The sequence below is a fragment of the Dermacentor albipictus genome, chromosome 2 (assembly GCF_038994185.2).
Source record: "Dermacentor albipictus isolate Rhodes 1998 colony chromosome 2, USDA_Dalb.pri_finalv2, whole genome shotgun sequence".
In the NCBI taxonomy this organism is placed as follows: Eukaryota; Metazoa; Arthropoda; class Arachnida; order Ixodida; family Ixodidae; genus Dermacentor; species Dermacentor albipictus.
The window spans coordinates 18,601,842-18,746,020 of record NC_091822.1 but is presented as its reverse complement, the minus strand read 5'-3'; the positions used below and the strand labels follow the sequence as shown (position 1 = coordinate 18,746,020).

Below are 144,179 nucleotides of genomic sequence, written 5' to 3'. Positions count from 1 at the left end.
CATTCCAAACCAAGCCAAGAAAACAGAACTATGCTCAGAACAAAGGCGTACAAAAACGCATCTCGTCGGCATGGTGGTGTGGTCGATTTCATTTAGTGGGCGACTCTGTCTTTGCCACAGTGGCATTTGATCAATCCCAGCTGCCTTGGACCACTCCAGAGAGCACCATGGGGGACTTGCATGACGCAAGCAATCCGATGTGGAACTTTCTTGTAAAGATTCCACCGGGAACCGAAGCTCGACGTCTTAAATGCAAGGCAGTCCTGAAGACCCCGACAAGTAGGACAACAACCCTAGCAACGCTTTTAAGGGAACACCCGGACTTGCACAAGGACTACCAAGACAAGCAGGACGCACGTGAAAGGCCATCCATAGCCGACAGTTTCAAGCCGAAAATGAAAGCGTCGGCCCCAAAAGCCCAACAGGTGACAAAAATGATAGCTCGTATTGTAACTCGTGTATGCACCCCTATAACATTGTCGAAGAACCGGGTTTCCTCGACATGATGAAGGTCGCTATGCCGGATTATGCTGTGCCATCTCGGACAACGTTCTTGAGCCATTATTCCAGACCTCTACCCATCAAACAAAGAGAAGGTGAAAAAGGAGCTCGGGGACATTTTTGCAAGCGGAGTGGAGTCGCTTTCAATCACAACTGATGGTTGGGCATCGCGGGCAAATGACAGCTATGTTTGTGTAACTTGTCACGTCATGGACAGTGACTTCGTGCAACATGTGCATGCATTGGCTTGCACGAAGATGGCAGACTCTCACACTGCAGAAAACCTGGAGCTATTTATCTATTTATTTATTTATTTACTTACTTACATACCTACAGCGCCCAATGTTGGGCATAAAAGTAGGGGGAAGGAATATACAAATGCTGGAAATACAGATGATTGATGTTACAAAAAGATACATCTAATACACAATACAACAAAATATTGATATTGAAAACACAGTACTTAACACAACATTACACCTAAGGTTATTATGAAATACAATATAAATACACTTTAGTACATAGTACAACGCAATGAAATTATTAATAAATAAAGTAATGAAAAAAAACAGCGAGTAAGGCAAAAAGCCGCGGACAGGAAAGGTTAATCTCCCATTCTGTCCGAAGCAAAACACATTTTAGAACTAAAGATATAAGTGTCTCGACAATAATGTTTCGAACACAGATGACGTTGCTGTGACAATTTCGAGCAGCAGTTTATTCCAATCATGTACAGTTTTTTGGAAAGAAGGAATGCTTATATAGATTGATACAGCATTTGTATTCTTGTACCTTTAGCGGATGATCTGTTCTAGGTGATATGTAGCTTGGGTTCTTTATGTATGTGTCCCCGCTAAAACCAGTCTTGCCTATGTTGTGGGGATGCGCGACCCTCGCACCTCCCCTGATGTTTTTCCCGCATAGCGCGTCTCCTGTAGTGCGGCTTCGCCGCACATGCGGCGGTCGGAATGGTACAGGCGCAGTCCGAGAGATGGCGCGAGTGTTGCGCGGCTAACGCCGCGAGGTTACTTGGGCGCCGAAAGGAAGGCGCTTGCCCTCTTGGGTTCGAGGCAGGGAGCGAGACGGGCCGTGCCGCACGTGCAGCGGCCCTCTTTCCCGGCGGGTCGGGCGCGGCGGGGGACGACTCCCGCGTGCGTGCCGACCGATGCTTCGGCGAGACCCTCTCGCCTGGCCGCCCTCGAACGCGCCACGATTCGTGTGACTATACACGCGAACGACCAGGCGTTGGGATCCAGCATGGGGCGAACACATTCGCTCGCTTCCAGTCGCGGTAAGTCGGACTTCTAGATTTGTCGCGCGCCCATCGGCATGTTTTGTGGATAGCAACTCGGCTAGCAGGCATTGATGTATGAAAGGTGCAATAAATGCCCTTGTGATTGTTTGCACTACTGTGTTGTCGTTCCTTTGTCCCAAGAGTACGGTGTGAGATATCCCACATCAGACCCCACAATGTAAATATCGAAGAAAAGTTTAAGACGCAAATATTTGCGTCGGTTGTCGAGAAGTGGCCATCCCAAGTTAACACGTATTTGTGATGAGCTCTGAGTGAAATCATAGTTGGCGATAACGAACCGGGCGGCGCGTTTTTGTATTCGTTCCAGTTGGTTAATGGCTGTGTTTGTCTCTAGGTCCCAGGCAGAGCTGCCGTACTCTAACATCGGAAGAACGTTCATTAAATAAAGCGTTTCCTTTACCTTATGGGGAGCTCTCCAGAAATTACGTTTTAGAAAATTTAACATACGACTAGCCTTAGATGCCACGCTCTCTATATGGTCATTCCAAGAAAGATTATTTTTAAAGACAACGCCTAAGTACTTGCAACTACTTACCTCGATCAATGGTTCAGTGTTTAGAAAGTAATTTTTAACAAGCCGTACCCTCTTATTAGGGAAGCGAATGACATTGCACTTGGCAGAGTTTAATTTCATACTCCAGCTGTCGCACCGCATGGACACTGTTAGAAGGTCATTTTGTAAGATACTTGAATTGGCAGGGGACGTAATGGCGCGATATATGCAACAATCATCAGCATACAGGCGTATGTGACTGGAAAGATGCATTCCTATGTCATTTATGAATATCATAAATAACAGCAGGCCCAAGACGAACCCCTGTGAAACGCCCGATAAGACTTCAGTCTCTGATGAGGTCAGTCCTTCAAGGACAACACGCTGCTTTCTACCAGTAAGATACGCCTCAAGCCATTTCATCAGTGATGCTGGAATTTTGACGGCAGACAGCCTTGTGAGTAGAAGGTTATGTGCAACAGAGTCAAAAGCTTTCTGAAAATCCAGAAATACACCATCAACCTGGTGTCCGTTATTTATTGATGATGCGATATCATGGGTGAATTCGATTAGCTGAGTGTCACATGAGAATCCCCGGCGAAACCCATGTTGTGTGGGGCAAAAGAATCCGTTGCTCTGTAAGTGACTCATTAAGTTGGTACAAATTATATGCTCTAGTAGCTTACATGAGATGCTAATTAGTGAAATAGGTCTGTAATTTTTTGTCTTTGTCTTGTCGCCGCCTTTAAATACAGGTACTACGTTACCACTTTTCCAATCTTTAGGCAGGGACCCCTCTTCTATGGATGCCTGAAAAAGAATTACTAGAAATGGGGCGACGGATGCAGCACAGTTCTTTAAGACATAGTTTGGAATGTGACCGGGACGAGATGCGGAGCTAACTTTAACGTTCTTGAGCAGTGAAGCAACTCCCTGTTCTGTTATTTCTATGTTTTCCATTTGTTCAATATCGGTAGGAATTGGTAAGTCTTTCACAATGGCAGCAGTGCTGGAAAATATTGATTGGAATATTGAGTCGCAGGTGTCATCGAGGAGTGGGAACATCCAGCCCACGATATGTGCCGGTCTTCATCGTTACAGATAATGGAAGGAACTTTACTTCTGCAGTAGCGCGGTTGACCTGGAGTGGTGTGTCAGTGATGCCAAACGAGAAGTGGCTGGGTTTTTGCAGCTCTGTGCTAAGGCCAGAGCGATTGTGGCTAGATACAAACGGAGTGCCAAGGCCCAAGGACGGCTTCAAGAAATTCAGAGAAACATGCAGCTGGACCCTCTCAAGGTTATGCAAGACGTCCTGACGCGATGGAACAGTGAGCATGCCATGATGGCCAGGCTCGTGAAGCTCCATACGGTCATCAATGTAGAACTTTGAGAATCTGACGCAGTTCCAAACTTGAACGCAAGTGAGTGGAAGCTTATGAATGCAGCAGTGCAAGTCTTGAAGCCACTTGACCAAGCCACAACTGAACTGTCTGGGGACAGATATCCCATGCTGTCACAAGTCATTCCCCTGTTGCAGTGTACCGAGGTGGTTCTAGCTGAACGTGTTTCCGAAGGTGATGAGGCAGTATTGCTTGCCTCAAGCCATTTGCGTAGTATCAAGACGAGGTTCCCTGATGTCATGATGTCACGCCTTCCTGCATTGGCAGTGTTGGTCGATCCTAGATACAAAAATGTCTGTTATGCCGAACGACCCACAATGCAATGGGCGTTCACTCTACTCACAATGGCAGCAAAAGAGACTGTGCCAGTTGATCAACATGGTACAGCAGCAAGTGAGAACAGCACCTGCTCTGCAGACTCATCAGGATACTCAGTGTGGAGTACTTTTACACACTTCAGTTCGCGTGCATGTCATCAGTCAAGCCGTACAATCTTGTATGAGGTTGCTGGGCACTTGAAGGCCAGAAATTATATACTTCGTTTACTTTAAGGATGCCATGTTTCTGAAATTGCAGTGACCTAGGTAAATCTGAAGGTCTGCCATGAAACCCTTCAATAGCACACAAAGTGCGTTTCTGAATTGAAATTAGTTTAAGGTAATTGCTGGACGTCGTAGTTCCCCAAACAAGGATACAGTTATGATAACCTTGAGTGCAGAAGTGCATAATACATGGATATTTTTAACCAGGGGTGCAACAAATGAAATATCTTATAGAAACAACCAACTGTTTTACTTAGATCAGACATTAATTTGGTGGTGTGAAAATTCCAAGAAAGATTCTCATTGAACCAAACAACAAGAAATTTTTGGTTTGAAACTCAGTTTGTGTCAGGGATACCGCAAACATGACATGATCTGTCTTCAAAGTTCGCAAGGCCTGAGTCAGCTTCCAAACGACAGGTTGTATTGTCAATCTTGACATCCACATCTGAAATTTCTTTAGTTATGTGGTCGGCATTTATAAAATTTTACATCTAAGTGATTTTGGAAACCAACAATTTTTTTTTTTAAACGCTTTCCTGGCCATTCTTTATTGCCTTTGTATCAGCAGCTTCCCAGTGAACCATTTATGTCCCATAGATATCCCTAGAACATCATATTTTAAACATTGCACACATCCTATAGATATCCATATTTCTGCAAACAACATTACAATTATGTACTATGAATAATCTAAGTCCCATCCCGACCACGTTGCTATAACATTGAAAAAATGACGCAGCTGGACATACGTGACCACTAATAGATGTTCCTTTTAAGGATGCAGGAGGTCAGTAAAACATCTAATGGATCATTCCGGTTCACGCTATAATGAGTTGCATACCTGCAAGTGCCATAGCAGATGCACTATTGAATACAAATGAAATGTGAACAGCAGAGCGTGTGCCCGAAGCATAACACAAAACACAGTGTGCAGCGTTGGCTAGCCATCATTGTACACATGCACGCGCATGGGGTTTTGACATGGAATGCAGGGCTGCTTGTCCTAGTGGGATTACGTCGCCTGTATTTTGTTTGAAGTTCATATTCTCACCTTGTCATTGCAGTGCCATTCCTATCTGCAATTGCTTTTCTAGCACTGTTGTTGCTCCTCCAGTGCAATGCATTTTTGGTGCTATTCAAATCACGGTTATACACTGGCAGCCTTGATGGTGGTAACAAAAGCAATGCATGTTTGGAAACTGGGTGCATGCCAGCTATATCATGCTGCAAATGCGGCGATGGTGCTAGGCACCATAACAGTCCACTGCCAGGTGGGAATGGCGCTGCCGCAGATACATGAGAACACAACTTTCGGACAAAATGTGGGTGATGTTCATTGTGGCAGTGCTGCACTCTGCACAGGAACCACATGCTCGTGCATGTGCACAATGGCTGGCCGTCGACAGGCAGCATGCCTTTAGTTATGCACGAGCCTCCACTGCTCGCACTTCCCCTGTCCTCGATGGCACATCTGCTGAGGCACACCAGGGCCACGGTTGCCACCATTGTTGGCGAGTAGCTGGTGACCTTGTTTGAAATGTTTTGTTAATGTGCAAACGTGTAAATGTCAAAGTATAAATGGCAACACTCATGATTAGAGGTTGGACTGCGCAACATTTTGACGAGACACACAGAAGAGAAACACACACCACAGAGTGCTCTGTGGTGTACGTGTGTTTCTCTTCTGTGTGTCTCGTCAAAATGTTGCGCAGTTCAACCTCTAATATGTTATACCAACATGCCCACTCTTCAACCTTGGCAAATTTCAACACTCATGAGGTATGTTTCTTATTAGGGTGAAATCCTTAGATGGCTCATGGGTAGATCTACCCATGAGCCATCAGATTCATCGATCCATCAGATCCATCAGATTCATCATCGGACATCAGATTTTTCGAAAAATCTGATGTCCGGTGTTATGGCACCAAAATTAAATGGCACCAAAATTTGGAGTTGAACCCTCGACCTCTGGTGTTAAATAGGGCGAAGCGAATTAAGGCACAGCTCATTAAGATAGAGTTAATTAGGGCACTTTAACCCACAACCTTTGTTGGGAGTCGAACCCACTTGGACATATGGGCAAACCAGCCATATCTCCAAGTAGGATTCCGATTGACGTCGCGAAGGTCGAGAGTGGAACCCGCGACCTTTGGCGGGAGTCCAACCCTCGATCTTTGGTTAGAGTCGAACACACGACCTTTGGTGTTCATCAAGGCAAAGTTAAGGCACTGGAATCCGTGATCCAACATGGAGATATGGGCAAACCGCCATATCTCCAAGTTGGATTCCAATTGACATGGTGAAGGTCGCAACACTACCTTTGGCATTAATTGAGGCTACGGTAATTATGGTAGTTAATTAAGTCGCTGGAACCCTCAATATTTGGTGCTAATCAGTGTGAAGTTAATTAATGTATAGTTATTAAGACGCTCTAACCCACGACCTTCGGTGTTAATTAGGGCAAAGTTAATAAAGGTACTGCAAATTAAGGTAGAGTTGATTACATGCACCATTACTTTCTCGTCTTCAATGTTTTTTTGTGCAGCAACAAACTGGAACAGCCTTTCTAACGAAACCACACTCGTAACCTGTCCTTCCACATTTTGAACACTGTAACAAATTACCTTGCACTGTAATAAAAACATGGCTTTCAATTTTTCATGTATATACCCATCCCTTATGTTATACCCCTTCAGTGGGTTCTTTAAGGATGTAAAATGAATGAAACAAAAACATGAAATGAAACGAATTACAGCATCGAACCCTGAATGTCTCGTAAGCACACAGGCTTTCACCTTCATTCTCTTTAGCGTATGCTAAAGTTCAGGGTGTCTACCAACCGGGAAAACCGGGAATTCTCAGGGATTTTGAGTAATCTGGAAAAGGTCAGGGAAAACTCAGGGAATTTGGGCCTCTATCAGGAAAAATTAACGGAAATTTTTTTGAAAGGGTCGAAAGTCGCCGTAATGCTGGCTCGAGCAACAGAGGAATCGTAATGAATCGTCTTTGACGCTCTGTCGTCGGCTGGAGGAGTTGCCAGTGTACAGTCAACGACCAACTTTCCGGATTCCCGATAATTTGGACAGCTTCACGGCACCGCCACGTAACCCAAAGAGTCAACGCATCAGAACGTGTGAAATTTCGGATGCAAGAACTCTTCGCCGTCCTATTTTCCGGACGTTTTGCCGTGACCGCAGGTCCAAAACTGCACTAATCAAAGGCACCACCGCTGCCGTTGTGATTACTTCGCCACCTCGAACCAGCACTCTCGCATGCAGATCCGCTGGCAGCCATTAGGGACTTTTAGCGTGTCCGGTATTCGGGCAAGCGCGGGTGGTTTTCCGGTTTAGCGGGGGCGTCAAGGTGAGCGGCCCGATCGGAGGCGCCAGCTAGTGGCGCAAAGCTCAGCCACACAAACACAGAGCTAATTACTGTATTCTGCTTAGCTGCTGGGGTAAATTTTCGACAGTGGCATAATCGTGTTCACAATTACGCCGCTGCCAAAAATTTGCACGAGTGGCGAAGCAGGATATGGTGAGTTACTGCAGTTTTAGCTATGCGTTTGTCTGGTTGAGCTCTACAACACCAGGCGGCTTCACCGCTCACGTTTAAGCCCCGACCATCCGGTAATCCACCCAAACCGTTCCCGTTTACCGGAATAGCGTACAAGCTAAAAGTCTCTATTGCCACCACTGCGGCAACGCTAGGCTTAGCTGCTTCGACGTTCGCTATGAAGCTTCCTGTCGTTGGGTGCAGTGTTTTTTATTGAAAGAATTAGCTGTTTTCAGCAATGGCACTGATTCCGCCTTTGCGGTCCTCACGATTGGCTTAGAAGCTTGGAAAGCACGGTGTGATGAATAATGCCGGTTTCGGGTAAGTCAGCTTCGCCTCCGTACAGGAATGTTACTTGGTGAAGCATACGCAAAAGTATTCCAGTGTAGCATAACAAGCGTGGGAAGGGGCTATTGCCGCGGAACGCAGTATGTATCTCTTAATTATACACACGTGCATCCGGTATTTCCTGTCGCAGTACGAGCTCCGATATGCCTAATATGTGTACCGACAAACCTTCAGAGCGTTTTCGAACGTGCCTGTGGCGGTTTGAGCCCCTAAGGGCAGTAAATGACATGCATTTATCTTTTTCCAAGTGGCCGATTTTCCGGATGTTTTCGCAGCCCCTAGGGAGTTTGAAAAGTCGGTCGTGGACTGTGCAACTGACCAAGATACTTCAAATGGTCCTTGGGGCGAACGAATGGCGGAAGGAGGACAAGAACAGAAATTAGCTACGCATTGAGGAATAAACGGGAAAGGAAGCTTGCTGCCGCCGTTTTGAAGTAGCTTGAACTCAAAAAACTAAGTTTTGGTTGATGTCGAGATGCAGGTGCCCCTCACCCAAACCAAAATAAACTCTTTAAAGCAGTGAAACACAACTCAGGCGTCAGGCACAGGCTGAGAGTATGTCAGGGCAGTTGAGGTTGACTTACGAGCTGTTGAGAGAGAATCTCAATTGTGACAGAGTTTGGGCCTCATACCACTGAGCTTGCTATCAGTTGATAGAAATAGCTCATATTCGAAAATATTTGCTTCTATGTGCATCTCCTTTTTATTTGTATTTGAAAATGTCCGACTTCATTTGCAATTTTTTCCGAAGACACTTTATTTGCTGTGCATTTTACTAACCCCTGCATTCTATTCTCTTTTTGAATAACGTAAACACTACTCCTTAGTATTCAAATTGGATTAAGTCGCTTTTTTATTTTTTTCATGTGCTTACTAGAGAGTGACAGCATCAGGCGATATGGTTTCAGCCCGTCTTGACATAAAACATAGTTCTGCATCACTCAGGGAAATTTGCAAAGGCATTGTGGGAAAACCTGGAAAACTCGGGGAATTTGGAAATGTCAACTTGGTAGACACCCTGGCTAAAGTTACTGTCAACTTTTATATAAAGTCCTAGCACCCATCAAAATGTGAAAACTGGGCTCACAAAATAGTAGATATATATTTTGATCATTATGAATTATTAGAAAACCTGCAATGGCTACAGGAAAAAAGTGAGTTCAGTAAGCACTAGGTAAAGCACACAAGTGAGACTCGCAATGTCATATCAACGTTACTTTTTTATTTATACAGTTGATAAAGCTTTATTGCAAAAAATTATTGGCACCAAGCCAGGCACATGTATGAAAACATTCATTGCAAGTTTTAGCTGTACACAAGCAGGTTAAACATGGATCTGAAAAAACAAAAAGAACACATGAAGTACTTCAGTAGAAAATTGTTGAAACTCAACTTCACTAAAACAAAAGCAATGAGAAAAGGGTGTTAACACTCTGAAAAGGACTAGCAGTCACACTGCCATAGTTATTTTAAAAACATCAAAACTGATTTGGGGGTGGGCCAGCTTGAAATTTGGGGTGAACCAACCTAAATTTGGGGGTTAGCCAACTTATTTTGGGATTAGCATTATGAAACATCGTTCCAGCGCACAATTGAACACGGACGAGAAGAGAAAGACAACACGAACGCCGGCGTGTTGTTTGTGCGGCGTGTTCAATTGTGCTCTGGAACGATGTTTCATAATGCTAATCACAACCAACTAGCCCAGCTGTCCATACTTATATTGGGAGTGGGCCGACCTAAATTTGGGAGTGAGGGTGAGCCATCCTAAATTTTGGGTTGGACCAACCTGAATTTGGGGGTGATAAGGGAGTGGGCCTATTTGAAATTTTGAGGTGGACCTACAGGGAAAGAAAAGCACAAACTGGGCGAAACTTGGGGAAAGAAAAGTACGAGCCAAGCCAAAGAATGCTGTGCCCTAGGAGACAATTATCTAAATTTCTCTATTTCTTTCCCCCAAAAAAACTGAAGCTAAATAGGGGTCAGCATTTATTATGCGAGGTAAATATTAGAGGAACATTATGGCTACAACAAAAATTTAAAATAATGCATTAATGATATGAAAAATGCATACCTTTGCCGTAAAAATTCACATATTGACACATGTACTTGTTTATTTTTATCAGGTCACAACGTTTGACCATCTAACAAATGTTATTGCTCAACGCAGGACATGCCTGCAGGTATCAGAAGTTTCTTGAGTGTTTTCTATGGTTCTGTCTGCTGCCTCTTGTCACCGAACTTTGTGTAATCTTATTGCATGTATGTGTGACACGAATTGTCTAGAACTTTCTGGAAGACATGCGGACACAAGCAATTACTCTGGAACCTTCGATGACTCATGTATAAATGTCGACACGCTTGACCCAAAAGTAGCGTGGCTGAAGTTGCTAAATTCTTCGTTGAAAACATCCTATTGCGACATGGTGCCCCAGAGGTCCTCATCACCGACTGAGGAAAGGCCTTCACTGCAGGGCCCACCCAAACCATATTGCAATACAGCCAGACAAGTCACAGGAGGACAGCTGCCTACCACCCAGACGTCTTAAGGAGCGGCTGAACAAGACCCTCGCTGACATGCTTACTATGTACACTGACGTCGAACACAAGACGTGGGATGCCATCCTGTGGTACGTAACCTTCACTTAAAACACGGCGGTGCAAGAAATAACGCAGATCATGCCGCTCAAGCTGGTTTACGGCAGGAACCCGGTGACGACTTTTGACACCATGCTGCCGCACCTCTCCGACGAGGAGAATCTTGACGTCACCGCCTATCTCTAGCGCGCCGAAGAAACCTGACAGCTCGCCCACCTGCGGATCAAGCACCTGGAGAGGACCGACAGCCAACACTACAATCTTCGACGACACTACGTCGAGTACTAGCCTGGTGACTGTGTTTGGGTCTAGACTCTGATACACCATGAGGACTTCGTGAGAAACCGTTACGCCACTATTTTGGACCCTACAGGATCATCCGACGCATTGCCGCACTGGACTGTGAGAGCATGCCAGACCGCATTTCACATTCACAGTGGCGCCACGCACGACCTGAAGTCGTCCACATGGCATGTCTTAAGCCTTTGTACATCCGCCGATGAACATACGGACTTAATTTTTTTGTTACTTTGTTTCTTTTTTCTTTATTATGCTCGGTCGTGTTTTTGCTCTCGTGATTGAAGCATCGGAACAATGCTTTCTAAAAGGGGGGTGTTGACACATGTACTTGTTTGTCTTTATTGGGTGACTGCATTTCACCGCCTAACGCATGTTATCGCTCTATTATCGCTATACATCTATCGGTAGTTTCTCGAATGTTATTGATGGCTCTATCCACTGTCTTTTGTTACCGAATTTTGTGTAATCTGATTGCATGTCTGGAAGACACACGGGTGCCAGCGACCACTCTGGAATCTTCTATGACTCATGTATGAAAGCCAACGCACTTGACCCGCTAATTAGATTTCGGTTGATCACCAACCGTGTTCGCTGCTATTGCTGTGCTTTGAGTGTAACTTGCTTTTGTGGGCACAAGTTCACCCAATAAAAGTTAGTTTTGTCATTCACAGATTTGCTGCTGTATTATTCACCGTCACTTCTATGTGACAGTACACTGTTTACAAATTGTAGCAGTGTTGTTTTGCACTTCACTCTGCATCAGAACCACCAGACCTGTTGTCCAGGTTGCTGGCCGCGTCATCCACATCATGGTTCCACAGCAGCTCATCCTCACAGCCGCTTATGGCCGTCTGCCGTTATTGCAAGCAACACAATAAAGCGCTGCTTTTGGGCACCCGTTGTTTTGACGAGCACACTGTATGTACCTCTTTCCTCGACTGCCCTGCTCATCAGCATGTCAAAGTTTATTGGTGCTTGCTCAGCGCTTCCGTTTTGTGAGCAGAAAAACTCCCGCAGCAAAAGTGTAATTCGACTTAGGGCCCATCACACAAAGCCCAGAGACAGACAGACAAAAGCAAGCAAGATGCGCGAATCTTGCACTAAGCAAGTGTCAGCTGCCCCCCTTCTTCACTTGGGCTCTCCCGTGCAGTACGCCTGGCCGTGCATCGTGCGTGTGCTGTCCTGTTAGGTCAAAGTAAAGTTGGTGTTGCTGATAGGAGTGGCATATTCTTTGCTCTCTCTAATCTGCGAGGTGCCTTTGCTCTGGCTACAAGCATGTGGTAAGAACAGGCTTATCTTTCCATCGGGTACCAAGCAGCTGTGATGACGCATAGCCTCTTCTTGCCGCCAGTGCTCTCTCATCATGGCTTTGCTGTCAACTTCTCTGTCATCAAACCCACCGTCCCTGTCACGGTTGTGCAGCCTACATAAGTTTGCGTTAAAATTACGTTTATGTGATCTCAGGATTTCTCGTGTTGCATTGAAATTAAGCATGCTCGCTCTAAAAACGTGAGAGTAAGATTGCAGTATTTCCCAAGAACTACAGCACGATTGTTAGATCGTGGGACTGCACAGAAGCAAAGTTGGGGATGTGATTATTATGCGGCAGAAAACAAAAACAAAATTTTTCAAGAGCAAACTTGGGGATGCATTTATTATGCAAGTGCGCTCCTTATGTGAGTATATACGGTAATTTTCTACGCAATATTCTTCATTTAATTGTACCCACTCTTGCTTGGACCACCCATAAGTGGCCCGCAGAATTTTCTAAATAAGTAAATAGATACCTTTGACACAATTCTTTTTTATGTGCCCAAAGCATCTGCCAGTATGCCACTGTCCAAAGCTTCTCTACATGCCGAGGAATGCCACCAGCCTGCCCGCTCTTTTTCCACAGAGGACCAGTGGCAGCAGCAATCTCGCCTTCCTGACAACTTTTCTCCATGCACTTTTGCCCCTGGCTCTTTGGTTTGGCTCAGGGTACCTGCTACCACACCTGGCCTCTCCGCTAAACTTGTCGCTAAGTACTATTACGAGGAAGAATATTTACAGGGGATATATATACAGGGGAGAATACGTTGCTCGACAATGCAGGGCAGAGTGATACCACTGATCGATGCCAGTGTCGCATCACCTTCCTCTTCTCCCCACATCTTTTCATAGCGGCACTAACTACTGTGTAGCATGAACTCTTGGTGGAAGAAGCACTGTGTTCATGCATTTTAGTGTGTTGAATCAGTGTTCGAATTATAAGGCTTCACCATTGTACAAAGTCAGTCACTGGTGGGTCAGAGGAAGACTTCGTAGTCAGTGGTGACACTTCATAGGTTAGTTCGATCACTTGGCGCAGGACCCAAGTAAGGCCGGGCCCTGTGGCGCATAGCGGTTTTTGCAGCGGCACAAACTGCTATGTCACGACACCATAGCCCCTACCCTGTTCTGAAGCAAATGTCATCATTATTCTGGGGTAAACGGCTTTGTGGAGCCACTCATGCTGTAGATAGACCTCCACCATTGTGACTGATAATTTTTGAACATTTGATGCATCAAGCTGTGCTATGATCCACTTGTGCCTTCACCTTAAGCTGCCAGCATGGTGTGTTTATGTGTGGAGGGTGATTTTAGGGAAGAGTTGCCTGTGTCTAAACAGTATCACCATCAGCCTAAGCTCATGGTAGCTGCACTTGGCCGAACATCTGTGACTACTACCCATTCGCCCACATTCCATTGCAATGAACCTCATTTCAAAACAATCAAGCCTGTTGGACCGTGCAATCAGCAATAGAACGAAAAAGATTGCTAACAAGACAAGAAGGTGGTAGTAGTATAGATCAGTGAGTGTAACTAGCTGTGATTAAGAGGAATAGGTTGAGTTGGGCAGGTCATGTAATGTAATCCATAGAGCAAATAACCAATGGCCTACTGGAGCAACAGAATTGGTGCTGGAGGAAGGAAAATGCAGCCGAGGGCAGCAGAGAACAGGGTGTTTTGACGAGGTTAGGAAACTTATGGATATAAGATGGTGTCAGCTGACACACGTTAGCGATAACTGGAGATCACAGGGAGAAGCCTTTGTCCTGCAGTGGACATCAAGTGGGTTGCTGCTGCTTTATGAAAGAGCGAGAAAATGGAAGAGATGGCCAGAGAGCACAAAGTGAACGCTTTCTGTGAACTGAGGGGTTTCATTAAAGGGGTCCTGTTCTCACAAGTGTAATGAATTTATCTTAGCCGATGTTGTTCATCGTTGCATACTTGTAGATTTATAGAGGTTGGCTGGCCGCATCCGGAAAGAGAACAGGATCACTTTAATAAAACTTTTCAGTTGGCAGTTTTCACAGCAGCCGCTCCATGCCGCTTTCCAACATGATTCTAGGGGGAGGGACTTGTGCGCCGAAAGGTGTCTGCAGTCACTTGCAACTGTCCCATAGCAATATGAAGTGCTCATTTTGCGTTCTCTTGCTGAGTTGGCCATTTTGCTGAAGTTTGTATTATCTTGCTCTTTCATAGTCACGAACCTACACCATCTCCTCCAGTTGACACTAAGTTGTGGAAGCGAAATGTTGCAGAGTGCTGCCTCGTGTTTTATACAGACTCCTGTGTGTAAAGTGGCAATGTGTCCTGTTTTTCTCCTCTCTTCTGCTGTCAACGTGCTCTTGTGTTTCCAATGCAGAGGCGGCAGCAATGGAGCATGCATGCCCGCTGTGTGGCAAGCTGTTTGGGCGTGCCCTCAAGCGGGACCACCACGTGGTGCGCAAGCACACCAAGGCATACCCACTGCACTGCACCATGTGCCGCCGCGGGTTCATGTTCCGCAAGAACCTTGACCGCCACTTTCAGGATGCACACAGCAGTGAGTAGCAGGGATGGGAGGCCGCCCACCTTGGCGGCAGTGTCGGAGCCATAAGAGATGCACACAACTAGTGTCTCATGCTTTCTTTATCCACGTGCTTACCACCACGAGAAACATTTGTCACAATTGGTAAATATGTACAGTGAATATGACAGCTCGAATAGCATCTTGACTCATTGTCAAGAGTGACAAATGCATTCTTGGGGTCTTAAATTGTGCTAACTTATCAATGATGCATTTTCTGTGCCCTGACTTTTTCACACATATGTCGGTGCACATTTTTTTTTTTCTTTCCATACCTTTCTGTGCTTTGCTTTTTGCACATGACATATGTTTACTCTTTTGTTTACAATATGTTTCACTGGATGCACATGTTAACTTTCCATTTTTATTGGCTACTTTTTGTACCTCGCATGGTGTACCTGTTGTACCTTTTGCCTTTTCTTCTGAGCTTGACGCATCCCCTGTATAGTAAAGCGCTACCACTGTACTGCATTTGTATGTCCACTCCTGTATGAGCCTTGCAAGACTCACTCCCAGAGAGGCTCCTTCCATGTCAGCACTGTGGGAAAAACTTTGATAAGCTCATCAACTAGCAGTAATATTCGGTGCCACAAGCACAGGTTCAAACATACATGCATGATTAAATTTTGGGCCAATAAGAAGATTTGTGTTAGTGGTGATGTGAGCGCAGTGTTCAGAGCTAACCACTGTTGGCTCGGCTTGCAAAGGGTACCTGCCGACACCACACTACTGTGTCCAATGAGCAGCTAGAAATGGCCTTGGGTGCAAAATGAGACATGGACAAAGATGGGTGCACACTGGCAACTAATTTCCGATGTTTCGCTTCATATACCCTCAGGCATGCATACAAGAACATAGACAAAAGACTTTGCATGAGAATGATGCCAAGCTTAATCACAACCTTATAAACAAGAAAACTAAACTCATTCTCGTAAAGAGACAGTGACGGAACACTGATACACTGGTCTCCAAATTTTCTCATATAGGATACATAGCCTCTGCTAGTTCCCATATCACCGTATCTCTACTTTTTCGTAGTATGCATGTGCTTATGAGCAAAGGTTCACACGTGTGCACCTTGCAATAGTACGGCTGATGCGAGCCTGTCCAATTTCTCATTGATAATGTGTGCTCTCACTAGTGATCATTTATACAACGGCCAGTTTGGCAGATGTATGCCTTTCTGCAGCTTAAAGAAATTTTATAAACGAGCCCGGCTGAACACTTTAAAAAACACTTTGCGTGCTCCTTGAAACACTCGGTACTTTGTAATGATGACAGCTGAGCACAACTACAAGAAAGTTTCCAAAGAGCCAAAAACAGTACTGGAACATAATACCTAGAATCCACATTCTTTAACGAATGAGCCGCTTAGTTTACCTATAGAATGACAACATGATGCATTTTCCTTTTCTTTTCATTTTCTTCCGAAGCATTGTTTGGCTCATGTCAAAATTTCCTCCACGAAGCTTCACCCACCGAAGTTAACAAAGAAGTTGGGAAGCCTGCTGATACAAGCCTAGAAATCTGCAAATTGAAGCTTTCTTGAATTACATGAGCACAAGACCTAGTTAGTCTTGCTTTTTGTGAAGCCGAGTGTTTAATTAAGCCAATTTGCCATGGAAGCATCCTGGTGGCACACAATTCCTTTAGGGTGAGCGTCTAAAAACATTGCCAAGCTTCCTACTTGTTTGAATTCATAGCGTGTGAACCATATTTCTAGCCAGATTGCTATCAGACACAGAAGTTTCCACCTGATGGCTGTTGTCCAGATGCATGTAGAAGCAGTACAGTATGGTTACTTTTGCTGGATATCAAGGAGTTGCCATCAGCACCAGCAGTGGCCCCATGTAGTGACCCTTCCCCCCCCCTCTCTTGGTATGCTTCACTGGACGGCAAATATGCTTAGCCGCATTGCACGGCTGCGCTGCAGAGAAGTTGAGTACTAAAAACTGATCAACAGCATCATCATCATCACCGTAATTTATTATTCCCTTAAAGGCCTCTGCTTTGGGTATTACAAAGGGGAGGGGGGGAGGTAGTACAATTACAGAATACACAAACATTGGTCAGTAATATAAAGTGAGGAAAACGTGAGAAGTCATTGAATGAATAAAAAACAGGACATACATGGTCAAACGGGGATCACTAAGACATGCTAGAAAAAGAACATTACACGGCATACACACGGTGGAGCGAAATACAATTCAAGAATGCTTCTGACAGAGAAGCAAAATTGAAAAACAATGCAGGATTGAAACAAACAAAAACAAAGGTGAACTGTAGTGAATACAAGGATTACAAAGATTGTGTGGATAATAAATCACGAAATTTTACATGATCACGTTCGAGGACAATCAATTCGGGAAGTTTATTCCACTTCACTATAGCAGTAGACAAGAGCGAGTTGTTAAAGGCATTAGTAGAACCGTCAAGATGCTGGATGCTCAAAGAATTGAAAAGACGACCAGAAGTTTGGATCGGCGGGAGAAGGAGCATTCCATTTAAATGCAGAAATGTGTAGTAAATTGTGTGAAATAAACAGGGTAGGGCAATTTGGCACCGGTATGCTAAAGAAGATAGACTGAGGGAGTTCTTTATTTCACTGATGCTGTGCTTATAGTCATAATTAGAACATATAAATCGTGTTGCGCAGTTTTGGACTGCCTCAGTGGTGTTCATGAGATAAATTTGATGCTACACACGCAGCATATTCAAGCTTTGTGTGTACATATGTTTTGTAGGCCAGTTATCTAACAGAGGGTGGTGACAAAGATGGATTTCTTCTGATGAATCCCAGTGACCTCGGCTCGTCTGCTGCAACCTTTACTATGTGTTCTGCCCAAGTTAGTTTTGTAGTAATTAAGACGCCAAGGTACCGATATTCTTGTACTTGCAAAACTGGTGTCGAGTGCAACGAGTATGTATAACTGGAGTTGAGGCGTTTTCGAGACACATGCATAAGTTCACATTTCGAAACATTAAGCTTCATCATCCACTTTGAGCACCAGTTTTCAATTAGGTTTAGGTCATTCTGCAGATGTATGTGATCTTGGTGGTTATTGATGCAACGGTAAAATACGCAGTCATCTGCGAATAGACGGATTGTAGATGAAATTTTGTTAGGTATGTCGTTGATGAATATTAAGAAAAGAAAGGGGCCAAGAACCGAGCCTTGGAGGACACCAGATGTTACTCTTGTTGTTGAAGAACGCTTACCTCCTACAACAGTAAACTGCACTCGGTCTGTTAAGAAGCAGTTGATCCACTATAAGATTCATGCATCGAGACTGAGTGCACTGAGTTTATTGATAAGTCTTTTGTAAGCGACGCGATCAAATGCTTGCTTTCAAGAAATCGATGTAAATGGCGTCAGTCAGAAACAAAGAATCTAAGTTAACATGAAGGTCAGTAGTAAATTCAAAAAGTTCCATTTCACAGGATAACTCAGGATGAAAACCATGTTGTTTTGGATAAAAAAATGAGTTATCATTGAGGTGTTGTGCTATGTGTGCATATGTAATGTGCTCCAGAAGTTTGCAGGCTATATTAGTGAGTGAAATGGGGCAATGGTTAGAAGGATCGCATTGATTTCCGGTCTTGAATGCCGGTACAACCTTCACAGTGAGCCAATCCTTTGGAACAGAACCCTCACAGATAGACTGTGTAAATATTACCTGTAGGATGCAACTAGAGACGGTATTAGTAGCCTTTAGAATTTTGGCACGAATATTGTCGGGTCCGGGAGCTCATGATATTTTAAGTTTGTTGATTAGATTAAATATACCAGCGGAAGTGACAGAAGGCATTTGGGTAAATCCCGATCTCGGTACTACAGGTGCACCACCATTCGGCTCGCGATTAAAAACTGACGTAAAGTGTGCATTCATCACATCCGAGTGTTCCTCATGAGGAACATGTGACCCATCAGGATTGGTTAACGACATATTAGAAGAGTGAGTTTTTGCGTTTAGAATATTCCAAAATTTTGGGGGGTTATCATGCACAAGCTGTAACGTGTCCTTATGAAAAAATTTCTTTTTAGGGCGTTTTACAAGTTTAGTATATTCGTGTAGACATGCGAAATATTGTTTCCATTTATTTATCGAGGGTGTCGTTTTGGCTGCGCGATAAAGACAATATTTTCTTTTCGATAATCTTCTGATCATGTTTAAGTACCAGGTCTTCTTTGAGTCACTTCGAATGCAGACCAGGGGTACCTCCTTGACCATTAAAGTTACTATTCTTTGTTTGGAGAGCAACCAATTTTGGTCAACTGATCTTGTTAGGGCATACTGAGAAAAATACTTACGAAATTTTTCAAGTCCTGAATTACTGGCCAGCATATTAGCGTTTTGGTAGTCGCGAATTACTTTTTGGACGGTTGGCGCATGGGAACATCAAGTGGTATATTGAATAAGGCAATCCTGTGGTTGCTAATACCATCGACATAAGACATTGAATGAACTCGCTCTGGCTTGGAAACAAAAACCAGGTCAAGTGTGTTATTACCGCGAATTGGTGTGCTAACCGACTGGGTAAAATATAAGAATTGGATGAGATCAATAAAGTCTTCGGACTACCGTGACACTGTAGTTAAGTTGTCCCAGTCAATATCAGGGAGGTTAAAGTCGCCGCAAAGAATGTGTTCGACACGAGGAAAGTGAGAAAACAGTTCCAGTAACACAGAGTGCAGCTCGTTGAGGAAAGAGGAATAGGATTCAGGTGGCTGGTACATGGCTACTAGTATAAGTGTGCTCGAGGCAACGGACAGTTTAACGCAAATAGTTTCGTGGTTACAATTAAACGTGAGTAGATAAGAAGGCAAGTTAGATTTTATGAAGAGCACAACACCACCACCTCTGTGCCCCCTCCTGTCAGGCCTGTAAGTTGTAAAAAGTGATTTATCGTGCGAAAGTTCATCATCAGCTATTTGCGAAGTAAGCCACGATTCGGTTATCACGGCTGTGTCAGTGGTGCTGTCCTAGAGAAAGTATCCAACAACATCTTTTTTAGGCAGATAGCCCTGGGCATTTGTTAGCATGCAAGACGTGCTTAGCCTCATGCGCATTGCCAGGCGCTGGCGACTGTGCGAGAACGCTGGCACAGCCGTGGCCGAAGCGCACTGGATGAGCTCGTTCAATAACGAGAGCAGTTCCTCTGCAAAGAAATGCATTCCAAGTACACGTAGGAATTTTTGGGAGTTGGACTATTTTTAATAGTAAAAGTGTCTTTCAAATTGAATTAATTATCAGCCAATTCAACGTTCTGAATATTTGCATGCCACTAATAAGTAACTAAATATGTACATGCAGTGCAATGGTACAGTACGGCCAACTGTTAAAGGAAACACACAGTTAATATGCTGCCATGTATTATTACAGTAAAACCTTCGTAACTCGAACTTTGATATCTCAAGATATTGGTGAAGTCAGAATTTTTTTCCCACCGCGGTAAGAAAAATTTTTATGCCGCACCCCATACATCTCAAGATCTCGACTGTGAAAATGCCTCCTCAGACCAGTGCTTACAGGGCAACCAGCCGACCCTTCTTGCCCAGAGCCGAGTGTGCCTCCGCACTTTGTGTGGTGCCGACCGTGTCAGAGATGAAAGTGCAACCAGTGCCCGACTGTGGTGTCCACCCCATGGCAACTCCCACTGAGTAGCAGACACCGATTTTGAAGGCTGGGCTTTTTCCGGTTATTGCATAAGGCATAATATTTCTGGCACAAGCCAGAAGTATTATTCCCGACCTTGAGCAACACTGTTGGTGCTCTTGTCCCCTCGCGCTGCTGCACCCACACCGCAGAAGCAGGCGGTCATGTGAGCCCACGAGATGAGGACTCTCGCTTCATGCTCGTGCAAGGACGAGGCATGAACAGCACACGGCTCGTGGGCATGTGCTAAGGACAATTCTCCGCAACTCAGTTTCAGTTTTCTGAGTGAAATTCTCCAGAATTCATTACACTGCAGAAATTAACAGCCTCAACTCTTTTGTACATTCTGAGCTAGTTATGAACTCCTTGAATCATGGGCTTCAATTCTTGCATTAGGATCGATAATCTGACTCAGTGCCAAGCATGCCGCCTTGGCACAGTGCCGGTAACACTGTTGTCCATAGATGCCCCCGTGTTCGTGGCCGAGTCACGCGAGAGTGATTGACCAAGAACATTACTGGCACCATTTTGAAAAGGCTCCACGTGGTTTATGTGCGGTAAGCGAGCTCCAGAGTTCTCAAATTGCTTTGTTGCCTGGAGTCCAGTCCCTAATTATCTGAAATGAATAAAGCGTTCATTTTCCTGATTTCACTTATCTCCAAATTCCGCATATGTCAAAATTTTTTCCAGTCTGTACACCTTGGAGTTGACGCAGTTTTACTGACATCTGACAGAGGGGCCGAGAGACAAATATTTAATGCACAATAAACTTGATGTTTTGTGGTGCAAGGGCCAAGTATGGCCAAAGAGTGCGAAGTTTTTAATGTATAAATGTATGTCCAAATAAGTATACCAGCCACTTCTTTCTGATAAAGGTGATGGAAGCTTGCCATCACATTGGCTTTATAAGTAGCTGGGTGTTTTATTTGACAGCAGACTTAATTTAAAATCAAGAAGCCAGCGGAGTATGTTGACATGTAAGCACTCCAAATGCTGCATGGCGCCCATAGTCACAACCACATGAAGCCGAGCAAAGCATAGAGGAAATTACTTGCTGTTTAATTGAAATGTAGAAATGATAAGGAAAAGAGAAAATGAAGGTAAACAAGAGGAGAATTCCGGAAGCATTGATGCTTCTAAGTGGCGTGTGTGGTCTCCTAAAATTTCACTTGCTATGTGATGCCTGCCGTTAAAAGGATGGTCCCCTTCCACTGACTGCTCAGGTGCACAAATATCTGGGAAAGCGGATGAAGAGACAGCACATCTCAACTGGCAGAGCAGCACAAGCATGGTGTGGAAGATGGCTCTCACCAGTGGCGAGATTATTTTTTTTCCGCTCACTTAAATTTCTCTTTAGCTTACCATTTCTGCACTACAATTAGGAACCGCCAATAACTTCCCCTATGCTTACCTTGGCTTCACGTGTGACTAACCTAAATTAGGCGCCTAGTGCCCGTAGTTGCCGTTTGGGCCGCAGTAGAAATCGGACTAAGTGCACAGGCAGCTTGGGTGCCTTGTGTGTTCAAAAGGCCCACTCAGGCAGGCATGCCTTCTGATCTCGGAGATGATGCATAGCCATTTCCGGCCAAGGCATAATTTAGACGTGCCTTCTGCCATTCATGTGCAAGAATGTTGCCCGTGACTTCGTCCCTAGGATTTTGCATTGTGATGTCATATTGGACGTTTTATTGATCATTTACTAGGCATTCAAAAAAACTTTATAGAGAAGCAGTGGTTTCGTATGATGATATTATGGAATTTCACTTTTACAACTTGCATAGTTGATAAATTCTAAAAATAGTTACACAGTAATGTCTGTATGAGAAGAATGAGCAAAAAAATTTGACAATGTCCTTTTCTAACTTTTTCTTCGATAAAAGCCACCTTTTGTCCTTTCTCAATATAGTGTATGTTAATCTCTGTCAGTTATGCGAGCAGCTATGCATCTTTTATTGCATACTTGAATTACTTCATGTTCTCTGGTGTTGTCATTCCAACTGCTGTAGACACGTCTATTAGGTTGACAATACTAGAACCTTGAATATTTCATAAATAAATTTAATAGCCTGGATCCATCAAATTTAACAAGAAAGTCACCCATCCAGAGTTCCCAAAGCACAGTGCATTTTGCACTTTTCGGCCAAGTATTGTGTGCGTTTTGGATATTCTGTGCTGACGTCTTATGAACTTGCAAAGCAACTTAGACGGAGCTACCATTACTATAACATGTTTCCCCTGTGTTCACCTATCCAGGTCACTTCATGGTTACAACAGCTCCTGCTCCATCAACAAGCATGCACCCTGAGATTGTAAGTCTGTCATGTTTTATACTAACGAGCTTAACAAGTGTCTGTGTAGGCTTCTGCACATTGTGGCATGCAGTGTTTCATATTAAACTGCACTGAGTGACACTGATCTCGGTAAATGACACAGACACACCACAAAGGACGGAAGAGCACAAACTACCAACAACAGTTGTTGGTACTAGTTTGTGCTCTCTCGTCCTAGCCCAGTTCGTCGCCTTACCTAATGCAGTGCTTGATGTGGATCACACTTTAGAAAAGATGTCTAACATCTGCCCCAAATTTGTCTCTGCAATAAGACACATCCAAGAGTGCTTGCTGAACAGCACTTGAGCAAGTTACTGTTCAAGCTTCTGTTCACTTGAACTGATAGTAATTTTAAGTTGCTATATTTACAAGATTATAATGCACCCCTGAATCTGACATGCCTAAATTTTTGCAGGTTTACTGTAAGAAAATAAAACTGCACCTAAATGTAACGTGCACTTGATTTATAAAAGAAAAATATATACATGGCACTTGGGTTCGCAATAAGAAAAAAACAAACAAAAAAAAACAGAGACATGCCGAATTTACCTTCACATAAGGGAAAAGTTATTTCTTTTAACTGAGCTTCCATAATGAAAGCAGCACTACGTCGTCATTGCCATTTGCACTTCATTGTCCATAGATACCAAGCGCACAGGTACAGTATTGTTAGAGCAGTCACTACTACCACTTAGAAAGCTACTACTATCACTTTGCAGTTGAAGCAAGCAGCCAACAGCATGCCTAGCGCTATGTGTAGATGGCAAAGTGCCAGAAACGCTGGCAGCTGTATACACTGACACATCCGGTACCGCGTCATGCAAAATCTCACAAAAGTGATAGTACCTCCAAAAATGATTGCTCGAGAATGCCACTCCAGGTCATAGTCAAGCACAAAATGAAACCACTGCAACCTTCACGAAAATGTGCTCTGTTGCCATCTTGTCATGGTGATGACACACTGTGTCTTACGGCTCTGACGATAGGCTTTTGTCAACACCACAACCATAATTCTGGCTTCGTCACGCTCAGCCAATCCTTCGACCGATTTTCTTGAAAAAAAAAAAAAAACAGTGCATGTTAGATTCGTGTAAATACAATAAGTATAATGATAAGCCACGACCAGCCAGTGCTGGTACTGTGAAGACAAGAAGGAAAGCAGTGCAGTTAACTGCCATTTGTACAGAAGAGCCGTCATGGGCTTCGTGTGCAACTAATAAATGTTTGATGTGTTGCTATGAGTATTGCTCCTTCATATCAACTGTGGTGAGAATGGAAAATGCCCACGACCAGCTGTCGCTACGTGTGCTTGCCATCAACATCCACGACCAGCCACAACCAGTGTGCCAATACTGGAACTCTTCACTGAAGAAAGCAGCCAGGAATGGGACAAGTATGTGGAGTGCTTGGAGCAGTATTTTATTCCAGTTGACATTGCAGAAGGCAAATGAAGGGAGCTGTCCTTGAGTGACTCTGGATGACCTACGTACTCGCTGCTGCACAGGCTTCTGGCATCAGATAGACAGTCGGCGACCTCACTGGCCTCAAGCTTGGAACTGCTGTCCGTGCATTACTCCCCAAAGCCATCCATTAGCCTGTCTAACTAAACATTGTCATAATAGTGGGAATAAGGAAAATACCATTACCGTGGTGCAAACAAACTTTCTGGAAAGCGAGTTGCAGTATACCATGGTAGCTTTGTTTACATCCAGAGAACATTATTCAATTACACTTTAGATTTTGCATACATGTTACACATAAGTGATCTTATTTATTTGCCAAGCTTGCATGCAAAAAGTATGAGAAACAGCATAGCATGAATGCTGGGAGCCCACTGCATTTGTACTTTCCATGCCTGCCAATTGGCGGTAAAATCAGTACAAGCTAGCTGTTGCATCTAGCTCTCGACCTTGGTGATAGGTGGCGCTGCCATCCCAGAAGCATTGCAGGGTGATATGGGCTGGACTAGTTTTGAAGTGAGTGAAGCTCGCAGTAAAGTTGAGTATGAAGAACGCCTGAGGAATATGGAGGAAAGTAAATGGGCTGGGAGAGTCCTGGCCTGTAAGATAGTGACACATGTGCTTCGTTATCTTTCTCCGGTGACTGCTGTTCACCAGCTGACAAATGTTAAATATTATTGGTCAGCACAAGACTCGCCTGCATGATTTGGAACTTGCGCGAATGTTATTCTTCATTCTATCTGTTGTGTGTGTCCTCGCCAAACCTTGTATTATCAGATTGCATGCACGATGCGAACTGTGTAGTCTCTTCTGGAAACCACATGGGCACCAGCGATTATACTGGCACCTTTGGCGACTGATGTAGCATAAAAGCCGACGAGCTTCACTTGTAGATCAGATTTCGACGATCGCCAACTGTGTTTGCCACTATCGTCGTGCTTTGAGTACAGCCTGTTTTTGTGAGCACAAGTTCACCCAATAAAAGCTAAATTTCCTCATCCATAGTTTTGCTGCTGTGTTCGTCACTGTCACTACTATGTGGCAGTATCTTTCTGCGTATTGATTTCAATATTAATGTAATCATAATAACTTGGCACACCAATGTGACACCATACTAAGGTTTAGTTAAAAATTCAAGACCATTGTAGTCAACCTTTTCTTTGCAACAAATAAATGCAAATCCAGTCATTGAGAAAATACTCCACCAGACAGAACTGACCTTGTGTTGCTATTCAGTGTCTTCTAAACTTGGCTAGAATGGCCTGCAGACTTCAACATGTTGGTTCATGTGAGCTGCAAAATTTTAATGCCTGTTGCTGCTGCCATTTAGAAAAACATGGCCCATGCACCATGTTGGAAGCAAACCATGGTAAGTGTTCCCAGGAACAAAGCAAGCAGCATGTGTGAGCACAGAAAGTGCAGGGATTGCCTTGCAACTCAGTGTGGAATTGTGAAGTCAGTTATTCAAAAGCAGTTGTTGCAAAGAAGGAAGAGAATTGGAGGAGAACATTTACAAAACTCAGCTCATGGTTTTCACAATCACGTAATTGGTATACAGGGAAAATTACGCTAAGAGAGCATTAGAAAGTTTTAAATGGAACCGCACAGCACAGTGCTGTGATTATACACTGGGTACTGTACATTGCGGGCGTTCAGGCTAACGTGCCACATTTTTCAGCAAAGTGTTAAGTGAAGATGTGAAATATTTATTTATTTATTTATTTATTTATTTATTTATTTATTTATTTATTTATTTATTTAAGCATCCCTTACAGGCCCCTAGAGGCATTGTGTAAAGGGGGAGAGTACACTCAAAGATTATAAAATAATTAGAATACATATGTCAATACATATGCAAAAAATACAGTGTAGGAAATGCGCTAACATGCAGCAATGTGGTGTTAAAAATTGTACAAAAGACAAACCGAATGTTTGTGAACGCGAGAGGTCAGTGAACAAGAAATTTGCACAAAGTAAAATATAACCAATAGAATTACAGAGCAAGCGAGACAATATTTGGCTATAACAAAACAGTATTTAAAGGGTAGTAGCACAATAATAATAGGAAACTCAAGAAAAAATAACACATTAAGTTATGTTGACACGTTAGGTTAGGTTATGTCGAGTTTGAAAAATGCGTTGCTAGAAGATGCCGGAATTATTCCTGGTCACTCTCATAAGCAATGGCATTAAGAAGATTGTTCCAAAGGATTGTTCCAAATTAGTCTTTCCGTAGATGCGCATGAAATCGAACTGATTGTACAGCCGGTGTGACCTGTAATGAGGAGTTATTCTTGATCATTTGTATTTCATATTTTGTCGATTTTGGGACTTGACCAAGAATTTACAAGAAGCATTTTGTGTCAAGCATTCTTGTACGTACTCATATTTACCTCAGTAAGTGCTAGCAGACTCATGCTGCACTACCTGCTGCAGGCCTGTGGCTTCAGGCAGCCATACTTCAAGTGCAACTACTGTGCCTACACTGGGGCTTCCCTGGGGCACATCCAGGAGCACCTGTCCTCCCACCCGGAGATTCGCTTCTACGCTTGTGTCCGCTGTGATAAGGAGTTCTCCAGTGAGGTGAGCTTTCGCTTTTGTCAAGCAGTTCCTTTCTTATTGAGTGGAATGTGTCAGTGGGCATTCACTGTTACGCATTAACTGCTCTACGAGGTTTGTTGATGCGGTAAGTCAACAACTGAACAGCTTGAGGCTCGCCATGAAGGCCACCACAATTGCTTGTTTTATAGTCGCAAGGATGACAAGGAAAGAATGGGTGATGAAATATAGGCCACGACAAGAATGCAGCTTACCGTAATTTTCATCGAAGGCCTTGCCGATGCACTGCTGGTTGTCGTCACTGTTGGCAGACCTGGTGGCAACCGTTCAGTCGACACTTGCTGTGGCTGTGCCCTGGAACGCATGCAATCAGGCTGAATACACCGAGAAAGGCCGGATTGAAGTCAGGTGTACTGGACAACTACAATCGTTGGCCTATGGACAACAACTTTTAAAATAAATTGCCGCAGTTCTTGCGTGATGCAGATCTGTGCACTTTTATGCAATATTCCTTTATGTTTTTTTACAGCAAAGCTGTTAATGGAGTAGAAGTGCTCAGAAATGTTATATGCCAGTTCCACTTTTCTGAAAGAACTAGAGCAGTCATTTTTTAATTAGTATGTTTCGAAGGGCCAGTTGGTTCATTCTAATGTCTGATTACTATATGCACAAAACTGGGAAACAGGACACCACACAAGAAGAGCCACACGGAAAGATTGATTGCAGGCTACCAACTGGCTTATTGCAACACTGGGTGTTATATCGCATTACAAGAGGGTGCATGTGGAGGCGCATACAAATCGAAAGAAAGATGCCGTACCCTCCCCCCATCCCCACAGAACTGCATCTGATTAATGAAAAAGGACATTTCTGCACTGAACAACGATATAGATGTCAATTACACAGGCACTACCTCTTCCTTTGATAAAAAAACGCTTCCAAAAACACTTCTTCCTGTGATCTTGGTAAAATGAATTTGCACCTCACAGGCAGCTCAATGTGTGGACAAATTAGGCATTTCATTATTTTTCACAGTCAGTTGATGCTCCCGTGCACGGCCATCTACACCATGCAGGATCTTCGCCAAGTTGGCGGGATCCCACGTGCCACTCCCACAGCGCAGCGTACGTGCGAGTTTTCATGCTTTTTTACCACAGCCGCCAGTGCATTCAAGCATGCAAACACAACCACGCAAGTTTTTGTGGTGCTGAAAACACCATGCTTATGCCGTGACGGTTCTAAGCTTTCTTCAGGTTATATATCTTTCCATGTGTCTCTTCTTGTGTGGCATCCTGTTTTCCAATTTTGTGCACTTGGCAATCAGTCATTAGTTTAGTCTCGAAGTTTATACGTTAAGAAATTGTGGGGAATGTTCGGGGCAATAAGTAAGCAAATTTAGAATTCTGTATGTCAATTAGGGGTCAAATTAAAATTGCTAAGCCCTCGTTTTTGGTCCATTTAAGGACATAATATGAGATGGGTAAACATTTACCACTTTCCTGGGACAACCACCAAAAATATTTACAGGAAATGGCGAACACTCCATGAGTGACATGTACCAAAAGTAAGAAGTGTGTACTAAAAAAACAGAATATAACTCGGTCCAGAATGTAGGTCGACCCCGGGCTTTGAGGTGATAAAATAAAACAAAGAAAGAAGAGGCATACTTCAGTGCAGTTGCACTGCAGAACACAGTACTTTATTTACACGGCAACGTACAGCATCCCACAGCATCCATTACGGGTGCACAAGATTCGGGCCACAAGTGGCATGCAGTGGGCACTTGTGACCTCTGCAGCAGACTGTAGGCGTCCTTGCAACACTGCTGGCCATTCACTCATTTTGTTGGTCCAACACCCATCGACGGCAGCTTGAGGTTTTCTGCGCCGCGTTCGGCAGACTGCGTTGGCCGATGAGACCTCTCTTCTGTGCCGCCAATTTCACCAGTTGGGCAGCCGTTCTCGTGCACAATGGTCGTGAATAAATTCTGCTATGACGTTTTGGAGTTGACTTACAAACAGTGTAACAGTCCCAGAATGAAGTTTCCTATGAAATTCACGATTCCACCTACCATAGTTGCGGCGTTTCACTTTCCGTTTGTGGAAACCTAACGGTGCAGTGCTGCCATTCTCGCATTCGCCTCTGCGTATTCTGTTGCATCATTTTCAAATGTAGCGCACCAAAGTCAAGCCGAGACCTGCTAATTTTGCGCCCCGGGACAGCAGTAATGCATGTTTGCACATTGTTTGCAAATGTTGCGCCGTTCACAATTGCAACAGCACAAGAAAGGCCAATACTTTCCTCACTTTTCTTTCGTTGTCCTATTTTTTGTTGGCCAGGCAACAAAAAAGATTCTGCCAAAAACTGCCAAATAAGATTAGGGGGCACTTTTCTACTTATCTTAACTTGACCTATATTCCAGTGTTTATGGTACGTTAATTATGTGCTCTCGGAATAATTACTTAACACTTATCTTCCGATTTTTTACCTAATGTACCAGGCGTGTAGTTGCTTTTTCCCAGTGTCCTCAGTGAACTATGCGAGGCATGTTGCTTATATTTTGTTGAAACTGGAAGCAGGTTGTGAGTGGCGAGCGATTACCTATTCAAGCATTCCACAGTGTCATACTATTGTTACCTGCAGTGTTTCCCAAGGTCCTAAAACAACTCTACGAGGCACCAACTGCAAATTCAGTGAAAACAGGGAATGTTAATAATGTGTTTCGAAATTTTTACGTTCCTGGCACAACTCTTACAACTCTTAAATGAATTGTGGGATTTGACAGAATGCTCGTTATGTAAGATTTCTTTTTGTTATGTTACATTGATTGATTGAGCGTAACCAATGAAGACTGGCAGCACAATGGAGCTAGTAGCCACCAGCGTGGTTGTTCCCCTCGGCTGATGTGCAGCCACATAATGGTGTGTTGCACTGGCAGGTCCGGTACCAGCGGCACATGGAGCGGCGCCAGTGCCGGCAGCGGCCGCAGTGCGAGCAGTGTGGCAAGTGTCTTAGCAGCCAGACGGCTCTGCGCAACCATCGCCTTTGCCACGGCCAGGATCGTGGCTTCGCCTGCGAGGAGTGCGGCGAGAGCTTCAAGACAAGCACCACGCTCAAGTACCACCAGTAAGCAGTGATAGATCACACATGGGCTGGCCTAGTTGACGTTGATCGTGGTGAAACAAGGCAGGCACTGTCTGTTTCACCCGTCCCATCGTCTGGGCTGTTTTGCCTTAATCAGAGGTAGACCCACTTCGTCTTACCTGCCACTGCGACAATCTGCTGCTGCACGTGAACGATGTTTAGCTTTGATGTTCATTTACTGCAGCTGCATTTTGACAGTGGTGGAACGCAAGAACACCATTGGTGCCAAGATTCTGGTGCACATTTTGATGCCACAGAGTAAGATTGAATCCAAAGGACCTTCATTTGCTAGGGCCACATTTCACGCTAAAGTATCCTTTCTGTCTAAAAGTGAATGGTTGGTCAAGAACAGCGTGAGAGTTTTTAAAATGTTACCATTACAGGTATTCTTTTAGTAGTCCTGAAATGTTATGATGGTTGCTGTGGGCACAGAACACCTACGACCAACTTCGTGGGTTCATTTTGTGGTCGACTATGATTTGGAGCGGTATTCTCAGTCATTCACTTTGGCAAAATTACATGGGACTCGGCACTGAATGTGTCGGTGTATATGACTGCCAGCGTTTTTGGCACTGTGCCAAGCTCGCTATCTGTACACAGCACCAGGAATGCTGTCGGCTGCATACTTTGACAAGTGTGGTGCAGAGTCACATGAAATCTTTTGAAAGTGATAGCAGTCGAGTGAAATATCTGTATAACAAACCTCAGGGGACCGTGGCAGATTGTTTGTTATTCTGGAAGGTCACTATAATGAAAGCTCCAATAGTCAACATTCTGTGCTTCAATTTCCATAGATCCCACTGCCACATTCTGCTGAAACCCATCTGCAGGTAGAGGCCTGCATGCAACATAGTGCAGCTAGCGCAACCGAGCCACATGCCCCTTACTGACAAGTGGAGCTAGGAGAGGAGGCACCAAGCCAATAGTGCCATGCAAGCGGGTGCAAGGAGGGGCCAAGCCAGTAGTGGCTAGCGAGCGGGCACGTGGGGTGGTGCACGCATTGACGACAAACTCTGTGACCTTGGACGGCCTTGCATTTGACCCTGGCTCCGACTAGGCAAAGAAATGCTTTGCATTTAAAAGGTTTCCGTTCTGTGAAGATAAATTCAGCAAGTCTCGTTTTTTCTGATCGTGAGCATGGGAGCCATGCTATACTTTTCTTTTATAAATCAGGGACACGTTACATTCATGTGCACTTTTATTCATTTCTTTAGAGCTGCAAAAATTGGGTGCACATTAGATTTGGGGGCATGTTAGAATCGAATAAGTACGGTAGTGTTCCAACTCAATAAATTTAGGAAGCTTGTTGTAATTTTAGCATGTAAATTAGCCAGTAGACAGAGGATAACTGTTTTCCTGAAAGCTTCCTGCCTAGTGTCAGCTTAAGGGGGGACACAGCTTTTAGAGAAAAAAAAAATCGAAAAAATCACAAATCGCCAGGCTGTTGAATGTTACCTTTGTATTCTGCGTATTAATCTTCAGACCTATTCTTAAACTTTCTTGGCTAAGGTCCTCAATTGTTTCTGAACAAGCCAGAAACGACTGAAATGCATTGTTCTGTTTCCAGCTTTGCCTTTGCTTGTAGTAGAGTCCTAATTCAGATAAAAAATGTACGCTGGGGACTACTTCATGCTTAGAAAGCAGTTACAGAGCAAGTAGACAGTGCACTTCCATGTAATTATGCGCAACAGATGTTCTACTAAGTTATTGATGCGAAAGCGAAAAAGCCAGCGTCTGTCATCTGGAGCAGTAAATCGGCAGGTAAATTCCCATTAGCTGCGACGCTACGTCACGAGTGCGCCTCAACAGAGCAGAATGGGCTGCTATTGCATCAGCACACCTGCTGATGCAATAGTGCACCAGGTGTTGCGTGAGAGGAGAGAGCATCGCCATGATGCCACATTACTCTCACTCTCCCTCTTGGAAGCAGGCATGCGGTCCGTATCTCTCTCACTGAGCTTAGCTGCTGCACACGCCTGCCAGCCTTGGTCTCTTGTCACACACGGTGGCATGCGGCGTTGGCACCGCAGGCTGCTGCTGCTGCTGCTGCTGCTGCTTGCTGGCTCAGGCAGCATGTACCACTGTGGTACATATTCACTGCACAAAACTTGAAGGACCGCTCAGCGTCATTCAATTGGACATTAACACTTTCACATTCACAACTCATCAGAAGTGCTTAGGTGTCCTTAGATGTTTGCTTGTTTGCGTTTCAATTTATGCTGCTGCCACCACAGGCAGGCCAAGCACGGTGCCAACAAGGCGTTCAAGTGCGAGTACTGCTCCAAGGGCTTCAACTTTCTGGCACAGAAGAAGCGCCATGTGAGCCGCGTCCACCTGCGCCAGACCAACCACGCATGCACCATGTGCCCCATGCGCTTCATGACTCGACGCGAGCTCATGCTGCACCTGCTCTGCGGACACAAGTGTGAGTTCCTGCCTTGGTCTTTTCCTTTTGAAAATGAATGGCTTTCTTTGGCCCTCTCGCCTGTTTTCACGGTCCAGTTTTCTCTGCTGAGGTTACGTACTCTCACAGAACCAAATTGAGGGGTGCGCTCGTTGGAGAGCACCAACTAGCTTTTGGCGACACACCTGGTGTCGCGCAAGAGCTACATGATGTCGGGAGGTTTAGCTGCTGTGGTCAGTGGGGTCACTGTGTCATGTTTCCCTGCCAACTGGGCTGATGGTGGCAAGGTGTCCCTGTTTGCCAAAGTCTCTTTCCAAGATGCACTGTTTCGGCTTGCTGGCCTTTGTGCTACAAATGAGTGGAGAAGAAGCTGAGCAGGGCATGGTGATGTTCTGGCACTCAGTCTGGCTCACCCGGTTGTCTGTTATGCTGCTACATAAATCCCCGTGCACTGCTGTAACAGTGAAACAGACAGCAGAGTAAGCTGGTGCGAGCGCCAGAATGTCGCAATTTCCTACTCCTACATGACCACCTGCTGCATGGTGACATCACAACACATGCACACTTCCTGGGAACCAAAACTGGTTCTTTACAAAGCTATTACCAGGAGAATATCTTTTGTGCTCTGGGGCTTTCCAGTGATCTGTTCCAGCATTTTGAGGTCCAGGATCTTCATTTAATGCAAGTGATGAAAAGCCAAAAAAATATATATATGTCATGCAAATTCTGCTCCTATAAGAACGGTTTTTCGAAGAAAGTTTGTAAAATTTTGCTCTATGCTCAAAACTTGACAAGAGCGTCACCTTAACTTCGTGATGTCACACTCTGCTCTGCAGCTTGTTTATTTTCTACAGTTATAGAGAACCACGACTTTTGTTTACTTTTCTCGACATTCCATGCTTGGCTCTGTGGTGGCTGCTTCAGCTAAATTCTTGCCTCGTTACGCTTACTGTCATTTTTGTGAAATGTGTTGCTATTGCATCGTTCGTGAGGCTTGCAGCTCTTGGCACGCGCACTTTGTGATATTGTTCGAACACTAAGGCGTGCTGATGACTGATAGCGACAACCAATTGAAAGGATGATTCCACCAATGACTCTGCAAAGTACCTGTAACAGGTCTCACTGTAATGTCGCACGGATGTCTTAGGCCTTTTCAATGGGACTTAGGTTTTTACATCCAGTATTTCATCTTGGGTAATATAACTGCGACTAGGTTTAAGTGTACACGAACGTGTGCGAGTTCATTACACTTGTAACCTAGACATGTATGAGCAAACAAGTATGCCAAATGGGAAATGACAGTCATGTAAAGATATTTGCGGTGGTACCTATGCCTTTCAAGAGCAGTGCTGTTGCATGCTTTTTTTTTTTTTGCTTGCAGTCCAGCCAGAAACGTCTGACAAAGGTGCTGCCCTGATGCCTGATGGATCCGTGAGTTGCCCTTCACCTCTGTGTATTTCTAGTGAACACTGATGCTTCAGGAATACGCTTCCTTGATACTTGTTTGATATCCAGGCCTGTCATTATGCAAACAATTTTTAAATTTCATTCTGCTACCAAGGCTTTGAGTTTTTTAGAAAAATGTAATGAGTTGGAAATTGCACAACTTTCACTGGCAGATGTCAAGTGCTTCAGCGCTAGCTGCCATTATTTAGTCATTTTGTAGACAAAGGCAAACCAGCAGTGTGCCACAGTGTTCGTCTATCACTGCAGTCAGATCATAGGTATGCTTTTGTGCGCTGTATATTGAGTAGTACTGCCTAAAGTTGTCCCATGTGCCTTATAGGTAGAGTCTCTAGCTTTCTGTGATACCGCGATTTCACGAAATTTTTCAGAATTGATGTTTTTTTGTGGAAATGTGAAAAAAATGTTTAAAATGTTGCTTTTGGAAGCGACAAAGAAATGCTATTTCTCATAGTTTTCACAAGGTAGCGCTACACATCTTAAGAACGGCAGATCAAGTGGAAGGTGCCAAAGGTGACGGGAAAGTAGTGTTTCCTTATTCATTAATAGTAAAAGGGTTTCTATTGCTTCATCATCCTTTAGTGTTGTACAAATGTAATTTTATATTCAAATGTTCTAACCTTATAAAGAATTACAGTGACACTTCACTTCGTGAATGCAGGTTATGCGCAAGCGTATGGGTACCATTCCTATACAATTGTGATAACAATTATATGGGTACTCCAGGTACATTTCTGCCGTTTCCGTCGCCTCAATATTCTGTATGAAGGCCAAGGGCGATAACATTGTCCCCGCATGCCACGTGCTGTATGTGATAGTGAAGGCATGTGATGGGTGAGCCGACGATCGCGGCTCAATCTTGCGTGCATACAAGGGGAAAGCGGGGAGGCAGCACGCTGTCTTCCATCGCACCCGTGGTCCCAGGGGGAGTGGTGAAAGGAAGATGGTGTTGTGCTCCGCAGGCAGCTGCGTATTCCGCAGCCACACGTGCATTATCTTGAAAGCGATCTGCAGAGTGTAGGCGTACCGATGGCTCACGGCTGCGTTGGCACTGTGTTGAACCACTAGCCGTAGCTGCTGAATAGTGCAAGTGTACCTGAAGTCTGCACAAGAACTCAAATCTAGTGACAGGGATTTAGCACCATTTCTTTCTAAACAAAAAAATGCAGTTGTAGATTTTGATGTTCTGGCTTTCTGGGCAGGGATAGAACAGCTCACTCCAGCACTTTTTTCCATTGCCCTTAAATACCTGTCAATGCCAATCAACTCTGTTGACGTAGACAGATCATTCAGTCGCTATGGCGACATTGTGTCTCACAAGCGCCCTTCTCCTAGTGAAGAGAGTACAAAGCATCATCTTATGTTCAGCCACAACAGCTTCCTTCAGTTTTAAATAATGCAAGCATGTTTGGAGCCTGAAAGTTCTCAATAAATAAACTGTTATTATGTCTGTTAAGTGTTGCCACGGAATTTTGCAGATTCCTCTGTCTGGATTTGCAGAATTTTACATTTTCCACCGCATAAAGTTAAGGGCTTTAGTGTACAGTGTACTTGCACTAAAAATCACATCATCTGCTTCTGTCCCCTTGTCTATGTATTTTCTGTAAGTCACGTTTACAAGGGAATACTAACTAGCCAGTACTCAAACCCTGCTTTAATATTGGAAGTGGCTGACGAATTGAGACCACAACCATGGCTGCTCAGTCACATGGCTGACTGCAGTTGTTCAAGCTGTTCAAAATACAGGTGCAGCTGTGAAAATGAAATTGTTTTTTCGGGCAATCAAGAGAGTCTCGAAAATTACCCCAGTGCACAGTACAATTACAATGTCATCATGACTTTTCCAAGCAGTCCCCATCGAATGCCATAACATGAATCTTTTTTGTGCTTTACCACTTATGTGATGTGATAATGTTCAAGTTATCTTCAGAGTGCCTGGTCATGCATGGGCAAAGGTTTTGAAATAATTTTGTTGATGCAAAGGAAAAGAAAGCAATGAGTCTATGGGCCCTTTATTGCACAAGAAGCATTGTGCAATCAAACGCTTCCAATTGATAGTAACTTTCTGTTATCTTTGAAGCTGTGATTGCTGGGTATTCTCTGCCCTCCGGCACTTGATCGTATGCCCGAGATACTGTACTCATAACAATACCTAACTACTGTAAAGAAGGAGGAGCTGGACTTTCTTCAATATAACTATAGCCTGCTCTCACGGTTGGGAGTATGTAGAGCCACTGGGTAACAACGAAGCTTATGCAACAAAGAAAAGTGTAAGGCTGCTTTCTCTAGGTGTCTTGTCTCACCATAACTGTGCGGTTAGAATGACTGGCATAAAATCAACTTAAGTTGACATGTGCATTAGAATGAAGTATGTGCCTGAGACAGAGGTCATTATATGAAAAGTATGAAACTGAGGTAATAGTAGACACACTGTATCGTCGTTGCCCCTCGTTACGAGGCACAGAAGAAATCAATGAAGACAAGTGGCTCTCCGCTATCAAGAGCCCTGATGCCGGGGTGCAACTATGGGCTGTCCAGAGGGCCCACGATGCGGCGGTCGGGCAGGGCCTGACTGTCCCAATGTGGGAGCGGCCCGCAGCGCGCTGAGTCGCGTACCTCAGGACCTTGTTAAAGTTTCGCATCCATCCATCCATCCATGTATCGTCGCTGGCATCAAGCTGACCTGCATGGCAACATCGCCGTGCAGCGTAACATTTTCTGCAAAAGCAAATGTTGTGCACTGTGCATGCTAGGCCATTGCCATGTGTGTAAGCCATGCCTGTGCAAGGTGTGCACCACAACTTTCTGGAAAAAGTCAAAGCATGCAATGCTGCTCTGGCCACGGCTGTTCTATGTCGAAGACAAGTTGACGAAAACAAAGTGCCTCATTAATAAACATTTTTTTTAAGCTGGTGACTACCAATGCAGCACTCGACAGCATTGTTTTATTACCTAATGATTGCATTTATTGATGCCATTCATTACATTTGTTCCTAAATCGAATCTCTTGAAGGCTGCATAATTATTTTCATTAGATAGACCAAGTGGCTGAGGAGTTCTATAGAGATTTATACAGTACCAGTGGCACCCACGACGATAATGGAAGAGAAAATAGTCTAGACGAATTCGAAATCCCAAAAGTAACCCCGGAAGAAGTAAAGAAAGCCTTGGGAGATATGCAAAGGGGGAAGGCAGCTGGGGAGGATTAGGTAACAGCAGATTTTCTGAAGGATGGGGGACAGATCGTTCTAGAGAAACTGGCCACCCTGTATATGCGATGCCTCATGACCTCGAGCGTACCGGAATCTTGGAAGAACGCTAACATAATCCTAATCCATAAGAAAGGGGACGCCAAAGACTTGAAAAATTATAGACCGATCAGCTTACTGTCCGTTGCCTACAAACTATTTACTAAGGTAATCGCAAATAGAGTCAGGAGCACCTTAGACTTCTGTCAAGCAAAGGACCAGGCAGGATTCCGTAAAGGCTACTCAACAATAGATCATATTCACACTATCAATCAGGTGACAGAGAAATGTGCGGAATATAACCAACCCTTATATATAGCTTTCATTGATTACGAGAAAGCGTTCGATTCTGTCGAAACCACAGCAGTCATGGAGGCATTACGGAATCAGGGTGTAGACGAGCCGTATGTAAAAATACTGAAAGATATCTATAGCGGCTCCACTGCCACCGTAGTCCTCCATAAAGCAAGCAACAAAATCCCAATAAAGAAAGGCGTCAGGCAGGGAGATACGACATCTCCAATGCTATTCACAGCGTGCTTACAGGAGGTATTCAGAGACCTGGATTGGGAAGAATTGGGGATAAAAGTTAATGGAGAATACCTTAGTAACTTGCGATTCGCGGATGATATTTCCTTGCTTAGTAACTCAGGGGACCAATTGCAATGCATGCTCACTGACCTGGAGAGGCAAAGCAGAAGAGTGGGTCTAAAAATTAATCTGCAGAAAACTAAAGTAATGCTTAACAGTCTCGGTAGAGAACAGCAATTTACAATAGGCAGCGAGGCACTGGAAGTCGTAAGGGAATACATCTACTTAGGGCAGGTAGTGACGGCGGATCCGGATCATGAGACGGAAATCATCAGAAGAATAAGAATGGGCTGGGGTGCATTTGGCAGGCATTCTCAGATCATGAACAGCAGGTTGCCATTATCCCTCAAGAGAAAAGTATATAATAGCTGTGTCTTACCAGTACTCACCTACGGGGCAGAAACCTGCAGGCTTACGAAAAGGGTTCTACTCAAATTGAGGACGACGCAACGAGCTATGGAAAGAAGAATGATAGGTGTAACGTTAAGGGATAAGAAAAGAGCAGATTGGGTGAGGGAACAAACGCGAGTTAATGACATCTTAGTTGAAATCAAGAAAAAGAAATGGGCATGGGCAGGACATGTAATGAGGAGGGAAGATAACCGATGGTCATTAAGGGTTACGGACTGGATCCCAAGGGAAGGGAAACGTAGCAGGGGGCGGCAGAAAGTTAGGTGGGCGGATGAGATTAAGAAGTTTGCAGGCACGGCATGGCCACAATTAGTACATGACCGGGGTTGTTGGAGAAGTATGGGAGAGGCCTTTGCACTGCAGTGGGCGTAACCAGGCTGATGATGATGATGATGAGACCAAGCCAGTCATTGTGTTGACGTTGGGGAGAGACATGCTTCACAAAAGCAAAGAACCTGCTTTCGAGATTGCATTTGCACTGGAGTACTCTTGCAGGCCACGAGCCAGCCAAGAAGTTCGCTTGCCTCCTCGATCCCAATGCAAATCACTGTGTTGTGTATGCCACGTGCTGCACGACCGCGACGAGCCAAGCAGAAGACCATTATAACAGAACAGATGGCAGTCATCTAAAGGCTGTCGCATCAGGTGCTAAGAAATCGCGTGATGCCGAAGATTCTTTTTGTGGTTCTATTCCAGTCTCGTTGCATGCGTGGCCTCGTAGCGGTTCCGCTGGCCGCAATGGCACCTTCCATGTTTACAATAGTGCACCCCATTGAGCATGTACTGCCGTAAATGTCCATAATGAATATAAAGAAGTAATTTCGACTCCCCCTTCAACTTGATCATAATGAGTTTTGAGTGTCTAGCTTGATTGTTCCTTAATGTACTTTGAAAAACGTGTGCCGCTAAGCGAGTCCGACACGTGTGGTGGTTTCCCGTTCCCTGCGCAGAGTGCCCCGAGCCTGAAGCTGTTTCGGTGCGAGCACTGCGACTACGTGTCGTACAGCCGCAAGGGCTACCTTCGCCACCTGGTGGACCACACTGGCGTGTGGCCCTTTGCCTGCGACCTCTGCAGCAAGGGATTCATTGAGCGAAACCAGGCCGAACGGCACATCCGCACGGCACACACCAGCGAGAGCTACCCGTGCCCCCACTGTCCCCGCGTCTTCGTGCTCCCTTCGAGCTTCCAGGAGCACCTGCAGGCGCACGAGGAGCAGCGGGGCAGCACCTGCACACAGTGCACCAAGTACTTCGAGACGCAGGGGCTGTATGACCTGCACCTGCAGGTGCGCCAGCCTCCATACCTATGCTTGTGCACAATAACTTACAGAAGCCATAGGTCAGCAGGCTCACTCACCAGTATTGACACCTGTACTTGTTTATCTTTGTCGGGCGACCACATTTCACCGCCTAACAAATGTTATCGCACAGTGCAGGACGCGCTTGCATGTATCGGAAGTTTCTGGAATGTTATCGATAGTTCCATCCGCTGTCTGTGACCGAACCTTGTGTAATCTGATTGCATGTATGTGCGATGCGAATAATGTAGAACTTTAGGAAGACATGCGCGTCTCGGCGATTACTCTGGAACATTCGACGACTGATGTATAAAAGCCGACACGCTTGACCCGCTGATCAAAATTTCGACGACCATCGATTGTGTTCGCCATTCATCGGTTTGCTTTCTTCACCGTCACTAACACGTGACAATGTTTTCCCAGGCTGTGTACTTACTCACATTCACATCCACTTATATGCATCAACACTTGCTAGCATTCGTAGTCACTTCCATTCACACTTAATGGCACCCACTCATCGATGCTCACTCGCATAACATACTCACATCTACTGACAGTCGCTCACATTGTATTAACGAGCACTCACTCCTTTTTATACTCGAGTCAAACTCACCGGCACTCCCTCGTACTCACATCCTTTGTCTCTCACTACATCTCATGCTTTGCAGTGAATGTGGAAGGCTAACCTGAGTGAATGAGTATGCCTGCCCATGATGACCGCCATTGTTTCAGTGCAGTTATTTGAGTGCAGTGCGCTTCACTCTGAGGTCATGTCTTGAATCCCTGTCAACACACAAGTCCATAATTTTGCAGTTGCTCACCTTGGCACAACTCAAAAATCCAGGTGATGTTTGTTCACCGATCACTACTGTGGAACGTTTTCATGGAGCTCAGTGTGGCTGCATACTTTCACAAGGGCACCTCTTGATGTATAATTCTATGACTCCAGGCATGGCACCATTGTGGTTGTGCTGCTGATCGGATAACATCTGCGACGCTGTCATGTAACTGCCTAATGTCAGGGAACTTTAGATATAGCAGAACCAAATTTGATCTATTCTTCCTAGGTGTGTTGTGTATGAAAGAGCCCGGGCCAGGTTTGAGTTCTTTGCGCATGTACTTTTGTCAACTCCACTCATTGGGTATGAATTAACACCCTTGCATCTGCTTTTTCTGAATCTCTTTGTTGTGATATAGCCAAGTATAAACTAGCCTCTCTTCCCATCTTTCAGCATTTGGTAAGCAGCAGTAATCTGTCTTGTGCTTCAATGTACTAGGCACATTCTTGACTTTTGCTGTTTATCAAACTATGACACAGTGAGAGGCATCAACACTGTCCGCCAAACAATATGGTTGATTACTTGAATGAACCAGCTGAAAGTTGCTGGCACATAATTTCTTTTGCACGTTACATTTGCAGACACCATGTAGTCATCATCTGGTGGGACTTGGTCATTGCCGTTGTAGCAGATACAAAGTACAGTAAAACCTTGCTAATTCAAACTCGGTTAATTTGAAATCCCAGATAATTTGAAGGTTTTCTGCTGTCCCGTATTTTCCAGTGTAAATTTGACCAAACAATTCAAACCGGCGGCCTAGGCAAACCCTGTTAAGAAGTAGTACGGTCAAGTATTCGGTGTGGTTTGTGAGTAAATGTTAATAATTGTGACTCACATGAGAATGGTTTGCGAAGACAGTGTTGTGATGGCGAAAAAAATGAATAAGACTCGAGAAAATCCGCCAGGTTAGTAAAAATAATATGTTCTAGTAGTTTGCAGCAGGTACTGGTTATTGATATCGGGCCCTTGTGTATGATTTGGCTCACTGTCGCACACTTTCACTCGCACATGACGGAACACGGCGCACAGGGACGATGTTATCGCCCTTGGACGTTATACGGCACATCGCGGTGCCCACGGCAGCAGAAATGCGCCTGGAGTGTCCATACTGCAATTCTATAGGAATGGCACCGATACGCTTGCGAGTGATCTGCGTTTACTATGTGAAACGTCACTGTATTTTTTTTAAATGGCTTACTGAATGAACAGGTGCAGCTTATACACCGGTGCGACTTGTACAGTTTCCTTTTCGAAAAAACTGCAGTTTTGAGGGGGGTGCGACTTATACGGAGGTGCGACTTATACAGAGGTGGAACTTATACAGAGGTGCGACTTGTACAGAGGTGTGACTTATAGTCTGTAAAATACGGTATTCATCGAAGGCCAGTTATATGATCGAAATAACGTAAGTTTGGGCCCATATAAATGTATTGGCATTAACTGGAACCTTCGGTCGGGATCGAATGAATAAAAAAATAGAGTTGACTGGAGTTGAATTAATGGAAGTCTACTTATTAAAAAGAATATTACTGGGTACATTTAATAAAAAGTAGGTTAAGTAAAGCTCTAGGCAAAGTATAGATATCATGCCTAACATTGTTGATGATATATATTCTAGGTTCTGTGCACCACAGATGGTCCTTACACTTGGAACTGACCTTTTATTTGTCTGACTCGTAGAAATACAGGATAGTTACAGGCAGTTACAGGATGTCAACATGTGGTTTCACAGCACAGTACTGACACTTATTCATCTTCACTTGACTGTTGGTGAAAAGGTCTAAACACATCTGCAATTTGCTGACAGTGTACATCTGTGTGCAGGAAGCAAATGGCCATACTTTAATCTGGAACACTGTTGCATACTGTAACAGCGACGGCATCATTTCTATAAATGTTAGGGATCCACTGCATAAGTCATACGAAATCTCATTTCTGTTGACAGTGAATACTTTCTTGTTGAGAGGAATGCATTGACAGCCCACCATACAAATGAGTGCGATCTGGGCGAGTTCCACGTGGAGCGCCTGCTGTGACATCAGCGCACTGGGATATCCTCCAATATTGGGGGGGGGGGGTCGACATAATAGAAAATTTATACGACCTCAATTTGCTTTTAATCATCACAGACTTGGGCATCAGCCTTAACAAGAAAATTATTTTGATAAGTCGAAGCTGAGGCAAATCTAAAATGTTTGTCTCTAATGTTAGTACCGTATTTACTCGCATAATGATAGCACTCGTGTAATGATTGCACCTCTGAATTTTGCCGTCAAAATGTGATTTTATTTCTTTCCCATGTAATGATTGCCCCCCGAACTTGTTGCAGTGACATGTTGTGTGCCAAGTCTAGCTAATGATGGTCACGCTTACCATCTGTCGATTGCTGTGAAATGCTACGCGAACGACTCTTGAAGACATACCAAGCGGTCTGCACGCACCAAACATTCTTAAGCAGATGTCCCATTTCATCCCTTTCACCACTTTCCGTCCTTCCATGACAAAAAAATGCTACAACCAAACTTGCCTTGGCTTTATTACTTGTAGGCTTCATAATGGTTTTGGCCAATAACAAAAAGGGTGCCTTCCAATTCTTCTTGTCTGCACTCGTGGGCACTCAATAAATTGCAAGCGGCAACTATAGTGGCCATGTTTACACTAATACGCTAGAAGTGTACCCTATTCATACGCAGACGCTTGTAACACAGCTAAGATATTTGCCCACCCTTAGCGGAAACGTGCCATATTAGGATAGTAGTGAAGACAAATGTCGCAGTTTCCGCAGCATGCCCGCCATGTGTTTCTATGTCACTGGCAGCTACGCGCGCCCATCTCTGTTTCTGTCTCCTCAAAGTGGACACGGCTACGTTATTGTCGCAAACTAGCCAATATTAACGATATTATTCACTATTGACATGGAAGAAACTGTTTCAATGCGCGTAATATACTCACGAGAAGAACAAAAATCGCATTTGGCGCTTTCGGCTTGCTCTGCCAGCTGCCATATTTGTTTTTATGTCCCGCACTGTTACAGCAGCAGCCACCTGCTTGTTGACCTGTTGTCATCCCGCAGCAAACGCAGGATAAAAAAAAATTATTTTAGCAGGAAATTTAACCCACGTAATGATCGCATCCCTCAATTTGCACCAATTTTTTTGACAAAGAACTGCAATCATTAGGCAAGTAAATATGGTATGTAATTAATATTATCTACAACAAAGATATTTTCCTGTCAGGTGTGACTTTTGTGGAGATGGGTCTGCACAGGGCTCACCCTACAAGCGACAATCAGGAAAGGGCACAACGCTCCTCCACTCCGCAACGCACAAAGGTGTTACAGCAGGGTTCGTCAACCCTCCAATCATCATCAGCCTGGTTACGCTCACTGCAGGGCAAAGGCCTCTCCCATACTTCGCAAACTACCCCGGTCATAACTAATTGTGGCCATGTTGTCCCTGCAAACTTTTTAATGTCATCTGCCCACTTGACTTTCTGCCGCCCCTTGCTACGCTTCCCTTCCCTTGGAATCCAGTCCATAACCCTTAATGACCATTGGTTATGTTTTTTTTCCTCATTACATGTCCTGCCCATGCTCATTTCTTTTTCTTGATTTCAATTAAGATATCAGTAACTTGCGTTTGTTCCCTCACCTAATCTGCTGTTTTCTTATCTCTTAACGTTACACCTATCATTCTTTCCATAGCTCGCTGCGTAGTCCTCAATTTAAGTAGAACCCTTTTCGTAAGCCTCCAGGTTTCTGCCCCGTACGTGAGTACTGGTAAGACACAGCTGTTATACACTTTTTTCTTGAGGGATAATGGCAACCTGCTGGTCATGATGTGAGAATGCCTGCTAAACGCACCCCAGCCCAGAGAAAGCGTTTGATTCAGTCGAAACCTCAGCAGTCGTGGAGGCATTACGGAATCAGGGTGTAGACGAGCCGAATGTCAAAATACTGAGAGATATCTATAGCGGCTCCACAGCCACTGTAGTCCTCCATAAAGAAAGCAACAAAATCCCAATAAAGAAAGGCGTCAGGTAGGGAGATATGATCTCTCGAATGCTATTCACAGCAACGTTACTAGATCCTTTCAGTTGTCAAACTCCCCTTGCAGCGGCCATCGGTGCACGGCCCCTTTTCGTTTCCACTCAACCGGTGGCGCAGCGTCCGCTGTTAGCCCAGCCGGGCTCTGCGCCCTACGCAGCAAAGTGCTGGTGATTGCTTAGCGAGTGGCATTCTTTTAGTTGAAATTGCCAAATATGCACAGTGCGTCACTAATCTATTTGCAGCTTATTATGGACCTATTCCGAAGTTGGAAAAAGGCCACGACTTAGCCAACTGAATAAGGGAAGCACTTGCGCCCAAAGCTGCCATGGACCACCCTTCACTGCGACCGCCATTTGCGTCTGCTAGAGCACGGCTGCTTTTAATACAGCGGCCGTGACTAGTTACTAACAACTAAAAGAGAAAGAAATAAGACAAGATCTTTGTTTCTCTCAACGAGTTCAAAAGCTTTTACTACAGCAGCCGCATATGGCTTATCAATTTGCCGCGTGGCTTTACAAAAGACGATCTTTTTTGTTTGCGATAGCTACTTTCTCTCGTGTTTCTAGGCGGCAGTTCGCATCTCTCGCATAGAAATTCATTCGTGTGGCAATGAAAAAGTTCAGTATCTGGCACGTGAATGTGCACATGTGCTCATCGCAACCCAGCCGAGCAAGACTGCACTTGTCTAGCTCATCCAGGACTTTCCAAAATAGGTCACCGCAGAGACCTGCCTGATCAAGGGAAAATGATATGGAGTCATTTGCATTTCTTAGGAACTGTAGCATCTTCATTGTTGGATGCTTGAGGCTCCCTTCCTTAAAGGTCCGATATGTTGTCAAGTATGCAGTTTATGATAGGTAGTGAGGCACTGGAAGTGGTAAGGGAATACATCTACTTAGGACAGGTAGTGACTGCGGATTTGGATCATGAGACTGAAATAATCAGAAGAATAAGAATGGGCTGGGGTGCGTTTGGCAGGCATTCTCAGATCATGAACAGCAGGTTGCCATTATCCCTCAAGAGAAAAGTGTATAATAGCTTTGTCTTACCAGTACTCACCTACGGGGCAGAAACCTGCAGGCTTACGAAAAGGGTTCTACTCAAATTGAGGACGACGCAACGAGCTATGGAAAGAAGAATGATAGGTGTAACGTTAAGGGATAAGAAAAGAGCAGATTGGGTGAGGGAACAAACGCGAGTTAATGACATCTTAGTTGAAATCAAGAAAAAGAAATGGGCATGGGCAGGACATGTAATGAGGAGGGAAGATAACCGATGGTCATTAAGGGTTACGGACTGGATCCCAAGGGAAGGGAAACGTAGCAGGGGGCGGCAGAAAGTTAGGTGGGCGGATGAGATTAAGAAGTTTGCAGGCACGGCATGGCCACAATTAGTACATGACCGGGGTTGTTGGAGAAGTATGGGAGAGGCCTTTGCGCTGCAGTGGGCGTAACCAGGCTGATGATGACTGTGTTAGCAAAGGTGCCTGGCCACTGGCAAGCTCAGTGAATGGTTCTGCTGTTGCTGTCCCTCCACGCCAATCCCTTCTGCAGGCGCACTCCCGGGACCTGCACTACCGGTGCCACACCTGCGGTCGGGGCTTCAACAAGATTGCCTCGCTCAACTTCCACGCCATTGCACACAAGCACGAAAAGGCCGGCCCCAACACATGGAGCCACGCGTGCGATGTGTGCAAGAAGCGCTTCAAGTACCCCGGCAGCCTGGCTGCCCACCGCTACCGGCACTCACAGGACACTGTCTTTAAGTGCGACCTGTGCCAGGTCACGCTCCACTCCGAGGTGGGTTTGGAATTTGCAAGGATGAACCGTAGTCTGAGCATACTGGTAGAATGGTGCATAAAGCCGGTGCTTCACTTGGGTTCCGACTCTCAAGCAGGTGGGCAAGCATTTTAGGGAGGCCAACACTTGTGTGTGCCTGCTGTGTGTCCCATTTTCTGTGCGTTAAGCATTAGAGCAAAGACAACCCAACGCTGCAAGATATGTCCTAAGGTGGTGCAGCTCGTAAGATAACACAACAAATATGAAGAAAGAGCCAGGCTGGGTTGACTCTTGACGAACAGTGTAAAAATGTTCATTGAAAGCTCCTGTACGTATGACTTATAATAACTAGACTGGAATTGTGGCCCCATTGTACTTATGCCCACCTCATTACATATCTGCCCCAAGAGGCCAGGCTTTTAAGATTCAGGAGTACTTTTCCAGGAAAGATCTCTTTAAATTTTCGTACTTTCTGAGGACCATTAGGAATGAATTGTTACCGGCGGAAATCGTGAGCTGAAACTCCACTCTATGTGCCCTGCAATGATGTCTGCTCGTGTAGAGAATAAAGGAACGAAGTGGGGAATGGCCAGTTGTGCTGCACATCAGCAGGTCATAATGTATCATCACAATGCGATAAAGATTACTTCCTTTAATTAGAGCTCATCAAGACATGAGCATTGCCTTGCGTAAGTATGGTGTTTGAATTAATTTAAGATTCACTGCAAAATATTAATGTCTGCATGCCTGAAATACATTGCACTGATCACGCCGACAGACAGTCTGGAAGCTCTTATGCACTTTTCAAAGCAGGCTCTTAGTTTGTGTCAGTTGGTTGTTTATATTGAAGCACAAAGGAGGCAGTGAAAAATGACAATGATCTGTTATTTCCATTAATATTGAAATAAGTCACAAGAAGATGGATGTGTCTATACTGTCCCCATCTTTTATGGATTTCTTATTTTCTTTGTATAAGGCAAGAATATTTTATTGTCCCTGCAGAAAATTTTCAAGCCTGTTGAAGTAATGTCAACTTCATTCAGAAAGTTCCCTTTTGAGAAGCTGGTCTTCTCTTCAGAAGAAAACAAAATGTCATGGGTATTTTTGCACATTCTGATATTCCCAATTTTTATGAGAGTGTGCTAAGCACGCTAACTGCGATTAACCTAAGCCTCATTTACTGCATACCACAGTTATGTTTTCATTTTCATTGCTTCACAAAATCTATCATTACAATTCAGTTCTAAAAGATCATCTCCCTCAGACCATACCTTCAAAGTTTATGGCATCTTACCACACTAATGCGTGCAACAATTTTTTCATCCCCGAGACTAGCATTGAATGCCTTCCCACTTCAATCACTGCCATCACAGACACCAACAGCTCCAAGGCTACCATCCACGAAGCTTCTTGTCATTTTGTTTGTTAATCTTGCTTATTGTTCTGAGCATTCTTTTTCTCTTTACCTGCACAATGTTTGTATTTTACCACTCCTTCCTGTAATGCCCTCGGGCCTTTGCAGCACGTTAAATAAATAAATATCAACGAAAAATCTGAACCCCATTCATATATACAGTTATCATTGTTAACAGAATAACTGCTATGAGATTTTTGTGTAACATTGCCTAAACAAAGTCAGTTGTGATCGAGTAACTGTGCTTAGCATGCCTGTGTGCTATATACAGTCTCTCTTGTAGAAAAGAGGCTATACCTTAGTGCTGTCACTCTTCATTGTGCAGGCAGTCTTTGAAGCACATATGCGCCGACACAGAGGTGAGAAGCCATTCAAGTGTGCCTACTGTGACAAGGCATTCACACTGGCCATGTCACGGCGGCACCACATCACCCGCTTCCACACGGGCGACTACCACATCTTCTGTCCGCTGTGCAACAAGGGTGTTGTCTCCAACAAGATGCTTCGTCGGCACTTGTTTCACGTCCACAGCACCGTGCTGGGCAAACGCAAAGCAGTGCCCCTCCTGGAGGATGGAGGTACCTTGGAAGTGGCAGCAGTGGACAATGCTACAGCAGCTGTGCTGAGCACCACCGTTGAGGAAGACGACGGTGTTGTCGAGCTCCACCAGCACTCGGGAGAAGCAGACGACACACTCAGCGTGGCAGACGATGGCACGCTGACCGTCACACTGCCAGCTGATGCGCTCCTGCTCGGCGCGGTAGAATCAGTCCAAGGGGTTGAGACAGTTGTGGAGACAGTCCAGTTTCAGTGATGTAAATAACTCTGGGCCACAACCACGCCCTGTTGTGTAGTTGTAGTTGCATCCTTCTACAGTATGGTGTGTTTCAATCAAAAAACAAAGCTGTTCAACACAGTTTGTCTACTGTATTTGATGCTGCCCTAATAAGCTGCTCTTGAGGGGGACAGTCTCATTTAGGTTTTAGTTCTCAATGACTGGCGACAAGCAGGGGCTTTGCCTTTAGTAGCTGCAAGCTTTGCTTATGTGTCTTAATAGTCTGCGTGAGACACAGACAGTTTGTGCAGTGCGGCAGTTGATAACACATTAACACCCAACAAGCGACTGGGTGCGGCAGAATTGTCCATGTATTTGGAGGCAGCAGTACAGTCGTGAACAGTCCAGTTCCACTGATGTTCCGGGCAAGAAGCAACAGCTGCATCTGCAGTTGCACTTTCCTTTGTTCCAGTCGGAAATGTACTGTTTACTTGCATAAGGAACACACTTCCATAATAAATGCAATTCTAACGTTGCCTTTCAGAATTAGACTGTGTGTGTGTGTGTAATCGCATGCCAAACGTGGGTCATATGCAGTCCCGCAAACAAACAGCCACGCTCCAGTTTCCCAGTTCACTTGCTCCAGCTGAAGATGATACTACATGCCAGTGAGAGCCATCTCTCTGCAGAAAAATTAAGGCTCTCCACCTAGGGGCCAGTGCAATCAAAAGGACGCGCAAACAGTTGTGCAGCTTGATGAGAGTGAACCTGTAAAACATACATTATTCTAGTTAAAGCAAATAGGTTTCTTTGGTTCTTTTGCCTCCTTTAGTGGTTGTCGACGTGGTCAGACTTTCACTAGTGGTGCAAATGTGCCAATGCAAAGGGCATGTGCTCTCATGCAACTGCTTCCGGGTGCATTCGTCGCCGAATGCCACCTATTGCAGTAGAATCCCGTTGATACATTTTTCAAGAAACCGCGAGTAAAAAGAAATGTAACTGTGAGGAATCGCCATAGCAATGTCAGAGACTGCTCTGCATGGCTATGAGTAGTTATTAGATGACTGCACACTCGTACTGTGACCGGAGACGGCGCTTGCACACTTGTATAACCAAGGGACACTTGCTATGTTCCGCGACACTGGCCCCTATTGACTTTTAACATGCTTCAACGCATAGCAGGGCTGTATTGCGGCGAAGCTGACTTTACAAAAACCACAGTTGCGTCGAGACACACTTGTCAAGACTGACGGCCACAGCCGGCATTTCGGGGCGGGGCTTCACAAGCTTAACTGCATTTATCGTCTTGGCAACACCGTGCATTAGCAAATTGGTTCTGCACCACTTAATTTATGTTCAGATGTAAGAACATTACAGAATGGTGGTGTATCAAGTAGGAACAGAATACGTAGAAGTCAATGGTTGGGACTGCGAAAATGCAACAGAAAAGTTGTGAAAACATAACAGCGAGGGACATATCAATGGCTGTATGGCGTTTTGACGCACACTTGCTGTCATGTGAGAGCCCTGTATTCAGAAGTGCACCTGAAGCCCATGCAAACACCCATGGTGTTTCCTTCGGCACATCAGACATCAAGCAAAGGTTGTTGATTCGAGTGCCTCTATTTATTTAATTACCGTAATCAATGCCAAAGATCGTGATTCGTCTCCCATCAAAGGTCTTTGGTTCGAGTGCCTTCATTAACTCTATATTAATTACCTGTGCCTTAATTAACTTCGCCTTAATGCCAAAGGCCATGAATTCCACTCCCACATAAGCTCGAGGGTTCAACTCCCACTGAAGGTTGTGTGTTCGAGTGCCTGAATTAACCCTTATCATAATTAACACGATCATGACGGTGACTCACGCACCATCGAAATTGTTGCGTGAGCGTTGCTTCCTTACCCATAGAAGACGATGGCGATGGTGACCAGCACATTATCAAAATTGTTCCGTGAGCATTTGCATATAGGTAAGACACGGTGCCACTGAAGTCACATGACGTTTCCAGCCATTCATTCTGACAGGCAACTGTGGCAGTCACTTTCGCGTCGATGGGGCATATGAGCTTTCTTGCCTTAACAGCAGCAGACCAGGGAGCATGCAAGGACGTGTTTATAAATGTTTTGACAAGGTACTGGCATTCTGTAACACGTAACCCACTGTTTTATTCACAGTGGGTTATTGCTTTCGAAATTCTCGTCTAAAGGCAATGAAGCCTGTCTACTTTTATTTTATTAGGGATGCAAGGGTATTGTACTGTCTGCACTGGTCTGGAACTTTTGTGTTTTAAATTGCAGACAGTGTGTGTTCGCCATGTGGTGAATTACACAACCTGCACTGGTAAAAACTAGGTCAAACATGTAAGTGTCTTTGACATACAAAACAATGAGTATATATATATATATATATATATATATATACATATATATATATATATATATATATATATATATATATATATATATATATATATATATACTTTGTTGCGACCCGTTTGAAACCAGTTAATGTGATGGTAAAGTATTCCTTCATAATTGCTTTATTCTGGTAAAAAGAAAATGTAGTGAACAATTGGAAGAATGAAAAGCGAACATTTTATTGTCTAAATTCTTACATGAAACCTCAGTGCCATCGCGTAAGTGTGACGTCGTGAATTAAAATTTTGTTTCTTGTATTTGGCCTGTTTCTGGCACCAGATAAGTTCTTACACATTCTAGGTTGAGCCTTTGGTTCATTCGGAATGTAATGTAGTCCTTTGATGAAGGCCACCTAAATGTAGGTCCATGCAGATGCTGTCGAAATGCACAATGTCTTCACGAACCAGTGCAGGCAACATTGCTGCCCCAATTTCGTAGTTGCATGTCTTCTCCCTTGCCAAGCTTCCTACTCATGATAAAGAAAGCTTCTTTGCAATTTGTAAAGTAATACTGCTTAACCTAACACTTCTCTTTAGTGTACCTCTCAATCTAATAAAAATTGCCCTTTTGACATAAAATCTAGTGAACGAAATTGTCACAAGTAACACTTTCAAAATGTTGCGCTAAATGCACCTCAGTTCAGGTTGTGCAGCGAGGCAGCCTTGGAAGGGGGAAGCGTGAAGGTTTGCATGGAGAGTAAGAACGAATGGAAACGGAAGTTCTGTGGAGGCTTTCTTTTTCTACAATGAAACAGAAAGCCAAACCAAGCTGTTCTTTTACAGGGAACAGCTACTGACAGAATAATCTTTGAAAATATGCTACAGGGAGGTCTGCTTGAATATGCTGCTCAGAACTGTCAACCTCTGGGCTCATGTGCACTGTACACCAGGTCATTTGTCATTAATTCAGCAGTGCTGAATTAATGACAAAATTCTTTTGTGGCAATTGTGGTTCTCTTTAGGCAGTTGTCAAATTGCAGCATGAAGCTTTAGTTAGTCTAAAGTGCAGTGATTAATTACAGAACATGTTGTTTGACCCGGTCCACACGTGTACCAAGTGCAGCGTGGACTTGGAAGTTGAAAGGAGACTCACCGAAAGTGGAGATGGGGGTCACAAGGTATCACAAACAACTATGTGGTGTGCCCAGTGCAGTGATTGAAGGCTATAAAATGACAATGTCGCTGAAAGCAGCCACATCTCCCATTTCAATTGGGTGCTTCTGTTGGAAAGGCAAGGGAATCCACTATGCCCTCTTGTCTCGTCACGTGCTGATGAACTTCTTTCGGCTGCGCGGCCATAGTGTGTGCGTGTGTATGCTTGAGTGGTGTTTAGACCCATGAGGCCACCACATCAGGGTTCCAGTGACATGAATAATCTGCTTTTCCACATCCGAAACTGCATTGATAAAAATGCAACATACCATGGTAAAAGAAAATGTACACAAATTGGAGGAAATATTTTTGTCGCCTAAATATTTGCACTCGCAAAGTGACACTAATCTTTCACATAACTTCACCAGTGCACTCCCATTTTACTGGGTGAAATTGTACCGTTTTTTTTCACTTTTTATGCCTTGGGAGAGGTTTTTTCCAACACTCTTTCCAGTCTTTCTCCAAAATTTATTTTTTGCAAAGCCCTCTCAACTCTACTTATGTTAACTCTACAGATGTACTGGTTAAAGAACGTTCTCTATTGAATGACACAATGAAACAATAAACGATACCTAAATATTTCCACTCACAAAGTGACATTAATCTTTCACTCCTAACTTACTAGGCAAATTTGGACCTTTTTTTCACTTTTTATGCCTTGGGAGAGGTTTTTTCCAACACTCTTTCCAGTCTTTCTCCAAAATTTATTTTTTGCAAAGCCCTCTCAACTCTACTTATGTTAACTCTACAGATGTACTGGTTAAAGAACGTTCTCTATTGAATGACACAATGAAACAACAAACGATACCTAAATATTTCCACTCACAAAGTGACATTAATCTTTCACTCCTAACTTACTAGGCAAATTTGGACCTTCTTTTTTTCCCCGCTTTCTATGTCTTCGGAAAGGTTTTTTGGAACACTTTTTCCAGTCTTTCTCCAAATTTTTTTTTTTCAGAGCCCTCTTATCTCTACTTATGTAAACTCGACAGATGTGCTGGTTAAAGAACGTTCTCTATTGAATGACACAATGAAACAACAAACGATACCTAAATATCTCCACTCGCAAAGTGACAATAATCTTTAAATCCTACCTTACTGGGAAAATTTGGACCTTTTTTCTCACGCTTTGTATGCCTTCGGAAAGGTTTTTTGGAACACTTTTTCCAGTCTTTCTCCAAATTTTTTTTTTTCAAAGCCCTCTTATCTCTACTTATGTTAACTCTACAGATCTACTGGTTAAAGAATGTTCTCTATTGAATGACACAGTGAAACAACAAACGATACCTACATATTTCCACTCGCGAAGTGACAATAATCTTTCACTCCTACCTTACTGGGCAAATTTGTACCTTTTTTCCCCCACTTTCTATGCCTTGTTGTGCCATTACCACAAGCCCGGATTCCGAATCTGCAAGATGCAGAATCTATCCTGCGAGCGCCCTAATTCTCCCTTCACAAGACAAGATGCTGAGCCGTCAGGCAGCGGTGCTCTGCGGAGAAGCATCGGCGAGCAGCGTGTTCAGACATGCACACAAGTGCCAGACAGCCCGGCGCTACCCGCCGTGGTTGCTCAGTGGCTATGGTGTTAGGCTGCTGAGCACGATGTCGCGGGATCGAATCCCGGCCACGGCGGCCGCATTTCGATGGGGGCGAAATGCGAAAACACCCGTGTACTTAGATTTAGGTGCACGTTAAAGAACCCCAGGTGGTCAAAATTTCCGGAGTCCCCCACTACGGCGTGCCTCATAATCAGAAAGTGGTTTTGGCACGTAAAACCCCATATATTATTATTACAGCCCGGCGCCGCACCTCCTTTTGCATGGTGGTCACCGCGCGCGCGAACTTTGAACCGGGTGGCCAGCGCGGTCGCTGGTTGGACTTCTCGGACGACCGCCGAGTGCCGACTTTGTATTGGGCCGTTTGAGTGACAATGGTTCCTCGGGGATTATAAAAGCCGCGACGAGCCGCCTGAAAAACCGGATCCGCCGACCCACCGGGAGCCAGTGCCGCTCTCGACTGGAATGAGATGTGTCACGCTTTTTTGCCGGACGTCGCCGTGCGGGAACAGTCGCGTTTGCTGTGAGCACTCGGCCCTAGTGCCGACCCATTCATGTCCTGTATAATGACCTGTATATAATGTATAAAGTCCCTTTTGTTATTCTCATCGACGCCTGGCTCGGAGTCTTCGCTACCAACGCTCTGTCACGAAACGGGTGACGAGCGCTACGGGACCACAAAGTCGTAACAGTGGTGCAGCGGTGCAAAGTCGTAACAGCCTCCGGGCAGGTTTTTTGAAACACTTTTTCCAGTCTTGCTCCAAATTTTTTTTTCAACGCCCTCTCATCTCTACTTATGTTAACTCTACAGATGTACTGGTTAAAGGATGTTCTCTATTGAATGACACAATGAAACAACAAACGATATCTAAATATTTGCACTCACAAAGTGACACTAATCTTTCAATTAACTTCATCAGTGCACTCCCATATTACTTGGCAAATTTTGACCTTTTATTTTTTTCCAGCTCTTTATGCCTTGGGAAAGGTTTTTTTTTTAACACTCTTTCCAGCCTTTTTCCAAAAAAACTTTTTTTTCTGAGGCCTCTCATTTCTACTTATACTAACTCTACTAGCTATGCAGTAAGCTACTACTAGCTATGCAGTACTGCATACTGCAGTAACATGCAGTATGCAGTAACAAGAAATGGAGCTTACTGTTTCGGGCACATTAGTCAATAACAGATTGAGGACATTCGAGCCCTGTGTGGGCTCAGGCACTACCTGAAATAGGCTAAAATATAATGCGAAGTTAATGAACTCAGCCGAAGTTCGATTGGTAGAAAACAGCTGGCACCGATCGATATCCGGCAGATGAAAGTCACCGAAAGCATGAATGTTATTAGCGAGGTAGTCACCCCACACTTTGCTCTGTCTGCAACGTGCCGCACAAGACAGATTGTTCATGCTAGCCAATATATCGCGAAATCAAAACGCATATAACGCTGCGCTGAAATTTCACATTGAAAAATATTGCAACTGTCAGTGATTTTTTTAATCAGCTGATTTGTTATTGCCTTTGCCCACACAGATGCACACATGCATATGTACATACGTACATATATGCATGTATGAAATAATTAAGTGGCAATTTAGTGTTAAATGTGAGAGAAATTCATTAGCATTACGTCACGTCTCTTTGAGGTCCCGGATCCATGATTTAAACCACATTCAGTACACTGCAAAGCGTAGTTCAGGAGCTCAATCGACATACGTCCTGCATCTTCGAAGAGCAGAGTGCAACTTGCGCGGTGGTCTGGAGCAGACCACCACCATGCCTTGCACGCACGCAAGGCGCTCTTCTAGGCTCTCCCTTGTAAGACCTCACAACCAGCTTCCCACAACACAGAGATTTTTTCACGCTTTGGCACTCCAACATATTAATAAAGACTAGTGCGAAATTCACGGGAGATAAATTCTGTTGACACATGTGAGCATGGGTGCCTTAGCAACTGGTCACTACTGTATAGTGCAGTCATAGGTTACGATAGGGCACTCACAGAGCAGGCAAAAATGACCTCTCCATAACTGGCTTCCGAAGTACAAAACCTGGTGACATGCGCTCACGCATCCACAGGAGGAAAGGTAAGTCAGGCAATCTAACCATGCCCGCCATATTGCCGCTTGATCTATGGTTCCTAGACATGAACTTCTGCAAATGGCCATCAACATGTACAAGCTGGAGTCACGACGGAAAAACACCAGAAGAAACAGGTCGAGACGGGACAGCACTTGGCGCCGACTACCAACTGGTGCACTTATTTTGAAACCATGATATATACCCTGAATAAATGTCGAGAGAGCACTAGATAACCAACTGAAAACCATGCTTGTATGTAGAGCACCCATTCGCTGAGTTCAGGACATTCCCAACATTTTTGCCAGTTACGGCACCTGATGGTGAGCCAACACATGAATGCCCCTTGCAGTGCATGGGGAACGCCTCGTGAATTTCGTGTCCAATTTCTCGCGCTTTTTTCTGGCCGTAAAGCCGTGCTAATAAAGTCACTTTCAAACTTTTTTGAATATGAGGACGACACACGGGACACATTAATCTGTACTTGCTTCATAGTGAGCAAACTGCAGAGCAAAAGAATCAAATGGTGGGGTTTTACGTGCCAAAACCACTTTCCGATTATGAGGCATGCCGTAGTGGAGGGCTCCGGAAATTTCGATCACCTGCGGCTCTTCAACGTGCACCTAAATCTAAGTACACATGTGTTTTCAGATTTCGCCCCCATCGAAATGCAGTTGCCGTGGCCGGGATTCGATCCCGTGACCTCGTGCTTAGCAGCCCAACACCATAGCCACTGAGCAACCACGGCGGGTTGTAGAACAACTTTAAACAATCCAGTTTAAATTCATCCACTGTGGTGAATTGCACCCACTGGAGAACACAAAAACGTGCAAAGAAGGAGATTTCCTATATACTGAGAATTTACAATAAATTCAGCGCACCCAAAGCAAACAGGGTGCTGAGTCAGCAAATAGACCAGCAAAGCTTCTTAACTGCCACTACTGTACGTCTCGCTCGTACAGTGGCAATCTGCCAAATTTGGGAGGGCTCCATAAACCAACATACTCTGCATAAAATATTTTGCAGTCTTCCCCAAATTTGAAGCACTGTCAGCAATATCTATTGCTTTACAAAGCACTGTGTTACTGGCATTTTTTGTGTGTGTCATGTTCTGATGAGGTATTGCGAGAACAGCCTGTTTCACCTGCTCATTAGTTCTGTGGCCAAGATATTCCACTGCTATCAGTGTTCAATTCCTGGCCACAGCTGCCACATCCCACTAGGGTTGGAACACAGGAACCCTCACAAGCCATGCTTTGGCTGACGATGTACCCCCAAGTTCAACTCTGCCGCTTACTCTCCTGCTTTGATTTGTAAATACTCCACTTGTATTGTAATTATATTTCACTTATTTCCTTGCTACTTGTAACCTTGCTGTGCCTTCCGACTGTATCATAATACCCCCTATATCAAACTAGCATTAGGTATTGAACTTATAGGGTATTGAAATAAATCAATAAACAAGCATTAATTCAGAGGTTGTACTTCATAACAATTAGTTTCTTGATTCCATTTATTATCTGTTGTGCCGAGTGGGTGAGGGGTGTGGCTTCACGTGAACCAATCACAAAAGACAAAAAGGAAATAAAATAAAAACAATCCTTGCAAGGGTGACAGCACCTCCCGTCACCCCTGTATTACTATGGGTCATCAATTAAACTTTCTTTGTTTCAGTCTCTCAAATATTGCCACTGGTTTCACTTGGCTTCCGATTTTCTGCTGGTTTACATTTCATACACCATAGTATGAGACACCATAGTATAATGGGTAATGTAAATGCTTGATGACATTGTGTTTCACGTCACATGTTGCCATGTACTTGGTGAAATGCTTAGTGGTCCAAGAGGATCCTTTGACAAGTAGTCAAAGTGCACCAATTTTATAATTTTGGACTGAACTGGGACTTGTACAGGGCAGTGGGAGGTTCAAATGCTGAAGCCATCTGGAAGCCCACACAGGTTTTAGTCTACCTTTAATGCAAACAGCTACTGTGAACTAGGAAATGGCTCAATGACGTTCGTTTGTTATGCACTGTCAGGGCACAGCACAATGTGGAGTTTTTTAACTACAGTATACTCCATTTAAACGAATCTTGAAGGGATGGAAAAATGTGTTTTGTTTATCTGAAGTTTTATTGAAGTGAAGGAAACAAAAGTCGCCAAGAACTGTTTTATTCCAGAAGCACCCCAGTGTCTTGATATTACTGTGGTGAAAAATAAGTGACATCACACTGTATCAAACATGCTAGCTTCCTTTGAATGAGGTTGTGCTCTTGCGCGAAATAATGCTGAATAATTCTGCGCAGTCCTCACATTCAATGCAGCATTGCAATGCTTGCCATCTGGTCCAAAACAGTAATATCTATGTCTTCATCAGCAGAATCGTAGTACTCACCACAAACTTCAATGTTTTCGACTGCTTCCTCGGAGTGAGCAGGCGTAACAAGGGCATCATCTGAGGTCTCCTAATCCTGGTGGTTTGAGCCCCGACTGCATGGTATTGCCTACTCCGTATAGTGCTTTCTTTCTACTCCGGGATCACTGCTTGCCTAGCAAAGTCTTCATGAGGAAAACGCCGTTGCAACTTTGACTTTTTTAATTTGGATCAACTTTTCTGCAACTGCCCGATAGATAGGATTTCATGCATTATTTATAGCATCGCCATTTGCCATGTTTGTCGGACTTCTACACACACCGATGACGTAGGTTGTAGTTTCGGTAAAAGTTGTGCGCTTATCCAGAGCTCCCAAAAGGATAGGTTTCCTTTAACCCAAGTTTTCTAACATTGTGCCTGTGGGCAACCATTGTTTAGTTTAAGCGAGTTTCTTTTATGCAGAGTCCAACACATACATATATATACATATATACACATACATATATATACATATATACACATACATATATATACATATATACATATAATCGAAACTTAAATACTACACTAGCAAGCTTGCATTTTCAAGCCATTTTTTGTAACTACGCCACAGTTGCTATGCACAAGCAAACAGATTACACTTTTTTAAAACCTGGGGTTATACGTGCCAAAATCGCGATATGATTGTAAGGCATGCAATTTAGACCATCTGGGGTTCTTTAATGTGCACCCAATGCACGCCACATTGGCGTTTCTGCAATTCTCCCCCATTTAAATGCGGCCGATTCAACTTGCATTGGATGCTGACAAGCACCAACCTTCCGTTGCAATCATCTAATGCAGGGCATCAAAGGCTGACATGCATTGGTTGTGACACACACTTGATTTCCTTCCAAGAGTGGCACAAATCCGCTATGTGGGTTGTATAATGTATGGATGGCAAAGCCCATCTTGCCATCTTGGGCTTGCTAATCTGTCGTGGGTCCCGCTTGCAAACAGACCATCCTGCGGACAACACAGATCTAGCGTTGCTGTACATATGGAGCCATACATGCAGACACACACGTATGTTGCTGCCTGCTAGCTGCACACTTCTTCACATTGTGGAGCCTCTTAGCATTGTCCTGGTTTGTAGAAGTTATTTCAGTGGCACTGGAATTTTCCCTATGTTTTCCAGGAGTGCTGGGAATTATTTTCGAGAGTATGTAGAAATGTCCAAAGGTATCCATGAATCAGGAGCTATTAAGTTTTGCATTTGGAATCCAAGTCATAGGAATCAGCTGACTTATGATTCACCAGCACAGAAAAGAGGGAAGGGAAAGTGTGCTTTTGTCTGTATCACTTAATACAGGGTCAATCAATCAATCAATCAATCAATCAATCAATCAATCAATCAATCAATCAATCAATCAATCAATCAATCAATCAGTTTACCCCAGTTTACCCCAGTTTTCTTACAAAGTGAGGTGACAAGAGAAACTCCCGCTACAGGTTCCTGTTTCTCCCTACTTGCAACATAAAAGTGTGTTTCCAAGAGTGAAAGAAGCTTGTGAGTACATATAAAATTGCCATGCAACTGGCCAGTTGAGGCACTGTGTGTGTATCCACAGGCTTCTTCAGCTGGGGTTCTTTAACCCTGTCAGGCACCAACTATTTCTGTTGATTAAAACCATACTTTTACCGCATTCCTCACATCTTCAGAATCATAAAAAGCATACAGCTGCAAAATAGATTAAGAATTTTCAATTCTTTAGTGAGTTTTGTCAAGTTTAATTTTTAGCAAGAACAAGCGAAGGAGAAGCAATACTTGGAGTTGACACAGTAATAAATAAAATTGACACGACTTGCAAAAGTTGGCTTAATGGCTCGTTTGCAGTCATTCGGACAATGGGTTGCTCATGTTCAGGATACCATTACTGAAGGATCATTCATGCAAGAAATAAGCATACTGCACACAGACATTCAGAGCACAGCAAAAACAAGGTCAGTTATGTACTAATATTTAGTGGGCAGGCTAGATACAACCATCACTGATGTGATCATACTAACCGAATACAGAATCATCCAGACAGACTTTGTGCATAAAGTGGATGGATATTGCAGGCACGTGTTATGCCAGGAAGACCACAGAGGAGGAGGAGTATTTGCTTGTGAAAAACTAGCAGTTGTCTAGTAGGATTGAAGTTAACTTTGTTTATGATGAAGTAATTGTCCTTTCTTTTACAAAACGGGAACTCGGATATACATTATGCATCATTCACAGGCCATCAAACGAATGACAGCTGGTGCTCATGAGGGACCGCAACACCAAACATGAATATTTGTTCGAAACAGAACAGCGCGGTTTTCACGGGAAAAGCAGGGAGAAACGACACGGACGAGCGCTGTCCCCACGAAAACCACGCTGTTCTGCTTCGAATATGTCTTAGCAACTCACCCAAACGTCTGTTTTAATGAATACTTGGGGACTAGAATAACTAAAACGTGCATTGGCCTTATCACCATGAGACTGGCAAAGCAACACTACAGGTCTGGTGTGATAACTAATAAATAGGCAGTAATTGAGGTCACAGTGTTGAATTGACATGGACAAGAAAGATGATCGGACATGTGCTGTAATCTTTTTTGCCCGTGTCAATTCAGTGCTCTGACCTCAATTACTGCAATGAACCAACTAGCACAATAATCTATACTCTTGTATTAAATTGGCAAATCATTAGTTCATAGTGGCAGTAGTTTTGTCAAAAATCAACATGACATGAAAGCCCTACAAAGTGACAGCTTCTTGACAGCAAAAAACCGACAGCCTAATAGGGAGCACTAAGTTGAGCTCCTTGTTAGCTTTAGATTACATTAGTGCATATAATAAAAAGGTTAAAATATTTCAGGATACATATGAGCAATCGATTAGATCTGCAACCTTGAAACAAAGAAAGCCTGAAAATAAACGATCCAACCAGGAAATAATGGACCTATGCTACCTAAAAGATAAAGCTTGGAAGAGGTAGGAAACACCCAGAAGATGGTGACATATGTCAAGAGTTTAGTCTATTACAAAACTGTCATAGCTAAAATACAATAAGTTAAAAAGCGGTATTTTTTAAAAGTTTTCTTTGATGAGAATGAAGGAAGGAAAATGTGGAAACAGCAAATGACCTAATGGGAAGAGTAAAACAAAACAGCATTGACGATGCAATAAAAAGAATTTTGCTGGTCACGGTACTGACACGTATACATGTATATATTTTTCAGGTGGGCACTTTTCACCATCTAAAAAATGATATCGCTCAGAGTGGGACGCACCTGCACTTATCGGAAATTCCTCTAATGTTATCGACAGTTCTTGCTGCTAAGTGTTGTCACCGAAGCTTGTGTAATCTGACTGCATGTGCGACGCGAATTGTGTAGAACTTTCTGGAACAGATGCGGGCACCAGCGATTACTCTGGAACCTTCAATGGCTCATGTATAAAAGCCGACGCGCTTTACCCGCTCATCAGATTTTCGCCGATCACAGATTGTGTTCGCTGCTATTGTTGTGCTTTATGTGTAGCCTGTTTTCGTGGGCACAGGCTTCCCCAATAAAAGTTTCGTCTTTCACAGTACTGCTACTATGTTCTTTACAGTCACATCTGGTGGAGGTGCTTTGCAATCATGTACCGGATGTCCCCACAAAGCAGTGACCAAAGCCCGAACGTGGAAGACAACACCAACGTAGCCAAGAACCAGCGAGGTAGCCGCAGGTTGCAAGGACTGCCCCCGGAGCACGGACTTTTGCATGAGACGACCAGGAAGATGGTCGCCAAGTCAACTCCAATGGCATCCCCGGTGTCCCCATTGTGCTGCAGCAGCCCAGGGAGCCACCGACCTTCCGTGGATCATCATCTGAAGACTCTGAAACCTGGCTGGAGAACTATGAACGAATCGCAGCTTTCAACAACTGGGACTCTGACGAGGAACTGCAGCATGTATACTTTTGCCTTAGAAGACTCCGCCAGAACGTGGTTTGAGAACCACGAGTCTACCCTGACAACATAAGACCTGCTCAGTAGCGGCTTCCTGCAGACATTTACGAGCGTTGTGCGCAAGGAAAGTGCCGAAGCTACGCTGGAAGCCCGAGCACAACTACCAACGAGACCATAGTGATCTTCACCAAGGAGATGATGCGCCTGTTCCACCATGCTGACACAATGCCCGAGGAGAAGAAAATTCGGTTCCTCATGCGTGGGGTAATGCATGAGCTCTTCGCCGGATGGATATGCAACCCGCCCAAGACTGTTGTCGAATTTATTTCGAAGGACACAACTATTGAGAAGGCTCTCGATATGCGGACAAGGTGATATAATTGTCGATCGCTGACCGCAAACTATACCGAAGTTCAAGCACTCGGCAGCGACGACCTGCAGGAGACCATCAGAGCGGTCATTCGTTAAGAACTGCTGAATCTCCTTCCAAGGTCGCAGCCTCAAGTGGCCTCAATCGCGAACATTGCCAAAGAAGAGGTTCAGCGATTGCTTGTTCCTGAGGTGCAACCTCAAGTCAGCGCAGTCCCAGTCAGAAGCGATGACCTATGCCGATGACCTATGACGCTATCACCTGCTGTTAAGGTCCTCTTCCACAACTGCATCAGGGCCCTGGCGCGGTCGCGAAACTTAACGAAACTTCCATACAGATTGCAACAAAACCAAGAAAAGTAACAGAAGAACGACTACAGGCCTCTATGCGCATGCACGCACGCTGCCTATCTTCCAAGCATATCACAGGTGGATTTCCAGAGTATTATGTGCCACATGAAGCTGCATAATCTGCTGGGCTACAATAAAATTCAGCTCAGGGACTTGCGCCTCCATTTTACTGAGTTGAAGGCAGTTGTCCTAAAAATACCAAACAGGATATTAGAAACCGGGGTCATACTAGAAAAACTATCAATTGTGCCACTAGTTATTAAAAGTGGCAGGAAGGATGACTGAGAACTGCAGACTGATTTTATTATTGTGCACCATTTCTCAAATCATGGAAAAACGCATAGCATACGCAATGGAAGCATTTTGCGAAAAATTTGCTTTAAAGAATTACACACAGTACAGATTTGTTTGCAATGCAATCGAGAACAATCGTTTTACTCTAGCTTACTTGTTTTTTTACCTTACAAGGGCATCTGACATGGTAGATCATGGCCTAGTGTTGCACAAGCTAAGTGTTCCAGGGCTTCGAGGCCATTTAACAGGTTCTTCATTAATTATTTTAACAGGTCACAGTGTGTAAAAATTTATGAAGTATAGCACATTAAAAGCCATCAAAAATGGAGCACCACAAGGAAGTATACTGGGCCTAGCACTTTTTAATATTAAGTAACTGACCTCAGCCCAATAAGTTTAACATCGAAGTTTTTCACTATGCCGACGATATGGCACTTATTGACATCACAGACTACCACGAGGACTGCAAAATATTTTAACTAGACATACATAAACTTCTGGATGGTTCCAAAAACATTAAATTTTTCTGAATCCTCAAAAAACAGTGAGCTGCTTTAGAAACCCTCCCACAGGTTGTTCCACCCGAAGGAAGAATTATTTCCTGCACACGTCTCTCGCTGTCATCCTTGCAGTTGGACGCCACTGCAGTGCGAACTGCAGTTGCATGTTTGTAAAATGATGCAGATTGCGGCAGCTATCATACATAACCTCCAGGGGAGTTCTCCGATGAAATTGAGATTTAGCAAATATAGAGCTTCAGTGGAACCAACTTTATTGCATGGAATAACTTTTTCTGCTCCTGCTCAAAGTACATCAGAAATGATAAATAGAATAATAAAGATTGTAAACAGCATTACTTACATTACACGTTTACAAGAAGTACGCACTCGACAGAAGTATTACAAGTGAGGAATTTTTCAAGTAAGAGCTTTTCCGTTTTGTGGTTTTGACACGACACTACAAGCGATTTTAATGTGCCCGTTCATAAACTCTGTAACACTAAGAAAAACTGAAATGTACATTGAAGCGTTTTTACTGAACTATAATAAAGAATGATAAAATACTACATCCCCGTATATTTAAGGATTTTATAAAACATATGCTCAGTTTTTCAACAGGACTACCAAGTCTTCAGTACTGTATATGTCGAGAGCATGTGCTTGTAAACTGTTACATGCCTTCACTAATGCGTGTATTCACCTACATCATACTTGGTGTATCGTCGAGGTTGCCAGAGGAGATAATGGCGGCAGAATCTGCGTATACTACAGCCACGGACGGAGTCCAGAATATCGGTCATCTTGACACATTCAGTCTATGGGGCCATTGGCGCAAAGCTGTCCAAATTATCGGTTGGCGACTGTGGCTCAACTTCACTGTATGTTTACCTCTCTTCAACATCAAACTCTCAAATGATGTTGAGGTCAAACTGAAATTCACCTCACAAGCTGGAAACTCTCTGGAAATCTTTGAATTGCAAGATTTACCAATTCAGCCACGTCATTCTCAATCCTTTGTTATACAGGTCATTTTGTCATAAAGGCATCCGACTGCAGTCAAGAAGGGTGACTAACTAACGCACACAACATAATATGTGAAGTTTGCCCTGCAATGTCCTAGTTTCTTTAAGCTATTTCCATTGAATGTCCATGCTGTAATAAGTACAAGAGATCAAACTTTGCAGAGATATTAACCTTTAATATAGATGGAGCACCTTCAAAGGCACAGGAAACTGGCCACTTGGTAGTGCATCACAAATTCCTTTGAAGCCAAGATGGCCATCTAACAGACATGTTAAAATTTTAGTCAGAGAAACAGTAATATCAGCATAAAAACCCGTTGTGCCCAATGCATCAAAATATCATGTTTGCGGCTTCAACTGCAATGAATGCACTCAGTGCTAAAATTTTCACGTTGCAACAAAGTCAAGTTTCGATACCGCTCATAATCGTATACGCTACAAGCCCCCAGCACATGCATGATGGCTAGAAGAGGCCATACAAGGAAGTGTGCGTGGAGCAGAAAACCACAAGCGTATGCATGCGCAAAATAATGCTATAAAGAAATACACTCAACATGTGGCTGCGTATTCTTGTAGAATACTCTCTATGGCTATTAAGAGAGTCAAAGAAACATCAAAAACAAGGTCTTAAAGTACTTGCCCCATTGGAATGGCATACTAAGCGGCAAACAGCATTGCACAACAGCACTGCTCCATATTTTAAAAAGGCAACACTGGCCATGGCAGTGGCTGTACTTTACGCATGCATCTTGACAGTGCAATGTGTACCTATATAAACATGCAGTGTGCTTGCACCAAAGTATCAGCTGGATGTGAGGGATCCATTGGCAGCTGGAATATTAGAGCTTCCTTATTCTTCGAGAAGAGTACTCGATTATCGAGATTCTCCGACGGTACCGTGTCCACAGGCTATGCCTGCATAAGCTACAAAAAAAAAAAAAAACTCCCCTATCAAGAAGCGAAATTGCCATCCAGGTGCACAGTTACATGCTCAAACAACCAGTCCAGCTAAAGACATTGCAGGGCCTTTTGGTCAGCCACAAGCTCAGCCAAAACAACATTCTAATGTTGCACAGGAACTTTGCAACTTTCTAGCAGACATATTGCCCATAAGAGTGCACATGGTGCCACATGACGAGACATGTCTCAACAATACTCTTGGTTGGAAAAAAAAAAAAGATGTCGCTGTACAGTCAGGCTCATGGCAAAACAATACACTGCTCAGCCAAAACACTTGCAGTCACCAGGTATGCTTGCAGCACTGGTCTTTTCGGGAGGGGTCCTTCCAAAGGTGGGTAGGAGCACAGCAATGCACCACGAAGGCAGCATGCAATCGGGTTGGCACAACCGAGCATCTCAAAGCTGCTCGCTCTGTTTTGACAGCCAAACCAAAGAGGAAGCAGTGACACCAGCAGACTCTGGTCCCAGGAAATACAGGCCACAAATGACTGTCTGGTGCTTTGGACACTGGCTAGGTATCAAAAAGTGTTAGTAGTACCACAGGGCAACTCTAACAAGCCAAACAATGTCGCAAACCAGACCCAGGGACCGGGATCAGGACTGTCCTTTTCCAACACTTGTTGCTGCAAAAACAACCTACTGAGAGGACCTTTAGGAGGACTGGTCACAGTTCCACTAATTTCAGCTTGAGTTTACTGCACCTTGCTGACCAGGAGGCACTGCTGCACCCTGCGGAGCATGCATCAAGGGTTTGGTTCATCTGTGCTAGAAGGTGGTCGAGACGAACCCGCCCGCTCTTCTTGGATCAGCCCACTGAGGTCGTCTTCTGCTTCAGTGTCCTTGATGCACCCCCGGCTCAACAGGAAGGGCCGGATTATGACATTGTTGTAGAGGAACATGCCCAGGATGAGCACCAGGAAGCCAACTATCTGTGTCCAGTTGAAGCTCTGCCAACGCACTGCCAGAGAGAACAGCCAGATAACCAGGGTGCGCACGCTGTCCAGGACCATGCGTGTTGTGGCACTCAACTCCTTCGTCACGCTGATCCCGGCAAAATTGAAGAAGGAAATGCTCAGCACCGTGCCTGCACAGAAAAACCACACCACTGCACTGTGACTCACAATGCAAACTGGAGTCAGGTCAGGTTCATAGACAAATTAGACAGTATGACAAGGTGTGGACAGATGGAGAAAACACTTTTGGAAGGGCCTGTGCAGTTGTCTGCCCCGTCAAGTGCCATTTCAGGTTGGAATGCCCTTCCAGACGACATTGCTTGGACATCTGTCTCGCCAAAGAACATTTCCAACACAAGGAGATGCTAACACTTCACCTTCGTTCGCGTGGAAAGCAGTGCTTGCACCAGCATTTTTTGCTTCTTGGAGAGGCCAGCTCTTCGCACTCGGCTCGTACATGTAGGGAGTAAAGTATAAACCCCTTACAAGTGATCTTGCACGCGACAGCGAGGCGATGTCTGTCGCATTCACTCGTCGCCTGCAAGCTGAACTCCACGCGAGCGACGGCTTTGAGCGACAACTTCCCGGTATGAGGGCAGCAATATATGCAGCGAAACTAGCGTGACGCATGCTTTATCAATTTAAGTTGATGTATTTTACTGAAGGAGCATAAAGTATTTCTGAAGGTCTTGCACTAGGTTCTTATTTTTGCACATGTAAAATTCAATAGTTTGCTCGTTCCGTGTGACAAACAGTAGTATTTGAGTTATGTACATCCAGTTTCGGCTTCACATTATTGGCTAGTCGCTCATAGCATTTCCGGGCAGTGAGCGACAAGTCCTAGATTTTTAGAAACGAGCGATCGAGCGACAAGACCGAGCAATCTGTTCAAGTGACGGCCTGTTTTGTTGCTCGAAGCCGTCGCCCCATCACAGTCGCGCGCAAAATTGCTCTCGTGGAGTTTGGACTTAACGCCGAACTCCTCAGAGAAACGTAAGCTCTCGAAATTTTCCACGACCCTCTCAGCAAAACACCACCAAACTACTTTGTACCGTGCTTCGTGTGTAGCGGCAGCAGTCGGTCCGGACAAACGCCATTGTTGACGTCACGAGGCGCCTGACCAATCACAGGCGAAAACGAGACGCGCGAGCTGGGCGTGTCTGCTGCTGCACTTTTCGTCGAAGTAAAATATGTTTGCGCTTTCTTTCGCTCAATTTCGAAGCGATATTCGAATTCAGAGAGTTGAAAATCACGACGTACTGCTCTTCACTCATTTTTTCTGGAAAAGCTTTCAGCTTTCCTTTAAGCACGGTACATGGCATCTCTGTGTACACTACGGGCACCTCAACAAAATTAAAGGCGCCTACCCACTCGCACGTAATGACCATGCCCTTGACTGCCTCCACGGTTTCAGCTATTACTTCTACTGATCTTCGTTCTGGATATTGGCAGATTGCTGTCGACAATATGGACAGAGGAAAGACTGCAATCATAAGACCCAATGGCCTATACAAATTTAGAGTGATGCCCTTTAGATAATGCAACGCTCTGGCCACGTTTGCATGCATGGACTCCTTGCTCCAAGGTTTTAAATGGTTGAAATGTCTCTGCTACCTTGACAATGTCATCTTCTCGCCCATGTTTGGCACTAACCTTGAGCGTTTAAACTATACACAATGTTTTTCAGAAGGCGAAGCTGCAACAACTTGTCAAAATGTTCGCCTAGCAAAAGAAAGTCAGCTGGTCATTCAACGTGGTCACAAAGCAAGCGATCAGATGAGCACGATACAGTAGACCAAGCAGGAAAAAGGTGCCAGGCCAACAAGAGGCAAGTGGACGCTCTGGCCAATCAGTGGCGCACAGGCATCTTGTGAAAAGGTGCAATAACATCACGTCCTTCACACTAATGCCATGTTGAAGATGAGCGAAATATACACAAAGAAAAGAGCTTCAAAACAAGCCCAAGATGATGGCTGCTGGTTACCAGGTTCGCACATCGTGAGCGCATCAACTTCAAACATATTTGCATTTTTGCCCTTGCATTTCCAGGCATTTCGCATGCACCCTGGCATGTATAATGCACATTTGTTACAGCGAAGCTGTTAGCCTCTAGTTGGTCGAGATTTCTTGTGTTTGTCAGAAAAAAAAAAAAAATTATTGAACTGAATAAAAGTACGCCTCTCCTTTGGAATCAGGCATACAACACACAGCTCAGTATTCATTACAGTAAAGAAAAGCACAAAATAAGCCTCAAAACCACATGATAGATGAAAAGGCACCAGTGAACAATGCGAGGCACGTTCCTTCTCCCAGCATGCATTTTCCGGTAAAGATTACGGTTGCATAAGCTACTCCGGTGGGAAAGGGGCAACAGCAGCATAGGAATCAGTGAGTGACATCACCAAACTTCATACGTATATTAAAGGGAGACTTGCTTAGCATCTTATTCAGTTCATTGCAAGATCGCTATAGGTAGACCACGCAAAGTTAAGACTCCCAAAGAGCAGTGTGAATTCGATGAGCGTCGAAGGGTGCAAAATCGTAATGCTCAACAATGGTGTCGTGCTAAGACTAGGCAGAATAAAACATTTCATATCCCCATCGACGGCACTTGAGTGGTTCTTTAATAGCTTCGCTGGCTATCCACTTTTGCGGGGTCAGGATGGCGAGTCAATTTTTTAATAATTTGAGATTGAATTTGGCTTTCAGATTTTGCAGAGATTCTTGATTGCATAAACATAGCGTAAATGACTTCTACAAAAGTAGACTTAAAAAAAAAAAAATGATTTCAGGACCTGCGTCTCCACTCAAACTTAGAACGTCATTGGTATTCAGTACAACAATGCCACCGATATTTTATCTTGGAGGAAAAAAAAAGCACTTCATTCTATTCAACAGACATTTTAGAGAAAAAAAACTAAAAAAGACCATATATATACAGTAAAACCTCATTAAACCGTACCTGCCTAAACAGTAGTTTCGTTTTAAAAGCAGTAAAGTAAAATCCCCGACTGAGCGGCCATTGAACATAATGTGTTTTGTATCCGCATAAACCGTACCAGCTTATTGCGTCAGCATTGGTTAAAACGTAGCGTTTCCACTTTTCGTCGCGCAAACACGGCAGTGCGTCGTCTCCATCGGGCAGCCCGGCAGAACAACAAGCCTCAGAGATCGGTACAACGGCCTCCAAGCACTGTGCGTTTGTGCCTGAATCCACATCAACATCATTTCGACGGTGTGCCAGAGAGTGCTGTAGCATTGTGCAAGCAAGGACTCACGTCATGCCGAAGCTTGGATAAAAAAGTCGCCGAGTGCTCAGCATAGAAGAAAAATCGGACATCGTCCGTGCTATCGAACGTGACATGAAGAAGTTGGCGCTGGCACGCAACAGGGACCTGCTGTTGACTACAGTTTATAGCATTTGGAATATGAAGAAGTTGCTCGGCAGCGCTGCTGCGACAGCGAAGAGATGTCGGCTACGAGGTTCGACTGTTCGCCATGTTGCCTCTGTTGCCAAAGTGTCGACTACAGACAGTGATGAGGACGACACGGAAAGTGACAGCACGGGCGATTCAGGCTCGACAGTGGCAGAAGCTGCGCGTTACGTCAGCCTCATGAATGCAGTCGTCGCGACGAGTTGAGGGGCGCGATAACGCAATTATTCTAAACGAAAAGTATTCCGAACTCCGGTACCCGGCAATGAAAAAATGCGCCCCCGAGACTTCTGCAGCACTACTAGGCGAGTGCACGGAGAATACGTAACGTCAACGAGGAATCTGCCATGCGAGTGTTAACTGAGAAGAGGGGGCTGGCTGAAAAGCTGGCACGCAGCTTCAGCAAGTTTGAGGCCGCTGTCATCGTGCTAGGCTGGCGCGGCATCAAACGAAAATAACACTTGTCGTGCGAAGTGAATCAATGCTGCATGTTTTTTTTCCCCTTTCATTGCACTCTCTCCGAGTTCCGTTTTCGACAGGTAAGTGGGCGAGCTCATGCTATTTCGGTTAAGCAGTACTACCGTTTACTACGAACTTTTTCCAAGCTCCAGCCAACTACAGTTTAACGAGGTTTCACTATATAATTTTTTTTGTTTTTTAGGTCTCTGTACTAGAACTGAGCCAACTCAGCGTTGGCATATTAATTTGGAGTTCCTTTCAAGAAGAGTAGACAGTACTGCACGTCTCGATGCCCATGCAGTACCACAGCGTAACCGAAAGCTTGCTACATTTTTCCTGTGCAACGCTAGGAGACTCCCGAGCATGTGCAGCCCCTAAGTCTCTTTGCAAAACTTGTAAGCATTGGAATTTGTGATAAATTTTCCTATATTTGATTCTATATTTGGCTTTTCTTTCTTGATTTGATTCCATATTCGATTTGAAATCTACTATATGGCATTTGCACACCCCCAATTTAAGCTGATCAAGCATAGGATGGCAAAACAGATCGGGAAACTGGATGACCTACCAATAACGCCTAAGCAGACGTGCCAGCTGTTTTTAATTTGAATGAAGCCATCGATAGCATCTTCCAGCTGGCCACCGGGGTTCTGGAAGATGGTGTTGCCCGCTGGGATGAAGTACATAGGCACCAGCAAGATGCCCAGCACCACAAAGCCAAAAAAGCCTGCATACAGAGAAATGGCACAACCAATAATTCAATATGACTGAACACTGCAAAACACGGGAGGCATACGTGTTCAGCACACTTGCGGTGGCAAGTAATGGCCGACTACATGGCAGGTGCCTGTGTCCGCACATGCCGGGACAACGCATTGCTGAAGTTGACCAGGCTAAATCCCCATGGTAACACAAATTATCGGATTCATCTGCACTGCAAGTGGTACAGCACTATAACCAACACAACAATCTTCAAAGCCTACAACACATGCAAAAAATTGACCAAGCAGCTGTGCATATTTGACAATCAAAGCATGCAACTAGGACAACATCTTGCTAGGCTAGTTGGTACATTGCTTTGAAGAACCAAGTTGCACATTCAAAAAAGACAACCACAGGAAAAGGCGACACGGACGGAAAGAGCGATCTTTCCGTCTCCGTCGCCTTTTCCTGTGGTCTTTTTTGAATGCACAACTTGGTTCTTCAAAGCAACTGGGACGTTTCCTGTGTATTTGAGCACTATATGCACAGTATACTACCTTTATTTCAAATCCAGCAAGGGTCAAATTAAATGAAAGTCGAATGAAAGTGCCCAAAACAAGATAGTTAAAGTTATATCTAGTGCTCCATGGTACCCTGCAGCGGCTCCTCTAATAAAAATATATGGTTTAACCCTTATGGAAAACTTATGATTATTGCCTCAGCAAAACATTATGAGAAAAACCTCAACACTGTTCTAATCTAACTTGCCTTTGCGAAACTCTCATTACCAATACACATACATAATACAAGGAATTGGGAGTGCTGGAATGTGCCTCTAAACTGTACTACAGTCGCCGACCATTTATTCGGACCTCACGGGGACTGTGGAAATGTCCGAATAAACAGGTGTCCGAAAAAGCAGATCAAGAAAAAAAAAAGAACAAATTCTTTATTTCCACGCACTTATTCGGGCTCGGCAGTAGGCTTGAAGAAATCGTGAATGCGCCGTTGCACGCTGTTCCGTTTACGCTCAATGAGATAAGCCTGAATCTCGGAGAGGGTTGTACGGTCACTATAGGCGGCTGAAAGCACAGTCACTGCTTGTGCACGCTCCGCATGCGATGGCAGCGTAGCACATGGCGAGTCATCTTCCGACTCGAAGTCATAATCGAGTTCTGTGCATGTCAGTACAGCAGTATCAGCACCTGTGAAACTCAAATGAGATGGTGTCCGGAATCACAATGCAACCACTACGCAGGTCTCGGCAGAACATTTTCGGCGTCAGTAGGGAGCACATCGGAAGGCGACAAATCCTAGGCCTCCCGGCAGTCCCCAGCGCAGTCTGCGCGGGCATTGTCGGCATCATTAGACTCTTGAAGCAATGTTTCCGTATGCCGCAATCCATCACCGCAATCTCGACACAGCACACAAAGCAAACATCATCACGCCGTCACGCCGACACTAGTCGCACAAACGAAAAACGTGGCCTACTCGCAGCATCATGCACGAAGAAACAAATCAGCTGCTGGATTGTCTTGACATGGCTTACTAAGCCGAGACCGAAACTGCTGTAGCTACGAACCAGGCAGAAACGATGATGAGTGGGGATTTGCAGTAGCGCCACTTCGTGGGGCTGCAAGGAAGCTCCGTTCAAAACAAACATGGCGTTCAGCAAGCCGAACCATGCACCGGTCAGAGTTGGTGCATGGTGCTCTCGATAGAGTTGGCTTAAGGAGTGTCCAAAAAATCAGACGAGAAGTTGCAAGGTGTCCGAACTTTCGGCAGTTGTTATACATTATGGTCTATAAAGAGAATGGCGGTGCCGCGAACTAGACTGAATAATCGAGCATGTCAAAAATTTTTTTGCAGTCCGAAAAAATCAGTCGGCAACTATAATTACAGAAAGCAGATGCTCAAAAGTACAATTCCATAACTTTAATTAATTTTACGATTGCGGTATTGTGCTAGAAAAGCTAACCGCACTAGAACTTAGTTTGTTCCTTTGTGGCGTTTTTTTTCTTGTTTTGCTTTTTTCCCCATATATGATCGTTCCTATACAGTTAAACATGCCTCACAAACTTGCATATTACTTTTTGTATAAGACTGCCTGCAAGTTGATTTTTTTTTGTCTTCTACTTCATGTTATTATACCTGCACTAGTCACGCAAAACGCACAGATTATTCTTTGTTGCTAATTTTTGTCTGCTGAAACGTCAAGTTGCCTTATTGGCAGCTTTTCCTTTTCACCCCTTCATGTGCAGTGATACATGAATAAAATGTTTGAGTGATTGGCATAGGATTAGCCCAACGGATGCTAGCTAGCACAGCCTGCATACATAGTGGCAGATATGAAACATACTACAGTCAAATCTCGTTACTATGAACCCTACATTAACGAATTTCTCAAATTTACAAATATTCTAAAAATCCCTGCCAGATTGCCTATATACTCAAGGTAAAAATATTTGAGAACTACGAATTTCAATACAACGCACATTTCAGAATGATGCAAGTAGTTTATTTTCCCCTTTATAACCAAGGTACATCAGTATTACGAATTCGGCTAACAGTAACAATGCCGCAACTCTTGCGTGAAACAAACTGAGAGTGCAGTAGCTACCATCATCACCATGTCACCATCGCTATCACCATCACCATGTCGTGTGCCAAGTGCTTCACCACAAACATCGCCAAGAACTTTATGACAAAGGTTTGGCAATGTTCCCGCGAGATCCAATGATTAATGCAGCTAGCGACGGCACCAACAAGAAGAGAATGCTGCAGGTCAAATTGGACGTATTGCAGGAAACTGTCGCAGGGAAAAAGCAAATCGACATGTGCAGACACCGTGGTATTGCCCCATCAACCCTCGCGACCAGTTTCAAATACAGACACAAGATTGTCAAGCTTCACCAGGAATCTCAACTTGCTCCTACGAGGAAACAGCTGCGATTGGGAAACTTTCAAAATGTGGATCAAGCTGTTCTCATGTGGTTCAAAGATGCTAGACTGCAAAACGTTCCCATGTCTGGCCTAATGCTCTAAGAAAAGGCCTGCGAATTTGCTGATGCACTTCAAATAACGGGGTTCGACGCCAATGCGAGTTGGCTTTTTCGTTCCCTCCAAAGGAACGAAATAACTTGGCAGGTAGTCTCGAGCGAGGAAAAGGCTGCTGACAGAGAAGGCACAGATTCCTGGCGCACGGATTCCTGACACAATGATCATTTTCTAGAGGTGACTGAGTTGTACTCTGAAGACGATATTTTTAACGCGGATAAGACCGCATGTCTTTATCAGCTCCTGCCAGACCCGATGATGCACTTCAAAGGGCAGCAGTGCAAAGAGGAAAGTTGCATCTTCGCGTGACAGTCCTGCTCTGCTGCAATGCAACAGGCATGAAGAAAATTGAACCGCTCGTCATCGGCAAGTATGCGAAGCCTCGCTGCATGAAAAACATGTCATTACTGTACAATTACCGCACCAACAAACGAGCCTGGATAACCAGAGAACTCTTTTCCGAGTGGCTCATCAAACTCGACGACCAAATAAGGAGGCATGACCAAAGAATTCTATTGGTTGTCGACAACTGCTCTGCTCTCATTGTGCATGTTTGCTTGATGCACATTCACTTGGAGTTTCTGCCGCCTAACAACACAACCTTGCTGCAACCCCTAAGACCAGGGCATTATAAAGAGTGAAAGCAGAATTTTGTAAACACCTTGTGCAGTGGCTGATTATCAACCTCCGCCTAAAGCAACCGACAGCATTCAATATTCGTCAGGCAGCAGAAATGCTCACAGGAGTTTGGTGGAACTTGAAGGCGTCCACCATTAGCAACTGCTGGCGAAAAGCAGGGCTTGTCAAGGAGTCCGTGCAGCTTGAAGATGACCTGGAGGTGACAGACAACCCAGGAGACCTGTGGGCCCAGGTTGCAGAACTGCTGCCTGCCATCTCTTCCTTCGACGACCATGTGGAGAGTGACAGCGAAGCACTAACGGCGCCAGACCTGACAACCGAAGAGATTGTTAACTGTGTTTGCTACGTCTCCAGTGACGTTGACGACCCAAAGGAAGACTGCTGTGGGTCACCGAACACAGAAGATGAGATCGTGTCGAACATGGATGTTTTAGTCCACATGAACAAAGTCCGCACTTTCATTGCTCGGTGCAATGACAGACCCACTGAGGTATTGCACAAAGTGGGAGATGCAGACGCATTCCAGTCGGTCGTGTGTGCCGCATGTGCCAGAAGAAAATCACCGATTCCTTCAAATACAGCAGCTTTGAAGCGAGTGAAGCATTTTTATTTGAGAGTAGGCTTGCCCACACATACGTCTACTGCCAAGGTACATCGTTTTCATTCCTAGGTTTGACCACTGGCTTATAACTGCAAGTCTTTCATTACAACGATATTTCAAAATAATGAATGCTTTTCGGTGGTCCCACACGATTCCTTATATAGAGATTTGACTGTACACTTTCCACCGCGGGCGTCAAGTAGAGCGTGAACCTAGCGTTAGCATTCACTTTCCATGCCTGCTGGCTCAGGGTACTTGAGATAGACACTTGCCTTCCCAGCCGACAGCCTGCAGCGGTGCCACCTTGTATTTGGTGACAAACTTTTCCTCGATGACCATCTGAGAAGCAGTGATCACCTGGGCCAGTACTATGAGCAGGTCACCTGAGAGAGAGAGAGAGAGGTTCAAACAGCTTCATTTCATCCCGGTAATTAGAACAAAACTGCTAGCATAACTGAAATTAGAAAAGCCTCGAGTTGCATCTCTAGCTTACTGTTGCAAAGCACTTCGTTTGAGCATTTTCCACATACCATATTAAAGCTAAAGCTTTAAACTAAAAACTAAAAAGCAACACCTTTCTTACAGTCATTCATACCCCAGACTTTTTAAAAGTGGCAGCACCTTTCTGCCGAGACGGTCACTATCGAGGACCATCACCTCCTCAAGAATGCACTAGATAACAAAGTACAGTAAGAGCTCGTTAATTTGACACCCGTTAATTCAGAAATTCGGATAATTTGGACAGCTCTATTGGTCCTGGCCAAAGTGCATGTCAGTCTATGGGACCAAACCTTCGTTAATTCGGCCCCGCACCGCTTAATTCGGACAAATGCTGACGACTGCCACTACATGAAAGTGTAGTAAAGCAGCGCTGGCACCACTGGAGTGAAACTGAAACCTGAGAGGCATCGCCATCGTCATCAATTAGTGGGGGCGATCGCAGCATCAGCGAACGTCGGTGTCTTCTTTCTTTGCTCCACTGTGCCTTCGATGCCATTTTCCCTTGTGTTGTTGAGTTGGCATCATTGCTTCTTGTGTAGTTTTCTTTTTTCGTTGTGACTGTTTTGCATGCCACCACTATCGTGTGCTACAGTGATGGCAACGCCAACAAAACAGCAGAAGTACGAAGCCAAGAACTTGGGGACTAAGGTGGAAATTTTGCAGGTTTTGAAGAACAGCGAATCGCGACAGCATGCTATGACCAAGTAAAACGTGAAGCGGAGCACGTTGGGAAGGTACGTGAAAAATTAACAGATTCTTCAAGCCTTCGAAAGCGAGAAGTTTCATGCATCAAGAAAGCGGTTGCGAAACGCAGCTCATCCCCAGCTCGAAGCTTTGCTGCTGTAGGTTACTGACTCTCGCAATGAGCATCTGCCTTTGAGCGGACCTCTCATCATGGCACGCTGCAATGATGAACATTGAATCGTTCAGAGCTTCAGAAGGGTGGTTTGCGAGGTCTGGGCAGAGACACAAACTCATCTTCAGAAGCGCGTGCGACGAAAATGCCAGCGTTGACGAAAGCGTGACCACCCAGTGGAAAAATGCGAAGCTGCTTGAAGCACATCGCCGCGTATGAACCAAGTGGCGTGTTCAATGCAGACGAAACTGCTCAATTTTTCAGATCTCTGGTTGACAAGACGGTGACTTTCAAAGGGGAATCGTGCATTGGTGGCAAGAAGTGCAAGCAAAGGATAACTGCTTTTTGCCGCCAATATGACTGGCACTGAGCGCTTGCCACTTGTCAATGGGAAGGCGCACAAGTCACGTTTTAAAAACATCAAAAGCCTTCCTGTCAAGTACAGAGTGAACAGAAAGGCTTGGATAACCTCGGACGTTTTTCAAGGCTGGCTGCAGCAGGCAGACCAGCACTTCATGTCTAAGGACCGCAAGATAATTATGGTCGTTAGCAACTGCAGTGCACATAACTGTACAGTCGAACTGAAGAGCGTCAAGGTAGTTCTTTTGCCGCCCAACACTACATGTGCCCTTCAGCCGATGGACCAGAGTATCGTTCACTACGTGAAGTTGAAGTACCAAAAGCACCTGCTACAGCGAATGATCTTATGCTCCGAAGTTGGAAAGCTGTACGAAGTGGACTTACTCGGCGCAGTGCACATCATTGGCCATGTGTGGAAAAATACACCTCCGCAACTCATAGCCAACCGTTTTCGACACAGCGGTTTTGTGAGGCCCGAGCATGCGGCAGTAGCCAACGAGGTGTCAGCCGAGTCCAACGACGATGCCTGCCCGACTTTCAATGCTGTCCTTCCCACAGATGTGACCTTTCAGGACTACATTGCAATTGAGGATTCTGTCGCCAGGACTGGTCTCCCGACCGATGAAGAAATTATTAATGATGTCACGGGCGCCCAGGAAGACCACGATTCAGACAAAGATTCATGCGAGGAGGTGCAGCTGCGACCTCATCGCACCTCACGAGAAGTCATGGAGGCGCTTTTGATATTGGAGGACGTTTGCCTGAGCACTTCCGACAGTTTGCGGGCTGTTGGCCACTTGGAAGAGTTATGAAAAATTGTGATGTCAGCCGCAGGGTGTATACCAAGTTTACATTTCCAAATTCCCTGAGTGACACAGAACTTTGTTTTATGTCAAGACGGGCTCCCTACATCACGTCACCCAATGGTGTCACTTTCTAGTAAGCACAAAAAAAAAAACAACTTAGTCCAGTTTGAATAGTAAGGGGTAGTATTTATTTTATTCAAAAAGAAAACAGAAGGGAGGGGCTAGTAAAATGCACAGCGAATAAAATATCTTCGAAAGAAATAATAAAACCCACTGCACAGCGAGTCCAACATTCTCAAATACGAACAAGAAAAAGGTGCATGCAGAATAATTTCGAATTAAGCTATTTCTATCAATTGATAGCAAGCTAATTGGTATGAGGCCCAAACTTTATTACAAGTGAGATTATCTCGCAACAGCTGGTAAGTCAACCTCAACTGTTCCTGACATACTCTCAGCCTGCACACAACACCTCAGTGTTGCATTTCACTGTTTTAAAGAGTTTTTTTGCTTGGTTGAGGGACACCTGCATCTTGGCATCAGCCAACACTTTGTTTTTAGAGTGCAAGCTCCTTCTAAAAAGTGGGCGCATGCTTCCCTTCCTGTTCATTGCTGAATGCGTAGGTGCTTGTCTTTTTGTTCTCCTTTGGCTGCGCATTCGCCACATCGGCCATTTGAAGCATCCTCTTGGACAACTGTACAGTCAACGTCCGATTTTTCAGACTCCCAAGGGGCCGCGAAAACGTCCGAAAAAATGAATGCATGTCTTTTACAGCCCTTAAGGGTTCAAATCGCCACAGCCATGTCCTAAAAAGCTCTGAAGGCCGGCCAGTACCCTTATTAGGCATACCAGTACTTGTACTGTGACAGGAGACGGCGGGTGCATGCGTGTATAATTAAGGAACACCTACTGTGTCCCATGACAGTTGCCCCTTCCCACAGTTGTTATGCTTCACAGCGTAGCATTACTATAATGAGGCGAAGCTGACTTTTGGGAACCGGCATTATGCAAGGCGCTGTGCATTCCGAACTTCGAAGCCAATCGCAATGACCACAAAGGCGGTATCGATGCCAATACTGACAGCGGCGAATTTTTTCAATGAACCACACAGCACAGAATGGCAAGTGGTTTAATACTGAACCTCGAAGCAGCTAGGACTAGCATTGACGAGGTGGTGGCTATGGCTACAGGCAGATCTGCGTGCGAGTGCGCCGGGTCAAGGCGGCGAAGTTATCAAAATGACGGCGGTGGTGGTTTTGATTAATGCTGTTTCAGACCTGCGGTCACGGCAAAAAGTCCAGAAAGCCAATTAGCCGAGTTATCCATTCTGTTGCTGTAGAATTAAATACAGTGAACTGCATATCCTCTTAGAACAACCTACCACGATCAGCAATCAAGCTCCATTATTTGGCATGCACATGGGGGGTACTATTGCACGTGCAGTGTACTCCACGACTCACGCAAAGTGAGACTGTTGGAGCTAGGAAATATCAAATAACAGAAGTATACCAAGGTTTACAATGACAGTAAGCTACAGCAGCCATCAACTAAAGAATGCGTGGCAAGACAGTAACAATGTCACTCGACGCTGCACCACACTTTCATTGCCATTGTCAGTAAGAGGCAACAATGAAAGAATAACCAACGGAATGTGTACGAAACTGAAAACACCCAGTATGTCAAGTGTGAAAGAAATTATGCAAAGCACTGCAGACAAACCCACTGTTTGCTTGATTATTTGATTACCTTTGGTAATGCTCCAAAACTACACGTAGGCTAGGAGAGCTAATGTAGCAGAACACTGGGTTGATACAAACCACCTGGGAATCAATACGCACTGAAATTTTGCCACACAGGCGGTCTTTGCACTCGTGAGAATACAGCTGACACAGGTGACAATTGAGCTCGACAAGAGAACAGGCCAACCTCCTCTGATGCCACCCCTCCTTTGCAGAACCTACGTGTGCACTGGCTCTTGGGAAGTAGTCGCCTGCATATTACGTGGCGAGAGCCTACTTTCCATGAGCATCTCATCCTTTATTTTCAAAATTAGGCTTCATGATTGTCACAAGCTGCCCCTTCTAGTCTTTTCCTCTATGCCAACAGACCGCACTGCAACACATGGTACGAGTCTGGCACATGAACGCCTGCTATCCCAAGTGGACCAACCGGTGATGATGCTGTTGGGGCCCTTCGTGGCATGGCTGTCGGGGAAGAGGATGTCCGACATGCCAACCACGACCAGGCCACACATGACCAAGAGGATGCCGAGCCACTCGTACGACCGCAGGCGGCGCCCCAGGAACGCCACTGACAGCAGGCCCGTGAAAATAATCACCGCACCTATGGACACAGTCAAATGACACAGTAAACTGTCACGCTACAAGATCACTAAGTATTTTTGAGGTACCATATTTTCCTGTGTATAACATACAGATCTTAGAACGACAGAAAGCTGAGCTAGTTGGCAAGGATTCATTACGCAAAAAAAGAGGTGAGGCGCACATACGAGTTTTGCGTCTTTTTTTGCCTCAGTGCTCCCTTCAGTTGACAGTCGGCATTTATGTTGTCCACTTCTCTACTCTTGTGTCCCGTCTGCACGCCTCAGCTCTTTTGTTGCATAATATAAGATACGGCTTTTTCCCTAAATTTTCGGCAGTGTGTCTCATCCAATGGAGCAACTTGTAAAGTTTACTGAAGTTGGTGTTAGCACTCTGAGCTTGCCTCTGAGTTCGTACTCAAAGTTGGGTGTTTGCTGATGCACGCAAGCTCCCCTATGCATGCACCTATGCATGCGCAGAGGGTGCAGAATACGTTGTTCACATCGAAATTCGGCACAATTTTGGCCCTTCCTTCATTATTTTGACGATGGTGGGAGATTGTGCAAGCACCTCACTTTCCGAACATCTTTTGGGGGGCTCGCACATCACTAAGCAGGTGATGTTTTATTTGTGCTCCTGCCTTGTAGTGCTGACAACCGCAGATGAAAGTGGCACCAGCCAATCACAAGAGATAATGAGAGTGCAAGTAAATGTTCGGATAGTGAGATGCTCGCCCGATATTGCCCCTTGCTCACCTTTGATATTGGCTGCCTCACATCTTGGGCGGCCAAAATTTTTGGTACATCAGCAGCGAGTAGTAGCTGAGCACATCAGAATTGGGTAAGCATGGCATTTTGCAATGAGGATATGTGCGTGAAATGCTTGTGTCCTATACAATGGTGCGACTTATACACAGCAAAATACGGCACATACAAAAGCACAACAACCCCTTGGCAATGCAAAGTAGCAGGAAAATCCTAACTTTTCTCTGCTCCACATTTCACAACTACTACAGTACTACTGCACAGCAGGTCACAAGTATCTTTCCAGTTATATTAAATGATTAATTGATTTTAATGTGAAAGCACTATGTCCCATGAGGCAGGAAAGGCGGCGTTGTAGGCAACGAGTGGTACCAAAAATCATCAACTAATGTGATGTCATTAGCATCTTGTATGACATCAGTAGTAATACAGATGATAGTAAATGATATGATCGCCAGTTGGCCTCTAGAGTCTGAAGGAGTATGTTTACCTAGGTCAATTAATTACGGGGAACCCTGATCATGAGAAGGAAATTCACAGAATAAAAATGGGCTGGATCGCATACAGCAGACATTGCCAGCTCCTGACTGGAAGCTTACCTTATCATTGAAAAGGAAGGTGTACAATCAATGCATTTTACCAGTGCTCACATATGGGGCAGAGACTTGGAGACTGACAAAGAAGCTTGAGAACAAGTTAAGGACCGCGCAAAGGTAGATGGATAGATGGAACGAAGATAGCTAGGCATAACATTAAGAGACAGAAAGAGAGCGGTTTGGATCAGAGAGCAAACGGGTATAGACGGTATCCTAATTGACATCAATAACCATTGGACAAGTAAAGTTTATTCCTATCCTACCCTAATTGACATAACCGTTGGATCATTAGGGTTACAGAATGGGTACCAAGAGAAGGAAAATGCAATCGAGGATGACAAAAGACTAGGTGGGGCAATGAAATTAGGAAATTCGCGGGTGCTAGTTGGAATCTGATGGCGCAGGACAGCAGTAATTGGAGATCGCATGGAGGAGCCTTCGTCCTGCAGTGGACATAAAACAGGCTGCCGCCGATGATGATAATGTTAATAGCAGTAGTTATGGGCAATTATAATGAAGTGAATTAAGGTGGATTACAGTGAAGTAAAGGGAATTAATGTTGGCACAAGTTGGAGTAAGGTTACTTAAGGTGGACTAACGTGAACTAAGGTGAAGAAAAGTGAATGAAGGTGAAGTGAATGAAAGCGAATTAAATTGTATTAAGGCTGTTATAAATTAGAGCAAGGGGATTAAGCCAGATTAAAGTGGATTAAGGATAGATAAGGCTGGTATAAATTAGAGCAAGGTGGATTAAGGTAGAGTTGCAGAAAACATGCGACAATGTATGACATGCATCACGGACATAACCAATTAATTAGAGAAGTCAATTTCTGCTTTTGCATTCAAATCACATAATACTTAACGAGAAGAAAAGGAGTTAACTGAGGGGTCGATTTTTATTAATCGCATCATGAGAAGCCGAGAAACAGACATCAAGGAAAACAGGGGAATTACTTGTACTTACTTATTGAATTAAAGAAATAAATTAATGGCAATGAAAGTGGATGAAAAAACAACTTGCCGCAGGTGGGGAACGATCCCGCGTCTTCGCATTACACTGCGATGCTCTAACCATTTGAGCTACCGTGGTGCGGTTTCTCCATCCACTTTCTAGGGTATTTATGTGTTACTACTAGAAGGAACCTTGGGAGTGTTAGCCAGCGCCACCACTCTCAAACCTTGGCAGTGGACGTAGAACATCCTTTCTGCCCCAGGCATCACGAGAACACGATTTTTATGCGTGAATCAAACTAGTCAAACCCACACATGCTACCTAAAGGTATCAATGTTGCCTGATTCGAGACTCATTATGCAAGAACAAGAAGGGGGCTAACCCAGGGGCCCAATTTTTATTAATAATTTCATGAGAAGCCAAGAAACAAAGACACCAAGGAAAACATAGGGGAAAAACATAGGTTAACCCCCTTTCTTCTCATTCTTACATAACAATGGTCTTGAATCTGGCAACATTGATGCCTTCAGGTAGCATGTGCGGGCTTACCGACTAGCTGCCTGTCAATTGTGCGCGCAAAAATATTGTACTATGAATTCGTACCAAGTCGCCCAACTATCAGTTCTGCTGCCGGTGAACGTCTCGTCCAAATATTGCAGTCATGCGTGGCATATGGAGCTTGCAAGTGCAGTGCAAAGTCGGCTTTCTCTCAACTGCTTTTTTTCAACAGAATCCAGTTCCTTTCTCTTTTCTGGACTCTATTTCGTATTATAGGAGATTCCTATACGTGGCTAGTATTGGCCAATAGCTGACATCAATCAAGAAAGGTGTCTGGGTATTTACCGTATTTACTCGAATCTAACGCGCACTTTTTTCCTGATAATACAGATAAAAAAATTGCGCGTACATAGAATAGAGTATGACCCTTAAGCTGCGTTACTATATGGCCATCGGCATTACAAAATTCCCACCTCGTACGTGCTTCGAGCCTAGCTGCTGTAGCTTTCTTCACGTGCTGCAGTATGTGTGCTTAGGCAATGCGTCCTTTGGCTTAGGTTAGTGCACTGTCAGTCCTCCCGTTTTCTGCGTTTGTTCTATCAGCACGGATGTTGGCACTACCCACAAGCCATCTGTTGGCTTGGGCAGGCCCAATTTGTACCCTGTAAATGCACAAATAAAGAATTTATTCATTATTAAAGTGCCGAGTGCAAAGACATGGTTGATCACGATGCTGCAACTAAAAGGAAAACAATCATGTGTGTGGAGACGGATGCAAATCGGGCCACATCACGGCATTCCAAGTAGGCGTCCTACACCGGCACGTGCTACACAGGCGCGGCCCCTATGTTGAAAACTATCTGTGATGGAGACAAGTCTACGTATCTAAGCGCACCGCCCTGTGTTGTTGTTGCTTAGTTCGCGTTCAAGTGAGAGGCCGCCCCAAGGTAAATTCGTGCCCCTCGTGCTACTGCACTTCCACACTCCAGCGTGTTGATAAAGAGTTTTTGTGGTCATTGAGTGAATATTTGTACATGCATGACACCATGTTTGTTAATTTAGTAAGCGAATGTTTAAAAGTTTATATTGCCAATAAAACTACTACCCTTACTTTTCATATAGCTGTCTACTAATTCGCTATTGTAATAGATGCTTCGCCTTTTGAGCGAAACTGTGACTTTTATATATCGCAACTTTAGTGCATTGGGAGTAAATCTGTTTTTTCCGAATGAGAGAAAGTTGTATTTCAGTATGAAAGAATGAGGTATGAGTTACTGTAAAGGACTTCTTTTTTTTAAGGTCATGGCAAACAGGTGCGCATAACAATCGAGCACGCATTAGAAAAGAGTAAATACGGTATTCACGCAGTTTAATAAACAGGCTGAAGTAAGCGAAAATGTCGTTTCAATATTAATAATTGTGTACCTCCAGAAGCCGGCTATCGTCTACTCACACTCGACTGTGGCCGCCTGTGTAGGAATGAAACTTTGGCAACCCTGCTTATTTGGTGTCATAGCTGTCGGGTCTTGCTAATGCCGACTAGTTTTGAACACTCAACCAGTGTCGAACCACACGAAACTTAAGGTCAGACCAAATGCACGCTGACCAGTATGCAACCATTCCTGCCTGCTACTGCTGAGGTGCCTTGGCAGACTTCACTTCGTATTGAGAGCCCTTCAAAGTGCACACATAAGATGTGGCTACTATCCATCAGTCAAGCAGCACAAAGCTGGTCTGCACCCCGTAGCAGAGATAGGATGAGCACGAGCGCGCACTCAAGCCTTGTCGTGCACAAAGCAAGTGCTGTGTGTGCACACTGCAATGGCACGTAGCTGCGATCTGCTACATAGTTTAAGCACCACGGCCACTGCGACGAGTCCGCTGGTTGAGCGCACTGTTGAAGACAACTGCATCTGGCACATCATGGGTGCTAAAATCAGAAATACTAGCTACGTCTAGGTGAACATTCAAAATCAAATTTCAACTGCATGCCACAGTGACGTTCAGCAGACAGAGCGTTGTGGGCACCAATTGCTTCGCCATAGCGTTCGCAGTGCAAATCATTGAAGTAGTTTTTGCGGAAAAGTATCTCTGAAATAGTCTAATTTAGGTTAATATGCATTTTTTTTTTTACTTCGACAAAATGTGGTTCAGGGCCCCTTTAATGAGGAAAACGGTGCTTGCTACAGTCAATCTTTCCAGCAGCGAGGCTAATCCAATGCATGTTCTGAATGGTTGTCTGTCCATTTAAGGAGTGAAATTCAACCCCGAGGGCCACACTCCAGTAAAGAGCGTCTACTGATTGATCCTAATGGGCAGCACCTGCAATGCCTGAAGAAAAAAAAAATTCAACATTGACTGAACTGCATCTTATTTTGTGCTCACAACTAACAGGGCTGCTACTGGGACTTGATTGTACATTGTACTGCATATGACTTACTGTGCTGTTATGCAACATTAAACTTGAAAACCACTCTCTGCCCTGTTTCAAGGTTTGAATTACAAGAACAGTGCATAAACAGTCTGCTGTGACATTGCGACGAGTGGAGCCCAGCGTGTGGGATGGACACAAGAAAGACGTGTGCGTGGTATTGTGTGGCGGCACGGCACGCGAGGAGGGAGTGCATGCCGAGATTCGATTGCAGATGGCTCAGCGAAAGGAGCTCGGACTGGCGAGGACCTGGTGGGATGTGTTCCAGGGTGATCGAGACTGCTAGCCATCTGCCTTGGCGTCTGCCTGTTCACGGACCCAGCCTGGCCAAACCACACATGAGTGGCTGATAGGCTGCTTGAGCAGCCGTCCGGGAACCATCGGGACCAGAGAACGGCTCTGGCGGCTGAATGTCCACCCTGGAGCCTGTGGTCCCTCCCGAGAGCTGCTGATGAGACCGAGCGGTGCTACAGTTCGCGTAGCCACCAGCACTGCCTTCGGCACAATTGTGCTGGCAGAAGCCAGCCGAGCTTTTCACCTGCCATGCCTCTTGAACCCCCAGAGGGGTAGTCGTGCCTACCCGGTGCCAGGGCATGGACAGCCAACGTATCCGTGCAAAGTATACATTCCGCGAGTGCACTGACGTGAGACTACGCATGTGAAAGTGAAAACACGTAGGATAGTGAACTATACCGCATATGCAAGGGTGGTTAGGATAAGGTAATGCAGCCTTCTCTTTACATGTGTTCTATGTATTGCTCTCCTCACTGTGTGTTGAGGTCCTGGGCCCACGAACCTTTCTGTCACAGACATGCATTGTAGAACTTTTTCAAATCAGTGGTTGACTACATTTGACCAGTTATAAACGGGGCATGTTAGGCATTGTGACGTAATTATCACAATGATCTACAATTGTGCAATTTTCTTGCTTATGAGAGCTTGCTTGGTAAATGTGATACTTTTGACACCATGGAGCCCTGACCCATCATGTCAGCTGTACTTAACACTTGTCTTTGGAATTCTTATAATGTCTTCTCTCTCTGTGCAAAAGGGGAGCGATAATAAAAGGGTTGAAAGCAACCACACAACCAATACACCTTCCTTTTATAACAAAAGATCGCGATAATATTCCAGGCCTTGTGTCAAATACAATGAAGTACTAATCTTATTGTCATGTCCTCTTCCATATAAGGAAGACAGGAGTGACCCACTCATATCTGAAGATTCTTTGCATTGACATAGACTGATCTCTGCAACCTCACATCGTGGCCAGACTATACTCAACATTCTGGAGCTTGAACAATGCTCTGAAAACAAGCTTGCCCTAGAATGCCTCGCCGTGAAAAGGAAATCTGCTCTATCCTGGTGGCCCTATTTATTATCACCCTTGTTACTGTCTAATAGTGCCAGCCTCTTTTGCCCATTCTGCGCTACTGCACATTTTCAACTTGGTAACAGCCTCCTGTTTAAGGAATTGGTCTTCCACAGGCAGAATGCAGAGATTAAAACAAATTCTGAGGTTTTACATACTAGTACCACGACCTGATAATGATGCACGCCATAGTTGGGGACTTCAGATAAATTTTGACTGTCTGGGGTCCTTCAACATCCACCCAATGCATGGTGCACAGGCATTTTTGCATTTTGCCCCCATCAAAATGCGGCTGCAGTGGGAAGGATTTGTACCCACATCTTTGTGCTTAGCAGTGCGACGACAAAGCCACTAACACCACATCGGGTCATGCACAAATATACAAAGGCACATAAGTACATTGCAGTGATGCCTCACAATTCTGCAGCTTGGGGCATGATGTAGCAAAAATGTCTAGTGTACTGCTAAGCTTGACGCATCAAAAGGAGGGAAGACAGCATCTATGCTATCCTTGGCTGTCCCTGCATAGTCCCCATTTTGTCAGGAATCTGTGTGCCTGTTCCAGGTCAGCCTGACAGTAGCTCAGAATCCTCCCCTTGAAGTTCTCAAAGGGCACGTCACCAAGGCACATGGCTATTTTCGGTTATACACTAGAAGTTGTTACGTGCCCTCTAGGGAGTGTTGCGCTGCAATAATCTTTTTAGTCGGCTCATTAATAGCAGAGATAGAAATATTTCAGTGCTGCAAACCCGTGATTTCAGGAGGCGAGGGCCACTGCCAAGAGACACTGTGCTCACTTGCCCCGTCTAACCTCTGCAAGCAAAATTCCTTCCCTGGATTGTCCCACACCGAAGCTCGAGGATCGTGTAAAGCTTACAGGCCCCGCCTTTATTTTTTTCTCACCCTTTTGCTGTACAGCGCACTTCCGCTGACAGCATCGCATGCGAGCTGTTGCGTTTGTCTTGTTTCACGCAGCACACGATTTTGCGTGCTGTGCATGGGAACTACTGACTAGCAGTATAAGTCAGTGCTACACGAACACTGAGGCAGACAAGCAAATCATAGAGCATGATCACACGCTGGAACAAGGTAGAAAATGACAGACTTTCGTTGTCTGCGTGTGCGACTGCACGACATGGGAACAAGCAGACGAAACAGAAGTACATCTCTTGCTATGGTGTGAAGTAAAACAAGAACACGCGGACATTCAGTTTTTGCATTTTATTATTTCTCTAAACATTAATTAGTCTACTGAACCAACAGATTACACAAATAACAGATGTTGCCTTCAATCATTCTCTAAGTCATGTGCCACCATGAGCGACATCACAGCAGTGCGATGCACGTTATCTCTCCGGCTGGGAGCGCGGCGCTCGCAAGGAGAAGGGCAAAACAGCCTTCGGTTTAAAATTTGCACCACGTACATTCATGTTTTTGTTCCTATGTTCATCCATTAGTTCGGCCAGTGCAACACTAAGCGTAACACAATCATGAAATTTCAGCTCGTTCCGCAGCGCATAGCAACGCAATACTCTGCAGACACGATCGTTTACACGGCCCTTACACGGCCCTAGGATAAAACATTTCTTGATTGACTTGCCACCTCTTCTAATTTTCACCAGCACATACTGTGGAGAGTCTAGAGAACACAAGAAGCATGAAGGCCAACCTGCGTCAGCACCCTGACAGACCTGCACACCTGTGCTCTCATCTGCCAGCAGGCTTGTTCACTCTGTTGAGTCATGTGCCCAGAAGAATGACCAACAGAATGCAAAGTGCTGCCTCATCAGTCGCTATGCCTACATTGCACTACTGAAGAATTAGTGTTTTTGCATTTCGATCTTCCTGAATAAATGATTCGTGGTTATTGTGTATTCGTTTCTTCCCTGTCAGCACTCTCCAAAAGTTTTACTTTGCATAGTTAACACGTTTTTAGAAGCAAGATGCCACTTGGAATGAGCATCAAATTGGACTAGCCATGCGCAGTGATTTATTTGAAACACGGCACACGTACACACACGACACTCAAGTAGCTTACAAGTCCTGTGCACACTAGTGAACATTTAAAAATGCCAACTCTTTTTCTGACAGATATGGAAGGGATGCTCTGCACTGAGAACCAAGACTTTCAATTTTTGCAAATTTAACTATCAGTCTAGTTCGAGCATCTTTATTTCTGGCAAGAATAGCACAACTCTGAAAGGGAAGACAACACCCATACACTCTGCAGCACAATGCTAGCCAACCATCTCAACGATTTTTTTAATGTTCTTCGAGCCTTTCAATTAGACAATGACCTGTCTGCCACAGAAGAGGGGGATTACCACATGCTCTGCAACAGTTGCACTCTTGCCTCTTGCTAGCACATGGGCTGCTGATTTTGCAGAGCCTACACAAACTGCAAGGTGCAGAAGACACTACTCTTATATTTGCACATTCTGCTGCCTTCTGCAAGCAGTGCGAAATTTTCTGCAAATATGGCACAATGGCTATTTGTTCTTGGACCCTAGGAGTGTTCACAGCATTAGCACGCTCATGCAATTGTTTTAGCAAATTTTCGGCTACAGATACTTGGTTATGTACAGGGTAACCTGCATCCAACAGGCGATCACACTGAGTGGGCGAACTCATTAATACATTGGCAGCAGAAATTATTCAAGGCATTATCAAAGCACAACCTAACGTTAGTGTTAAGAGTTTCGAGTGTGCCAACTTGTACGGCAGCAGTTGCCTCGAGGTTTGCAGTACCAACGGGCGTGAGTGGCCAGGAAATGAAAAAAACTAAACACACCTCAGAGAACCACTCGACACTGGCAGTTTGTGTGTTACCACTACCAGCGGCTGCAGGTTGCAAGGTTGGAATCCAAGGAACCTTGTCATGGTTAATTAAAAACTGGTAATCGTCAACATACCTTAAGACTATGAAGACTGAAGCTATGTGTTCCTTAATGTCTGCAGAAAAGACAGAAATGCCTGTGCCACCGAAAACTTCGATGCAGTTGATGTCCTGAGAATTCTTTGCTAGGAGAAGATCGTTAATTGCTAATGGCTTTCGTTTGTCCTGCAGAAATCCTGTCATTGCCTTTTGCCAAGTGCCTGTCTCTGATAATATTACCCTTGACGAGAATTCAGGCTTCTGTGTCTTTGCACTGAAGAAGACATCAAGGTAGTCTTTCTTACTTTTGTTAGTATAATCTAAAACACAGTGGAGCTTAAGCCTTTCACGAACAACCTCCACACTTTTTTACTTTTCGCGACATACAAAAGCAGAACTGACAGTTTTGTGATCTTTCTTGAAGAGGTCTTCAGAAAGAATGGACAAATAAAATCTTGGAATTAACTGGTATGCATCTTCCCGTGTTTGACATGCTAGTGGTTACCTTCATTGAAATGCACGTTGCTGTAGCGGTACTCTCAACTGTCTGTAAATTGAAATTGTGCAATCTTCTCTAATTTGGGCCGACCTTTACAGCTTTTCTCTCTCAAGTTTTTCGCTCTACCACCAAAGACCTAACTGAAGAGCAGTGGGAGGCTCAGCTAGAAAGCCCTATCCTGAATGGCCTGCATAGTCTGATCAGCCAGACTCCAGACATGGCTCCTGTCCACGACTTACTGGACTGAGGCGGCTGCCCACCTGGGGCGAAGACTTTTCACCTGCTCTAAACAGAAGTTTATTTCACTTTCTCTCTCTCTCTTTGTGGTTTCGCTCACACATGCCAAAGGGAAAGGATTAATAAGGCAAACTCACCTCGGAGCATTTGGAAGCTGGATGCATAGGTAAGGTTGAGCCCAATGTACATGATGGAGGTGCCGACCAGATCGCACATGGCTGGAGGAAGGAAGATGAGAGGATTGAAGTCGCGACTGCCGGTCACACTGGGAGGCAGCTCGACAGACTCGCCCGCTTTGGCTTTCCGGGTGTAGTAAAAGAAGACGACACGGAACGCCAGTAGGCACGACAGTTCGCCCAAGAACATGCCGACCGCCTGCGAAAACACTCCGAAATGTCACTTGCCAAGTATTAAAAAAAGCCATGGATCTTAGTGTATTGCTAGTTTTCACACAATACATGAGAACAACAGTAAACACCACTTCGTTTCTTAATTCTTTTTAATGGCTGCTTTGATCCTGATATTTTCTTATCCCAATAAAAAAAAAAATTAAGTTGTTTGGATGTTTTGAATACAAGGCCCTAAAGCTGGTAACTTTCTGTAGCCACCAGTAAAACACTGCATATGGGGAAAAAGCGAAGCTATTTAGTGTTAGTTGCACATTGTGCAACAGCCCCCTTATTCAGGTGAAAAAAAAGTGAAGCTTTTCTTGTTATGCTTAGAAATTACAACGAATTGTATTAAATGCTGAAAAATGGTATTATGCTGCTGAAATTCAATTACTATACAATATGTCTCCTGCCTGCATGAATAAAAATAAAGATTGCTTTTTTGTATGAATGCGTATTATTGTTATTTATGTATAGATCCATACTAGAATGGTGCTAAGGATCCAGACACTCAATGTATTATTTTTGCATTTACCAAACCTTGGCAAATAAAGTTCAAAGTGTACAGGAGTTCACTAGCCTACGAGAATCACTTTTCAAAAACTGTTTACTAATGCTCTCTGGCAAAGATGATTTACCACATGAACAGTCACACTTGTGGAATGCAATATCAGGAGAGACATTTGCTTGGTCAAATGCACACAGGTAAGTTAATGACAGCACGAGAAGCACCAGCAATCTGACAGCAATGCCACCTGCCACTCACCAAATCCTAACTGCTAGAGCAAGGCAATATACTTGGAAATAAAATGGCTGTCACCATGGCTCCCATGTACAGTCGACCAAAAAAGTTTACGGACCAAGAGACCTGACAAAAAGCGGAATATCTCCGCAGCCTCCAAATGCAGCCTGATATTCTCATTTCCAGCCTTTGCTGGTATATACGAACAACATTGTGATGTACGGTTTTACTGGCTACTTTTAAAGGCAGCTCGTATATTTAGCATTTTCTGAGACCCCGTAGTCCGTAAACTTTTTTGGTCGACTGTACATAACTGTGTCAAGCACCTCTTCCCCAACAGTGCATGAAACAAATGCTTTAATTCAGCAGCTACAATGTTTCCAGAGAACATTTTTACATCAAAAAGAAAAAGTCAGGTTCTCACCTCACAAGTTTTACTTTAGACCAAGTATTTTGCAAGAGAGGATGAAACTTGAAATTTAAAAGCAAATTGTACTATCAAAGCCTGGGATAATGCACAACTATTCAAATCTGTTTCTCCCAAATCCACCATTAGCCCTCCATGATAGGTCAAAATGGTTCAGGTCCAGCCTACGTAGGTAGGTGCCACACATACATGGTTGGGGTCAGCCATTTTGACCTATTAGGGAGAGCGAATTGGCAGATTGGGAGTAAGAACAGGGGCCCTTTAACGTAAAAATATTCCAATATGCTTTTATGCCAATCTATTGACGTCAAATTTGTGTAACCGACGACGCAAGCATCGGGCGGTCACCCGCAAGGTTCTCTGAACAGACCAATCAAACACTCTTCTCGTTCATAGGAGGTCGCTTTTGTTCGCTTGAAAAATGAATAACATTGCCTACACTGAGCGGCTTGTCTGATCTAATTGGCTCACAAGAGGCGAGGAGCACGCTCAAGTGGAAAGGGATTCAATGGGGCTGAGCCACTGCCCTGAAAATCAATAACCTGATGAAGAGGGTGGTGTCGGCGTCTGTGATTGGTCCGCTTTTCCTTACGTAGCTTGTGGTGGCTGGTCGAAAATCGCAGCGGCATCCAACGGAAGCTTAAGAATGACGCTGAAACAGATCCTCAGCAGAGAATAGTTAGCAGAACGAGGTCGTAAACATGCCAAAACTGCTCGAAAACGTTACATGGCCACGCAAAAAGTTTTATACGGAAATAAACCCACGCTCTCCGGCAGGTGCGAGTAGCCAGTGCCCAAGCAACCGGCGGTAGCCATCTTTTATTCCTTTTGGAACAGGGCAGCCTGCGGCTATTCAGAAGAAAATTCTGTTTTGTTCGGCATATTAATGCATCTTAACGCCCACACGTCACTTTGATGCGGTGAGTTTTTGCGGTTTTGCGACGTCGAGTGACAGACCGATAAAGTGGGTGCAGCCCGAAAACTTTTGACCAATAGCCAAGGGCTAATAGCGAGAAGGCGTCAAATCAAAATATTTTTCTTCTGTTCGGTCAGTGTGTGCACGGTGTGTGCACATGATAATCATGGGCAATCCATCAGTGTGTGCACGTGATATCACATGGGGAGCTATGGCAGTTTTCATGACGTCGCGTGACAGACAAGTGAAGTGGGAGTGGTCCAAAATGTTTGACCAATCGCAGAGGGCTTAATGCAGAATTGCAATAGAAAAGTTTGGAATAGTTTTACGTTATAGCGCCCCAGATTAGAATAGTTTTATGTTGTCACGGCCCAAGATTACAATGTCGCAACCAAAGCATTGTAGTATTGTAAGCTGTACTTGATAAAGAACATTTAAAGCAGACAACTTTGATGTGCTATGCATGGCTGTAAACATCATTACTCTTAAACATGTTTGCAAAACGGTTGTAGCTGAGCTGGTAAACATGTGTAAACTGATTCCAGATGTTCGCTTCACTAAATTTTAACTCACTCAGAAGCACTATAAAGAAATAGGACATCTGCTTTCATTGCAGAGTTAAATGGCAAGTTGTAAACATGTAATTTCGCTTTTAGTTCGAGGGTTTTCATTAACACTGATGCCTGAACACAGTTCAACACCAAGAAAGAATAGGACACATTTTTTATCTTTATTTCTGACCATGAGGAATACAGCTGCATAAAAAAATGTTACTTCAGCTAAAATGTAATTAATACATTAATCAATTAGTAACTGGTTTGTTGAAATTTCCACAAGTGAGAACGCACTCCAGCATATTAAAAACATAACTGAGCCATGCTTAAGCTTCCCCTGCTTACATCAGAATTCTGAGGTATTACATTCAACATAGCCTACATGATATGCTGAGAATTACATGTTTCATTTCGAAATGAAAATTCCGAGACTGTCTTAGCATTGGACTTAAAACCCAACCAGTTACGCCCAGAGAGGTCCAGGAGCTGTCTGACGAGAGCACTGGCTTGTTTGATGTGCATTCGACAGTAGAGAGGAATCCAAACTTTCCATTAATGCCAGGCTCAACCACTTCTGCACTGGCGGTTGGAGTTATAACCGTGGTTTATAGCCTCGGTACGTCCCTGTGTACGCAACTGCAGACGAGACCACACATGTTACAAGTGGAGAGGCACTTTGTGCTGTTCAACAGAGCTGAGGCTAGACAGGCTGTTCTGGTCCTATGATGATCTCATGTGAAGATTCCATACTTGGGAGGAAACCTTATCTCCCCACAGCTCCATGCACATGGGAACTTTTGTTCTACATCCATCAAACTGAATGATGTGGTTTGTCTTCCTTCAAAGAAAATCAGCCAAGTGATGGGCGAAGATTCTTGATTTGTCTTCCACTGTTTACAAACATTGCCATAAATCTCCCTCTCTCTCACACACACACACACACACACACACACACACACACACACACACACACGGAAGACCAATTTCACAGGTTGAACTCCATAATGTATGATAATATCACTGTTGAATGAGGTTTGGAGTTAGCAACACTAACAGATTTGAAGCATAATACTAATTTAAGGACATGGTTATTGCTAAGAATGTAAAAATTTTAATTAGGCTGAACTAATATGCATTGTATTTGTTAGTTTACAAACGCATGCTTCTACAGCTGGAAAAATTCAACTTTTTATGGTAATGGAATAAAATTTCTAGTGAGCACTTTTGCTCTTCCCATGAATTAGAATAGAAATGTTGAAGTTGGCCTCAAGTTAAAGCTAACTTTTGATTAAATGGGAAACGTATCTGCGTTAAAATGAAAAGGTGATGATTTCAGATAACCAGTCCAGCAGGAGTTAACATAAGAGTGAGTGCAAAACATTTATGAAATTTTTTTTTTTCCTCTGCAAAGTCGGATTTACCTTGTACAGGCAGAGAAAGCCCACCACAGGGAGTGGAACAAAAAGGCAAAGAAAATGAGGAAGGGGATGCAAATGCAGCTCGATAAGGGGGGGGGGGGGGACACAAAAAAGCTTTTTTTACAGCGAAAGCTGTACATGACTAAACTTCCATACTTTTCTTCGATGTCCGGCAACAGAAACGGACAGCAATTTCTAACAAACCCATACGGGTGCGATGCGGCAGCGCACATGTTAAAATGCGGGAAAAAATTGGAACGCTCGCCTTGAAAAATAGCGTGATGTCAAGGTTATTGTAGCATATAAGCAGGAGAGGTATCAACGCTAAAAACAGTTGCGTTATCGATTGGACGGACACTCATGGTTCGTACACTCGAAGAACAACGTGTACGAGGAGCGCCGGAGGGAACAGCAATGAGAATGTAAAAGGTGCCGGCGTGAAATGACTACTGATGAAAGTTCCTCCGATGTTGAATGAAAACAATGATGACGAGCCCGCGCAACCATTGCATTCTATGAATATGTAACGGCTGCGAAAGCACTGTTTTTCATTTGAGAGCTTTGACTGTCGTCATCTTTCACTGCCATTCCATCTTCACAGAGTGGAATCGTCATTTTTCTTTGTGAAACTACCACTAAAGCTTCGGCAAACATCTTAACTCTTTCGTTACTGCTAGAATTGTGCTTGTTTTCGGTGCGTTCAAATTTCAGCACTTTATTTCAGGACATTGCAGTTGCACTGTATACTGTGATACGTAAAATGATAGCCTGATCACTGGTGTTTCGAAAGGATGTATAGTAGTACAAATTTGACAATTTTTGACAATTATCATCATCAGCCTATTCTACATCCACTGCAGGAAGGCCTCTCCCTGCGATCTCCAATTGCCCCTGTCCTGCGCCAACCAATTCCAACTAGCACCCACAAATTTCCTAATTTCATCGCAACACCTAGTCTTCTGCTGTCCTCTACTGTGCTTCCATTCTCTTGGCACCCATTCTGTAGCCCTAATGCTCCAATGGTTATCTAACCTGCACATTACATGACCTGCCCAGTGACATTTTTTTCTCTCACTGTCTATTAGAATATTGGCTATATCCGTTTGCTCTCTAATCCAAACCACTCTCTTTCTGTCTCTTAATGTTATGCCTAGCATTCTTCATTCCATCGCTCTTTGTGTGGTCCTTAACTTGTTCTCAAGCTTCTTTGCAGTCTCCGAGTCTCTGCCCCATATGTCAGCACCGGTAAATGAACCGATTTTACACCTTCCTTTTCAATGTGCGGGGATGCACGACTTTCATGCGTCCCCTGATACGATGTCCTGCGCGTGTGCCAATGCATGCTTCTGCGAGACCGTCTCGCGAGGCCTCGTTCGAATGCGCCACCGTTCACGTGACCGTACGCACGAACGACGAGGCATTGGTGTCCAGCATGGGGCAAATATATTTGCTCATTATGCGGTCGTGGTGAGTCGGACTTCCTAGATTTGTTGCGCGCCTATCGGCATGTTTTGTGGATAGCAACTCAGCTAGCAGGTATTGATCTATGAAAGGTGCAATAAATGCCCTTGTGCTTGTTTGCACTACTGTGTTGTCGTTTCTTCGTCCCAAGAGCACAGGTGAAAACCCCACAAATAATAACGGTAAGCTTCCAGTCAGGAGCTGACTATGTCTGCCGTATGTGATCCAACCCATTTTCATTCTTCTATGAATTTCCTTCTCATGATCAGGGTTCCCTGTGATTAATTGACCTAGGTAAACGTACTCCTTCACAGACTCTAGAGGCCGACTGGCAATCCTGAACTCTTGTTCCCTTGCCTGGCTATTGATCATTATCATTGTCTTTTGCATATTAATTTTTAACCCCACTCATAGTCTTAAAGGGCCCCTGAAATGGTTCGGACAAATTTCGGACGCGTAGGGTACAGCTTAAGTAGAACATTCGCACCACAATTTAAGTGAAGCTTTACGTATTAATAGAGCTACAAGCGATTAGAAGTTACCCTCCTCCCCAGCCACGCTTTTCCTCCTCAACTCGTTCGCCGAGCCATCGGGGCTAAGCTCCGCCTTCACTGGTTCTGAATCACGATGCGACGTCACATCGTCCACTTCCAGCTGTTTTGGAGCCCGCCCCCGCCTGCGCGAGACCTCTTCGCTAGCCGTTTGACCGTTGACCCCAAGGGAGAGCTATTGAAGCAGCGTGCGTTTTGAGCATTCTGTCGCAGCGCCGAACGTGTCTGGTATTCCGTTAACCGCACACTAGTGGAACATTTCGACGAACGGTAGAAGCATGAACTCAAGCTGATGAAGGAACTTTAGGGTAGACGTATGTGAGCTGCCTGATTGGTCTCCATGGTCCAGCCACCCGTTGGCGCAGAGTTTAACCAGCCAAAGAAAGAGCTAATATTGCTCTAACCAAGTGTAAAACATTTTAAACATTTACAAGAACAACATGTTAACGATTACACTCCTGCGAAAAATTTACACCAGCAGCAAAGACGAATTGAAGAATACATTTTGTTACTGCTACTGTGTCTGGTTGAGCTCTATGCCACCAGGTGGCTGCACCGTGCAGACCATGAACATTTGCCCTTCTGTTCATCCCATGAAACGACACTCAAGGGGACACGGCCAGGCCCTGTCCCTTTCCCTTTTGTGCTTGCGTTTACCCTAATACCGGACTTGCGAAACGCTATTGCATTAGTAATCTTCCGGTGTAAAGTGATGGCAGCAATCGCGTAAATCCTGGCGCCGATCGGATAGCGGCAGTCCGATGTGTTGCAGCCAGTCCGCTCGTCTACCGGCTTGCAGAGGGACACAATGTCGCAGCTTAATATATTACCAGTCGCTACGTTTGCAGTCCACAACGCAACAAAGTCGAATCGTAGCGCTCAGGAAAAGACAGAGTGACACTGACGGCGGAGCTCTCGTCAAAGACTGAGCACGTAACACAAGCAGACGACACTTGCTGTATGCCGGAAGTGCTTAATTGTACTGAAAAATTGTTCTTGTGCATTCCCTTTATGTTACTTTCTATTTATAAAAGCAAATTAACTAACATTCCAACTATTACGAACATCATTTGTTTACCATAAAGCTGGAAAAATTATTGATCACGCGTCCAGGTCAACCAATCTGATAGCTCGTCCCACTAACACCATATGGGCGATTTGCGTCATATGGGTAGGGGCGGCTTAGAATTCCGCCTATTCGGAGCACTTAGATGCGTCAATTATCAGAAGGACCTACTCTAATGACTCAGTACGTTTGTAGAAAATAGTCAAAATTGTTTCAGGGTCCCTTTAAGGTCCTCAATCATTTGTTGTAAATCGTCCCCAGTGTTGCCGAACAGGACAATGTCAACTGCAAATCAAAGGTTGCCGAGACACTCACCGTTGATCCTTACTCCTAAGCCTTCTCAGTTTAATAGCTTGAATACTGAAAGCACACAGTGAATAGTATTGTAGAGATTGTCTTCTTGTCTGACCCCTTTATATTTATCTCCCTACTTTTCTTGTGGAGAATTCAGGTAGCTGTGGAATCTCTGTGGATACTTTCCAAGATATTTACGTAAGCGTCCTGTACTTCTTGATTACGTAATGCCTCTTTGACTGCTGGTATCTCTACTGAATCAAATACCTTTTCATAATCTATGAAAGCCATATAGAGAGGCTTATTGTACTCTGGATTTCTTGATTACCCGATTGATGACATGGATGTGTACCATTGTAGACTATCCCTTCCTGAAACTTGCCCGTTCCCTTGGTTGACTAAAGTCCAGTGTTGCCCTTATTCTATTGGTGATTATCTTGGTGAATATCTTATATAATATTGGGAGTAAGCTAATGGGACAACAATTTTTCAACATCTCCCTTTTTGTGGATTAGTATGCTTGCATTCTTCCAGTTTTCTGGGACCCTTGCAGTCGATAGATACTTCGTAGAGAGCCACCAGTTCTGCAAGCATTATGTCTCCTCCATCTTTAAATCTACTGTAATTCCATATTCTCCTGCTGCTCTTCCCCATTTCATGTCTGGCAAGGCCCTTCTGACCTCATCGCTAGTTATAGGAGTTTCTGTATCCTGTTCATTACTGTTTCGAATGGAGTCATCCTGAGTCCTCTGGATACTAAACAGGTCAGTATAGAATTCTTCCGCTGCTTTTACTATACCTTTGAGATTGCTGATGATATTACCCTGCTTATCTTGCAGTGCATACATCTTGGTTTGTCCTATGCCAAGTTTCTTTCTCATTGATTTCAGGCTGCGTCAAATTTTGACGCCTTCCTCAGCCTTTCTGACAGTTTCGAATCACTTATTTTCGCCTTGTTGATCAGTTTTGGCGAATTCTATCTTATCTCTTGAGTTGGACACTCATTCTTTGTCATTTCTTTATTAGGTCCTTTTATTCTTATGTGAAACTTCAAAGAAGCACCTCAAAAAACACAAATGTAATAATTTGCTTTTTTTTTCTAAGTGCTGTGAGGAAAAAGGAGGAATATACAAAATATACACCTCTCTCCTAGTTCCTAACTTTCCAAGTCCGATCACACACAAAAAAAATTATGAAGATTTGTTGGCATCAATACTAGCAATAGTGTTGCTAATGCTATGCGGGAAAGCAGTAGCTTCGCAAATGTTAAAATGGAAAAGTTCTGCATTTGCATTTACTCATAGCAGCGTGCACTCTGTTAGTTTTTCACTGCATTCTTTAGGCTTGCGAAGAAATAGTTGATTGTCAGGTCAGGGAGCATGCAGCAACCTCCTCACACTTGATAATCGCATTCGATCAGCTTTTCTGTGCAAGCAACGTGGTCTAGTGTTGTGCATTTAACTGGAGCCTCCAGTTTCACTGAGGTTCTATGGCTTCACTGCTGCTGTCATTTAAACATTATGTTACCAAGTCGATCGAGGCCCAAATTGTGTGTCATTTTGTTGAAGTGCTAGAGCAATGGTGGCTAGTTTTGCCTATACCTCCAGTCAAAGTTATTTTTTCAGACTCCCCAGCCTGCCCCAAATTTTCAAATCTGACAAATATTTAAACCTCAGTTGTCATTTCAGATGGTGTAATGGTGTTACTAGAAGAGTTCCAGCAAATGTTTGAAAATGCATTCAGCAAGTGTCGATCGAACTTTTTTTATTTCTGTGGACATGGTAGCAAGAGTCAAAGGTATAAAACAGGTTGTTTTAAACTAAGAGATTATGCAAGTGTTTTTCCACTTTTTTCTGAAATTTTGCACATGGCAATGCTGTTGGAATGGCCAGGAGGGAAGGCTTGATTGCAAAACATTGACAGACGTTTGCATAAAAAAAAAATTGACCGGACCAGCAGGTAAAAGAATGGATCATCCTTTAGGATGAGGGTAAGGGAGAGCAGGAGAGAGAGTGCACACAAGGAATTTTATGAGCTGAAATGCCAGCTGGGACGACAGCTGTAGCTTGGCCAGATGACAAATGAAGGCATCACTTCTGGAGAAAAGAGAAGTACTTAAATAAAGCCTTTCAAGATGGAAAGCTACTGATGATAGCAAATTATTTTATAATGAAAATCAGTGCTCAGTCAACAGCTAAGGAATGCATGTCAATGCAAGGCATCACAACGCTTAAGAAATTTTAATGGCAGTGATCACAACAAAATCAAAATTGACAAGATGGGAAGCTAGACAATATTGGAAAAGATTAGGTACTTGTTCCATCATTTCGCCGTGTTCCCAGGTATATTCTTTAGACATGTAGCAGCAAGCTTAGTTGTCAACCAACTGAAATAAAATAAACATGGGGTTTAGCGTCTGAAAGCATCATGATGATCAATTTGTTGTTTTATGGCGCAAGGGCCAATTATGGCGAAAGAGCGCCAGGTCAGTGTTGATGAGTTTGCAGTGGGTAGATGTGTTCCGTGAGTTATTGTGACGTAGCTGTAAAGGGGCCTAAATGCGATCTCTGTAAAGTGCATAAAACCTATATGTAATAAAATTATGGCAATGACTAGTGAGTACTACTAAGAACACAAGAGATGCATTGTGATAGATTGATCGCATTTTAAAATACATGTAGGCACACGTTTGCAAGACGCACTACTGCCCTAGAGAGCCCTTGAAACGGAAGGGCCTGAAGGCATGTGCTGTACAAAAATAAATTATCACAGCGGCATCCTCTGGAGAGAGGATGAGCTGCAAATTCGTAGGGCTAACAACATGTAAGACAACATCGTTTAAGAAGCTTAAGACTGCTCTGGTGTCAACCAACGGTTCTGTACCAAGAAACATTACAGGATGAAAGGGGATGCGCTGCCGGTATGCTAGCGGAAAGTGTTTTTTTCTCTGTTTTGGCTTCCAGGAGGGCGTGGAGGACGGTGAGCCTTTCACCGCATCTACCGCAGGACGTTGGCTCATTTCCGGTTAGCAGGAAACTGCGTGTAGCATATGTGTGTCCTATTCTGAGACGACAGAATAGGACTTCTGTTCGTTGTGTTTTTGTTGCAGGGGGCCAATAACCCAGTTTAGGCTTAATCAAGTGAAGCTTATTATTTGTTTCAGCATCCCATAAGCGCTGCCAGTGGCTTCTGAGTTTCTTTCGGATGAAAGGCTTTAGGTCTAAGGCAGGTAGTGCAGTAGTAGAATGTATATCTTGTGAAGCTATTGAGGTGGCAATTTGGTCAGCCAGCATATTATCCTCAATGCCCCTGTGTCCAGGTACCCAGCATACTATGACTTGCTGCTGAGACATGTACGATGTGCAAATAACGGAATAAAGCTCAGTAAGTACAGGGTTTCGATGATTGCGGAAGAACATTAGGGCTTTTACGACGCTTATAGAGTCGGTGTATATGATGGCTTTGAGCAACTTTCTTTTCTTGATTTCTTTAACAGCAGATAGAACTGCATAAGCTTCCGCGGTGAATATGCTTGTTTCCGGATGCAGTCCATCGGACTCGGAGAAGGATGGTCCGATTGCAGCATAAAACACTCCGGCATGTGACTTAGAAGCGTCAGTGTAAAACTCCATGCACGAGTACTTCGATTGAAGTTCAAAGAAGTGCATTCGAATATGTGCCCGTGGGGCGTGCTTCGTCACCTCTACGAATGATGTATCGCATTCTATGGATTTCCACTGCCATGGCGGCAATGGCTTAGCTAGGACCATTAGGTTTTGCTGAAGAACTGGAACTTGCATTTCCTCAGCAAGCTTTCTAATGCGCAGAGAGAATGGTTCTCTTGCTGCAGGTCGATTATTAAAGAGCAGTGCAGATGCCACGTCGTTTATGCTTACATAAGAGGGATGGTCGCGGTTTGCGTTCACTTTTAGAAAGTACATGAAACTAGAGTGACCTCTGAAGATGAAGTAACCCCTCATTAGCTTCAACGTAGAGGCTCTCTACAGGACTTGTCCTGAAGGCACTGGTCGCCAAGCGGATACCTAAATGGTGAACAGGGTCAAGCATCTTCAAGGCGCTTGGACTGGCAGATTGATATACTATGGCCCCATAGTCTAAGCACGTGCACATAAGACTTTTGTAAACGTTCATCAGACATTTCCTGTTGCTGCCCCATGTTTTATGTGATAAAAGTTTAAGAAGGTTCATTGTTTTTAGACATTTCTCTTTCAGGTGCTTTAACTGTGGAATGAAGGTCAGTTTTGAATCTAATATGATTCCTAAAAATTTGTGTTGTGTGACAACTGGTATGTGCTGTCCATGTAGTTCTAGGCTGGGCTCTGCAAATAAGCCTCCTTTTAGTGTGAAAAGTAGACATGAGCTTTTAACAGGATTCAGTTTAGAGCCATTTTCCTCTGCCCATTTACACACTTTGTTCAAGCAAAGCTGGACCTGTCGCTCACATATAGAAAGGTTGCACGACTTGAAACCCAATTGCACGTCATCTACGTACACCGAATAAAACATGCTCTGCGGTATATATAAGCGTAAGGAATTCATTTTGATTATAAAAAGGGTACAGCTTAATACCCCTCCTTGCGGCACCCCAGTTTCTTGTGTAAATGGCTTGGATAGAGCATTGCCCACCCTAACTCGAAATGTACGGTTTGATAGGTAACTCAATTACATTAAGCATATTCCCTCGAATACCCATTTCTGAGAGGTCTCGCAATATCCCATATCTCCAAGTCGTGTCATATGCCTTTTCCATGTCTAGGAAAACAAAGAAAGAACTGCTTATGGATAAAGGCGTCGCGAATGCCTGCCTCAATGCGCACGAGCTGGTCAGTAGTCAACCTACCCTCTCTGAAGCCGCACTGATAAGGGTCGAGCATTTTATTCGTTTCAAGGAAATGTAAAAGACGACTATTTATCATTTTCTCGAACAGTTTGCATAAGCAACTTGCCAGTGCTATTGGACGGTAACTTGAAACGTCGGATGGGTCCTTGCCTTGTTTCAAGACCGGCACTACTAAAGCTTCTTTCCATGAGGATGAGAGGTATCCAGCTGCCCAAACAGAGTTAAAAAGTGTCATGAGGATGGGAGGTATCCAGCTGCCCAAACAGAGTTAAAAAGTGCCAGAAGTGTCATGTGTGTATCAGTGTGTAGCTTTTTAATCATGTCATACATGATTTTGTCAACTCCAGGTGCAGAGCTCATGATCGAGCTCAACGCAGCTCTAAGCTCGGCAATATTAAAAGGACAGTTGTACGGTAGATTTGGTCTGCATTTACGGTTTATTGACTGAAGTTCTGCTATTTGCTTATATTGAACGAATTTTTGTGAATAGCTTATGGAACTTGATACATGTGCAAAATGTAATCCAAGGGCATCGGCCTGCTTTTCCAAGGTATTCTCTCGCTCATCAATCAAAGGTAATGGGTTGATCTGCTGCCCTTTTAGCCTTCTCAGCCCATCCCATACTTTAGCCTCCTGGGTATAGGAATTGATGCCTGAGAGAAACCTCTCCCAGCTTGCTCTTCTAGCCTGCCGTCTCGTGCGCCGTCCTTGCGACTTGATATGTTTAAATGCAATGTAATTTTCCGCCGTAGGGTATTGGTGCAATCTGCCCCATGCCTTATTTTGTCTTTTTCGTGCATCTCTGCAGTCTTCATTCCGCCAAGGAACACGTTTCTTAGATGAGTGACCATTTGTTTGTGGAATGAACTTTTCAGCTGCATCAATAATAAAAGCGGTAAAATATGCTACAGCGTATCCATGCTAAAATCACGTATAAAATCTTGTGATAAGTAAGTAGATTCCTTAAAACGCTTCCAATCAGCGGAGTCAAGTTTCCGGTGACGTACCTGTGGACGAGTGTCATGTCGTGTTAGTAAGTTTAAAGTTATCGGAAAGTGGTCACTCCCAAATGGGTTTTCTATAACATTCCATTCTAAGTAAGAGAAAAGTATGGAAGATCCAAGTGCTAAATCTATGGAGGAGTATGAATTATGCACAACATTGTAGTAGGTGGGTTTTTTCCTATTAAAGAGGCACACACCGGACGTAACAAGAAAGGATTCGATCAGTCGACCCCTCGAATCAGTTCTGGAATCTCCCCAGAGACTGTTGTGCGCATTAAAGTCCCTGACAATAAGAAATGGCTCTGGAAGTTGATTAATAAGTTTGTGAAATTCAATTTTACTCATGTGATAGTTTGGAGGTATGTAGATAGAGCAGACGGCTACTAACTTATTAAAAAGAATTGGCGAACCGCAACTGCCTCGAGGGACGTCCGAAGCGGCAAGTGTTGCCAAGCAACAGTTTTATGGACAATTATCACTACACCGCCGGATGAGGTGTTGACCTCGTCACGATCTTTACGAAAAATAATGTGTGACCGGAGAAAATTTGTCTGTGTAGCTTTTAAGTGCGTTTCCTGAACACACAGTACCTTTGGATTAAGTTTGTGTAGGCGTTCTGTTACGTCGTCAAGATTGTGGATGAGACCTCTCACATTCCATTGCATAATTTGTGTATACATTTTGATAAAGTTGGATACTGTGTGTTCTGGAAAGGAAAGGTTAGTTCACCGGTGCTTTGCAGGCGCCGTGACGGGAGTTTTATCTCTTTTGGAGCGACCGAGAGATCCTCGCCGCTCCTTAGGCGCTGGTGGCGCCGTCTTGCTGGTGGTTGTGTCCATCGCCTCTAGCGAGGTGCTGGACACGTGCTCTTCCGAGTGCTTTGCTTGACGTGAAGGCCTCGGCACGTTGGACGAGACCTTCGAAGTCATCTGCCCGGAGGTAGATGGCCCCGTCTGCTGGGGTGACGGAGCAGTGCTTACTGCAACCGCCGTGGGGGCAGGTGGCATAACTGCCGACTCACTGCTTGTGGGTCGGACAGCCACCGGAAGCCGTTGTGTCGCTGCCCCCTGACGCGTCACATCGGCAAAGCTGCTCTTAGGCAGGTATGACACCCGCCTACGTGCCTCCTTGAAAGATGTTTTCTTTGATTGTCACAATTTCTTTCTCTTTTCCAAGACGGGCAGGACCGCGAGTATGCGGCATGCTCGCCATCACAGTTGACACAATTTGGAGTGTTCTGGCACGTTTCGGAGGAATGCTCATTGTCACTACACTTGGCACATGTCAGCCGGCCTCGACAGTTCTGTGAACTGTGGCCAAACCTTTGGCACTTAAAGCATCTAAGAGGATTCGGCACGTACGGCCTGACACAGAGCTTGATGTACCCGGCCTCGATTGACTCGGGCAGGACACTCGAACCGAAGGTGATTATCATGTGTTTGGTTTGGATTTCTTTGCCATCTCGTCTCATTTTAATTCCTTTGACATTTATAACATTCTGTTCACTGAAGCCCTCCAAGAGCTCAGCCTCAGTGAGCTCCAGCAAATCATCGTCCGAGACAACGCCGCGGGAGGTATTCATCGTGCGGTGCGGGGTTACTACTACTTGGGTCTCTCCAAATGATACTAGTTTAGGCAGTTTCTCAAATTGCTTGTGATCGCGGAGCTCCAAGAGGAGGTCACTGCTAGCCATCCTCGAAGCCTTATATCCTGGACCAAACATTTCGGTAAGAGTCTTCGATACAAGGAACGGCGAGACTGTTCGCACTTGTTTAGCTGGTTTTTCCGAGTGTATCACGTGAGAACGAGGAAAATTGTGGACTTTCCATCCGAAAAACTGAGACTTCTTCGGTGCGCCCTCGTTTCTGAGGGCGATCAGGGAGTTTAGGAAACGCGTTTTCCATAGGTACAGTTGGGTTTTCGGCTGCGATGCTGACCACCCACCTCCATATGGAGCCCAACAGGGGGACGTGACAGAAGTTGGTGCTAGAGAAACCCTGCCAACGCCAGCCGTACATCGCTGCTATAACCAAATACAGCATAACCAAGGCTGCCTAGCCACACAAGGTTAACCCTTGCCTCCGGGAAACTAGGAAGTAAGGAGAAGTGATGAGAAGACAGGAAAGATGAAAAAAGGCGAGAGAGAAAGACGAAGATTGGAGAAGAGGACAGGAAAAGGTGACTGCCGATTTCCCCCGGGTGGGTCAGTCCGGGGGTGCTGTCTATGTGAAGCACAGGCCAAAGAGGTGTGTTGCCTCCGCTGGGGGGCCTTAAAGGTCCAAACACCCAGCATCGGCTCAAGCTCCAGGATTCCCCTTTCCCCAGACACAGCTAAGCAGCGCATGGCTACACGCGGGAGGGTCCAACCCTCGTGTGCTTGGGTTTGTGGTGTCGCAACACACCAAACGCCTGCTTACACAGACGCTCCTGCGGGGTTGAAAGCATCAGATGGGCTATCAGACATGCCATTATCGGGATTAATGGTGACATCCTGTGATTCTTTTGACATGCATATAAAATTCAGTAGGCGAGTATTCTCGCATTGCGCCTCGATCAGAACACGACTGCTGCTGCAGGTGGGACCCACCACACTGTTCAGCAGCACAGCCACAGTCCATTTGTGTGGTGATCTCGGTGCATGTTCTGATAGAAGTAGCTTGCGATGCAATTGTTGTGGCCTAGAACGACAGAATGCCGAGCTAGTTAGTAAGGATTCATTATGCAAAATAGAAGTGAGGCGTGCAGACAGGACACAAGAGTAGAGAAGTGGACAACACGAACGCCAACTATCAACTGAAGGGAGCACCGAGGCAAAAGAAGAAAGAATACACAAAACTAATCTGTGCATGCTCAGGAATGGTAACACCACGTGCCAATCGGGTACACGTGCCGGTCTACGCGAGAGATAACTGTTAAGGCACTTAATCTCTTTCTTATGTAAAGTAATCGAAGGCTGACTCACGCACGCACTTCCACCATTATAGATATGCCACGCCTCTACCATAAGACGCGTATCTTCGTTCTTATGCCTGTACAATATCGCGCATTCATCTAACTCTGGCATGCAGTTACAATCTCGGCAATGTAGCGAAAGATTAGAAGGCGATCCACCGGTTAATGACCTTTTATGTTCCATTAGCCTCCGATTGATACACCGTCCCGTTTTGGCCATTTGGTCTGCTAGCACATTACCCTCAATGCCCTGTATATATCTAACCAGCATATAACATACTGGTTATTTATATACTCTGTGCACAGAATTGAATACAGCTCAATTAATACAGCATTTTTGTGTTTGCAAAGTGACATCAAGGCTTTTACAATGCTTAAGGAGTCTGAATATACTTGCTTTTTGAATATGTATCACAGCCGGCAACATTGCATGGGCCTCAGCCGTAAAGATACTTGTTTTGGGGTGCAGTACACCAGATTCCAAGAAGGATGGACTGACTGCTGCATAAGATGACGTGTGGTGTTTAGTGGCGCAAGAGCACCAATGCAAGTGGTGATGTAGTGCTAATGGTTAGTGAACGAGATGAATAGATGAATTACGATAGGTAGATTGTACTTGGCTGTAAAAGGGCCTAAAGCTCAGTCCCTGTGAAGTATGTCAAATGTGCAGGTATTAAAATAATGACAATGAATAGTGATATACGCTATGATCATAAAAGCACTATTACTAAAGAATGATCTAAACATGCGGGCAGTAGTAGCACTCTTACCTCACCAGTGGGCCCTTCAATACAACTGGGAGGTTCGTGCTTTACAATGGTGTAACCGCTGGTTAATGAACTTAAATTCCAACAAATTCAAACCTGTGTCTTTCACTTGCTGCCGTAACACCCTCAGATTTACCTATTCCGTTGCCAATGTTCCAATCGAATCAATCCAATCATCAAATACCTCGGTGTCACTATCTTGCGATCTGTCCTGGCACATGCACACTACTAACATCATCTGATCTGCTAACAAGTCACTGGGATTTGTTAGGAGATATCTACGTCATACTCCACGACAAGTAAAGACGTTAGCCTACCAATCATTTGCAAGATCAAAACTTCAGTATGCATCTCCCCATCTGGAACCCGCATCAAACATCATAAATGCACTCAAGTCACTTGGAAAATTGTGCTACTAGGTTTATTCACTCATCATATTCATATGATATCAGCATTTCATCATTGAAAGCAGAATCTGGCTTGGCAACGCTTTCTTCTTGTTGACAGGTCGCCACCCTCTCTCTCTTCCGCTTATATTTTTTTTACAGCTCCCTTAATCGCCCACCGCACATTGTGCCCCCTTCGTACATATCTCAAAGTACCGGTCATTGCAACAAGACATGAAGGACTGTTAGTGTCTTGCCATATTTATTGCATACAGGAGGATCATCACCGGTCAACAGCTACGACTGGGGGCCATATGTATGGCCTATCCTAAGATGGCAAAAAAAAAAAATAACCTCAGTTTGTAGTATTTTCGTTGTGTCTGTGTAAAACTCTGTGCAAGAGTACTTTGCCTGGAGTTCCAGGAAATTATTAATATGTGCCTTTGGCGCATGTTTAGTGACCTCTACGAATGATGCGTCGCACTCTATCAGCTGCCACTGCCATGGTGGCAATAGTTTCGCTGGAGCCATAGGACAATGTTCAAGAACTGGAACACCCATTTCCTCACTGAGGTTCCTCACACGCATAGCGAATGGCTTTCTTGCTACAAGTCTGTTATGGAAGAGTAGCAGTGGTCATTGTTTATGGTTGAATAAGAAGGATGTTCTATGTTGGCTTGTACTCTCAGAACATATGTAAAACTGCTGTATGATCGCTGTAGATGAAGTGGCCACTGATTCGACTCTACGTAGAGGCTCTGGATCAGATTCCTGAAAGCACCGTTTGCAAGACTCGATACCCAGATGGTGGACGGGGTCTAGGATTTTTAATGCACTTAGCGTTGCACAGTTATAAATTATACACCCCTAATCAAGGCGCGAGTGGACAAGAATGTTATACATGTTCAGAAGGCAGTTTCGATCAATACCCCATGTTGTATGTGAAACTTTAGAAGGTTCATTGTTTTCAGACATTTGATCTTCAGATGCTTAATATGGGGAACAAACGTGAGCTAAGAGTCTAAAGTGATTCCCAGGAATTTATGTTGGCAGCTCAGAGTTGTTCTCCCTTGATTGTAATACTAGGCAGTGGTGCTCTTGTTTGAGAAAAGTATGCAGGTACTTCTTTGGGCGTTTATTTTGAGGCTCTTGCCCATTTAGACAATTTGTTTATTCCAAGCTGCACTTGTTTGCAGATAACAGAATTGCATGATCTGAAACCTACCTGCATATCATCGACATACACGTAATAAAACGTTGTGCATGGAATGACAATAAAGAGTGCGCAACTTAAGCATGCCCCCTTGCGGAACACCAGTTTCTTGGGCGAATTGTCTAGATAAAGCATTGGCTACTTTTATGTGAGAAGTGTGGTTAGATAGCTTTCAATTGTGTTTAACATGTTCCCACGGACGCCCATCGCAGAAAGATTGCGGAGAATCTTGAATCGCCATGTTGTGTCGTGTGCTTTCTCTAGGTCTAGAAATACTGAAGGTAAAAACTGCTTATGAATAAACACATCTATGATGGTTGCTTCAGTGCGAACAAGGTGGTCTGTTGACCTTCCCTCTCTGAAACATTGAAGGGGGTCTAGTTTGTTGCTACTTTCTAGGAAACAGACTAAGCTGCCAGTTTACGATTTTTTCAAAGACTCTGCACAGACAGCTTGTTAGCCCTATTGGCCTGTAGCTGCTGGCTAAGGCCAGGTCTTTCCCTTGTTGAAGTACCAGGATGACTATAGCTTCTATCCACAATGATGGAATATCCCCTCCACCCACAAGGAATTGAAAAGAGTGTTCAGTCTTTCAGGATGTAGGTACCTAATCGTTTTGTACATGACACGATCGCCACCTGGCGCCAAGTTGTTGCAACAAGCAAGAGATGCCTTAGTTCAGCTAAAGTAAATGGGCAATTGTAAGCGTCACTCGATGAACCTTTGCGGTTTAAGGGCTGCCGTTTTTTGCGTTCTTTGACACTCGGGAATGTTTCTGTATAGTGTGATGCCCTTCAGGCATATTCAAGATGTTCGCCTACACAACCTGCCTGATCTAGTCTATCACCCTGGCTACTTGCTAAGGTTAGAGGATGCGACTCCTGATCTATTAAATTATTTACCCTATTCCAGACACTTGTTTCATCTGTGTACGAATTTATGCTGGAGATGTACTTATCCCAACTTTCTCTTTGCACGTCGATGTGTTCTCCTGCCTTGTGATTTGACCCGTTTGAAATAAGGTTTTTGGCGGTTGGAGAATTGCGAAGCTATCTGCAAGCTTTGTTTTGTTTTTTTCACGGTTTGCGACATTCGTCTATTCCACCATGGGGATGCGATGCTTATTAGCCAATCCATTAGTTTGCTAATACATTTAGTTGCAGCATCAATAATAGAACCTGTTAGATATGCCACAGCATTGTCTACATTAAAAGCAGCAATGTCATCTCCGCCTAAATACAGTGAAACCTCGTTAAACCGTAGTCAGCCGGAGCTCGGAAAAAGTACGTACTAAACGGTAGTACTGTTTAAGCGAAATAGCATGAGATCGCCCACTTATCTGTCAAAAACGGAACTCAGAGAGAGTGCCATGAAAGGGGAAAAACATGCAGTATTTATTCACTTCGCGGGACGTAAATGTTATTTTCGTTTGATATTGCGGCGGCCTAGCACGACGACAGCGGCCTCAAACTTACTGAAGCTGCGTGCCAGCTTCTCAGCCAGCCCCCCTCCTCTCGGCAAACACTCGCACGGCAGATTCCTCGTTGGCGTTACGTATTCTCCGTGCACGCGCGCAGTAGTGCTGCATAAGTCCCGGGGCGCCTTTTTCACTGCCGGGTGCCGGAGTTCGGAAAACTTTTCGTTTGGAATAGTTACGTTATCGTGCCCCTGTTCTCCTTGCGACGATCGCATTCATGAGGCTGACGTAACGCGCAGCTTCTGCCACTGTCGGGCCTGAATAGCCCGTGCTGTCTCTTTCCGTGTCGTCCTCATCACTGTCGCTAGTTGACACTTCGGAAACAACAGCGGCAACGATGGTGAAAAGTCGAACCTCGTAGCCGACATATCTCTTCGCGGTCGCAGCAGCGCTGCCGAGCAACTTCGCATTCCAAATGCCACACACTGTAGTCAACAGCAGATCCATATCGCGGGCCAGCGCCGACTTCCGTGTCACGTTCGGTAGCACGGACGATGTCTAATTTTTCTTCTATGCTGAGCACCCGGCGTCTTTTTTATCCTAGCTTCGGCATGACGCGAGTCCTCGCTTGCACGACGCCACAACGCTCTCCGGTACGGCGTCCATGCGGTGTCGAAATGATGTTGATGTTGATGCGGCTTCACGTGCAAACGCACAGGGCGCTTGGAGGCCGTTGTACCGATCTCTGAGGCTTGTTGTTCTGCCGGGCCGCCCGATGGAGACGACGCACCGCCGTGTTTGCGCGACGAAAAGTGGAAACGCTACGTTTTAACCGATGCGTACGCAATAAGCTGGTACGGTTTATGCGGATACAAAATACATTATGTTCAATGGCCACTGAGTCGGGGTATTGACTTTACTACTTTTAAACCGAAACTACTGTTTAAGCGGGTACGGTTTAACGAGGTTTTACTGTACACGACTCTCAGAACAGCTCCCAGTTGGCCGAGTATGTTCCATCAAGGAAAATGTGGCAAGCACACATCTTGTTTCGTTAAGTTGAACATAATTGGGAAGTGGGTGCTCCCAAAGGGATTCTTCGAAATGGACAACTTCAGATACGGAATTAGTGTATTGATTACTACACTTAAGTCCATGGAGGAATATCTGCTATGTGCAATGCTGTAGCATGTTGGCTCTTATTAAGTATACATGCTCCTGAAGAAAAGAAAAAGTTTTCAATTAGGTGACCTCTCGCATCGTAACGAGCCTCCCCACAAAGTGTTAGGTGCATTTACATCTGACAACTATGCATAGCGCTGGAAGTTCATCTACGCAGTTTTGAAATACGGTTTTATGAAGGTGAAAATTTGGAGGAATGTATATAGAGCTGATAGTGACTATAGTAGGATATAACAAAAAATAGCAGCTGACAACCACTTCACATGATTGTTACACCGCCAGCCAATCACAGAAGCAAACAGAATGTCGTTATATGACAATTTCAAAATGGTGTCGCACTTGATACCTCTGGAGCATCTGCTGTTCTTGAGAAGTCTTCATCGGCAAAAGCAATGAGGTGTGCAAAAGACACGGACAAAGTGCACGAGGTCTGAGCTTTTCACTCTTAAAAAGATGGCGGCATGGTTCATTTCACTGTCAACTGAAGTGAAACTTGACAATAGTTGCAGCGAAGCATGCGTTTTATTTCAGTTTTATAAAGCATTGGGCTTTCTCCATTCTACTATAATAGATGAATGAAAACGTACAAGGTTACGCACTTATAATTTTATTTTTGTAATTTTTATAATTTTATTTAGGTAACAGGGAAACTTTGAAGTCCGAACTATTTCCAGCCTCGTGGAGGAACAGTGGCTGGCAGTTATGAAGGTGTAAAGCAACTGCTTCTAGGGGCATACAAGGTTTTATTTCCCTGCACACAACACCTCTGTTGACTATGATAGCCACACCACCCGATGACATGACAGTGTCATCATGGTTTTACCGAAAAATAGCATATTGATAAAGAAAATTTGTTTGCATATGTTTGAGGCGTTTCCTGAACACACAGCACCTCTGGATTATACTTATGTACGAGTTCTTTAAAGTCAAGATTGTGGAGGAGACCTCTGACACTCCAGTGTAATATTTGTGTACCCATGCTGAGTGTGGTTTTGGTGCCATGTGTTTAAGCCCTCTCTGGGCACCGTGCTGCAGCGCTTTTCTTTTTTGTAACAATTGCGAGAATCTCGCCGCTCCTTAGGTGCTGGCGGTGCCATCTGGTCAGTTGTGTCCATCACCTCTTGCAAGGTGCTGGACACAAGCTCTTGTGAGCGCTGTTTGACTTCAAGGCTGTGACACGTCGGATGAGACCTTTGAGGCCACTATCCCGGAGGTAGATGGCCCCTTCCGCTGTGGTGGCAGAGCAGCGCTAGCTGCAGCTGCCAGGTAGGGGGGGGGGGGTAGGTGTCACTGCCGGTTCACTGCGTGTGGGTCAAACAGGCTGTTGTGGCCCTGCACCCTGAAGCGCCACTTCAGCAGAGATCTTTAGCATGTACTCAACCCAGCTGCATGCCTCCTAAAATGATATGTTCTCCTTCACTTAGATTGTCCCGATTTCTTTTTCCCTTTTCCAGAATGGGCAAGACTGCAAGTATGCGGTGTGTTCCCCCATCACAATTCACGCAGTGTGGAGTATTCTCAGATTTGTCAGATGGGTGTTCTTGGGGACTACCTTTAGTGCAAGTCTGGCAGCCTCGGCAGTTCTGTGAGCTGCAGGCAAATCTTTGGCCATTAAAGCAACGGAAAGGATTGGGGATGTACTGTCTGACCAGGGTCTTTATGTACCCAGTCTCAATAGTCTCAGACAGCACACTTGATGAGAAAGTTTGAGTTAGGTACTTTCTTTTTTGGATTTCCTTGCTATCACGCCTCATCTCAACTTACTTGACACTGATCACATTTGGATCCCGCCAGCCCTCCAGTAGTCCAGCTTCAGTCAGTTCCACAAGATCAGCATCGGAAACGGGTGGAAACGGGTGGTGTTCATTGTGTGGTGCAGTGCGACTGTCACTGGGAGATTCCCGAATGACACTAGATTAGACAGTTTTTAGTGTTGTTTCTTTCTGCAGAGTTCTAGAAGGAGATCACCACTTGCCAACTTGGACACTTTATAACCTGGGCCAAAAGCTTCAGTCTGTTTTTGCAACCAGAAAAGGCGAGATCATTCTCACTGCCGTTTCTTTTTTCTCTGAATGCATTACATAAAATCATGGAAAATTGTCAGTATTTCATCTACAATTCTTTGGTGCGCCCTCGTTTATAAGGGCAATCAGGGACTGGAGGGGAATGAACTTGCCATATGTAAAAGTAAATTGCTTGGCAGCATCACCAGCCAGCCAGCACGGAGCCGAACGAGGGGACGCTGCAGGACCTGGAAAGGACAGGTTCTGGAAACGCCAGCTGTAAGCCACTACTATAACCAAACATGGTATAACAATGGTTGGCTACCCACACAAGGTTAACCCAGGCCACACGGAAATTTTGAAGCCAGAAGGGAATAGAAGACAGGGGCCGTATCCTGAAACGATCCCCTTCAGCGATAGTACTATGGTCAGGCATGCACCGATTGGCTGGTTGAGCAAAATCCGATTAGTAGTTCATGCGGTCTTGCTAAAACAGCCAATCAGTGCATCCAAATGGCAAAGGCGTGGCCGAGGCGATAGTATCACTGAAGCGGATCATTTCGGAATATGGCTCCAAGACAGACGAAAAGGCGTACGAGAAGTAAGACTGAACAGGAGGACAGAAAACGGCGACTGCCGGTTTCCTCCAGGTCAGCCAGTTTCGAGGTGCCGTCTATATGAAGTAGAGGCCGAAGAGGTGTGCTGCCTCTGCCAGAGGGCCTTAAAGGTCCAAACAGCTGGCATTGACTCAACCTCCAGGATCCAGCTTTCCCCAGATATGACTAAGCCGTGCACAGCTACACGTGGGAGCATCCAATCCTTATGTGCTTGCAGGGATGGAGTGGCCAAGGGAGTTTGGAGCAGCTCTGGCAGCAGCAAATTTCGCGCAATGGAGCAGGTTTGGAGCAGGAATTGTTCATTTTGGAGCAGAAGATACGCGTGTTGGAGCATGCTAGGGGAGGCTCAACTTGAGTGAAATACTGACAAATCAAGAAAATATGTTTTTTATTTGATTTTGTCGAACACTATTAGATTATGGAGAATCAGTTCTGTGGAGGGGGCCGAAAAGTTCACTAAAGGGGAAAAAAAAAATTTCGCACACATGCCCGGGAACCTATGTGCATTCCTCGGAAGCCACTATTAAGTTACATACCAGTTCTGCCAACTGAATGTGGCCAAGAAAAAGAACCAAGGTATTTACGCGAACAGCACTCGTATCTTGATAGGTTTTTGTTTATGCTAGTTTTCAACACCCTCCACAACATTTGCATTGACATCTCATCAATCAGGCAAGTTTATAAAGCAAGCTACTTAGACACGTTCGTGCACAATGAACAAGAAATACTGACAACCATGAACAACACCCATAAACGTACAGTGAATGCCGTTTGCATAATGCCCTGTCTTTTTCATACCTGTGTCACACGGGCACATTTGGAAGGCGTTCCAGTCGACGGCCTTCGAAATGCCACAACTCTATCGAGTCAAAGGAGTTGTCGCGCTGCTACACGGCACTTTCGAAAGGCCATCGAGTGGTTCAGGCGTTTCTCGTAAAATTGTGTGGCGCTGCGGATCTTTACTTTCGTTTTCATGTACCGAAGAGTTAAGCAACATTTAAGAGCACTACAATTTCTTTTATGTTTGTTTATGCGTTTAAAGAAATGTTTATACACTGCCATACATTTATGTTTAGCTTTTGAGTTGTTGAGTAGCGAAACTGCGGCAACGTTTGCGTCGCTGCATGTCGCTGTTGTCGAGAGTATGTGCAGATCGCGCATATCAAGTAGCAAAAATAGTAGCAAATAGTATTTTTAGAGCATTTTGGTTTGATTTGTTCTTTCCAACCGATAGTACGAGCCCACTGTGAACGAGAGGGCATGTTCGCACTGTTTCCATTTCCGTTGCTCAAAGGCCATCGAGATTTCGATAGAGTTGTAAGGTGCTCCGTTGACTCGATAGAGAATTGACTCGGCGGCCGTCGAAACCGCCCGTGTAGCAGCTCGAACTTCAGCTTTGAGTCAATTGACTATCGGTTGGAAGGCCTCCCAAATGCCCGTGTGACACTGATATTAAACTCTTGGCGACACTCAGTCGGCATAGCAGAGCACAACAGAATAACTGCCAAGTTACTGTAATGGTCACTGCAAGTTTGCCAGTATTCCACATAACTTGGCAAGAAGAAAAAGTAAACACTGATGTTTATCAAGATAATAAAGGGGAAGAAGTGTTCAATGGCTTTCTGATCAGTGTCGCCAACCAATATTTCATGCAAACTCAATTATTAGGCACGCTGCATAAAGTCAACGTAAAATGGCAGCCAATATTTTGAATGCCAAACAATGGTTTCTCCAAAATTTGACTAAATCTGGCAAGTCGCGTCATGAGCACCATATATGCAAACGCAATTTCTGTTGTCTAAAGGCTAAAGAAATGTTAGCCAACACATGGCTGTGTGATTGACACTGAACACAAACAGCCTGCAAAATTTTGTCATTTCATTTGATGTTAGTGTTCTTGGCACAAGTTGGTGCAGCACTTCCATCTCTGTGTGCTTTAGTATGTGGCTGCATATTTTCAAATCTTGGAGCATGATAGTTGGGACACCCCGTATACACTTTGTGGGCATGTCATGCAAACAAGGAAATGGAACTTAAAAGAGCGTAGGTTAGGGCGTGTTGGTATTCCATAACTGAGGTTCTTTTAGCGCACGAAAAGGGACGCGACTCAGTGGCAAGATGAATCGCTGGCGCTGTGTCCGCGTCTTGCCACTGTCTCGCGTCCCTTTTCGTGCGCTAAAAGAACCCCGGTCAAGGAAATGGACGCAGTCGCACGCACGCACACACACAAACGACACAATTTAGCTAGATTCAGTGTTTTCAGATGCCCCCCCACCCCCCTTATTTGGCCACCCGAACGATTGCAAATGCTCGAAGGAACGTAGTACAACGGCGTGGGCGCCGGTCGACGTGTGCTAGGCTTCGGGCGTCAGGTTACGCGGTCAATGTTTTGCACGCATCGTCCGAAAGGCGAATGAATTGTGAAATTGGCTCATGAATCATACGACGCTGTGTGGTCGCGCTGCCGCTCCTGCGCGGAAGACGTGAGTGATGTCGTGGCGTGCGTTAAAGAAACCGAGGAAGCGGGCAGATTCGCTCACCGCTGCTGGGAAATATGCGCTATAGCACGTCCACGATTCAAGTCAGTCCGCCTCTAGCGCAATGTGGAAGAAGGAGCAGAGCGCAATTCGCTGAACATGCAACTTGCCTGTAGGAAAGGATGGTCGAAGAGCCTCAGCTTGCCGTCCCGACCGAGCGCATACGACGAGTCCGCCCATCTGAAAGCAAAGTTAACGCTTTTTGAGGCAGAACTGATCTATATATATATATGTTATATACAATATACGTGCCAAAACACTTTCTGATTATGAGGCACGCCGTAGTGGGGGACTCCGGAAATTTTGACCACCTGGCGTTCTTTAACGTGCACCTAAATCTAAGTACACGGGTGTTGTCGCATTTCGCCCCCATCGAAATGCGGCCGCCGTGGCCAGGATTCGATCTCGCGACCTCGTGCTCAGCAGCATAACACCATAGCCACTGAGCAACCACGGCGGGTGAGGCAGAACTGAATAAAGTGAATTTCGAAACAGTGTGCTCCGAGTGACAGCTCTCGCTTCGCGAACAGCTGTGACAATTGCTTATACATGCAGAGAATTGGCACCGACGGAAAGTGCGATATGAAACAACTGATCCCGCATAGACACCCCAGACAAAACCAAAGGCATGATGTCATTACTTACTTGGTCGCTAGCGTGTTGATGGAGCCTGTGAAGACGAGCATGAGCGCGAGGATTACTTGGTACTTGGTCCAGGCCATCGTTAGGCAGCTGGATGTCGTCAGCAACTGCTGTCCGCCAGCGATCAGCGTCGAAAGAAGATGTAGCTTGCTCGGACGATCTGACAGGGCGACCCGAATACGCCCCCACGTCACGAGGTCGCAGGCTATCAACTGAGTGAAAACTTATCGCCCACTGCGAAAAAGAAAGTCGGGACGTGATCACAGCGCGCACATTATCATCTGTCGTCAAGGTAAGTATCAGTGGCGCGCAGATCACGGATAAGAAAACAACAGTCACTCCACTCCTGGTTGCTAAGAACCCTACGCGACGTCGTTCGGCAACGCGTTGTATTTTCAGGTGTTTCACAGTGGTCACGAGTCGCGATGCTCATGAGTCACGATCCGTCAGACCAACATGCAGGCTACGCGTTCTGTGGCTGCGCCGCAAGACATGCTGTGCGAGCGAAAGCACATACCTTCTCTCTTCACCCATGGCCACCTTGCGGAGTTACAGTGAACCCCGGCTGCATCCGAAATTTCATCGTCGGGAAGCAGAACACCTACATAAAATTTTAGAGAAGGAAAACTACCTTACACAGTGAACCAGAAATAAAAATAGTGGTGGTGTTGCGAACTAAAGTAAGCGACCGAGAGATGGTGCTGGAAAATCAAAACTACATTAAAAAATGTACGTGGCGAGGATGGAGAGAGCGCTAGAAGGAAAAAATATTCATAGAGTTAGTAGAACAACTAGAGTCAGTAGAGTCAGTATAGTAACTCTATGGTAATATCGGCTTTAATCTCTCATACAAACAAAACAGGCGAGTACAGTAGCAGATCAGCAACTCCCAGTTTTAATTTAGGCGGACGACATTGCGTTGCTAGCTAACAAGAAAAGTGATTTGCAACGTCTGGCTAATATCTGTGGACAGAGAGGCAACAATTTAGGTTTGAAATGTAGTGTTAGAAAATCAGGTGTTATGGTATTCAACGAAAACAGTGAACAGACAGTGGAGATACAGGGCCAAGAAATACCTCGGGCAACGTAGTAACATAATATAAGTACTTTGATATATGGATAAACGAAAGCAATATATATATATATATATATATATATATATATATATATATATATATATATATATATATATATATATATATATATATATATATATATATATATATATATATATATGGAAACACAGGAAAAAACCATAACAGTAAAGGGGAAGAGAAACGCAGCGATAATGAAGCACAGCGCGCTATGGAGTTACAATAGGTACGAGGTCCTATGAGGTATGTTGAAAGGTGTAATGGTTCCAGGACTTACTTTTGGAAATGCGGTTGTTTGCTTTAAATCAGAGGTAAAATCAGGACTCGACGGGAACCAAAGGTCAGTGGGTCGCCTCGCATTGGGCGCTCACGGGAAGACTACAAATGAAGCTGTGCAGGGTGATATGGGCTGGACTAGTTTTGAAGAGAGGGAAGCTCGCAGTAAAATGGAGTATGAAGAACGGCTGAGGAATATGGAAGAAAGTAAATGGGCTGGGAGAGTGTTCAGGTATCTGCACAGGAAAAACATTGATTCACAGTGGAGGAAAAGCACTAGGAAGCTTACCAGCAAGTATGCGGCCTGTATACGGCGGGCAACACAGCAACACAGAATGTCAAGCGGAAAGTCAGAGAGTCTAAAATAATCTCATGGGTGGCGGCAATGGAAAAGAAACCTGCCATGAGTATATAACTACTTAAGAGTAAAAAACGAAATCAGGAAAGAAACCATTTTATGATAACTCAAAGGGAAGCTCATCACTTTTCGAAGCGAGATCGGGATGCCTTAGAGCACGCACTTATAAAGCGAGATATAAGAAGGAAAAAGAAACATGTGCTTGCTGCGGTAAAGCTAGGGAAACTATGGAGCATGTTTTATTATAATGTGAAGACGTCTACCCAGCGGTTGATTTAGGCACCACTGGCCTCCTTGAAACCCTTGGGTTCAACGGGAGCAATGGAAAAATAAACACGTCCGCAATAGGCATTAGTAAGACGTGATTAAAGGATCGGTGGAAGAAAAGTAGGGAAACGAGAATAAAAAAAGAAAAATGGAGATGTACAAAAGCACAGTTCGCAATAGGCCATTAGAAAATTTGGGTGTGGTAGCTCACAGTGTTTTTTTTCCTTTTTTATTGTTTAACTTAGGTAGGAAATTAAGCAGTATAATAGCAAGAGCTTGGTGGCGCAACCCACCGCCCCGTTCCAAAGGAAACGCTTATAACATCCATCCATCCTAATATCATCATCATTACGTAGTGAGAAATATGGCTACAGTGTACTAGAACAGGGGCAGCATAGAGTGTCTCACTATGTCGTAGTGAGAAACTTTATGGTATGCATGGGAATGCCGGTATATTGTTACTTCGGATTGGTATCGTTTTCGGAGAGCCAGACAAGCACCGTTCCATCTGTCACAATGATTCATTTTCTACTAAAAGTGCACGCAAAAAGCTGGGTTTGTTTTATTGTTACGCAAAAACATGTTTTGCTAAACTATGAGAACTTGTTATTGTATGTACAATTATGCGACACGGTAAATATATCAGCGGGCCGCTAAAGTTAATGGAGGCCAGACGACAAGATTTGTGCTCGCTTTGGAACAATTTGTCATCTGTTCATGCTTTTCTTCGCTTGGTCAGGCATTGTAGGGTGAGTAATAAGGTAATATGCGTGAATGGAAACATTTTATGAAAATTTTAATTTAAGAACGCTTTATTTGTGTAGCCATATCTACGTTCTAGATGAAGCCTCTTACAACACCAGCCAACACGAGCCTCGCAGACCCATAGTGGCCTCGAGCTCCACCACTGGAATAGCTGTCGCCACCGTCGGCGTGACGTGGCATGAGGGATCACGTGGACACAGCGGCCGCGTCGGCTTCTTCGGAGGCGCCGAAGCGAGCTGAAAACGAAAGTTTGAGATCCCAGCTGCGCTGCGGTCCTGATTAGGTGGTTAGGCTTTACCGCCCTGGGTGTCTGCTTGACAACATTTGAAAGTACAATAATAGGTAGTGGCTGCCTTCGGAGGTGGGCAGCATGGTAGGCTACTGCTCAGTGCCGCAGTGCCCGACGTACGCAACGGAGCCCGGTGTCAGCCTTATTCACAGGTAGCCGCAGGACAAGGAGCTGCGTGAAGCTTGGCTCGCGAAACTTAGAACCGGCAGACAGCCATCGGCTGCAACTCGCGTATGCAGCAAGCACAGAGGCGCGGAAGATTTCTACTACTGCGCCGTGTTATGATTGGGGGTTCAATCCCACCGCTCGTGATCCGCTGTCAAGATTGGAGTCGGGCATGAATTAAGGTAGCTGGCCCATGCCGTCGTCCAAATTATCCACGCTCAGGACGTTGATGAAGGGAAGGACTGCTTCTCATCGAGAACGAGGAATAAGGGTTTATTTACAGTATTTATATCAGTCTAACATGACTGTTTGAGAAAGTACATCAGTCTAACATGACTGCTTGAGAGAGAGTGTCCTGAGCAGCCGCACAACAGCGGTTTTTAAACACTCGGCCCTCCCGTGACACAAGGTGACGCGAACGTTTGTTTAGTCATCGCAAACTAGCCGCCTCTCCGCGGCACGGTTTACACACACACACGCACACACGCATACACACAGGTGCGATGGTCCGGAGCCGACGTCAGAGGGGCTTCGTAGAACTCGGAGCCGTTCCGGGTAGCGCGTTGTCTTGCGTCTTGGTCGGTGCGTGGGAAGGAGCGTCCGTCGGCGTTCTCGCGGCAGCTCCCCCGCCCGTAGGATATTAGGTCCGTTTTGTCGTGTTGCGCACAAAGCCTGCTTCGTCGAACTCCTTCAGTGACAACGCATCCTAGCTGAAACGACAGAGAGTGGAGGATGAGCGTATTGATACCGACACAAAGTCGACTCAGCCACGCCGTGGCTAGAGGTTGGCGGCGATGCTCCCGGGATGTTGCCTCCACAGTCGCAACTGGTTGGCGAAACTTGGACTGCAGCTGGCCGCTCTTGACAGTGCCTCCATGGCCAGGAAAATCTCGACTGTCTAGCGCAGGTAACTGCTTGGGAAGGAAGAGAACGGCTGGTGGCCAGGGCGTGATGCCTTGGCTCGCAGCGACCACTTGTGTAATGTCACCTCCCCAAAACATCCAAGAAGGACAGGCAACTGCAAAATGTACCCCACAACATGGCTTTGCGCCGAGATGACGTACATTGGCTCCCACTTTAGACCCGCTAGGCTTCAAAAAAAAGTGCACAAACAAAAAAAGGCTGCATTTCGCTATGCCAATTTCTGAAGCAATTTCGTGCTGACAAATTCAGCAATCATGGAGGGAATCCTGCTAAATGAGAGGGGATCTTTCTGGCTTAATAAAATTAACACTAGTAAACCTAAAATTTAGGCGGGACCCTCAAACGCAGAATTCAAATTAGCATGCTCAAACCATCCGCATTGCTATGCGAATTTCCCTTTTTATATTTAACGTAGAAGTTGTACTCTTGGAGAGTGAGGCTCCATCGGAGCAAGCGGGCATTTTTGTGTGACATTTCATTGAGCCACGTCAGAGGACAGTGGTCGGTCTCGAAGATGAACTTCGCTCCATACAAGTAACACGACAACTTCTGGGCGGCCCAAACTAAACAAGCGCATTCCTTCTTTGAAGTGCTGCAGGCTTCCTCTGTTACATTTAGTTTACGGCTGGCATAGAGGATAGGATGCTCCTCGTTATCGTCGCCCACCTGACTAAGTACCACGCCCATACCCAGTGGCGTAGCAATAGGGGGGGCCGGGGGGCCGTGGGCCCCGGGTGCAAGGGGCCAGAGGGAGGCGGGGGTGTGATATACGTCTGAAGACAGCCCTCTTTCCGCAGGCTTGACTGGGCGCAAATGGCAAAGAATGCTCCGGTATCCAGTAGCCCGAGCTCATGTACCCGATGCGTTGCGCCGCAGAATTGTCGGCTGCAGCTATGTCAACACCCCATGATATAATTTCACGAATGTGCGGGCTAGAAAAATTTCATTCCTAAAATGGTCGCTAAACTATGTGCTCGCTTTTACTTCTCTCCCGCTCGCTCCGAGAAGCCGCTGCGAAACCTGCCGTTATGTTTCACGCTTTCCTTCTTACCCTCGAAAGTTTCAAAAAACTGTTGCTATTGTGTGACTCCATGTCATAAGTACAGTGTCTGTGTCAGCTGCACAGAATTAAAAAAAACGTGAATTTTGTAAGGATATTTCCGGATATTCTATGAAGTTATGTGTCTGTGATTACTAGGAACTCGGTAGCGTGAAAAATATGGCAGGTAAGTAATAACCGTATCCTTAATAATCCCCAAATTAGTACTTATAGAGGAAGCACTTCAATTCCAGAATTGAGGATTCAAAGTCATATTATTAACTCAACAAAAACTAGCACCCAAAACAATATCGTTTTGGGTGCTACAACCTACAGTACTTTGGCACTGCGGGCGGCGCCCAGCATGGCAGTAGCGAAAGAAATATGCAATAGTGGACTAGTGAGGTTGATCCTTCAACCCTTTCCATTGCGAGTGCAGACCAACAGGTTTCGCTGGCACGGACTTCATCGAGGTCCTTTTTTTTTATGGTGACGCCAAGAATCGACTCGAAGCGTGCTCTATTCTGTTCCCAATCTTTTGGTGGTACCGCAGCTCGGATAATCACGTTCGTCCGTATAGCAGCAAATAAAAACAAGGCTTTATTGATCACAATAATGAGAAGTCGTAATCGTAATAACATTGGCGCCCGCGCAGCAGGGAGGCAGGTGGCGTTTTCCGTTTTTCTAATATGGTGGGGAGATCAGCGTCACTGAGACACAATTTTCGTTTTCGTTCAGGGCTGCCCACAGCCAAAATACTGCGGGCCATAGTACCTACGACGATTTTTGTGAAGTTGTTGTTGGGCAAAATATGAATGTCGGCATTCAATTTTGCAAATGCAATTTTGCCGCTAAAATTGGTAATTAAAACTTTATAATTTTTTTTTACTTGTGACGTGGGCCGTATTTGCCACGATGCCGCATTTGTTTTGGTTGCCAAGCCTTACAATCTGACAGAAGATGTGCACATGCACTTATCACAAGTTATCAGTGCAGCAACTGTGTTATTTGGCGCAGAAAAAAAGAATGGCTGTGGCTTAGCTAAGGTTAAGCCCAGGATGCGAAGCATACTAGCCTTTATTTTAGTTGTTGAACCACTGTTTAGCCTGGTGAACTGCTGTTGCTTGGCTATATTTGGTTCGGCTAGACGAAGAAACAACTCATGCAGGCGAGCGCACGAGCTGAGACCCGGCTATGTAGCTACGCGGCCGCAAGCGAGCGCACGAGTTGAGCCTCCGAATGGGAGCGCGGGGAGGCGTTCCTGACAACGCACCACGCTTCTGCTGGAGACGCGCGCCCATTGGCGTGCCGAGGAGGCGTTTTGCAGCTGTTATGACGTCATATGGTAGCTACGCGGCCGCGCGCGGCGCAGCGAGGAAGAGCGTGGTTGTGCGGCTAGTATGCTTCGCATAAAAACAGCGTGTATTGGCCTCGAGCTCCACCACTGGAGAAGCTGGCGCCACCGTCGGCGTGACGTGCTATTAGGGATCACGTGGAATAGCGGCCGCGTCGGCTGCTTCGAGGGCGCGGAAGCGAGCTGAAAAGGAAAGTTTAAGTTCCCTCGTACGCTGCGGTCCTCATTTATTGGCGGGGTTTTCCCGCTTCGAGTGCCTCCTTTACAACGATTGAAAGCACTAGAATAGGTAGTGGCTGCCTTTAAAGATGCGCAACATGGTAGGCTACTGCTCGGTGCCGCAGTGCCGGACGTACGCAACGGAGCCCGGTGTCAGCCTTATTCATACGTAGCGGCAGGACAAGAAGCTGCGTGAAGCTTGGCTCGCGAAATATATAGTAAAGCAATGAAGGGGGCTAGTTGGTGAACGTTCATGGTTATATTGCGCTATAATATCGTCTGTGTAAAACTGAGCGCAATATAACCATGATCGCGAAATATAAAACCGACAGACAGTCATCGCCTACAACTCGGGTATGAAGCAAGCACAGACGCGAGGAAGATTTCTGCTTCGGCGCCGGTTCTGCAATGTTCGAAAAACGCGCACTGAGACGCTCGCCCGAGTCCGCTGCCCGACTAATGTCATGACGGTTTGGTCTATGAACTTGTCGATGCTATAGATACTGGCAGGTTCACTGGAGTGGATAGGGAGCGGTAAGAAGCACAAAAAAAACGCACGGCATATGGTCATGTTTGTGTTATGAATTAATGCACTGGATTACAAAAAAAAGAAGCAGCGGGAAATCGCACGCTGAGAACACCGATAAACATATAGTGCGACGCAACTCGAGAAATAATATTGAAACGTCCAAGAATTTAGAAAAAAAAAAGATTGAATCGTCAGACGTCCGGCACATCAGTCCACGTAGGCGTCGAAGTCTTTACAATGAAATTATTTTTGAACAGCTCTGATAGCGCCCGCGCAACATTGGTTGCGTGTATACTGTCAAATGCTCATATTCTGCAGCCTAAAGCTCATGGCACGGTGCGAAAACGCACGCGGCGAAAGCGAAACAGTGCGCGGACAAGCATGCAGACGCGCACTCGGTCGCTGCGAAGCTGTGCGATCGCTGCATTGAGGCTTCATTCTATTACGCTCTATTTAGATATACAAGCACTATAAGAACATATTTCACATAGTACGGTCCCACCGTTTGCCTACCTTTCACGCAAGAAGCCGGTTCGGGAGACTAAATGGCGGCGACCGCGCACAGTGGCGTCCACTGTACGTATTCGGTAAAGAGATAGCGTCTGTACGGGATTCTGTGCTATCAGTTTGCCCAAGATTATTAGTTAGACAGTAAAAAACTTCTCTCGTTTCGAAAGTACTTACAGAAAATTCTGGGAGAGCACCCGGGTGGTGTTTTCAGTGAGCGCTGACAGCAAAACCTATGAGGTGCGCGCCGCGTGATCCCTCACACTACGCCTGCGAGGCGCTTCCGATAGATGGCGACTCCGTAACTCCTAGCCGCCAATACCTGCCGCATTCGCGACCTCTGGGAAAGAAAGTGAAGGAGAGTGGGACCCGTGGGACGTGCGCGGTGTCCAAGGCGGCTGTACTGGTGCTGAAACCCGGAAATTGTCGATATCCTCGCCTTCCTCGACTACACCTGGGGGGTGACAGAAGACCTATGGGCCCCGGGTACCAGACGACCTAGCTACGCCACTGCCCATACCTCTGTCGCTTGCGTCGCATTGAACTATGAATTCCTTTGTGTAGTATGGCGCGCGAAGCACAGGACGAGAAACCAATAGCGTTTTCAAACTTTGGAAAGCGTTCTCTTTGTCTTTATTCCACTGTACGCTACTCGGTGCTCCCTTTCGGAGGGCGTCCGTTAATGGACTTGCTATTTGCGAGTAATTCGGAATGTACCGTTGATAGTACCCCACAAGTCCCCAAAATAAACGAAGGTCTGTTTTCGTGCGCGGCTGAGAAAATTGTCCAATCGTAGCTATTTTCAGCTCGGCCGGCGGTCTCGTGCCTTGGCCGACAACATGGCCCAGATAAGTGACCTGTGAACAACCAAATCTACACTTTTGCGCTATCATCGTTAAGCCGGCTTCCCTCAACTGTGAGAACACCTGTTTTAGGTGCGATACGTGTTTTTCCCAGCTGTCCGAAAAATTGCTACATCATCCAGATATGGCAAGGCAAACTCCTGCAAGTCTTTTAGGACAATATCCATTAGCTTAGAGAAGCTAGACGGCGCGTTCTTCAGCCCGAAGCTGAGTGCGAGAGGGCGAAAAGTGCCTACAGGCGAGATGAATGCGGCACAGCGGCTTGCACTTTCTGAAAGGGGAACTTGCCAGTGCCCCTGCACGAGATCTATAGTTGAAATGTATTTAGCAGCGCTAACTCTTTCAATTCGTTCCTCAATGTTGGTTATCGGGTACAGCTGATCTCTAGTGATGGCATTTAACTTCCTGTAGTCAACACACGGACGAGGGTCCTTGTTCGGGGTTTCTACCAGTATTAGCGGTGACGTGTAGTCACTCTCATCGGGCTCGATAACTCCCAACTTTAGCATGCGCTGTATCTCTGCCTCCATAATCTCTCTCTGTCTTGGAGACACCCTGTAAGGCTTTGATCTTACTGGTTCGGTTGATGTCAGCCCTATTTCATGCGTTATTAGTTCGGTTCTACCCGGCCGATCGCTGAACCTGTCGATATAATACCCTAACACCCCTTTTAGCTCATCTAGCTGCTCGGGTCTTAGAGCGTGCGAGGTTACCGAGTGTTCTACTACTTCTTCCAGGCCGATTTCAGAGTTGGATGTCGCCTTATACTCCTTAAACTTGGTACTAGTGCCATCCCGCTCTTCGATGGTATAGTTAACGACTCCGCTCCGCTCTATATACGGCTTCATCAAATTGCAGTGATATATCCTCACCTCCTTCCTGCGACCGGGCATTTTCAGAGCATAGTTAGTATCTGAAAGTTTGTGCAACACTTTAACGGGTCCGTTCCAGTGAACTTCAAGCTTGTTCTTTCTTGAAGGTTTGAGGATCATTACCTGGTCTCCGGCTTTAAACGTACGAAGCCTGGCATTCTTGTCGTAATAGAACTTGGCATTCTCTTGAGCTACTCCCATGTTCTATTTGACTAGTTCTTGGGTTACACTTAGCCGTTCCAGCAGATTTAGCAAGTGTTCTACCACTGTTGGACTCTCTCCTCTTTCCTCCCACATCACATTCTCAGGGGAGAACGGAGTGTCCTCCCATACACTAGTTCTGCTGGAAAGAACCTTGTAGCCTCATGAGGAACTGTTCGCAAAGCAAACAGAGTGGCCGGAAGACAATTCTCCCAGTCCTCCTTGTGCTTATAACAGAGTGCCTGCAAAACTCGCTTAATCAGTGAATGCCACCTCTCTGCACTATTTGACTGAGAGTGATAGACCGAACTGTGTATCAACTTTACCCCGCACTTTAGTAAGAATGTGGAAGTCAGTGAGCTGGTGAATACTGACCCTTGATCCGCCTGAATTTCAGCTGGAAACCCAACTTGTGCGAATACTGACAAAAGCGTGTCTACTACTTCGGTGGAGCTGAGCTCTTTCAGAGGGATTGCTTCTGGAAACTTTGTAGCCGGACACAGCATGGTAAACAAGTACCTGTAGCCCGATTTTGTTTTTGGAATAGGCCCTACCGTGTCTATTACAAGTCGTCTGAAAGGTTCTGTTATTAAGGGCACTACCTTTAGTGGAGCTTTCCGTGTCTGACCTGGTTTACCAGAGCGCTGGCAGGCGTCGCATGATCTTACAAAGTTTTCTACGCCCTTGAAACAGCCAGGCCAGTAGTATTCTATAAGCAATCTTTCCTTTGATTTGGTTTTGCCTAGGTGGCCGGACCACCCATTTCCATGACAGAGACTCAAAAGGTCCTCCCTATACTTAGTAGGTACGACTAACTGATCTAAAATCGTGCCTATTCGATCTCTGTAGTGCCGATACAACAATCCTCCTCTCTCATGTATCATCACGTTGCGCCTAGCAATGCCTTCTTTAGCTGTGTCATGTAATTTAGCTAAGCTCTCATCATTCTTTTGCTCGGCTGCCAATGACTCTCTATCCCCACGTGAGAGCTGATCAAAGTTCTTTGAGGCCGGTGATAATAACGACCCTGTCTCACTTGTGAGTGCGTCAGCTTGCTCTTCCTGCAGGCTTGAACTTTGACACTCTCGTGCTACGCTCCCATTGAACTGGTCAGCTGGCAGGCTTACCTCAACTGTTTTTTCACCACCACCACCACCACCACCACCACCACCACCACCACCACCACCATCATCATCATCATCATCATCATCATCATCATCATCATCATCATCATCAGCCAGGTTACGCCCACTGCAGGGCAAAGGCATCTCCCATTCTTCTCCAAGTATCCCGGTCATGTACTAATTGTGGCCATGTTGTCCCTGCAAACTTAATCTCATCCACCCACCTAACTTTTCTGCCGCCCTCTGCTACGCTTCCCTTCCCTTGGAATCCATTCTGTAACTCTTAATGATTATCGGTTATCGTCCCTCCTCATTACGTGTCCTGTCCATGCCCATTTCTTTTTCTTCATTTCAACTAAGATATCATTAAAGGGCCCCTGAAACGGTTCGGACAAATTTTGTAGGCGCATAGGGTACAGCTTAAGTAGAACATTCGCACCACAATTTAAGTGAAGCGTTACGTATTAATGGAGTTACAAGCGATTAGAAGTTACCCTCCTCCCTAGCCATGCCTTTCCTCCTCAACTCGCTCGCCGGGCGAGCGGCGCTAAGCTCCGCCTTCACTGGTCCTGCGTCACGATGCGACGTCACATCGTCCACTTCCGGTTGTTTTGGAGCACGCCTCCCCCCGCGCGAGACCTCTCCGCTAGCCGCTTGGCCGTCGACCCAGAGCCATCGAAGCAGCGTGCGTTTCGAGCATTCTGTCGTAGCGCCGAAGGTGTCCGGTATTCCGGTAACCACAGCCAAGCTGGTCATTTCGGCAAATGACTGGAGGCATAAACTCAAGCTGATGAAGGAACTTCAGCGTAGACGTACGTGAGCAGCCTGATCGGTCTGCACGGTCCAGACACTTGCTGAGTGCTTAACCAGTCAAACAAAGCGCTAATATTGCTCTAACCAAGCGTAAAACATTTTAAATATTTATAAGAACAACGTGTTGATGATTACACTCCTGCGAAAAATACACACCAGCAGCAAAGAAGAATGCACTTCGTTGCTGCTACTGTGTATGGTTGCGCTCTGTGCCACCAGGTGGCTGCACCGTGCAGACCATTCACATTTGCGTTTCTGCTCATCTCATGGCTCATCCCGGCACAGTCAAGCGGCCAGACCCTGTCCCCTTGCGCTTGTGTTTGCCCTAATACCGTACTTGAGAAACGCTATTGCGTTAGTAATCTTCCGCTGTAAAGTGACGGCCACAAACGCGCAAATCCTGGCGCCGATCGGATAGCGGCAGTCTGATGCGCAGCAGCCAGTTCGCTCGTATGCTGCCTTGCAGAGGGACACGATGTCGCAGCTTGACATATTGCCAGTCGCTAGGTTCGCAGTCCACAAGGCAACAAAGTCGAATCATAGTGCTCGCGAAAAGACTGAGACCGACTCTGACCGCGGAGCTCTCGTCAAAATGGAGTACGTGTAAGACAAGCAGACGACACTTGCTGTGTGCCGGAAGTACTTAAGTGTACTGAAAAATTGTTCTTGTGCATTCTCTTTATGTTACTTTCTTTTTATAAAAACAAATGAACTAACATTCCAACTATTACAAAGATCATTTGTTTACCATAAAGCTGGAAAAATTATCGATCACGCGCCCTGGTCAGCCAATCGGATAGCTCGCCCCACTGACGTCATATGGGTGATTGCCGCCATATGGATAGGGGCGGCTTAAAATTCCGCCGAGCAGCGTGCTGCGATCGGCAGCGATGTGCATTTTTAAAACCTTATAATAAATTACACGCTTTACACGGAGCACTTAGATGTGTCAATTAATGATCAGAAGGACCTACTCTAACGACTCCGTACGTTTGTAGAAAATTGTCAAAATCGTTTCAGGGTTCCTTTAACTCGCATTTGTTCCCTCACCCAATCTGCTCTTTTCTGATCCCTTAACGTTACACCTATCATTCTTCTTTCCATAGCTCGTTGCGCCGTCCTCAATTTAAGTAGAACCCTGTTTGTAAAGCTCCAGGTTTCTGCCCGTACGTGGGTACTGGTAAGATACAGCTGTTATAAACTTTTCTCTTGAGGGATAATGTCAACCTGCTGTTCATGATCTGAGAATGCCTGCCAAACGCACCCCAGCCCATTCTTATTCTTTTGATTATTTCAGTCTCATGATCCGGATCCGCAGTCAATCACTCGAGTCTAGCTCGGATTAGGGTATTAAAGTTATCCTCTTTTCTGCTTCCGCTGGAGCAGCCTGTGCATTTTCAGCCGAAAGTGACGCAATTTTACGAGCTTGGCCTCGGGTCAATGCCTGTATTATGCTCTCTCCCAGTTTAAGACCTTTTTAACGCAATAACTGATTTGAACGATTCGAAAAGATGTAAGGGGACTGCAGTGACAAAAATTTGGAAACTGCAGCCTCGGTCTCTAGGTCCCCGAATGGTCCACAGATTTTGACTTTGGCCATGGGCAAACACACGCTGTGTTCTTCTGCAACCTGTTTGATCCATGCTACTCCTCCGGTGAAGTCATCTACCGTCACGTAAGACGGATGGACAACATCCATCGTGGCGGCACTGTCTCTTAGCACTCGGCATGGTTTGCCGTTAACTTGCAGGTCGTGAAGATAGGGGCTTAAAAGTTCCATATTCTCGTCTTTTCCCTCTGCGTAGGGAAAAAAACTACGCTAGGCTTCCCGCAGTTTACAGCTGTATGTCCCAGTTTGTGGCATTTATAACAGCGGATGGGCCTAAAAGATTCGAATTTTCTTTTCTGTTCCTTTTGTGCGGTTTCCCCGTTAAGTTTCTGCTCACTCTTTTCTGCGGGCTTTTCCTCCACGTCTACAGGCTCCGATCGTCTAGTCTGCGAACCCTTTTTGAACGGAAATGGTTTCCGCGATCCATTTCGGCCATCCCAATTTCCGTCCTCGGCGTTCAACTTTCTACGGGTTGCGTACTCTTCGGCTAATTCCACCACCGTTTCCACAGTGTTTACATTCCCTCTGTCTTGTATCCATAGTTTCACAGCTTGGGGGATGCTTTCGTAAAACTGCTCTCGACACATGCATTCAATGATCATGTCTCTGCTGTCGTACGCTTCTGCGCTTTTCAGCCACTCGACTAGGTTTGCCTTTAAGCTATATGCAAACTCCGGGTATCCCTCGCTGTCCTCTTGGCCTGTGCTTCTAAACCTCTGCCGAAAATCTTCGGCTGAAAGGCGGTATTTCTTCAGGAGACTAGCTTTAACTTTTGCATAATCATATGCATCCTGTGCACTCAGTCTGGCGATTACTTCCGCCGCCTCACACGGCAACATAGACAGCAACCGCTGTGGCCATGTACTCGGGCCGAAGTTCATCCTCTCGCAAGTCCTTTCAAAATTGCTTAGGAACAAGCCTATGTCGGTCCCGACCTCAAATGGCTTTAATAGCCTGTCCATGCGGTATGATTCTGCCTCACTTGATCGTCCCAGAGCCCCTTCATTTCCTTGAGACAACTCTAAACGTTTGCTTTCAACTTCAAGTTGCATTTTTGTTAACTCGCGATCTTTATCGCATTCCTCCCTTTCTTTTCTCTCTCGTTGCTCTCTCTTTTTCAGAAGTTCAAACCCCATTTCAATTTCTTCCTCACTGGCCTGTTCGGAAATTAGGTGAAATAATTCCGATTTTAGCATTTCCTTGCGTACATCTAGGCCCAGTTCCTCACCAACAATCAACAACTCGTCTATCAGAAGTGTCCTTAACTTCATGATTGCTGCTTTACTGCCTTGATCTTGCTCTCTAAATCTAGCTAGGAAAACACAACCTAGCTAACACTCAACAATCTAGCTTACCTACTGTTCTAAACAGAACAACCACAAAATGAAGCCTAGAGAGTCAAAGCAAGAACCAAGCACTCACCGCAGTCACAGCACCACGTCGCAAAGTCCATCTCACCGCTGTCAGCCAGTTGTTATGATTGCGGGTTCAATCCCATCGCTCGTGATCCGCTGTCAAGATTGGAGTCGGGCGTGAATTAGAAGGTAGCCGGTCCATGCCGTCGTTCAAATTATCCACGCTGAGGACGTTGATGAAGGGAATGACTGCTTCTCATCGAGAACGAGGAATATGGGTTTATTTACAGTATTTATATCAGTCTAACATGACTGTTTGAGAAAGTACATCAGTCTAACATGACTGCTTGAGAGAGAGTGTCCTGAGCAGCCGCACAACAGCGGTTTTTAAACACTCGGTCCTCTCGTGATACAAAGTGACGCGAACGTTTGTTTAGTCATCGCAAACTAGCCGCCTCTCCGCGTCACGGTTTACACACACACACGCACACACGCATACACACAGGTGCGATGGTCCGGAGCCGACGTCAGAGGGGCTTCGTAGAACTCGGAGCCGTTCCGGGTAGCGCGTTGTCTTGCGTCTTGGTCGGTGCGTGGGAAGGAGCGTCCGTCGGCGTTCCCGCGGCAGCTCCCCCGCCCGTAGGATATTAGGTCCGTTTTGTCGTGTTGCGCACAAAGCCTGCTTCGTCGAACTCCTTCAGTCACAACGCATCCTAGCTGAAACGACGAAGAGTGGAGGATGCGCGTATTGATACCGACACAAAGTCGATTCAGCCACGCCGTGGCTAGAGATTGGCGGCGATGCTCCCGGGATGTTGCCTCCACAGTCGCAACTGGTTGGCGAAACTTGGACTGCAGCTGGCCGCTCCTGACAGCTGTGACTGCGATGTTCAGTGAGTAACAGAAAACGCGTATTGAGACGCTCGCCCACTGCCCAGTTAATGCCATGACGGTTTGGTCTATAAACTTGATGCTAGATACTGGCAAGTTCGCTGGAACAAAAAGGGAGCGGTAAAACGCACATTAAAAAAAAGGCAGGGGATATGGTCATGTTTATGTTATGAATAATGCACTGGATTACGAACAATAAGAGGGAAATCGCACGCTGAGAAGACCGATAAACATACAGTGCGACGCAACTTGAGAAATAATACTGACATGTCCTAGAACTTAGAAGACAAAATAGATTGAATCGTCGCGACGGCACATCACAGTCGGCGTAGGCGTCGAAGTCTCTATAACGGAATTATTTTTTTTGAAAATTCTGATGGCATCCACGCAACAATGGTTGCTAATGTACTGTCAAATGCTCATATGCTGCGGCCTAAAGCTCGCGGCACGGTGCGAAAACGTGCTCACAGCGAAAGCAAAACATTGTGCGCGGACATGCATGCAGACGCGCAGTCGGTCGCTGCGGACCCGTCCGATCGCTGCAATGAGGCTTCATTCTGTTATGCTACATTTGGTTATGCAGACAACCCACCATAAGAACATATTTAACATGGTTTACTCTTAGCGTTTGCCTAGCTTTCGTTCAAGAAGCCGGTTCGGGAGACTCCATCGCGGCGACCGCGCGCAGTGGCGTTTGCTGTACGTATTCGGTAAAGAGATAGCGTCGGTAAATGATTCGTTGCTTTCAGTTTGCCCAACGTTATTATATTGACAGTCAAAAGCTTCACTATTTTTGAGAGTACTTACATAAATGTCCAGGGGGGGCTGCCGCCTGGTGTTTTTATTGAGCGCCGTAAGCGAAACCTATAAGGAGCGCGCCGCGTGATCCCTCATACTACGCAAGGAGGTGCTTCCGACAGATGGCGACTCCGTAACTCCTCGACGCCAATACTATAGTGCCTAGCACAGAGTTTCTCACTATAATACTGAGAAACTTTCTGGTGCCTAGAATGTACTGGCCAGTGTGCCTTCCGCGGCCTCCCGGGTGACACCGGATGCAATGAATGCCGGCGGCTGCCGCTAAGAGCACTGTAGTGCAGTTGGGATATGTTGTTGGAAAAGAGAGCAAGGAGCGCAAAATGTCCAGTCCAAATTTGAACGCTGAGCAAATAACAAATATAGTCACTAGAGTCGAGGAAGGACTTGGAAGAGGGCCAAGTAAAGAATGGGAATATGGTGAGTTTCTAAGTGTACTAGCGACAGAAATACGGAAAGAGAAACAACATGTTCGGTGGAAAGGAAAAAAAAAACGAAAAGCTGGTGGAACAGCGATATATGAGAAGCGATCGCCGAACGACAGAAAGCATCTCGAGAGCACAGTCAGGCAAAGAAGGCGCAGTTGCCGCAGGATGAAGTATCAAGTAAATGGGAAATATACCGGGAGAAAAAGTCTATGGTTCAAATACTGGTGCAAGCAAAATTAAAAGGTGAAATTGAACGTTGGTTATCAGAAATACGCGAGAAAAAGAACGCCGCACCTAGAATATTTTGTAACCACATGAAACTATTCGGCAGGAACTCAAGAACAATACAACATATCCTAGATGAAGATCAAAACAGATTGGAAGGAGAAACGGCAATAAATTACATCCGAAAAATAATAGCCGAATCTTTCCAAGGCAATGACGAGGTTGTATTTGAAGAAAAAAGAGCATGAATGAGACCCAAGTGGAAAAGGAGCTTCCAGCAAAACTTTTTGTTGGGCTAGTTGGTGCATTACTGAAGTACTATAGCGCCAAACAGACGACACCCGTGTCTCTTCTTCTTGTGTCGTAGTGTTTGGCGCTATAGTACTTCAGGAAAAGGAGCTGGTGCTGACAAATTTCAACTGGAAGAAAGTGAAAGAAAAAATTCCTAAGCGCACAGCCACTGGACTAGACGAGGTTCCCGTTAGGCTGATTAATGAACTAAGACGAAAAAGTAAGGAAGCTGTGGTGAAAGCAGTGGAAAAAACTTTAAAAGATAGACGAATACCAGACACTTGGCGACAAAGTAGAATGAATTTAATTTATAGAGGTAAGGGCGAGAAACATAGAATTCACTCGTATAGACCGTTGACCATTACATATATGTAATATACAGGCGAGCAATGCAGGCGATCAAATTAAAGCTTCAAGCATGGGCAGAGAATAATGGCATTTTGGGAGAACTTCAGAATTGCTTCAGAATAGGTAGGCGCTTAGATAACTTATTTGTTCTTACTCAGTGTATTGAAATATCAAAAGTAAAAAGCAGACCGTTATATGTGGCCTTTTTAGACATTACAGGAGCCTATGACAACGTAGACCGCAACATATTGTCGGATATTCTGGAAGGGGAAGGCTTAGGTGACGATCGTCTACAGATTTTGGGAGACATTTACCTAGAAAATACCGTTTGTGTTGAATGGGAAAGGATGAGGAGCGAGGAGAAATTTCATATCAACAAGGGACTGAGGCAGGGGTGCCCTTTATCCCCGCTGCTGTTTATGATGTACATGGTGAGGATGGAGAGGGCGCTAGAAGGAAGTAATATTGGGTTTAATATCTCATACAAACAGGCGGGTACAGAAATAGAGCAGCAGCTTCCAGCTTTATTTTATCCGGACGACATTGTGTTGCTAGCTAACAAACAAAGTGATTTGCAACGTCTGGCTAATCTGTGGGCAGGAAGGCAACAATTTCGGTTTGAAATTGAGTGTTAGAAAATCAGGTGTTATGGTATTCAATGAAAACAGTGAACAGACAGTGGAGATACAGGACCAGGGAATAACTCGGGTAACAGAATATAAATACCTTGGTATATGGGTAAACGAAGGCAATAGATATATGGAAACATAGGAAAAAACAATAACAGTGAGGGGGAAGAGAAACGCAGCGATAATGAAGCACAGAGCGCTATGGGGTTACAATAGGTACGAGGTCCTCCGAGGTATGTGGAAAGGTGTAATGGTTCCAGGACTTACTTTTGGAAATGCGGTTGTTTGCTTTAAATCAGGGGTAAAATCAGGACTCGATGGGAACCAAAGGTCAGTGGGTCGCCTCGCATTGGGCACTCACGGGAAGACTACAAATGAAGCTGTGCAGGGTGATATGGGCTGGACTAGTTTTGAAGTGAGGGAAGCTCGCAGTAAAATTAAGTATGAAGAACGGCTGAGGAATATTGTCACAGCCTAGTAGGAGACGGGAAAGCCGGTGTCGAGGAGGTGTAAAAACTTTATCAGCGCAGTCAACGCGACGTCGTTGTCGTCTCTGTTTTTCTACTCGCGCGCTACTTCAGCGTCGTTTTCATCGCCTGGCACATGCCCGCGGCGACCATAGAGGATGTGGCATTTGCCCCTCTTTTGAAAAGGAGCCATCGTCTCGATGCACCAACGTCCGAAGGCTATGGACAGACGGTGCAAAGTTGAGGTCATGAGGAAAAGTATGGCTTCATACGAAGCACGTGCACAACCTCGGGCAGATGCCGCCGGCGTTGGGAGCTGTTATGGCTGTGGGGGACCACTTCATAATTCACATCGCTGATGCGGCGCAGAACTGTATACGGGCCAAAGTATCTTCGCAGGAGCTTCTCAGACAGCCCCCGCCGACGAATAGGAGTCCAGACCCACACCTGGTCACCGACGTTTTACGTGACGGGTCTGTGCCGAAGACTGTAGTGTCGGGCATCGTATTCCTCTTGTTCTTGGATTCGGAAACGTGCAAGCTGCCCGGCTTCCTCTGCGCGTTGCGTAAACTCCTCGGCACCAGTCTCGTCGTCACCGCACTCGTTTGGCAGCATTGCATCCAACATGGTTGTCACTTCCCGGCCGTAAACGAGGTTGAATGGCGGCACGCGTGTTGTCTCTTGGCGCGCCGTATTATACGCAAATGTAACGTATGGTAAAATCTCGTCCCAGTTCTTGCGGTCGACTTCGATGTACATACTCATCATGTCTGCCAGAGTCTTATTCAAACGTTCTGTCAGCCCATTGGTTAGGGGATAATGAGCCGTGGCCTTTCGGTGAGTGGTACCACTTAATCGCAAAACGGTGTCCAGAAGCGCAGCCGTGAACGCAGATCTGTCTGTTATGACCACTGCGGGAGCGCCATGCCTTAGGAAGACTGCTTCGATGAAAAATCGCGCTGCTTCGACGGCTGTTCCACGTTGGATAGCACCTGTTTTGGCGTATCGAGTAAGGTAATCTGTGACGACGATTATCCATCTATTTCCGGCAGTAGACAGTGGAAACGGACGTAAAAGGTCCATGCCAATTTGTTCGAATGGTGCTTGCGCTATCTGGACAGGATGCAGCAGTCCAGCTGGCTTTCCGGGTAGGGCTTTGCGGCGCTGGCAATCCAGGCATGTCTGTGTGTAAAGTTTCACGATCGACGCAAGTCTTGGCCAATAGTACTTTAGCCTAATTCTTGCCAATGTGCGGGTGTTACCCAAGTGACCAGCGGTCGGCTCGTTGTGACAGGCATGTAGGACTTCGTCGCGAAGAGATGCGGGAATGACGAGTAAGTAGCTGCTGCAACTAGGTGAAAAGTTCTTTTTATAGAGAACGTCGTGGCGCAAGCAAAACGAAGGCAGCCCTCTCGCGAATAACCTCGGCACGCTGCTTGTTTTTCCCTCCAAGTAATCGAAAAGAGGAACCAGTTCTGCGTCCTCGCGTTGGTGGCGTGAAATGGCGACAGTATCTAGCTGACCTAGAAAAGCCGCGTCATCATCGTCGTGCACTGCTGTCTGAACAGGAGATCGAGAAAGGCAGTCGGCGTCGGTGTGTCGTTTCCCTGATTTGTAGACAACCGTGAAGTCGAACTCTTGGAGCCGAAGACTCCAGCGCGCAAGCCGACCAGGTGGATCTTTTAAATTAGTCAGCCAGCAAAGTGCATGATGATCACTGACAACGGTGAAACACCGACCATACAAATATGGTCGGTGTTTAGCGAAGGGAGGCCCTCGTCCTGGCCTACACAAGCGATACGGGACTTTACCCTCTACAGCCTACACGGACGTGGCTTCTTACTCCAGACGCGCAGCCACAACAGCCACCGTAGTCGTCAACAAAGAACATCGAAGCAGCATTTTGCTCACAAGAAACAATCCCCTCCAAGCCGAGGAAGCGGCCATAGCCCTCGCGCTCTCCCAAACAGAGGTTGAAGTCATAGTGACCGACTCCCAACTGGCGTGCCGCAACTTTGCTAGCGGCAGAATTCATACCACAACGATCCGGATCATCAATCAAAAGCCGCCAACGAGATCAGTCATGATAATCTGGGCGCCAGCTCATCAAGGCATTCCTGGCAACGAGGTCGCCAACCACGTGGCTCGATATCTGACCCACCGAGCCGACGCTGAATCTGAACCCGGGCGCATGCAACCTCTAGTCTCGTACCAAGACATCACACAACACAACAAGCTAACCCGCAGAACATATGCACTCCCACACAAGTAACTACCTAGAGAGCAGGGGCGATTCCTCCGAGCTCTACAGGTTAATACATTCCCCCACCTAACCAGAAATCACTTCATAGACCCTACACAATTCTCTCCGCAATGCCGCTTCTGCGGAAAGCCCGGGTCCCTCAGGCACATAGTAGGGGGTCGCAGAGCGGCACCATTAAATCCTCCGAACCCTTACCCCACTAACGAGCTTTGGGAGAGAGTCTTGGCCAGCTCCGACCTCGAGGAGCAGCAACGGCTGATTGCGAGGGCCCAGGACGCGGCCCGAGCTCAAGTCATTCTGGAATGAGGACGCCTCTCCAAAGATGCGTTCACCCAATAAACATGTTTATTCTCTCTCTCTTGTAAGGAAGAAGTGCGCCGTGCCGAGCTCCGCAGCCGGATCACCAGCGCTATTGAAGTGGGGCTCGGGCTAGACGCTGTTCCTGGTGTGACTCGCTAAGCCTACGCTTTTGCGTCTTCTTGTCTGCGTCCTTCGTGTCGTCCACAGCCGTGTCGGACTTATTTGCCATAATTGGTGGAGGTTTCCTGGGTCTCCTGCAATCCTGGAATTGCGCAGCCGGACTCTCCCTGCCATCATGACCACCGAAAGCGCTACGAGCTTACCACCACCTGCTCCCCAGCCTACCGTATGCCCTGGCACGTTCCGCCAGCGGGACCCTCCTATCTTCAGCGGCACTGACGACCACGACGTTGATGACTGGCTCTTATCATACGAACGCGTCAGTCGGAACAACAAATTGGATGACATCATGAAATTGACCACCGCCCCTTTCTACCTCACCGGAATTGCCCACTTGTGGTTTCGGAACCACGACAGCGAAGTCCCAAGCTGGACGGTGTTCAAGACAAAGTTCAGTGAGGTCTTTGGCCCCCCTGCTGTTCAAAAGCTTCGCGCCGAACAGGGTCTGCAGTCGCGCTCTCAGCAGCCTGGTGAGAACTTTACCAGGTACATCGAAGATGTCATCGATCTCTGTAAACGCGTCGATGCATCCATGACTGAGGGCAATAAAATCAAGCATATCATGAAGGGTATCGACGAGGACGCGTTTCAGATGCTCATTTCAAAGAGCCCCTCTACTGTTGCCCAAGTTATTGAACTGTGCCAAAGCTATGACGAGCTCCGCCGTCAACGCCTCCTCACCCGCCGTCCTGTTCCCCATCAGGAATTGTTGTCCGGCTTGACCTCTCCTTTTCCAGATGCCACCCTCCTCTCGCCAATCAAGGCTTTCGTCCGGGAAGAAGTTGCTCGCCAGCTCTCCCTCATCTCCAACCCACCGGATTCAAGTTCGTCTCTTAGTCCGGCACTACGACACGTTATAGAAGAACAAGTGTCCGAGTTCCTTCCTCTGGAACGGATTACCGTCGCCTAAACAAAATAACCCGAAAGGTTGTTTATCCATTGCCGCGGATCGACGACGCCCTAGACTGCTTACAAGGCGCAGAGTTCTTTTCCTCCGTCGATCTGCGCTCTGGTTATTGGCAGGTGCCTATGGCTGCAGACGATAAGCCTAAAACAGCTTTCATCACACCTGATGGCCTATACGAATTTCGTGTGATTCCATTCGGACTTTGCAACGCGCCCGCGACTTTTGAGCGGATGATGGACACTATTCTCCGAGGCCTCAAATGGAACACGTGCTTGTGTTATTTGGATTATGTAGTAGTGCTTGCACCAGATTTTCCTACTCACCTTCATCGCTTGAAGCAGGTTTTACGCTGTCTCCGTGACGCTGGCCTCCAACTAAACCTGAAAAAATGTCACTTTGGCGCACGCAAGCTGACAATTCTCGGACATGTCGTGTCGAAGGACGGCGTTCTCCCTGATGCCGCTAAGCTCCGTGCTGTTGCAGAGTTCCCGAGCCCAGCGTCACTAAAAGACTTGCGCAGTTTCATTGGCCTCTGCTCGTACTTCCACCGCTTTATTCGAAATTTCGCTTCGATTATGGTACCACTGACAGAGCTTCTTCGGGGAGACCCTAATCTTTTCTCATGGTCTCCGGCTTGCGATGATGCCTTTGCGACGCTACGTCGCCTGCTCACAACACTACCGATACTACGCCATTTCGATCCAACTGCTCCCACAGAGATCCATACGGATGCTAGCGGTGTTGGTCTGGGTACTGTGCTCGCCCAGCGAAAGCCCGGCTGGCAAGAATATGTTGTTGCTTACGCGAGCCGCACTCTCACGAAAGCTGAAGCGAACTATTCAGTCACGGAAAAAGAATGTCTAGTGATCATCTGGGCCTTCACAAAATTTCGTCCATACCTGTACGGCCGGTCCTTCGATGTCGTTACCGATCACCACGCACTTTGCTGGTTGCCGTCTCTCAAGGACCCCTGCGGCCGCCTAACCCGGTGGGCACTGAAGCTCCAAGAGTACGATATCCGGGTTGTCTACCGCTCAGGCAAGAAGCACGCCGATGCCGATGCTCTTTCGCGCTCACCTGTCCACGCCGACATCATCAGTGTTTCCGCCCTAGACGACCCACTTCTCCCATTCGCTTCTGTCGACATGGTTTTGGAGCAGCGCAAGGACTCCTGGGTTTCATCTTTGATAGATTACATCTCTGATTCACCTGCACGCCCACCATCCCGAGCGTTACGCCGACAAGCTTCTCCCTTCGCCATACGCGATGGAATCGTCTATCGCCGTAACTACAGTTCCGACGGTCGCAAATGGCTCATTGTAATACCTCGGCAGCTCCGCACTGATCTATGCGCCACTTTCCACGCCGACCCCCAGTGCGCACACGCTCGTCTCTGCAAGAGCTACACCAGAATACGTCATAGGTTTTATAGGCGTCGTATGTACAGATTTGTGCAAAAGTACATTCGCTCTTGCACAGAATGTCAACGCTGCAAGCCTGATCCTTGCCACCCTTCTGGACCAATGCAACCTTTGCCGTGCCCTTTGCGGTCCTTTGACCGGGTTGGTATAGACTTATACGGACCTCTGCCATACACAGCTGCTGGCAATCGCCGGGTCATTGTAGCTATAGACCACCTCACGAGGTATGCAGAAACGGCCGCTCTACCAGCCGCGACGGCTCGTGACGTTGCTTCCTTCCGGCTTCAACGCTTCGTTCTACGTCACGGCGCTCCCCACGAACTCCTTAGCGAACGAGGCCGCGTCTTTCTCGCTGATGTACTTCAAGAACTTCTCACTGAATGCCGCGTCATTCATCACTGTACCACCGCATATCACCCGCAAGCAAACGGATTGACAGAGTGCTTTAGCCGAACTCTTGGCGGCATGCGTTCGATGTATGTCGCCTCCAACCACACCAACTGGGACCTCATCCTTCCCTATGTCACGTACGCCTACAACAGGGCACCCCAGTCAACGACGGCCTTTTCTCCCTTCTTTCTTCTATATGGCCGCGAACCATCATTTCCCATTGACACTATTCTCCCTTACTGTCCCGACTTATCAGAGGGTACACCGGTTTCCGAAGCCGCCCGGTATGCAGAAGAATGTCGGCAACTAGCTCGCTCCCTTACAGCGCAAGAACAAGCGCTACAGAAATTTCGTCATGACGACGGGCGCCCCCACCACCAGTTTTCGCCTGACGCTCTTGTTTGGTTGTGGGTGTCTCCTACTTCGACGAAAGGTGTCTCCTCCAAGTTTGTATCCCGATACCATGGACCTTACCGGGTTCTACGCCGAACTTCTCAGGTGAACTACGTTATCGAGCCTCTGACGCCTCCTACGGACCTGCGTCGCCGAGGCCGCGAAATTGTGCACGTAGACCGGCTCAAGCCGTATCACGAGCCCTTCGTCCTCACGACGCCTTAGGCCTCCTGTGCGGCTCCGTCTTCAGCGAGGGGGGAAGTTGTAAGGAAGAAGAAGTGCGCCGTGCCGAGCTCCGCAGCCGGATCGTCAGCGCTACTGAAATGGGGCTCGGGCTAGACGCTGTTCCTGGTGTGACTGGCTAAGCCTACGCTATTGCGTCTTGTCCGCGTCCTTCGTGTCGCCCACAGCTGTGTCGGACTTCTTTGCCATACCCTCTCCATCCATCCATCCATCCATCGTGCCGCGGCACCATCCGGTCTTCATTGCCCGCCGTGTTTCCACAGCATCGACAAGCGGGCTGTTGCGCTTTTTGTTTTTATTAAGCCGTAGCAGCAGCACAGTTCAAATGTGGGCAGCTGATTACGGATTAGGGTTTGTTTTGATTACAACAGACTTCTTTAGCGCTTGTCGCTTGCGTGAAAAGCTTGTGCCAGCTCGGGTTCGAGCGTGGAACCTCCAGTGTTTCTATCGAAGGGAAAACGTACTTTTTAAGGCAAAAGCCTTAGATATCCATGTTTCATGGTTGTGTTGTGAGGCTCAGAAAGTATCCCGAGACCCAAGGAAGGCCAGAAGCGAACGAAACCACGTCCAGCCGTGTATGATAGATTATTAATGATTAGCAAATTTAATTAATGATTGATTAGTGATTGGGTTAAGGTGGATTAGGTTGAATAAGGGGGGTCACGGTGTACTAAGGAGCATTAGGGTGGATGATGGAGGATGAAGGTGAATTACAGTAAGTTTTACAAGGCGTTCACCTTCGCGTCTCTTAGGCGATAGCTAAGGACGCCTGTTTTTTATTCTAGCCGTAATAGCAGCGTAATTTTTTTAAAGGTAAGTGTTAGGTTACATTTTTATTCTAATAAAATAAAGGAATGCTGAGGTTATAATACTGTTCTATTAACGTTATATAAATACACAACCATTCAAGACCGCTGTAACCGATCATCTTTCGAAATGACTCGAATTTCACTGTTCTTTCTTTTAATTTCTATTTGCTGTTGTTTCTGCCTCTTTCTTATTGTTGTCCTGATAGGTGCGAATGTTTTTGATTGTCCGGAAACAACGTACCCATACCCTAGCTCATAATGCCCATTCAGTCCCGAGGGTATATGATAATAAGTTAGCCTGTAAAATAGACTGCTAGTGTTCCGTGTACTGTATAATTTTTTTATACCTGGTAAACACGTGCAGTTTTCTTTCTATGTCTGATATCATCATCATCATCATCAGCCTGGTTACGCCCACTGCAGGGCAAAGGCCTCTCCCATACTTCTCCAACAACCCCGGTCATGTACTAATTGTGGCCATGCCGTGCCTGCAAACTTCTTAATCTCATCCGCCTACCTAACTTTCTGCCGCCCCCTGCTACGCTTCCCTTCCCTTGGGATTCAGTCCGTAACCCTTAATGACCATCGGTTATTTTCCCTCCTCATTACATGTCCTGCCCATTTCTTTTTCTTGATTTCAACTAAGATGTCATTAACTCGCGTTTGTTCCCTCACCCAATCTGCTCTTTTCTTATCCCTTAACGTTACACTTATCATTCTTCTTTCCATAGCTCGTTGCGTCGTCCTCAATTTGAGTAGAACCCTTTTCGTAAGCCGCCAGGTTTCTGCCCCGTAGGTGAGTACTGGTAAGACGCAGCTATTATACACTTTCCTCTTGAGGGATAATGGCAACCT

The 144,179-nt window shown here is 45.3% G+C and overlaps 2 protein-coding genes across 6 annotated transcripts in view; one reads left to right on the top strand and one right to left on the bottom strand.

Moving 5' to 3' along the window:
• LOC135918430 (zinc finger protein 791-like) overlaps window positions 1–48,892 on the top strand; it is a 153,887-nt gene extending 104,995 nt beyond the window's left edge. For all 3 annotated transcript variants that reach the window (XM_065452071.2, XM_065452072.2, XM_065452073.2), the window contains 9 exons: window positions 14,723–14,902; window positions 22,837–22,892; window positions 26,810–26,956; window positions 29,871–30,058; window positions 32,311–32,501; window positions 33,862–33,911; window positions 39,145–39,480; window positions 45,933–46,178; window positions 47,897–48,892. In XM_065452071.2, the coding sequence (XP_065308143.2) occupies window positions 14,723–14,902; window positions 22,837–22,892; window positions 26,810–26,956; window positions 29,871–30,058; window positions 32,311–32,501; window positions 33,862–33,911; window positions 39,145–39,480; window positions 45,933–46,178; window positions 47,897–48,385 (1,883 nt within the window). In that variant the 3' untranslated portion in view covers window positions 48,386–48,892. The remainder of the gene's footprint in view (window positions 1–14,722; window positions 14,903–22,836; window positions 22,893–26,809; window positions 26,957–29,870; window positions 30,059–32,310; window positions 32,502–33,861; window positions 33,912–39,144; window positions 39,481–45,932; window positions 46,179–47,896) is intronic.
• Window positions 48,893–63,654: 14,762 nt separating this feature from the next.
• On the bottom strand, window positions 63,655–118,236 carry Tango9 (transport and golgi organization 9). Of its 3 annotated transcripts, XM_065452097.2 has the most exons (8): window positions 118,218–118,236; window positions 117,704–117,934; window positions 117,169–117,238; window positions 90,439–90,676; window positions 79,926–80,099; window positions 75,505–75,615; window positions 70,802–70,960; window positions 63,655–66,471 (listed from the first exon to the last, which is right to left on the bottom strand). In XM_065452097.2, the coding sequence occupies exons 2-8, from the start codon at window positions 117,778–117,780 to the stop codon at window positions 66,131–66,133; spliced, it is 1,170 nt and encodes a 389-aa protein (XP_065308169.1). In that variant the 5' UTR covers window positions 117,781–117,934; window positions 118,218–118,236; the 3' UTR covers window positions 63,655–66,130. The 3 variants fall into 3 exon arrangements, with proteins under 3 accessions (XP_065308169.1, XP_065308168.1, XP_065308170.1); XM_065452096.2 differs by lacking the exon at window positions 118,218–118,236 and having other exon boundaries at window positions 117,704–118,188; XM_065452098.2 differs by lacking the exons at window positions 117,169–117,238; window positions 117,704–117,934; window positions 118,218–118,236 and adding an exon at window positions 113,666–113,776.
• Between the last annotated feature and the right edge of the window lie 25,943 nt (window positions 118,237–144,179).

What these genes read in the sequence shown, in the direction of transcription:
- Tango9 (XM_065452097.2), bottom strand. Translation starts at nt 117,780, where the DNA reads ATGGCCTGGACCAAGTACCAAGTAATCCTCGCGCTCATGCTCGTCTTC. An exon ending in GCAGGCTGTCGGCTGGGAAG is followed by an intron (nt 70,961 to 75,504) that starts GCAAGTGTCTAT and finishes CTCTGTATGCAG; the next exon opens with GCTTTTTTGGCTTTGTGGTG. An exon ending in CGTCTGCTTAGGCGTTATTG is followed by an intron (nt 66,472 to 70,801) that starts GTAGGTCATCCA and finishes TTTTCTGTGCAG; the next exon opens with GCACGGTGCTGAGCATTTCC.